The 144,179-nt window shown below is 46.2% G+C and overlaps 1 protein-coding gene across 1 annotated transcript; it reads left to right on the plus strand.

The window, feature by feature from the left end:
• The first annotated feature begins 15,042 nt into the window (after window positions 1-15,042).
• Window positions 15,043-112,867, plus strand: nploc4 (NPL4 homolog, ubiquitin recognition factor). Its single transcript, XM_038776743.1, has 17 exons — window positions 15,043-15,199; window positions 30,781-30,861; window positions 36,913-37,022; window positions 40,503-40,694; window positions 43,381-43,429; window positions 47,463-47,557; window positions 50,466-50,589; window positions 52,470-52,649; window positions 66,070-66,156; window positions 72,073-72,144; window positions 75,723-75,849; window positions 76,552-76,712; window positions 87,870-87,941; window positions 98,176-98,271; window positions 100,313-100,429; window positions 109,163-109,265; window positions 112,529-112,867. The coding sequence occupies exons 1-17, from the start codon at window positions 15,185-15,187 to the stop codon at window positions 112,684-112,686; spliced, it is 1,839 nt and encodes a 612-aa protein (XP_038632671.1). The 5' UTR covers window positions 15,043-15,184; the 3' UTR covers window positions 112,687-112,867.
• The last annotated feature ends 31,312 nt before the right edge of the window (window positions 112,868-144,179 follow it).

Genomic DNA, 144,179 nt, shown 5'->3' on the forward strand with positions numbered 1-144,179 from the left:
ACGCCGATTTTCCCATCATATTGAGATCAAACTAATTCTTTTGTATTGCTGAAAAATACATTTTGTCAAAGCTTTTTGTCTTGCATTCATCAGGTCCGTGGCAAGAATCCCAAGATCAGGGGGAACAACAACTGTGAGGAGTGAGTTGGCAGAAGAACTCTGATTGGTAGATATGTTGCCATAGAGAATGCACCTATTAATGGGGACTGACAGTTAACTGCCAAGCATGGTTTGAAATGACTGATTGGTCAAATCATTGCCCTGAGGAATGAACCAGTGAATGGCTATCACTTATTTTGCTTGGCTGAAACAGGCGCAATGTGTGTACATGTCCTTTCTGCCTTCAAAGAACATGTGAATTAATCCACTGTGGAATATGCCACACTGTGAGCCTGAATGGCAATCTTAAATTGGTTGTCAGTGTAATTATTAGCACGTTGAAGATTATTCGGTGAATGTTGTCTAATTTCAGAATCAAGTCACACTGTGCTTTGTATTTTTCAAGCTTGGGCTGGTTAGTTGCAGTCTGTACCTGGCCCATTGTGAACAGCAAAAGGGACCAGCTGTTTGATACAATCCATCTATCTTTAGGATGTACAGCCTACATATCTGGCACTGAAATTCATAAACCACATTACTTATTTGTGTGATAGGCAGAACATCTTTTTGGCTTATTGACAGCGTCTTGTTAGTGGCAAATACTAATCATGTTGCTATTGCACAGTAGTAACGTGAAACAGATAAATTTACCTGTTGCTCAATTTTTTTAGATACCTTGCCCTTCCTGGGTAATCTGAGGTCGACTGGGCATATTTCAGGGCCAAATGTGATGGTATTAGGCCCTTGAGTTTGTGTGCTATACATGTGAAATTATCAGAGCAGGGTGACACTTAATGTGCACTAGTTCAGCATCAAGCTTGTATGGTGAGCAAATGGCTCAGACTTTATTTACACAGTGGCCGATAAGGCCAGTCTTAAAGGTGTGGAACTGTAAGAATCCCAACACATGTATTTACTAGTGAAGAGTGAGTAAATCATTGAAAATGTGATTGGCTGATCTAGTGCACGCTTATTGCGGGATTCTGAATGACCTGTCTGATTTTCAGCCATGACCTCCCCTGGACGAAACCATGCTGACTCAGTCTATTTTACCATGCACTTCCAAGTTCTTCGCAATCGCACCCTTAATAATGAACTCCAAAATCTTACCAATGACCGAAGACAGGCTAACCAGTGTATAATCTCCCATCTTCTGCCTCCATTTCTTCTTAAACAGGACTGTTACGTTAGCCATTTTCCAGTCCTCTGGGACCCTCCCTGACTCCAGTGATTCCTGAAAGATCACCACCAATGCCTCCATAATCTCCTTAGCTATCCCCTTCAGATCTCTGGGTGCAGTCCATCTGGACCGGGTGACTTGTCCACCTTCAGACCTTTTAGCTTCCCTGGAACCTTCTCCTTAGTGATGATCACTACACTTACCTCTGCCCCCTGACTCTCTTGAAGTTTTGGTATGTGACTGGTGACTTCCACTGTGAAGACTGATGCAAAGTACCTATTCAATTCCAATTGTAAGTTGGGCTCACGGTGTGGTGAATGTGGGTTTATTGGAAGCAACATTTATTAATACACAGGGCCCTATTGTTTGGAGATAGAAAGCACATGTACACAGCAAAACAAAATAAGTTATAGTAATTCGCTGGTTCATTCCTCAGGGTCCAATGACCAGTCCGATTCAAGCTGCCTGGTTTAAATTTTCAAACAATGCTTCACAATTAACTGTCAGTCACCATTAACTGGTGTATTATCCATGGTAACACCTCTATCAATCCAAGTCCACTTGCAGCACTCTCTTCTCATCCAGTACAAAGTTGCTGTCCCCCCTGTCGAGTGTAAGATATTAAACTTTGACAAAATGGCTTTTTTGAGCGATACTCAAGTCCTGTATTACCAAACACTATTTGTAATTCTTTTCTTCTTATTTGGGTTCTGACACTTGCACAAACTGTTGGCGCCAACACCTTCAATAAAGACCATTAACGCACATTTTGAAGATTAACAGTCACAACACCAATCTCTGCATGATTAGTAACTGTCTCCACTACAATACATAACTCATTTTTGCCTCTAACCAATTTTCTTTCCAACCCATCACAAATTCCACAAGATTCTGTTTTTCATTACAATTGATTATGTGCCACCTTTTCAGAAGCTGTAAAAAAATTCCACATATGCAATGTTTATATGACTATCTTCATCCATCAGCCTAGCAACCTAATTGAAAAATCCAGCCAGGTTGTAGAGTTGCAAACTTCTTTTCTGGGCAACATATTCTCAGTCTCTAATAGCCATTCCATTAAGGCATCTCTAATAGTCTCTAATAGGCTTTTTGCATTCGACATAGAACATAGAACATAGAACAGTACAGCACAGAACAGGCCCTTCGGCCCTCGATGTTGTGCCGAGCATTGTCCAAAACCAAGATCAAGCTATCCAACTCCCTGTCATTCTGGTGTGCTCCATATGCCTATCCAATAACCGCTTGAAAGTTCCTAAAGTGTCCGACTCCACTATCACAGCAGGCAGTCCATTCCACACCCTAACCACTCTCTGAGTATCCTACCTTGGATATCCCTCCTATATCTCCCACCCTGAATCTTATAGTTATGCCCCCTTGTAACAGCTACATCCACCCGAGGAAATAGTCTCTGAACGTCCACTCTATCTATCCCCCTCACCATCTTATAAACCACTATTAAGTCGTCTCTCATCCTCCTCCCCTTCAAAGAGAAAAGCCCTAGCTCCCTCAACCTTTCGTCATAAGACCTATCCTGCAAACCAGGCAGCACTTGGTAAATCTCCTTTGCACCCTTTCCAATGCTTCCACATCCTTCCTATCATAAGGTGACCAGAACTGCACACAATACTCCAAATATGGTCTCACCAGGGTCATGTATAGTTGCAGCATAACCCCACGGCTCTTAAACTCAAGCCCCCTGTTAATAAACGCTAATACATTATAAGCCTTCTTCACGGCTCTATCCACTTGAATGGCAACCTTCAGAGATCTGTGGACATGAACCCCAAGATCTCTCTGTTCCTTCACATTCCTCAGAACCCTGCCGTTGACCCTGTAATCCGCATTCAAATTTTTTCTGCCAAAATGAACCTCGCACTTAGAACATAGAACATAGAACAGTACAGCACAGAACAGGCCCTTCGGCCCTCAATGTTGTGCAGAGCCATGATCACCCTACTCAAACCCATGTATCCACCCTATACCCGTAACCCAACAACCCCCCCTTATCCTTACTTTTATTAGGACACTACGGGCAATTTATCATGGCCAATCCACCTAACCCGCACATCTTTGGACGGGAGGAAACCGGAGCACCCGGAGGAAACCCACTTATCAGGGTTAAACTCTATCTGCCATTTTTCGGCCCAGCTTTGCATCCTATCAATGTCTCTTTGCAGCCGACAACAGCCCTCCACCTCATCCACTACTCCACCAATCTTGGTGTCATCAGCAAATTTCTCAGAAGAGAGCTTCTATATGGTGAATTTCAAATGTACGGACAGTAATTGTTTGAGATTCAGAAACAGGGTCATGAGCTTAACATAAGTTAGAATAAAGTTATTTATTTAAGGTTAGAAAGAGCCCAGGAGGTCCGAGAGCATTTTTATATCAGGCCTGGCTACACAATAAGATACGGCAAATAATATCAAACTCAACTGGTATACAGCTTTTGAGAGGTTGAACAGATTACTGCATTCCTGACTCAACACAGGGCCTTACTCTTATCTTCTACTGTCATTTTTGCATTGCAGCAAATTATGATTCCAGAATTGCATTAAAAATGGGTTATTTTTCAGGTCCCTGTACTTGTATCTTTTACATCTTACTTTGGATTTTAAGTCCGAAGATATGAGCCTGTCCACATTTAATAAAAAGTGTGATTAGTACAGTAAATACTACTCAATTGGCAGAAGGTGGTAAGTGTTCCACAGGAATAGGTGCTGAGACAACTATTGTGCACCGTTTACATAATTGATTTTGACTCAATATCAAATTGCAGGGTATAATTAATACTGAGGAAGACTGCAGTAATGTACAAGTAGATGCTAACAAACTGGCAGGTAAATGAGAAGTTGATTTTCAATACAATATAGTTTGAGGTGGTAGATTTTACTGGGACAAATATGGATACAACCTGCTGCTTCTAGCAAGAGCCATTAGAGAAGAGGCACAAAGAGATCTGGACATACATTCACAAAGCATTCAAAGTCGCAATGTGTTAATCAAGGTCACAAAATACAAAGTTACTTTCAAGAGGGACAGAATTCAAAAGCAGAGGTTTTTAAAATCAGGAAAAGGGTTCAATCGCTGCGAGGGCCATGACAAGGTAGGCAATCGCAAATCAAATGTGGAGTTCAGCAGAAATATATTTATCCAGAGAGTGGTGAGAACATGGAACTCGCTGGCAGATGGAGTGGTTGGGGGTGAATAGCATGTGTGTTTGAAGGGAAGCGAGATTGTTATAACCTGCCTGCTTACCATTGGCTGGGGACTAATGACAATCCCACAATCCTGTGCGAGTATGATCTTCCCCAATGAGGGGGGCGGAGAAATCATTAGCAGACTCCCTGCATAAATACAGCTGGCCAGTTTGGAACCAGGAAGAGAGGAGTTGGCAGCAAGAGAAGTTGTTGTTGTTCATTTGTAAATAAATGTTATTTCTTTGTATCCTGAAAACTCGTGCTGGATTCTTCGTGGCCATCACAAAACTGGCGACGAGGGTTAAAGTGAATAGCTGTCTACACTGCTGAAGCCACTTCCCTGGATTTTTGTTGGATACAGGTTGCAAGTTGTTTTCTATTACACCATGCCTCTGTATGAACGTTTGGATGTTTTTGATGCTGCGCTGGAAAGCTGGAACCAGTACGCACAAAAGATGCGTTACTATTTCCAGGCAAACAACATCACTGAAAACGAGCGCCAGGTGGTCATATTGCTTACCGCCTGCGGCCTGCATACGTTTGGGGTGATTAGGAGCCTTACGTACCCAGCTGCGCCAAACACCAAAACGTTTGATGAACTTGTGAACTTAGTGGGGCAACATTTTAACCCAACCGCATCCACGATAGTCCAACGTTACCGGTTTAATACCGGTAAGAGGACCCCAGGAGAATCCCTTGCCGACTTTCTATCCAGGCTACGCAGGATTGTGGAGTATTGTGACTATGGTGAGACCTTGTCAGAAATGTTATGCGACCGTTTGGTTTGCGGCATTAACAATGCGGCCACCCAGAGAAAGTTGCTAGCCGAGCCAACATTGACTTTTCAATAGGCCATTCAAATAGTATTGTCCTGAGAAAGCGCAGAACGAGGAGTGCAGGAGCTACAGGGAATGGAGGTGCATGCCTTGGGGCGCAACCCCTTCCGTCTGAAAGCATCCCCCGCACCCCTGCGGTACCTTGGGCGAGGCGACGTCCGGATCGACGCCAGTGGCCGTCTGACATTCCTCCCCGAAGGGAGCCTTCTCCAGAACCAATGGATGAGGAGCCATGTCCGTGTCAGACTTGTAGGCGCCGACCCCGTCGCAGACCCCGGTCCTGGGGGCGCCAGAGGCGCCGTCGTTCGGACCGAAACTGGGTGGGGCCAGCCCAGGGGCCGTACCTTTCATTTGGATGAACCTGCGGCGACTACCCCCGAGGACGTAGAGACGGAGGATGACTGCCTGCAGCTGTATTATGTGGCAGCTCCCCGTGTGGCCCCATTAAAGTGACAGTACGTGTCAATGGTCACCCACTTGAGATGGAGTTGGACATTGGCGCAGTGGTCTCCGTGATCGCCCAGAGGACATTCGACTGCATCAAGCAGGGTATACAGACCCTTGCATTAACCGACACACAGGCCAGGTTGGCCACCCACACGGGGGAACCATTGGACATTGCAGGAACTACGATGACCCCTGTTGTTTACGGACGCCAGGAGGGGCGTTTCCCACTTATTGTGGTGCGCGGCCATGGGCCCAGCCTGTTGGGTCGGGACTGGCTGCGCGGCCATGGGCCCAGCCTGTTGGGTCAGGACTGGCTGCGCCATTTGCGGTTGCAGTGGCAGCACATCCTCCAAACAGTTTCTGGAGGGTTGACTGAGGTGCTGGGACGATACCCAGATGTATTCCAGCCCGGTTTGGGGAAAATAAAAGGGGCTGTAGCCCGTATCCAAGTCGAACCAGGAGCCATGCCGCGCTATTTCCAGGCGCGCCCGGTGCCTTACGCCTTGCTCGAGAAGGTAGAAGGGGAGCTGACTCGTTTGGAGACTTTGGGTATCATCAGGCCCGTCCGTTTCGCTGACTGGGCAGCACCAATTGTACCCGTAATGAAGCCAGATGCCACAGTTTACTTGTGCGGCAACTATAAACTTGCAGTGAATATGACTTCCCGACTCGACCGTAACCCAATGCCTCGCATAGAGGATCTCTACGCAAAGCTTGCAGGCGGACTCTCGTTCACAAAATTAGATATGAGTCACGCCTACCTACAGTTGGAGCTGGACCCTGCCTCCCGGCCATATGTAACGATTAATACACACCGGGGCCTGTATGAATATACACGTTTGCCCTTTGGAGTATCCTCTGCCTGCGCTATTTTTCAACGCGTTATGGAGGGCATTTTGAGAGGTTTACCGCGTGTTGCTGTCTACTCAGATGACGTTTTGATCACGGGGACGTCGGAGCAGGAACATTTGGAAAATTTGGAGGCTGTACTTAAGACGCTTTTCGGAGGCTGGAGTCCGTTTACATCGCACAAAGTGCATTTTTCAGGCGAAGGAAGTAGTCTACCTGGGTTATCGGGTGGACCGTGAAGGTTTGCACCCCGTCACAGAGAAGTTGCGCGCGATTCAACAGGCTCCTGCCCCAACTGACACTTTGCGTCTTTGTTCGTTTCTCGGCCTTGTAAACTATTACGGAAAGTTTATCCCCAATCTGGCAACTACGCTGGCCCCGTTGCACCTTCTGCTAAAGAAGAATCACACCTGGCTTTTGGGTCAGCCGCAAGAAACCGCTTTACGGCGGGTAAAACAACAATTGTCATCGTCTGGGTTACTAACCCACTATGATCCTGGAAAGCCTTTGCTCATCACATGTGATGCATCCCCGTATGGTATTGGGGCCGTCCTGTCCCACAAGATGGAGAATGGGGCCGAGCGGCTGATAGCTTTCGCCTCCCGCACATTGACTGCAGCAGAAAAAAAGTACGCGCAGATCGAGAAGGAGGGCCTGACAGTGGTCTTTGCGGTGAAACATTTCCACCAGTACGTATATGGCCGCCACTTCACTATCGTGACTGATCATAAGCCTCTGCTGGGACTTTTCAGAGAGGATAAGCCAATACCGCCCATTGCTTCCGCACGGATCGAGCGCTGGGCTTTGTTGCTCGCAGCATACGAGTATTCTCTGGAGCACAAACCAGGAACACAGATAGGAATGCCGACGCACTGAGCCGATTGCCTTTATCGACTGGCCCCATGTCGACCCCCACGATACTGAGAGACTTGCACAATGGGCATCCAGGTGTGACAAAAATGAAAATGTTGGCCCGGAGTTATGTCTAGTGGCCAGGCCTCGACAGAGACATTGAGAAGGTGGCCCAAAACTGCTCCATTTGCCAGGAGCATCAGCAGCTTCCTCTGGCCGCGCCCCTACATCCCTGGGAATGGCCAGGGCGGCCTTGGGCGCACTTGCATGCGGATTTCGCCGGCCCTTTTCAAGGATCCATGTTCCTTCTATTAATCGACGCCCAGTCTAAATGGCTAGAGGTGCATAAGATGGGACTCACGACGTCCTGCGCAACAATCGAGAAGATGCGTTTGTCTTTCAGTATGCATGGCCTCCCCGAGGTGCTGGTCACGGACAATGGCACTCCGTTCACAAGTGAGGAGTTTGCAAGGTTCATGAAGATGAACGGCATACGCCATATCCGCATTGCCCCTTACCACCCGGCTTCAAATGGGTTGGCGGAGCGCGCAGTGCAGACATTCAAACGAGGCCTAAAGAAGCAGTCTTCTGTGTCGATGGACACGAGACTGGCTCAGTTTTTGTTTTCATATTGGACCACCCCCCATGCGGTGACTGGGGTAGCTCCCGCAGAACTCCTAATGGGCCGGAGACTTCGCACCCGCCTTAGCATGGTTTTCCCGGACCTTGGCGCAAAAGTACGCCGCACAAAAGAACGGCAGGGACATGGTTTTTCTCGGCATCGGCCGATTCGGCAATTTACGCCCGGTGACCCAGTGTTCGTTCGGAATTTTGCTGGTAGTGCCCAGTGGGTCCCTGGCGTAATCTTTTGCCGAACGGGCCCTATCTCTTACCAGGTACAAGCCCAGGGTCATCTCCAGCGCGAACATGTAGACCATGTTCGGTCCAGAAGACTATCCCTGCCAAAGATTGCATGCCGCAGGAGCTCATTTCTACAGCCGCAGAGACTAGACACAATGGAAAGTATTCCTCACAATCTTCCTCTGGTGCCTCACTCAAAGCCTGCACAGGTCGTGACAGAACCGTGTGGAGATAAAGACGCCGAGATGACGGAGGCAGCAGACTCTGACTCCGAGATGGAGACACAAGGGGCGAGATTCTCCCAAAACGGGAGAAATCGTAAAGCTGCCGTAAAACCCGGGCGGGTTATACGGCAGCGCGCCCCTTCCCGACGGGGGACCGATTCTGGTCCCCGGTCGGGGCTAGCAGCCCGATGCCGTAGGCTCCGGCAAGACGGGCTTAACGAAAATCGTTAAGCCCGCTTACCGGAGTTAGCGCCGGCTGACGCGTCATATGACGTCAGCCGCGCATGCGCAGTTTGGAAGACTCCAACCCGCGCATGTGCGGGTGACGTCATCGCGTTTTTGCGCGAAACCCGCGCATGCGCGGGCCGGGTTGCCCCTCAGCCGCCCCGCGAATGAATACTGCGGGGCGGCGGAAGGACAAGTAGTGCGCGGGCATCGGGCCCGCTGCCCGCGATCGGTGCCCACCGATCGCGGGCCCATGGCACCCTTGGCACGGCCGTGGTACTGCCGTGCCAATCGGTGCCATGGTTATAAAAAGCGAGTTAGTGACGCCGTTTTTACGAACGGCAAGACCAGGTGTGTTTGCCGTTCGTGAAATCGGCGGAAAGGGCTGGGACTTCGGCCCATCTAACAGCTGAGAATCGCTGCCGGCCGTAAAAAAACGGCGGCAGCGATTCGGGTCGGGACTTCGGCGGGGGGGTGGGAGAATAGCGGGAGGGCGGCAAAAATGTCGGGAAGGCCCTCCCGCTATTCTCCCACCCGTCGTGGGGGGCGGAGAATTTCGCCCAAGACACCTCAGAGGGGGAATCCTCGGGCCCACGGGCTGTGGATGTACAACCGTTACGCCGTTCATCACGGAAGCGCTGGTCTCCATCTCGTTACACGCTGCCTGATCCAGCGCCTTGTGCAAATGGTGTCCGGCCTGCGGCAAAACGAGTCCGACGCCCTCCTTCGCCAGGGTCTTCGGTGGATTCCTTGGACTTTGGTGGATGTTATAACCTGCCTTCATACCACTGGCTGGGGACTAATGACAATCCCACAATCCTGTGGGAGCTTCCCCAATGAGGGGGCGGAGAAATCATTGGCAGACTCCCTGCATAAATACAGCTGGCCAGTTTGGAACCAGGAAGAGAGGAGTTGGCAGCAAGAGAAGTTGTTGTTGCTGTTGTGTGTGATGAATGGTATCAGTAGTTGCTGTAACTGTACCTTACCTTTAAGACATTGGCCCTTTAAGACCGGGCTTGGAACCCTGGGGGACTCCGCCTCTAGTTCCGCCCCCAGGAAACGGTATATAAGATGAGGCTCACTCGGCAGCATGTGGTGAGCACACTTCTCGGCTGCTGTTCAGTTCTCTGATGATTAAAGCCTTTGAATTACCAATCTTCTCTCCTGTGTCATAATTGAGGGTATCTCAATTTAATCATCAGACGCATCAAGATGGACAGCGCTCTAAAGCTGGAGAATCTCAACCTGGACGCTCGGTCGCCGGAAGCCCCGGAAATGTTAAAATATTGGCTCCGGTGCTTTGAGGACTATCTTGACTCCTCAGCGACTGATGTCGATGGCGCTCACAAGCTGAGATTACTACATGCCCGAGTGGGCCACCGACTCCTCCGTGATCGAGAACGCTACGGCCTACGCAACTGCGGTCGAGATACTGAAGAAACGCTTCGTAAACCTGATTAACGAGGTACACGCCAGACATTTGCTCTCAACCTGCAGCCAGCGCTCCGGGGAAACTCTGGACGAGTACGTGGAGAGACTCACTGCGCTCGCGAGGAACTGCAACCATAAAGCAGTGACGGCAGAAGCCCACAGGAACTTGCATATTCGCGATGCCTTTGTGTCCGGTATCAGGTCCTCGTACATCCGGCAGCGGCTCCTAGAAGACGGGGCAAAGGATCTCCAAGGCACGGCAACGCTCGCCTCTTCTCTAGAAATGGCCGACCGTAACCTCCGTACGTACTCCGCGATCCTTGCAAACCCCTCTCGATCCCCTCCAGACTCGGCCACGCTACAGGCCTGCGCCGTGCGATGATCCGCTCACTCCGGGGGTTCCCCATGCTATGTCTGTGGGCAAGGCCAGCACCCACGTCAACGTTGCCCGGCCCGCTCCGCGATCTGCAACGACTGAGGGAAGAAAGGGCACTTCGCTAAAGTCTGCCTGGCTGGGCCCAAAGGCCACAAACAAAATCCTCACCAGGCCCAGAAATCAAGCTCCCGGTCTCACAGGCTCCGCAACGCGGCCGCGCGGCAGCTGGACACGCCCACTTCCGACGTGTCATCGACCTCGTGCGAGTCATGGGAGTGGCCATCTTGGCGACGGCCATCTTCGAACCCCGACATGTGCGACCGACGGCAGTGGCCATTTTGTGACTTCAGGCGGCCATTTTGTGAGTCTGACTTAACCGAGGACTCTGACTACCCGCAACTAGGAGCGATCACGTTCGATCAATCGCGGCCAAAGCACCTGGGGAACTCAATGATGCGGGTACAAATCAACGGCCACGACACTCCCTGCCTATTCGACTCCGGGAGCACGGAGAGCTTTATCCATCCAGACACGGTAAGGCGCTGCTCTCTGTGCACCCACCCCGCCTCCAAAACTATCGCCCTCGCCTCAGGGTCCCATTCGGTACAAATCACGGGGTATTGTGTCGTGGACCTCGCAATTCAAGGCGCTGAATACTCCCGTTTTAAACTCTACATCCCCCCTCACCTCTGCGCCCCCCTGCTGCTCGGTCTGGACTTTCAGTGCAGCCACCGGAGCCTGACACTGCAGTTCAGCGGACCCCTGCCCCCACTCACGGTATGCAGCCTGGCGACACTCAAAGGTGCGCCACCCCCCCTCTTCGCGAATCTCACTCCCGACTATCAGCCCGTCGCCACCAGGAGTCGCCGGTACAGTACCCAAGACATGACTTTTATCAAGTCAGAGGTTCAGTGGCTACTAAAAGAGGGGGTCATAGAGGCCAGCAACAGCCCTTGGAGGGCTCAAGTATTGGTAGTCCGCTCCGGGGAAAAGCAACGAATGATAGTGGATTATAGCCAGACCATAAACCTCTTTACGCAACTCGATGCGTACCCACTTCCCCGCATAGCAGAAATGGTGACTCAAATCGCCCAGTATCGAGTATTCTCCACGGTCGACCTAAAATCGGCCTATTATCAACTCCCTATCCGCCCAGAGGACCGTCCCTTCACGGCTTTCGAAGCACCGGTCGGCTGTCCTCAGGGTCCCTTTCAGTGTCACAAACGGAGTCTCCGTTTTCCAGAGGGCGATGGATCAAATGGTGGACCAGTACGGCTTACAGGCTACCTTCCCGTACTTGGACAACGTCACCATTTGCGGCCATGACCAGCAGGACCACGACGCAAACCTGAGGAAGTTCCTCCAGACTGCCCGGGCCCTCAACCTCACGTACAACAAAGAGAATGCATGCTCCACACAACCTGGCTAGCCATCCTCGGCTACGTCGTGGAAAACGGGGTCCTAGGCCCAGACCCCGGCCGCATGCGTCCCCGTAAGGAACTCCCCCTCTCCCGTTGCCTCAAGACACTCAAATGGTGCTTGGGGCTTTTCTCCTATTACGCCCAGTGGGTCCCCAGATATGCAGACAAAGCCCGACCACTCATTAAGACCACGGTTTTTCCCCTGACGGCTGAGGCCCAGTCGGCTTTCAGCCGTATCGAGGCTGACATCATTAAGGCCGCCATGCACGCAGTGGACGAAGCCATTCCCTTCCAAGTAGAAAGCGACACATCAGACGTCGCCCTGGCTGCCACCCTCAACCAGGCGGGCAGACCAGTAGCGTTCTTCTCCCAAACCCTCATCGCCTCGGAAATTCGGCACTCTGCAGTTGAGAAGGAGGCACAAGCCATAGTGGAGGCCGTGCGGCACTGGAGGCACTACCTAGCCGGTAGGAGGTTCACCCTCATCACCGACCAACGGTCGGTCGCCTTTATGTTCGATAACGCACAACGGGGCAAAATAAAGAACGACAAGATTCTGAGGTGGAGTATAGAGCTCTCCACCTATACGTACGATATTAAATATCGCCCGGGGAAGCTCAACGAGCCCCCGGATGCCCTGTCCCGTGGCACGTGCGCCAACGTGCAAAAAGACCGCCTGAGAGCCATCCACGATGACCTCTGCCACCCGGGGGTCACCCGACTTGCCCACTTCATCAAGTCCCGCAACCTACTCTACTCGGAATGCAAACCGCAATTCTACCAACCAGACAGGGCCTGATAAAGGCCTCTGGGCCCTTTGAGCGACTAAGTGTGGACTTCAAAGGGCCCCTCCCGTCCACCAACCGCAACATCTATTTCCTCACCGTTATCGATGAATTCTCCCGCTTCCCTTTTGCTGTCCCCTGCCCGGATATGACCTCGGCCTCCGTGATCAAGGCACTGCACAGCATCTTCACACTGTTTGGTTTCCCCGCTTATATCCACAGCGACCGGGGTACATCGTTCATGAGCGATGAGCTGCGTCGGTATCTGCTCAGCAAGGGCATTGCCTCGAGCAGAACGACGAGCAATAACCCGCGGGGAAACGGGCAAGTGGAGGGAGAACATGACAGTTTGGAAGACTGTCCTTTTAGCCCTACGGTCAAGGAGTCTCCCAATCGCCCGCTGGCAGGAGGTCCTACCCGATGCCCTACATTCCATTAGGTCACTCCTCTGTACAGCCACGAGCGAGACCCCTCACAATCGTTTGTTTGTCTTCCCCAGGAAGTCCACCTCTGGGGTCTTGCTTTCACGTTGGCTGACGACTCCGAGACGAGTCCTACTCCGGAGACACGTGAGGAGCCATAAAACAGATCCAATAGTCGAGAGGGTCCAACTGCTACACGCGAACCCTCAATACCCCTACATCGAGCACCCCAACGGCTGGCAGGACACCGTCTCCCTGCGAGACCTGGCACCCGCTGGCTCTCCCACTGACCCCGCTGGCTCGCCCACCGACCCCCCCCTACCGACACTCCCCTCCCCCCCACCGACTGCCGACCCCGACAGCGCCCCCCCCCCCCTATAGTGCCCCCTGCCCCCCAGCCGGCGCCGGCACTGATCACCCTAGTCACCCCGGATACCCCCCCCCCCCCGCTCCAAGGCAGGCAAAGGCTCAGTCAACCGTGCTTTGCTCCCGGATATACCACCATCGAAACCGACCGTATCCACGGCACCACCACCGGAGCGGAGAAGGTCAGCACCGACGGTCAGACCAGCCACAAGACTGAACTTGTAACTCCACTTCACCCCCGACGGACTATGTGTTTTTTTTTTAAACGGGGTGAATGTGATGAATGGTATCAGTAGCTGCTGTAACTGTACCTTACCTTTAATACATTGGCCCTTTAAGACCGGGCTTGGAACCCTGGGGGACTCCGCCTCTGGCTCCGCCCCCAGGAAACGGTATATAAGATGAGGCTCACTCGGCAGCATGTGGTGAGCATACTTCTCGGCTGCTGTTCAGTTCTCTGATGATTAAAGCCTTTGAATTACCAATCTTCTCTCCTGTGTTGTAATTGAGGGTATCTCAATGTGTATATATATGTTAATTTGTAAATAAATGTTATTTCTTTGTATCCTGAAAACTCGTGCTGGATTCTCCGTGGCCCTCACAGAGATAAATTCCTAAGAGAGAAGAAGGTTGTTATGCTGATAGAATGAAATTAAGTGAGGTGATAGGAAGACTTGTGTGGGGTATAAACACCAGAACAGATCTGTTGGGCTGATCGATCTGTTTCTGTGCAGTAAATTCTATTAATCACACATTGATGGAAGTACATAATCGCTATTAAAAATGTTGCAACAATGTGGGGTATTTATCTTGATTTTCAGTTTCAGTCCCATATTGTCCTTTAATAATAATAATCTTTATTAGTGTCACGAGTAGGTTTACATTAACACTGCAATGAAGTCACTGGAAAAATCCTCTAGTCACCACACTCTGGCACCTGTTCGGGTACACAGAGGGAGAATTCAGAATGTCCAATTCACCTAACAGGCACGTCTTTCGGGACTTGTGGGAGGAAACCGGAGCACCCGGAATAAACCCACACAGACACGGGGAGAATGAACAGACTCTGCACAGACAGTGACCCAAGCCGGGAATCGAACCCAGGTCCCTGGTGCTGTGAAGCAACAGTGCTAACCACTGTGCTGTCCAGATAGGCACAACTTTTTAACCAGACCACATTCCATCTATCAAATGCACAGGACGTTAGCCCATTGGTGGGATGTCCCCATCCTTTTTACTTAATGTAGCACATGCCCATTTCATTAAAGGGGGGGGGGTGTTAAAGATCTGTGGTTACATATTCTGTTTTATAGAATATTTATGGATAGATTGGGAAAATGTAATTAATTTAGGTGCATATGCAGCGTGTGATACCTGGAAGTCAGAGGCTGTGTTTTTTTTCCGCAATGACTGTGCAGTGTCAGTGCTGGGCTGTGGGGGTGGGGGACGGTTTGTGCGGCGGATCTGTTTACTGGGCTCTGGCGCGCAGCGTCGGACAGGTTTGCCGGTGACACGCGGAGGAATTGGAAGGGGAGTTTTCGGTAAAAAGGCGGAGGGGCCGCTCGCGAGGAGGAGAGGAAAGGGTCGACATGGCGGAGAACATCGTGAGTAACCGCTACGGCTCAGCTTCTCACCCCTGACTACCCCCCCCCCCTTCCCCTCGGGCGGACCGTCCCTGCCCCCCACTCTCCCCCGGACAGGGAGCCCGGGGGGGGTTCACTCAGTTCCCCCCCCGGACAGGGAGCGGGGAGCGGGGGTTAACCCAGTCCCCGGTGAGAGCCGAGACAGGCCCGGGCAGGACGGAGCCGCGTCCCCGACTGTTACCGCGTTCAGCGCAATGAGGCAGCAAATTGGGTAAAGATCCCCCCCCAAAAAACAGGCCTCAATCAGGGATCTGTAAGGGGCTGTGTGGGGAAAGTGTGTGGGGGTTCCTTCTGCTGCTTTTAAATATATATAATCACGACAGAACCTTCAACATGGTTTGCAGCAACGTTGGAACAGCTCATGAATGCGTGGACAGCACATTTTGCCTTTCTGTCCAGCTTGAAGCGATCACTCTGGGTTGGTTAAAGTCAGGCTCTCCATGAATTGTTACTGCTCCATTATGTTGACCACCTCTGAACTTCCCGTCCCGGAGAATGCAGCCCTGTCATTGCCCAACTAATCATTTTCCATTTGAATACTGTCAGTAGTTGTTTGTATGAACGAGGCACCAGGTTCTACGTGGACAAACCTGTATTTTCGGCCTCTGCTGAAAACTGGGGAAAATGCAACTTAAGACACTGCTGTAAAGTCAAACTTTGAGCAATAGTGACATTTAACTGCAGGGTTATAGGTCTTAAAGGGTTTTTCTTTAATGCCAGTTTTCACAATTGCTCCTCTAGCCCATTAGAATTTTATAAAAAGTTTAATTTATCATTCAGTAGGATTGCAATTAGAAGCCTCATCTCATTGCTCGGTGACTACTTGTACTGAGTCATGTCGGCTAGGATCCCTGGTCTTTGCTAAGTTAGCCGATCTCGGCCTTCTTGGAAATGAACATGAGGATTGGCTTGAACAAAGGTGCTGGAGTGCTGCTGCCCTCTGTGGATTCATACCCCAGCATGAGTTAGCAACTTTGGGTGGCGAGGGAGTTTAATGTATCTGCACGGTTTGAGGAAGTAAGCCAGAGGAAGAAGAATGCACTGATTATATTAGAACAACCTTCTTTTATTCAAAAGTAAGCTTGTAGCGCCCTGTGCATTTGGAAGGAGGTTGCAAATCTAAAGGTTGTGGGGAAATTACTTTCAATCTGAAGTGCTATGTGCATTGGCATACTGGAAGCCATAACAGTTCAGTAAATCCGTTCACCGTATCCCGGATATGCATAAAGGCAATTATCCAGAGTTTATGTAATGAATTATCTGCACTCCTATTCTAGCCTCTTGAGGTTAGAACACCCATCTGGTGTTGATAGCTCTAACACAGGTAGTCGTGCATTCAAGACCCCAAGTTCTAGACTTCCTTCTTTGAACCTCTGCCTCTTTTTCCTCTTTACAACGCTCCTGCCTCTTTGACAGTGTTTTGTCATCCACCCTTGTATCTCTTAATCAGGGGCAGCACGGTAGCACAGCGGTTAGCACAGGTTGCTTCACAGCTCCAGGGTCACAGGTTCAATTCCTGGTTTGGGTCACTGTTTGCACATTCTCCCTGTGTTTGTGTGGGTTTCCTCCGGGTGCTCCGGTTTCCTCCCACAGTCCAAAAATGTGCAGGTTAGGTGGATTGGCCATGCTAAATTGCCCTTGGTGTCCAAAAAAAGGTTAGGTGGGGTTACGGGGATAGGGTGGAGGTCTGGAGATAGAGTGGAGGTATGGGCTTAGGTAGGGTGCTCTTTCTGAGGCTGGTGTAGACTCGATGGGCTGAACGGCCTCCTTCTGCACTGTAAATTCTGAATAATGTATTTTAGGGTCAATCAAGATTTTCTTTGGGGGCATTTAATTTAAAGGTGCTAGATTAATAAACATTGTCATTTTTGGATTTAGTTGCCAGCTCATTGCAGTTTTTAGGATGGGAATGGTAAATATCAAATAAAGGCAGTTTATTTTTGAATTATCATTAGACTGCACAGTACAAATGGCTGAGTGCAACCTGTTTCTCCAGCTGATAGACTAGTGTGTGTTGTCAGTGTGGCTTAGAAGAAGGGGGGGGGAAATTAATTTTAAAATGTTTGAGTAAAAGGAAGTTAAAAGCATAAGTCAAGATGCTGCAGCTTTGCACTCATGATGTCAAGATCAAGAGTAGTTGTCAGTGGAAGTTGGGGAAATGTCCCAAAGCGCACAAATGGAATCCAGTAGCAGAAAATATGAACCTACTGGAAACACTCAGAGCATCCATGGAGGGAATAAACATGTTAAAGTTTTAGCTGGCGAGTCTTCAACACAGTGCAGACCAGATGGTGTTTTAGGAGTCATGTTTTCGGTTTCGCATATACCCTGATTTTATATTTATGGTTTAAAAAGTCAAAACACTGCGACCTGGGCAGCAGAAAATGGAGTTGCAGTGACTCTGCAATAAAGTTAAGAAGCTGGAAGATGTGGAACACAGGCACTCCAGCACTGCCACTGACAGTGTAATTATGCATGTAGCCAGTTCCTGTGATCAAAGCGGGCATAAAATTAATAATGAAATACTAATAGAAAAATGTGACAAAAACATGACAATAGGAAGTACGATTTTGCAGCTGAGCATTACATGCAACCACCAAGATTTTGAATTCCAGCTGTGGCTCAGTTGGGAGCACTCTATCCTCTGATTCACAAACTTCCAGGTTCAAGCCCCACATCAGGGTTTGAGCACAAACGCCTATGTGACACCCCATTGCAGTCCTGAGGGAGTGCTGCACTGTTTGATGTGGCATCTTTCAGATGAGATGTTAAACTGAGGCCCCATCTGCCTGCTTGAGTGGATGTAAAGGACCCCATGGCACTATTTTGAAGAACAGGCAGGTAATGTCCAGTGTCCTGGCCATGTCAATGTTTATCCCTCAATCAACATCTCACAAAACAGATTAACTGGTTATTTATCACCTTGCTGTTTGTGGGAATTTGCCGTGCACAAATTGGCTGCTGCACTTCCTACGTTACAACAGCGACTGCTTTAAAAAGTACTTAATTCTCTGTAAAATGCTTTATATCTCGAGATTATGAAAAACTGTGCAAATGAAGGTGTCTTCTAAGTTTTATGGTTGGTGCATGTATTAAATAGTCTTTGCTTAGTGGAGATCAGGTAATCTTACTTTTTTTTAAAAAGTCAAATGTACTAACAAGATTTAGGAGTAGGATGTAGAATCCCTCAAGCGTGCTCCATTCTTCAGCAAGATCATAGCTGATAGCAACATCAACTTCAATTTCCTGCCGCATCCCCATACCTCTTGATTCTCATTGGTGCCCAAAACTAGATCCGCCTCTGTATTGAACATGCTGAATAACTTGACGACCAAAGCCCTCCTAGGTACACAATTGCAAAGATTCATCACCCTTCGAGTGATGAAATTCCTCATCTCTGCCTTGAGTGGCTGACCCCTTATTCTGAGACTGTAACCTCATAGTTCTCGACTCTCTAGCCAAGGGAAGTGATCTCTCTGCATCTACCCTGACGAGCCCTCTTTAAAGAAACACAATTTACCTTTCAATCAAATCATCCCTCATTCTGCGAAGTCTCTGAGAGATGGGGCCCATTATATTCTTCCTCTCCTCATAGGATGACCTCATCCCAAGAATCAATCGACTGAACCCTCTCTTAGTATACACATCCTTAGACAAGGAAAACCTTTTTTGAATATTTAGACTGAATATTGACATTATTGGGGAGCTGGTTGTGAAGATTATTGAGCACAGTTAATAATGGAGATGAATTGGCTCTGGCAAAAATATGTTTACAATGAATTTGCCATTGCAGTGCGGACGCATTCAGTCTTAAACTCCTCACAGAAGATGTTGTTCCATTCAGTGTTTCCCGAAAGGTCATATCAAGGAAGTCAATAATAAAGATCAGATGATTAGTGCATAATTAAATTAATTTAAAGAGCCACTAGTTAAGTGAATCATCCTGTTGATTGCAATATCCAGCCCATTCTAATACACTGCTATTTTGTTTTGGGGAATTGGTCAAATTAAAATATAAGCTATCAGCACAAACCCTTTGTTTCTCTAGGTTGGTTAGATGTAATGTACTGAATTTCAGCTGAGGGATGAATGTATGTAACAGACCTTTAAACTAATCTACCTTTATAAAATGGGTGTGTAAAGTAAATATTTCTTGCAACAAAAATCCAGGAAAGATATGGCACAAAATGTTTTGCAAATGTAGAATAACGTAGAGGGGGAGCACAGTGGTTAGTACTGCTGTATCACCGCACCAGAAACCTGAGTTCGCCTCTGACGCCGGGTGACTGCATAGTTTACACATTTTCCCTCGTCTGCGTGGGTTTCCCCTGGGTGCTCCGGTTTCCTTCCACAGTCAAAAGATGTGCAGTTTAGATGGATTGGCCATGCTAAATTGCCCCTTAGGGTGGGGTTACAGGAAAAGGGTGGCAGATTGGGCCTACGTAGAGTGGTCGTTCGGGGGATTGGTGCAGACCTGAAGGGCTGAATGGACTCCTCTTGCACTGTAGGGATTCTACTCTATGAAACTATCTGACATAAAATGTTGATTTGTGTAAGTACACTTGATTGCCAAGCTACTATTTACTAAATATTTAATTAGGTTAATGTTTCATCTATTTGGACCTCTTATGACAAATGTTGACACACTTTTACCTAGTAAGTACCATATTTGTATGCTATGTTGATCAGGCAATTATACTCTTTAATGGAACCATCAAAGCATTTCGAACAAAAGTGCATTTAACTGATGTCACCATAACAGTTGCTATCATGATTAGAAGTTTTAAAATTTGTGCCAATGGGAAGATTGCATCTTTAAAGTCACAGTTGGCAGAGAAGACCAAGTAAAGGCTTCCATCATTTTTCATATATAACATAGAGGAATGGCACTTCATAGAATCACAGTTGTTGAGGCCCAGAGTGAGGCGTTTTGGTCCATCATATCTGTGCTGGCTCTCCAAACAAGCATTGTGACTTATACTGCCTTTCCCCTGCCTTTCCCTATACCCTTGCGCATTCCAGACCCAAAACACTCATTGTGTGAAAAGTTTTTTCTTGCATCACAAATGCAAGCCCACTTGTGAGAATATGAAAAATTATTTGTTTTTTTTGCAAATCACTTAAAATCTGTGCCCTCCCATTCTTGACTCTTTTATGAGTGGGAACAGTTTCTCTCTGTCTACTCTGTTCAGTCTCCCTCATAATTTTGAACATCTCTATCAAATCTCCTCTTAGCCTTCCCTCAAAGGAGAACTCTTCCTACCTCCAATATATCCTCCGAACTGAAGTTTCTCATCCAGGATCCATTCTTGTAAATCTCTTCTCCACTCTCCAATGCATTCGCATCCCTCCTTTAGCGTGGTGCCCAGAACTCTACACAATACTCTAGCTGAGGTCTAACTAGTGTCTTGTATAAATTTGGCATAACCTCTTTGCTCTTGTACTCTATGCCCCTATTAATAAAGCCCAGAATAATATAAGTTTTATCAATTGCTTTCTCCACCTGTCCTGCCACCTTCAATGGTCTATGCACATATACACTCTGCTCCTGCACTCCCTTAAAAATGTTACCCCTTATTTTATATCTTGGCCCCATGTTCTTCCTACCAAAATGCATCACCTTGCACTTCTCTGCATTGAACTTCATCTTCCACCTAAATGCCCACTCCAGCAACTTATCTACATCCTTTTGAAGTTCCTTTTCAGTGTTTACAACCCACAAGCTTTGAAATTGTCCTTTACACACCAAGATCTACTAGTGTGTGTGTATATTATATTTTTATATCAGGAAAAGCAAGGGTCTCAATTCTGATCCCTGGGGAACGCCATTACAAACCTTCCTCCAGCCCAAAAAATATTCATTAACCATTACTTTATTCTTCCAATCATTCAGCCGGTTTTCTATCCACTTTGTTACTGTCCCTTTTGCTCCATGAGTTATAGCTTCTCTCACAAGTTTGTTGTGTGGCACTGCATCAAATGCCTTTTGAAAGTCCATGTACACCACATCAACAGCATTACCCTTATTGACTCTTTCTGTTATTTTCTCAAAATACTCCAAGTTAGTTAGACACAATTTCTCCTTCCCTAATCCATGTGTGCTCTTCCTAATCAACCCACGTTTTTCCATGTGACTGCTAATTCTATCCCGAATAATTATTTCTAGAAGCTTGCACACCACTGATGCGAAACTGACTGATGTGTTATTGTTGGGGCTATTCTTCCAACCTTTTTTGAATAAGGGAGCATTTGCGATTCTTCAGTGCTCAGTCCTTGAGTTGAGGGTAGTCTGGAAGATTATGGCCAGCACCCCTGCATTTTCCATTCTCACTTCTTTTGGTATCCTTTGATGCATCTCATCTGGTTCCGGTGCCATGTCAACTTTCAGTACCTTACAGCCACCCTCCAATTCTGGAACCAACTGCGACAGCAATTTGGCCTGACCAAAATGTCGGACAAGCCTCCCATCTGCAACAACCATAGGTTCACACCAGCACTGACTGACGCCACCTTCAAAAGGTAGAGGCAGGACGGGGGGGACACTGACAGTCAGGGACCTATACATGGACGACAGGATCGCAACACTGGACGAACTGACTGGGAAATTTCGGCTAGCTGGGGGGAACGAGCTACGGTACCTGCAGCTCAAAAACTTCCTACGAAAGGAGACAAGGACGTACCCACAACCACCATGACAGACACTACTGGAAGACCTACTGGACGCAAGTATCCTAGAGAAAGGGAACTGTAGTGACATGTATGACCGACTGGTAGAAAGGGACGACACCGTACTGGACGCAACAAGAATGAAATGGGAGGATGACCTGGGGATTGAGATAGGGTGGGGACTCTGGAGTGAAGCACTGCATAGGGTCAACTCCACCTCCACGTGCGCAAGGCTCAGCCTGACGCAACTAAAAGTGGTACATAGAGCCCACTTAACGAGAAACCATATGAGTAGGTTCTTCCCGGAGGTGGAGGACAGATGTGAATGGTGCCAAAGAGGCCCGGCCAACCACGCCCACATGTTCTGGTCTTGCCCCAGACTTGTGGAGTACTGGACAGCCTTCTTCGAGGCTATGTCCAAAGTGGTGGGGGTGAGGGTGGAGCCATGCCCGATAGTGGCGGTCTTCAGGGTTTCAGACCAGCCAGATCTATTCCTGGGGAGGAGGGCGGACGCCCTTGCCTTTGCCTCCCTGATCACCCGCCGTAGAATCCTGTTTGGCTGGCGGTCAGCAGGACCGCCCAGAGCTGCAGACTGGCTGTCCGACCTCTCGGAATCTCTCCAAATGGAGAAAATCAAATTCGCCATTCGAGGGTCGGACGACGGCTTCCACAGAACGTGGGAGCCATTCATGCAACTGTTCCGGGACCTGTTTGTGGCCAACGTACAAGAGGAAGAATAGTCGGGTGGCCAAGAATCAGGGGAAAATGGACGGGAATCGGGGGAAGGTAGCGGGGGGGGGGGGGGGGGGGGGAGGGCTACGGGTTCGTTATGGGGGTTTGATGGCTAGCTAAGGCCCAAAACCAAACTGTAAATAAATGCCTATAAACATGTGCCTCGGCCATATTGGGGAATGTAAAATATGTAAGCTGGCTAAAGGGGGCGGCCACAGTTGTTATTACGAAGATGCTTACCTGTAAATATACATGTTAATTTTTGCGTGTTTTTTTTTCCTCTCTAATAATTTGTTATTTGTTCAATATAAAATATGAAAGCTCAATAAAAAAGATTTTAAAAAAAACTTTCAGTACCTTCAGTCTAGTCAACAATTTTGAACTATTTTAGGGACAGAGTTTCCTTGTCTGTCGACAATGCCTGGGTAGCATCTACCTCCTTGGTAAAGACGGATGCAAAGGCTTTTGATTGGGTAGAATGGGATTATCTGTGGGAGGTACTGGGATGGTTCGGATTTGGGTGGGGCTTTATTGAATGGGTCAGGTTGCTGTATCAGGCTCCTGTGGCAAGTGTACGGACAAATAGAGCAACATCGGACTATTTTAGACTGCACCTGGAGATGAGTCAGGGATGCCCCCTCGCCCCACTGTTCGCGCTACTATAGAGCAGTTGGCAATTGCTCTGAGAGCTTCAAGGGGCTGGTGGTGGGGGGAGGGGCAGGGCGCGGGCCTGAGCAGAGTCTCGCTCTATACAGACTACCTGCTTCTGTATGTATCAGACCCATTGGAGAGGATGGAAGAAATCATGAGGATTCTAGGGGAATTTGGCCGGTTTTCGGGGTATAAGCTAAATATGGGGAAAAGTGAGATGTTTGTGATCCAGACGAGGGGACAGGAGAGGTGATTGTGGGAGCTGTCGTTTAGATTAGTAGGGGGAAGCTTTAGGTATCTAGGCATTCAAGTGGCGCGGGAATGGGACCGGCTGCATAAGTTAAATCTGGCCCGGCTAGTAGACCAAATGAAGGACGATTTTCGGAGATGGGACGTGCTCCCGTTGTCGTTAGCTGGGAGGGTGAAGATGACGGCCCTCCCGAGATTCCAGTTCGTGTTTCAATGCCTCCCCATCTTTATTCCGCGGTCCTTTTTAAACGGGTCAACAAAGTGATCTGTGGCTTTGTTTGGGCGGGCAAGACCCCGCGGGTAAGGAAGGTAATGCTTGAGCGGAGTCGGGGAAAGGGTGGGCTGGTGCTGCCAAATTTTAGTAACTATTGCTGGGCGACGAATATAGCCATGATCAGGAAGTGCGTGGTGGGGGAGGGGTCGACATGGGAGCATATGGAGGCAGCTTTATGCAAGGGGACCAGTTTGGGGGCGTTGGTAACTGCGCCTCTGCCGTTCCTGCCGGCACGGTACTCCACCAGCCCCATGGTGATGGTGGCCCTGAGAGTCTGGGGGCAATGGAGGAGACATGTGGGAGCAGAGGGAGCATCGGTCTGGTCACCAATCTGTAATAATCACCGGTTTGCCACGGGGAAAAATGGATGGAGGGTGCTGGATATGGCGGAGAGCAGGGATTGAGAGGATGGGGGATATGTTTATCGAGGGGAGCTTTCCGAGCATGAGGGCGCTGAAGGAGAAGTTTGGGTTGGCGAGAAGAAACAAATTTAGGTATCTGCAGGTGCAGGACTTTCTACGTAAACAGGTGTCAACCTTCCCGTTCCTACCGCTAAGGGGGATTCAGGACAGGGTAGTTTCCAGAGGGTGGGTAGGAGAAGGGAGCGTCTCGGGCATTTATAAGGAACTTATGGGGTCAGAGGAGACGCAGACCGAAGAGCTGAAGCGCAAGTGGGAGGAGAGATGGAGGATGGTCTATGGACGGACGTGTTTGAGTAGAGTCAGTATGTCTGCAACATGTGCCAGGTTCAGCCTGATACAATTTAAGGTTGTTCACTGGGCTCACATGACAGTGGCCTGGATGAGCAGATTCTTTGGAGTGGAAGACCGGTGCGCAAAATGTGCGGGCGGACCAGCGAACCATGTCCACATGTTCTGGGCATGTCTGAAGTTTGGGGGATTTTGGCAGGGATTTGCAGATGTCATGTCCACTGTGTTAAAAACAAGGGTGGCACTGAGTCCAGAGGTGTCGATTTTTGGGGTGTCGGAAGACCCAGGAATCCAGGAGGAGAAAGAGGCAGACATTCTGGCCTTTGCTTCCCTGGTAGCCCGGAGACGGATACTATTAGCTTGGAGGGACTCGAAGCCCCCGAAGCCGGAGACCTGGCTATCGGACATGGCTAGTTTTCTCTGTTTGGAGAAAATCAAGTTCGCCCTGAGAGGGCCACTGTTAGGGTTTGCCCAGAGGTGGCAGCCAATCGTCGACTTCTTCGTGGAAAATTAATCGTCAGTAGAAGGGGGGGGGTTAATTTAGCTTAAGAGTAGGGGGTTAATAATGGTGGGACCGTAAGGGAGGGAGACAGCTTTTGCACTATGTTTATAGTTTCATGTACATTGTTTATTGTGTTGTTATAATACCAAAAATACCTCAATAAAATGTTTATTTTTTTTTTAAAAAGATGGATGCAAAGTATTCATTTAATGCCTCAGCCATGCCCCCTGCCTCCATGTGTAAATTCCCTTTTAGGTCCATAATTGTCCCTGCTCCTTTTATGATTTGTATGCCTTTGGAAGACTTTGGGGTTCCCCTTCATGTTGGCTGCCAGTCTCTCTTATTATCTTTCTTTGCTTCTCTAATGTTCTTTTCTACCTGAACCTTCGTTCTCAACTGTATTTTCTACCTTATACCTGTTGTACGCACATTTCTTTTCCTTTTAATATCTGGCTCCTTTTTCATCCAGGGTGCTCTGGATTTGTTTGCCCTGCTGTTCCCTTTTAAGGAAATACACCTTGACTGCGTCCAGACCATTTCTGTTTTGAAGGTAGCCCATTGTTCACCTACAGTTTTTCCTGCCAACCTTGCGTTTCAGTCAAAATTGGCTCAGCTCCATTCTTGCCCCATTGAATTAATGCCCCCCCCCCAAATTAATTTACTTTTTTGACTGCCTTTTCTACCATCATTCTAAACTTTACGATACAATGATCAATTGTTCCCCATTCATACTTGGTCCATTTTGTTGCCAGGAACCAGCAGTTCATCCTTTCTTGTTGGACTCAACATGTACTGCTGTAGAAAATTTTCCTGAACATTCAAGGAACTTTTACTCCTCTCTGCCCCAGTCTATATTTGGGTAATTAAAGTCACCCATTATAACTACTCTAGAATGTTTGCATCTTTCTTTTCCCTGCAGATTTGATCTTCTACATCCTTCTCACTAGTTGGTGGTCTGTAGACTACACTGAGTAATGTAATTGCATCCTTTTTCTTCCTTATCTGCAGCCAAGTTGATTATGTCCTTGAACCTTCTGAGGCATCCTCTTTCTCCAGCACTGCAAGCTCTCCTTAACCAATACCACTACCCCATCTCCTTTCCTATCTTTTCTGAACGCCTTGTACCAGGAATATTTAATGCCAAGTCTCTATTACTGCCACAACAACATATTTCCACAGTGCAATCTGTATCTCTAATTTCCCCAACCTTATTTTCTATACTCTATCCCTTCACATACTTGCACAGTATTCCTGATTTAGATGTTTTCTCCCTTACTCTGACTTCACCTATTAAATTATTATTCCCCATACAAGTGTGTTGTCCCTCTAAATATTTTGTGCATGCTGGTATTCCTCTAACATTTCCTCTTGGTTCCCACACCCCTGCTGAATTAGTTTAAAGCCCTCAGCAGCACTGCCAAAACGTCTGGCACGAATCTCAGTCCCAGCTCTATTTAGGTGCAAACTGTCTGGCTTGTACAGGTGCCATCTCCCCCAGAGCCTGTCCCAGGAATCTTTCCATTTATGCATTTGTGTGCCTTATCCTCCTATTTCTGTACTATAGAATCCCTACAGTGTAGAAAGAGGTCATTCAGCCAGAGAACCTTGCCTACGCCCAATCCCCTGCCTTATCCCCATAACTCCACTTAAACTACACATCCCTGGACACTAAGGGGCAATTTAACATAACCAGTCCACCAATCCTGCACATCTTTGGGATGTGGGAGGAAACCCACACAGACACTGGAGAACGTGCAAATTCCACACAGTCACCCGAGTCTGGAATTGAACCTAGGTCCCTGGTGCTGTGAGGCAGCAGCGCTAACCGCTGTGCCACTCCTTGCATGTGGCTGGTGGTGTAATCTGGCGATTGCTACATTTGAGGTGCTTGCTAATTTTCTACCTAACTCTTCATTGGTACCAATGTGGGCCACAATCTCTGGCTGTTCACCTTCCCCAGAAGAATGTCTTGCAGCCACATTGACATTAATCCTGGTACCAAGGAGGCAACATGCCATCCTGGATTCATGTCTGGCCATAGAAAAGCCTGTCTGTTCCTCTAACTAATGAATCCCCTTTCGCTTTTGCTCTTCCTCCCTCCTTGTACAGCCGAGTCGCTTGTGCCCCAGACCTGGCTCTGACTGCACTCTTCTGAGGAACCAGCAGCCCCCACCAGCTTCCAAAACGGAAAAACTATTTCTGAGCTGGACCCTCAAGGAACTCCTGCTCTACCTGTCTCATTCTCTTGAACTGCTCAGTGGTCACCCATTCCCTCTCTGCCTCCAGGCCTTTACAGTAAGAAGCCTTACAACACCAGGTTAAAGTCCAACAGGTTTGTTTCAAATCACTAGCTTTCGGAGCACTGCTCCTTCCTTCATTCACCTCAGGAAGGAGCAGTGCTCCGAAAGCTAGTGATTTGAAACAAACCTGTTGGACTTTAACCTGGTGTTGTAAGACTTCTTACTGTGCTCACCCCAGTCCAACACCAGCATCTCCACATCCAAGCCCTTAAGCTGTGTTGTTACCACCTCTCTGGATGTGCTACTGTATTATACACTTTGCAGCCGTTGGACTCAACATTGGGTTCAACAACTTCAGGCCATGAACTCTGTCGACCATTTGAATGTCTTGTTCCCCATTAAGAGGCATCTGGATGGGTACATGAATTGGGAGGAAATAGAGGGATATGGAACAAATAAGGGTTTTATTTTTAATAGTTTGGGCATCATGATCGGCAAAGGCCTGGAGGGCTGAAGAGCCAGTTCCTATGCTGTAGGTTTGTTTGTTCTCCCCCCCCCCCCCCCCCAAGGATGTATCTTGTTATCATGTAAGACCTCTTTTTCTGCTATGAACACCTACTCTGAACTAATTACCACTCCCTTTATCCTTTATCTTCTGTTCCATGATAGCTTTGTCATCTAACCTCTCTCTCCCTCCAGTCCACCCCAATCTTCTGTTTTGCTCCATGAACCCCATCACATTTATTCCTCTCTCCACTACTGAGAATTTGAATTTGGACTTGAAATGTTAACTGTTTCTTTCTGCACAGTTGCTGCCAGGCCAGCTGAGTTTTTCCAACATCCACAGTATTCTGCTTTAAATTTATTATTTTTCAGTTGCTTTAGTTTAGACACTTTTTTGGCTTCGTGTCTCAGACCACCACTCCTGCAGGTGAACATGTTTTCAGTATCTCTGTTTGCTCAGCTAGCAAAATACTAAATTAGTAGCATTCCAGAATTTGAATAGGGTATTCTCCACTTGGATTTATCAGTTTTACCGTGTGTCCTTTGCTCTTCTCAAGTCTGGAAGGCAGCAGAATAATACTACACTAGACCATGACTTAAACAAATTCATTAACAGTAAAGGGAAAACAAAACCGTTGAAACATAGTATCAAATTTAGTTATTCAGCATAACTATCTCTCCGATTAAGTAGAAAATTACAAACTTGATTGCTGTGCTCAAGTGTAATCTGTTCTTTCCTGTGGTGGATTTTTGTTTCTTACCATCGATGGAGCAATCTGGCTTGGCCACCTCTCTCTCCAAAGAATTTAGAGGAATGTGAAATAGCTGGAAGGTATCTGGGACCAAAGAAATTTAATTAACTCCGTTGAATTCAAAGAAAAGCTGCTAATTGAACACTGAACAAATCTGAAAAGATGTTTATATTTGAATTGAATGGCTTGGCTCACTCCCTTGGATACCAACCTAACAAAGAAAAACAATTAATGTGTAAAATTGATGACATTTGTATCAAATTAAATTTGGGCTGTTATTCTGAGAGTGAAACTGTTTTTGTGATTCAAGAAGCCAGGGAGTACAATATTAAATATTGGGCTGCTGCATCTTTCTGTTGTAGTTGCTTATCAACCTGTTGAATTGCAAGATTTTGACAGATTGAATTATAGGACAGGAATTATTTTCCTGAGTGTAAGCTTAGTTTTTTCCTAAAACATTCAAACCCAATAATAGAGTGGCTGAATCACTGAATAACAGACTTAAGTTGCAAGAGATAGAACATTGTAATAATTCATTTTTACTTACTACATGGAAACCATTTTAGAGCAGTGCAGACAGACAGCAACCTAACTTGCTACTCTTTCTTTGCTTTCATTCAGGACATGCAGAATTCAATGCATTATTAAACAAAATGTGCTCCCCAGCTGCTGTCTGCCTGTGATCTTTCAACTGTTGGGTAATGGTTAACTAATGACAATTTGGACTGCCATTTTACTTGGATCATCTTGCAACACTGCAATCCAAGTCCCCACTGCATAGTGCATATGCACTTTTAACATGTTTCTGAAAAACATAGTTTTTATTTCATTGTATTTAGCCGCTGCTTGCCATGCACAAAATCACAATATCAGGCATGTTTGTCCTACCAGCACAAAATCACTGTCAGGCATATTTGTCCTACCAGCACAAAATCACAATATCAGGCATGTTTGTCCTACCAGTACAGTTGTGTAACATTTTACAGTCAGTGATGAAGTGATGGCGATTGATTTTCATTATGTTAAAGCTCCCAAATGTACTGTTACTTGTGATTCTTATCAGCACAATATCACTGCGTGATCTGGGTCTCATGTGTGAGAAAGTAAAATGGAAAGAAATATGGTACTGAGAGCAGAATTAAAGAGATCCAAGTAAATAAAGATATATTTTCTTAAAATTCCCAACAATAAATAACCTTGTTTGGCACGCCATTTGAAAATCCCATACACCTGCATGTACCAGCCCTAATATTTTCTGGCATGTTTAATGGATAAGTACAGTAATTTCACACCCTTTGTGGATTTCAGTGAGTTTATCTGTGAGGTAACATAGGACCATAGTCTGTCTGGCTGAGCAGGGCAAATTAACTCACTTCCAGATTTGACGCATAACTTTGAAAATGTGATGACTGGATGATGCTGTCCGATTTGTTCCAGATTAGCTGCGGATGCTGTTAGTCCCATCCTTGCCCTTGATGCAAAATTCGGACTGATTTATTTCTTTTTTCTTGGCTGTGGGGTGCCACGTGGCATTTCTGGACAATTCTCGGTGATGACCAACTCTCGCTGACTGCAGCACAGATCGTTGGCTTAACTTATAGCAGTGGTACCGCAACATTTGAGATCTAATTATGGAGCCATGGTCTCTGAAGGCAAATCCAGTCCCTGGTTACAGATTTTGGTGCCTTAGCCGATGAACGTTTTTGCAGATCTTGTCACTACCTTCTTGATCTTCTTAGTATCATACAGAATTACTTAAGAAGGGGCCCCTCCTTTTATGATCCAGTGTGGACTGACACATTCGCAATTTTGGAAAAGGCTTGAAATTTGAGCTGTTTACCTTGGGAGGAGCCTATTAGTCAAGCATTGTAGCTGCAACATTGCCATGTACTTTTATTTGTTCTTTAAAAGCTTACGCTGCAGACAACCGTCTATTATTAAAAACTGAGTGGAGCTGCATTGTCACAGAATTATGTTGGCTTACATCAGCCCGTGGCAAAACATTGGAATTCAATTCCGGGTACATGGAAGAATTTATTCAGACTTTTAAGAAGCACATTTTATTTATAATATCAGCATTTGACAATTGTAAGAAGGTTTCAAACTCTTGTTATGTCTCTATTTTGGGAATGTTTTTTAATAGGATGGTGCATCATACCCTTTATTCTGCACTTGTGACATGTTAGAATATATCTTTGCAGCTGCAAGAATGGCTGAAATGGATATGAAAAGAATGAAAATATTTATTTAACCTTTTCTTAGATTGTCCGCATCCAGTCACCGCATGGTATGAAACGGATTAATGTGGGGAAACGAGAAACAGGAGCCCAATTTCTGAAAAAGGTAAGTTAGCTAATTTCTACAAGGGGAGTTTGTTTCTGAAAACGTCACTTTAATATATTATATTTTTTCCGTTAAATTTTTTTGACTTGGGTACTTTTGTTAAGGATGCTGGGATCTGAAACAAAAGAGAAAATGCTGGAAAATCTCAGCAAGTCTGGCAGCATCTGTAGGGAGAGAAAAGAGCTAATGTTTCGAGTCCGATGACTCTTTGTCAAGCTTTGTCATCCTTTGACAAAGAGTCATCGGATTCGAAAGTTAGCTCTTTTCTCTCCCTACAGATGCTGTCAGACTTGCTGAGATTTTCCAGCATTTTCTCTTACTTTTGTTAAGTATTAAGTTAAAGAATAAGGTCACTTTCACCAGCCATTTTATTGATAATTGAATTTTCTTTGTAAATTATTGTTCCCTTCTAACACTTACATGATTTTAGGACCCCAATTCCACACACTGTTGTATAACTTGTTGCGCTGATAACTATATATGTAGTATTTTGTATCTAGCATGTCCAACTTACTTGAAGCATCACAGTACAAAGAATTAACAACACAGAAACAAGCCATTCAGTCCAGCTTGTCCATGACAATATTTATGCTCTGCACAGACCTCCTCCCACCTTTCTTCAACTAATGCTATCAATGTACCCTTCTATTCCTTTCTTCATTCATGTATCTTCCCTCAACTGTATCAATGCTGTTCCATCGACTACATAAAAGGTTTGTGACTACCTTCTGTTTATAGTCCCTTGTTCTAATCTCGCCAGCAAGTGGTGAGTCTTTTCTATGCTTTAACCTATATCTTACAGTGCTCTATAAAGTCACCCTCATTTTTCTCTCCTAGAGCGAAGAGCCCCAATCTATTGATTGAAAATATATTTGGTTGAGACACGCAAGATCCTGAGGGGGGCCTTGACTGCATGTATGTGAAAACGATGTTTCCTCTTCTGGGAAATATTAGAACTGGGGGCCACAGTTTAAAAATAAGGGGTCACTCATTTAAGCCAGAGAATTGGAGAATTTTTTTCTGAGGGTCATGAGTCTTTGGAATTCTTCCTCAGATGGTGGTGGAAGCAGAGCCGTTGAATATTTTTAAGGCAGAGATAGATACTTGATAAGCAAGGGGGTGAAAGGTTATCAAAGTAGGTGGGAATATGGAGTTGAAGTTGCAATCAGATCACGGGGATAGGGTGCTCTTTCCAAGGGCTGGTACAGACTCGATGGGCCGAATGGCCTCCTTCTGCACTGTAGATTCTATGACGATTATACTGAATGACAGAGCAGGCTTGAGCAGCCAAGTGGCTTCTAATTCGTAGGCATGTTATGTTCAATTCTTCCTGTTGGTATAACCCTTCAGATCTGATATAATTCGCATAAATCCTCTTTGCACTTTTACTGTGCCTCTGTCTTTTTTATAATATGGGGGCCAGAACCTTGCATAGCACTTGTCAGTACAAGCCCAACGAGACTTTTCTGCTTTTAGATTCTGTCCCTCTGGAAATGAATCCCAATGTATTGTTTGCTTTTTTTAAAGCCTTTATTAATTTGCATTCTTTCTTGTCGTGGTTTATGTATCTGCACTCTCAGATCATTGGGGGAGGTGTTGATGTAGTGGGAATGTCCCTGGATTATAATCCAGAGACCCAGCTGGTCACTTTGGGGACAGGGGTTCAGATCCCCCATGGCAGCTGGTGGAAAGTTCAATTTACAAAGCTGGAATGTAAAACTCTGCTCAGAAATGGTGACTGCAACAAATGTTGAATTGTTATATAAAACAGTCTGGTTCACTAATGTCCTTCAGGAAAGGAAATCTGCCATCCTTACCTGGTCTGGCCTATATGTGACTCCAATCCCACAGCAACGTGGTTGACTCTTAACTGCCCTCTGAAATGGCTAGCGAGCCAGTCAGTTCAAAGGCAACTAGGGCCTTGCTAGCAATGCCCACATCCCACAGTAAAGAAAGAGAAAAGACCCCTTTGTTCCACTACTCCATTTAGACACTTAGCAAGTTGTATGTCCTCACATTTAATGCTTTTTGATATTAATTTGTTAATTACATGCTCATTCTGCAAGCCAATTAATGTCGTCTTGTATTTTCTCTCAATCCTCTTCTGTCTTAACTACATACCCCATTTTGATCATGTCTGCACATTTGAAATTGTACTTCCAACATGCAAATCTGTGGCTGAATTCGCATTAATAACTCACAACTGAGCAAACAGAAAACTAAATGATGAGCGGGTAGCCAGTCTAAGGGGAGGGAGTAAGACATTTGCGCGCAGCTGCCAATCTACAAAATTATTTCAGCAGCAACTTGGCCCAATTGATCTTGGGATGTGTCTGTTAACAGCACTTGGCAATTTGTGGCTTTGAAGGATCAGTCACCCAAAACACAGACCTGACTTAGCAGCAGAGAGCTTTCATGACACCTGTTTGAAAAGGATGATGTCCGAATCTCCTCCCATTATATAGTACATTGTGCATTCCATCATATCCCTTCAATCTAAAGCTGCAAAACAAAAAGAAAAAACTGCAAATGCTGGATACCTGAAATAAAAATAGAAGTTGGAAATGCACACCAAGTCAGTTAACATTGATCACTGAAAAGACAATTAAGATTATGGCAATTTTGAATAAAATATTGTCTTTGTAACTTTTTAAGCCATGCCAAGATTAGTCAGTTTTTACATTTGGCATGGTATCGGTACATGAACTAAATATAATAATAAGTCAGAACTAATCTGCAAGATGATTGGGAAAATGCAACTTCAAAAAATATTCTAATCTTTTATTATTTTGATTCAGATTACAATCAGTAGTCGTTGCATTTTAAGAAATTGTGTTGTAGAATAGCACAGAAATGAATTCCGGATGTGTGTAAAGTTGTGTTAAATATTCTATTCTAATGGAAAATAATGCACGTGACCACTTAGTGTAGATACTGCTAATTTAGTGGCCAGGCTCAGAATTGTGACCAAACCTTTGGAGTCTTGAAGAAATTTTTATTTCCATTTGTAGCAAAACGATAAATGGGCAGCACGGAAGCACAGTGGTTCACACTGTGGCTTCACAGCGCCAGGGCCACAGGGTCGATTCCTGGCTGGGTCACTGTCTGTGCGGAGTCTGCACGTTCTCCCTGTGCCTGCTTTGGTTTCCTCCCATTAGTCCCAAAAGACGTGCTGTTAAGTAATTTGGACATTCTGAATTCTCCCTCTGTGTACCCTAATAGGTGCCGGAATGTGGCGACTAGGGGATTTTCACAGTAACTTCATTGCAGTGTTACTGTAAGCCCACTTGTGACAATAAAGATTCTTATTATATATATAAATATATATATAATTATAATATTATGTAATCTTGCATTAATAATTCTACTACTAATGGCACACAGAGAAAACCTTTCCTCCTCGTGGTTTAGGCTTTGATTTTTTTCAGCGCATCAAAAATAGGACTGCTGGAGAGAAATATTTTATTGCAACACCTACCTTGCTTTATAGACTTCTTAATCCTGCCCCAGTTCGTACTGTTGGTGAAGTGGAAGAAAGAGAGACTAAAATATTTTGCCATTTTTAAAGAAAAATAAAATATAATTACAAGATTCTTCTCTAATCATGTTATCTGTTGATTATCAGAGGGTGTTTGCTATTTTGAGACATTACCTCACTACTTGAAACAAAAATAGAAATTGGAAAAGTATTGAATTCAGTTATTTATTTAATTTTTACAAACTTGCAAAGCAGCCATGAGACAGATTAGTAAGAGAATTAACTTCACAGAATAAGATGTCTTTTGGACATCTGCCTCCCCACACCTTCCCTCATTTCATGGCCCATTCTGTGGAGCTCCAAATTCTTCATCTCAGATTTAGATTTATGGAAAACTAATTATTTGGTATTTCTTATTTTGTTTTTTAAAAAATTCTGCCCTGAGAGTGGGCTGAAAAAGAAGAAAAGCAATGCAAAATAAGGCAATGTCTAATTTGCTTTTGAATGAAAGGGACTTGCCCTATTTGAATTCTGAAGTGCAGATCTCGGGAAGTTGGGGAAGTGAGGAAAGATTTTTTAATTCACTAAATGCGGGCAGCACTGGCAAGACCAACATTTATTGCCAATCTCTAATTTCCCTTGAGAAACTTGCTCAAGGTGAGTTGTTGCCTTGAACCACTGCAGTTTGTGGGATGAAGGCATTTCCACAATGCTGTTAGAAAGGGAGTTCCAGAATTTTGACCCAGCTACAGACTTCGAGGGGAATTTGTAGGTGTGGTGCCTGCTGCCCTTGTTCTTTCTCGTTGTAGAGGTTGCAGGTTAGAAATATTTTGTGGACGGAACTTTGACAAACTGCTGCTGTGCACCTTGGAGACTCTACGCACTGGAGCCACACTCGCCAATAGTGGAGGAAGTGAATGTTTGGAATGCCAGTCAAGTGGCTGCTTTGTCCTGTATGGTGTCAAGTTTCTTGATTGTTGGTTGAGCCAGCAGTTGCCCAGACAAGTGGAATGTATTCCATCATGCTCTTGACTTGTGGCTTGTAGTTGGTGGAAAGGTTTTGGACTATCAAGAGGTGAGCCATTTGTCAGACAATTCTCAGCCCCTGACCACCAAACAGTCCAAGGATGTGCAGGTTATTTGGATGGCCATGCTAAATAACGGTTGGGATGTGGCAGGGGAGTTGGCTTAGGTAGGGTGCTCTTTCAGAGGGTCGGTGCAAAATCGATGGACTGAATGGCCTCCTTCTGCACTGTAGGGATTCTATGACTCAAGGCGTTTATGTAGCTGGTTCAGATAAGTTTCTGGTCAATGATGACTCTCACTGCTGGCTGTTGAGAACTCAATGATGGTAATGTCATTGAATGTCGGTGAGGTGGTTAGACTTTTTCTTTTGGAGGTGGTCATTACATTGCACTTGTATGATGCAAGTGTCCCTGAACCACTTATTGACCTAAGAGTGAATAAATAAAAAGAATCTTTATTATTGTCACAAGTAGGCTTATATTAACACTGCAATGAAGTTAGTGTGAAAAGCCGCTAGTTGCCGCACTTCGGCAACTGTTTGGATTCACTGAGGGACAATTCAGAATGTCCAATTCACCTAACAGCACATCTTTCGGGACTTGTGGGAGGAAACAGGAGCATCGGAGGAAACGCGTGCAGACTCCGCACAGACATTGACCCAAGCCGGGAATCAAACCCGAATCCCTGGCAATGTGAAGCAGCACAATCTGTGGTGTCCTCATTGTGAAGACGGAACTTCATCTCCACTTGGAATGTACTCCGGCTGAAGTAGATTTTTAATCAGTAAGGGGATCAAGGGTTCTGGGGATAAGGCAAGAAAATAGAGTTAAGGACTATCACATCAGATCATTGAATGGCGGAGCAAATGTGATGGGCTGAATGGCCTGCTTCTATGTCTTATGGTCTTGTGTACGTTGGTCATTCCTACCAATACTGATGGTCAAATAGGTTTTCCATTGTCACGGTGTTCTCAGCACAGCTGCAGGCCCAGTCTAGGCAACTACATCCTCTGATTCATCAGCTTTGTGGTGGTGCTACCAAACCACTCTTGGTGATGCACATAGAAGTCCTCCACCCAGAGTACAGACTGCTCTTGTTACACTCTGTTTCTTCAAAATGGTGCTCAACAAAGAGGAGTACTGATTCATCAGCTGAGAGAGACTGATCCACAGGAGATTTTTGTGCCTGTATTTAATCGGATGCCATGAATTTTCTTGGGATCCGTTGTTACTCTTGAGGACTCCCACAGCCACCCCCTCCCGTGGTGTGCACCACTGTGACTGCTCCGTCTCTGGTGGATTTGTCCTGCTATTGGGCGGGAGGTACTCAAAAATGTAGATGGAGGAGTTTGGGACATTGGCTGATTAGTATGATTCAGTGAGTATCACTGTGTTAGCTTGATGATTCTTGTTTCTTGTTTTATTGTCACAGCTCCAGAATGGTAGAGAGTCCACATATGGGTCGGTAGCTGCACATTTAGATCAAACGTGCATGAAGTCCTGAAGTTCTCGCATTCTAATTGTCATTTAATTTGTTTTTCTTTTTAGGTTGCAAAGGAATTTGGCTGTTCTAACAATGGCTTTTCTGTATACCTTAACAGAAATAAAACTGGAGAGATCTCCTCAACGAATAAATCACTCTCTTTGCTTAAGATTAAGTACGTACTGATATTTAACCATTTTTAATAGTAATGAACACCTTCCAGTATCTAGATATTTTGAAACGAAATGAATTGGAAGGGGAGCTTTGAGATGCAAAAAAAAGGGTTCCTGGTGTTGAACATATAAACATGTCAAAGTGGACATGGAAATCCTCTCTGATTATGTTAGTCATTTGAGACTTTGGATTTATTGAAATTTGGCAAGTATTGTGAGAAGGAATAAATTAAGCAAGCATTATACCTGAAGTAGAGTTGGTCATTTTCAACTCGATTGCAGAATTGTGGAATGCAATTTCAAAAACATTTTTAAAGATTATGTAAAAAATTGACTTTTATTTACTCAATTACTATAAACCAATGGCTCTACTTAGAAAATTTTCAATCAAATGATTATGTAGTTGCTGAAAAGGCATGCAGTTTTCTCAATTGAGATTGCTCTAAAAAGCATAGAAGTATGTGAGGTGTATTTTTTTTTTGTTTTCTGCTCTCCTTCCATAATCATAGGGAGACCATTGATCTTTATTGTGTGTCAAGAAATAGGTGCCTGGAGACGGTTTTATTTGTAGGTGGAATAACTGAGGAATGAGTAAGCAGCTGAATGGGATGTTTGTTTTGCTGATGTTGAGCTCTAAGCTTTTACTGTGTCCTACAAGTAGAAAACCATATTGAAAGAATTAGTTGGCTCAAAAGAGAAAAACAGTTCCTCCTCAGTAGTTACAACTGTTCTGAATTTCTGGAAATAATGGTTATTGTTTTTGTGATAACCATTTTCAATCTTTTGAACACGTTATAAGTAACCTCGCCTTTTTAGGTTGGGCCGTGCGTATTTGCATCAACACATTCATATAGCACATAATGAGATGTCCCAAGGTGCTTCACGGAGGCCTTCTAAAACAAACTATGACGGAGCCCAGGAGATGTTAAGACCAATGACTGACCAAAGACTTTAAGGAACATCTTAAAGGAGTAAAGCAAAATAGAGAAGTGTAGGGTGGCAATTTCTGAGCTTGCAGCTGAAGACACAGTTGCCAATGTTGGAACAGTTAAAATCGGAGAGGCCTTGGAGGCCAGCAGATATCTCGGAGAGGTGGGAGGGGCCATCCATGACAGGAATTGAAAACAAGAATGCAAGTTTTGAAATCGTGGTGTTGCTTGGCGAGTAGTGTTGACCACTAAACACAGCAAGGATGGGTGAATGGGATTTGGTGTGAGTTAGGTAACTGGCCTCCAGTTTAGAATGTGGGAGGCCAGTCGGCATGCATAGAGTAAGTCCAGTCTAGAAGTAGCAAGGGCATGAATGAAGACATAAGCAGCAGATGAGTGGAGGCATGGATGGAGTTGGCATGGGTTGAGTTGGCAATGTTACTGAGGAGAAAATAGGCATCTTTGAGATATGTGTATGTGTGGTTGAAAGTTCATCTCCAGGTTAAATATGAGCGTGGAATTAGTTTGATTTGGCCTCAGTCAGTTATCAGGGAAAGGAATGCCATGCGAGCGAGCAGAGTTTGTGGTTGGAACCAAGGACAATGGCTTCAGTTTTCCCAAGGTTTGATTGGAGGAAACCTTTGCTAATCTCGTACTAGATATTGGACAGGTCTGACAATCTAGACAGTAGAGGGATAAAGAGTTGTGGCGAGGGAAAGCTAGGTATTGTCTGCTTACACATGTTTTCAGATGATGTTGCTGCAGGGGAGCATGTAAATTAGGAATAGAGGCGGGACTTAGATTCTTGGGTGTCACCATAGGTAAACTGTGCAGTTAGGTGGAGTTACGGGGATAGGGTGGAGGCGGGAGCTTAAGTAGGGTGCTCTTCCCCAGGGCTGCAGCAGACTCGATGGGCCGAATGGCATTCTTCACTGTAAATTTTATGACTTGCTACATTTAAATAGATAAGAATGGAACCAGTTGACTGGAGACGATGAAGAGACATTAGAGAAGGATGATGTGGCCTACCACGTGGACAGCTGAAGACCAGGTTGAGAAAGACGAGAAGGGATAGTTGGCTGTAGTCCTTTAGGATGTTATGTGACTTTGAGAACTGTTTCAGTACTGTTAGGTGGTCAGTAGTTTAGTGGGAAGGGTGGGATCTTTAGAGAAAGTTCACGGAGAGGACGAGGGAAAATGGGGAAGAAACTAGGGAAAGATGCAAGTTCGGGCTATGACATGAGGAAACCTTAGTGGAGGTCTGGTCCGGTGGAATGGCAGGGACAGGTGATTGGGTTGTCTCAATCTTGGTGACAAATCCATGAGTTCCTCACACTTGTTGGAGGCGAGGGTGGAGGAGATGGGAGAGATGGGTTTAAGATGACAACTTGCAGTACGTAAAAGGAACCAGGGTCATTGCATGTCTGGATGGTCCTGGAATACTGAGCAGTTTTAGCAGACCAGGGTAGAACCTGATAGTGCATTTTATGGCGTGGTCAGATCTAGTGGTGAATGTTGAACCAAGTATCTGCTAATCCTGTTCAAGCCTTCCCTTGGGCTAAATGGAGCAGATATGAGGGCACTGCGGAGGAGTGGCCAAGATGAGAGAGAGTAATAATTTTAATGGGCTGAGGGCATTGAAGGTGAGCGTGCATTGAAGGTGGAGATGAGCCTGCAGTTGAGTGCATAGAGGGCCAAAAGGTAGACAATTGGTATTTTGTCAGTGTAGTTGTATATGAGTTGGGGGATGGTGGTAGAATGATGTAGGATTTTGGAGGGGGAAATAGGATGTGGGTGGAGAGTGATACAAAGTAGTAATCTGCAACTGGTGTCACAGGAGTAGAGAGATGGCGAGATCAGTGGGTGACCATGAATATGGGTTGAGGAGCTTGTATGGAGGGTGCGATTAAGAGAAGCTAGAGGGCAATAAATGAGGAAAGAGGGCATAGTGATCACTGGCAGTTTGTCAGTTGGGAAGCCACACATGACCTGGCCTGACACGGAAAACATCTCCAGGAAGGGACCACTGGACGATGATCAGGTCTAAGAATCCAAGTTGGCAGTATTCATCTCACCACTCATCTGGTATAAGGATGCTAGTCAAGTTCTGATGATGTGGGGATGTTAAAAGATAATTAACTGCTCATAAATATTCGGAGTACTTTAATTTCTCCATTTCCCCTTGAACCGTAACGCCTGGGTTTTGTGATGTGTTTGAAAACAGGAGATTGGATAGATTCTTGTAAATATCCAAAAGGAAAATCTGCAGAATAATGTTGAATATCGGTGGAAATAAGCCAAAAGCTTTTATTTACAGTGAAGTCTGCCGTCACTGTAGGTGGATTTAAAAGTAAAAGCTCTACATATTACACATAGAGCTATTTGAAGTAACACTCGCGTTCTGAAAAATATCAACGGTTGCTTTGTCATCAATAATGCTTTCATTTGGGCTAATGCAATGTGACTTGCCTTTGGTTTCATTATTCAACTGCAGTAGTCAACATTTTGACAGGTGTAAGCCCAGTAATTTGTCCTTAATATCTTCTGCCTTAGGCATGGCGACCTGCTGTTCCTCTTTCCATCAAGTGACGCTGGGACTTCCACTCAAGTTATGGAGACTTCAGCCCAAGCTCCTGGAGGGTCAAGAGTTTCAACCACGTCTACAATGCCTGTTGTGGAGGATGACATTGACCAGTATCTAATGAAACAGGATGGCAAGATATACAGAAACAGGGACCAGCAACAGTAAGACCCTGATCAGAAACCTACAGAATAGCATTACTTATGTACTTTTTTATAAATTATAGAATAATACATTGACTAGGTTCAAATTGCTGTAAATTAAGATGAGAGGTGACTTCTTAAAGCACAAGCCATTTGTGGATAACTTCTGTAACCAAAGTTATTAACTTTTTGAAGGGTAATGTTCCCTCTAAGTTATTTCCCCCTTTTCCTCTATCACTCATTATCCATATCCAAGAGGTTAGGTGTCCTGCTCCTTGGTTGCTTCCATAGCTTTTAAACTGATTCTTAGGGAATCTTCAGTGAGTGATCTGGACTTGCACAAGTTTCTTTGCTCCAATCACTCCTTTGGTTTGTACCATTGTCTGATTTGTGCTTAATGTTTCTGCACAGAACTTAGTTGTGTTAAGTGTTACTGGCATGATTGTTGATGGTTCTGTGGCATGTCACACCCATGAATCCTAATATAACAATGAGAGCTTGGTTAAATTGTGCTGCCAGAGCAAGATGAATATGCAACACAATGTACAATTTAAATCAGGTTTGGCATCCCATTTGAATGGTAGGAGATTTAAACAAATAATAAAGTTCAGATGGTGGTGGTGCTGGTGAGTAAAGTGAACAAAATGCCTGCAGGTGAACACTCGAGTAAGAGTGATCATTGGATCATAAGGTTTAGATTGGTATCTGAGAAAGGAAAAATCTAAAAGGTAGAACCTCTAAATTGGAATGGGATTCATTTCATGGGATGGGAAGATGTTTAATCAGGATAATATGAAACCAAAACTGTAGCTGAACAATGGATCATCTTTAAGGAGGAACTCTTTCTGGTATGGGTTAGGTTCATTTCAATAAGGGTTAAAGGTTCTGAAAGCAAAATCGAGACTCCTTGGACAAAAAGGTAAATTAATGAGATGAAACAACAAAAAGGGTGTACAATGCAAGTCGGGTACATTCTTGGAGCCAAATACAATAAGATTCCTTTAAGTCTGGCAAAGAGAGAATGTGCGTATAGAATGGCAATAAACATGTGAGCCCAAAAATCTTCTACCGGCATGTCAGTAATGAGTGGGTATGAAGAAGTGGGGTGGGTCGTATTGGGGACAAAGAGGGTAACATATTCGTAGAGGCATAGGATAGGGCTAGAAAACATGAGGAGTACTTTGCATCACTGTCTTCCAAGGAAACGGATGCTGACAAAATGTTAGTAGAAGCAGAGACGGAAATGGAAATTGCATTGCAAAGGCTAGCTGTGCTTAGAGTGGATAAGTCACCTGGTCTGGGGTGGCTTGTAAGTGGCTTGTGACTCCCTGGCTGAGGAAAGGATATAGGACATTCCTAGCAACTTCAGGCCGATCAATTCAACATCAGTGGTGGGTATGGTTTAAGAAACAATAATCAAAAAAAAGTAACAGGCACTTGGAGAGGCTTGAGGAGAGCGCGCAAAAGTTTGTTAGCAGCAGATCGTGGTTGACTAATCATAGAATTCCTACAGTGCAGAAGGAGGCCATTTGGCCCATCGAGTCTGCACCGACCCTCTGAAAGAGCACCCGACCCAAGCCTACTCTCCCACCCTATCCCCGTAATCCCACCTAACCTTTGGACACAAAGGGACAATTCAACATTGCCAATCGACCTATCCTGCACATCTTTGAACTGTGGGAGGAAACCGGAGCACCTGGCAGAAACCCCACGCAGACATGGGGAAGAACATGCAAACTCCACACAGTCACCCAAGGTTGGAATGGAACCTGGGTCCCTGGAACTGAGGCAGCAATGCTAACTAGCCACTGCCACCATGTCTAATTGAATTTTTACATGAAGTAACAGCATATTGATGAGAGGAATGCGGTTTTCTATTGTCCATACAGTTTTGAATGCGGTTTTTATTGTTCACATAGATTTTAAGGAAGTGTTTATGAAACTAGTTTGTAGTGTGATCGTAGAATTCTCTCAATTGATGGGTAGTTCTAAAGAGTTAACAATCTTGATTGATGTCATCGGGTAACTTGGAATCCCTACCGTTCGGTCCATCGAGTCTGCACCAACCCTTAGAAAGAGCACTCTACCCATGTCCACTCCCCTATAATCCCATAACCTAAATTAAACACCCCAAGACACCTAAGGGGCAATTTATCATGGCTAATCCACCTAACCCGCCCATTTTTGGACTGCGCGAGGAAACCGGAGGACCCGGAGGAAACCTACCCAGACACCAGGGTGAACATACAAACGCCACACACACAGTGACCCAAGGCTAGAATTGAACCCGGGTCTCTGGCAGCAGTGCTACCACCATGCTGCCCTATTGATACTTGGCTTGTGGTATTGATAACCTGGCCTGGCTGATTATTAGGTTTTCGCAGATGAAAGATGAGTGAGACTTGTATTTACAACCCACAAGAAAATGGTAAAGAAGATCCCACTAAAAATATTGTCCTGTTGTGGAAAGCATTTAAGACATAAGGGGGTCATTATGAATTTGTGTGGTAGTGTACAGAGTTTGATAGTGAATTGGCACCTGTCTTGCACCTCTCCTGACTTCAATGTAAATAATGGGGGCAACTGCAAAATATGCTGCCAATTTGCAATCGTCCTTTTGTGCAATATCACAAAGACCAAGAACTCTGTTTTTTCCCCCAGAATTACGTTCTTTGTTAAATTTCTTTTGTGTTTGTGTTTTTATTAGGTGTCGGCATGGTGCGCTGGGCAAATGTGTTCATTGTGTACCACTGGAGGTAAGGAAGTCCTAGCAGTATTAATATTCTGTTTGAAATCACTGCATTATTTCAGAATTTATATTATTGTTCAAAAAAATGATCCAAGGCAGTTTGTGCTGCTTTTGACATTAACACTGGACAGATGGAAGGACATTTCTGACTGTATGGTACTCCTAACTCATTGCCCTGATGTGTTAAACGTGAGCACAAAATCAAAACATGCATAACAATGACAATAACTGAGACAATTACAGCATTTTTAATTTCACACAATTGAGGGGAGATATTTTGTAAATCAAGTATGTTGAAAATCATTTTTAATAAGTGAAATGTTGGAAAATATTAGAACTCAATAATATGCTTAATTACAGGGTAGTCATTAATTGATATCAGCCAGTGACACAGATTGGTATGTTTTGATATTTCTATTATGGACAAGACTGCTGAACAGATTTTATTTTTTGTTGGCTGATCCTTATACATGTGTTAATTTACATTGGGTTCTCAAACTAGCATTTCTAGTAGTGCAAGTGCACGGGTGGAATCTTAAAGAACATTCTTTTAATACAGCAAATGTTGTGAATGAGTACCTGCACCTGGTAGTTTAAAAAGACCAATCGGTGTAGGACAATCGCAGGCTGAACACCTGGATTTAGATCCACTCAAGGGTGCCATAATAATGGAGGCTGGGTATAGTACAGACATGTCCACACTTCTTCACTACTTGACTTTTAATTGCAGGTATTCTGTGAAGTGCTGGCTAAATAATTGCAAAGCCTTCATGAGTGCTGTGCATTTGCCACTTTGCTTTGTTATTCAGTTAGCATGCACTTATCTCCCCCTGCCCCCCTTTACAAATCGATTCTTTGCAATTTGTTTCTCACAGCACTATGTGCAGACGCATGCTATCAGTTTAAAATGGAAAATCAATCCCATCTCAGGGGGTTTAATGCCATCATGTTCGTCTTTTTCTTGCAGTAATGAAAACGGTGAACAATTGATTTTAATACATAATTCAGTAAACTGTTAATGCAGTCTTGGCTACTATAGCTGATAAGTGGTCTATGATGTGTTATAGCTTGTTCTTCAAGGTTTTTAAAATGCTTTATAAAATTCATTGCTGATATGCTTGGATATTTATCAACCTGAAGTTTAATATTTCAATGTTCCATTTGTTTTCAGTTCAGCTAGAAGCAAACTATAGCGAATGTTTATATCGTTCTTTGTCATTCAACTGTACAGTAGAAAATTAATCATTGCCTGGTTTAAAAAACGTGTGTTTTTCTTTCTAAATCCCTTTGCTATGCATGCTGTCAATCTCTTTTGAAGGTATGGAAAGCAGATTGGTATTGAGAACAAAATGGGGGTGGGGTGGGGGATGGAACAAGCCCTCAAAAGAAGATAATACTTTAAGGGTAATAAAAGAAGAATCCGGAAGGGGATTACTAAAAATTCAAAGATAATCGAGCAGTTTTTTGTATGGAAGAGAAGAATAAAGTGAGGATATACAAGAGAAAAAATAATGGCCTCATAACCTAACAGCTAATAGAAAAATTAGTATGTTGATATGAAAAATCATAAGCAATAAGAATATAATAGCCAAATGTACAATAACTCAATGAAAAGCATGAAAGAAGCTCATAACAACAAAAGGAGGTGATGATTTGGGTGGGATTGATGGGGGGGGGGTAAATGTCTGAAGTAATGATGGAAATGCTGGTAACGCACACGGTTGACCAGAAAAGAGAATAGAAACAGGCTGACACCACTGTTGATCCCCACCACTCTGTGTCAAGATAAAGGAACTTGTGTTCACCTGTCTTCCTTGCCCCAGAATTCCCACACCCCCACATTCCCGGTTTAAAAGTCCTAAGGATACTAGAGAGTTATCAAATGCTGAGGAGAAGGGCGAAATCCTGTTCCTGTGCTTGGTTCGCACAGTGTTGTTGTCCAAAGACCAAGAGGCCCACGTCATGTTTGATAAATTTGAGTTGTGTGTAGGTGCTATATTTTTAAAGTAATGACCCGTTAGATAGATTCGGATGGTGTGGTATGAAAGGAAATAAAGTAACAGGATAGAACATTGATCGACAGGGTTAAAGGGTATTGCTTGGATTGAGGAAGGGCTCTAACGTACAGGCGGGGGATCAGTCGGGGACTTCAGCAGAGGGCGCACTGCATTAAAGTTGTTTTTTAAAAAAATATTTTTATTAAGGTATTTGCAAAATTTTTACAACAATAACAAAAACAATAATATTAACATGGTAAAATAAACATTTCCCCACCCGACCCAATCTTCACACACCTCAACAATTAACACCTATCCCCAGGCCCCCCCCCCCCCGGTTCGGAATGCTGCTTCTGCCGACATTTTCATTTCCCCCGAGAAAGTCGACGAACGGCTGCCACCTCCGAGAGATCCCCAGCATTGACCCTCTTAAGGCAAACTTTATTTTCTCAAGACTGAGAAACCCAGCCATGTCACTAACCCAGGTCTCTACACTCGAGGTGGCTTTGAGTCCCTCCACATCAATAGGGTCCGTCTCTGGGCTACCAGGGAGGAAAAGGCCAGGACGTCTGCCTCTTTCACCTCCTGAACTCCCGGCTCTTCCGACACTCCAAAGATCGCTACCTCTGGACTCTGCACCACCTGTGTTTCTAGCACCGTGGACATTGCCTTCGCAAACCCCTGCCGAAACCCTCTGAGCTTCGGACATGCCCAAAGCATGTGGACATTATTTACTGGGGTTCCCACGTACCTCATGAAACAGTTGTTAGGTGTAATTTAATACAAAGAGACATGGAAATGCATTTTGAGAGGAACATCAAGAATTGGAAAGACACCAAGAGCATCAACAAGAGGGACCTAGGTGTTCATACACATTCCTTGAAAAATAAGTTGGATATTAAAGTCACAAACATGGCCAAAAGTATTTTTTTAATATAGTTGAATAAATGTATCAAAAATACTGTTTTTCCTGTCATTGTTGGGCACAGGAAAGAGCACTGAATGTAGTTTTATTGCCTGATTATAGAAAGGATATTAAAGCTAAAGCGGGTTTATAATGAAGATTTATTTAGGATGATACCAGGGATATAAAACCATAATTGAGAGGATTGGGTATTGGGACTTGTTTTCGTTCTTTATGATTTTATTCGAGCAGAAAAAGCCCAAGGAAAAATGTAACAGAGGTATTTAAATTTATGAAAGATTTTGATACGTTAACTAGGCTCGGGAAAGACCTTTTGGGGGGAGCTAGTGATGGGAGGTCACAATTTGAAATTGTTGCTGTGATGAAAGCATTTTCTGATGCTGAGGAGGATTGAAGAATGCAATATTCTGCCTCTGGGAGCATTTGATAGAGTGGGACCACTGCATCTTTTAAGGAAAAATGAGTGAATATTTGAAGCAGAGGAAGATGCAGGGCTGTTACTGTTATAGCTCCAGCACCTAATTTCCTCATTAAGAATTTCTGTCGGTATGAAAGATATACTTTATTTGTTATCAGAATTCCTGGGGCAGGGGAGGGGTGAGTTTATATTGGTATTTTAATGTTCATGATCAAGCAACCGTAAGACTCCAAATCCTAATACTGTCCAGATGGATTGTCACAGACTTTATTTCAATTTGTTCTGTTTTATACTAGTTCCGAATTGTTCAAATAAGTAAAACTAAATAGGAAGCATTGGTTGATTTACAAACTACCAAAGGTAGCATTGGTCCATTGAACCAAAGGGATGTGTTGCATTTATGGTGCATGTAGTAAATGGATGCAATCATTTTTGCCTTTACTGTGTGATAGTTTCCAGATATAAGTAAAACACTTGTGTATCTGACATACTTTCACATTTAGAAAAGCTGGGAATTAAAATATTCTATGTTTAATTCAAAATATTCCTATTTGCATTAAGCACTTCAGTAGATGCCTAATGGTGTTTGTGAAAAATGTGAAAACATATTCTGTTCTACACACAAATAATCCTTATCCTTTGGGCATAAACTGTAGCTAATATTCATCCATGTTTCTGGATTATGCTTTCTGTTCTTTAGCCTTTTGATGAGGATTATCTCAATCACTTGGACCCCCCTGTTAAACATATGTCATTCCATGCATACATCCGAAAGTTGACCGGTGGTGCTGACAAGTAAGTATTCTTCGGAAGAAAAGTTTCTCAGATTCACCATAATAATTATTTTCTAAAAGCAGTTTACTCAATTCCATGATTCACACCTTTTTTCAGGTGTGTTGTTTAAAACTGCCATAGTAACATGACATAGGATGGGACAAATTAGAGTAAGTTGTCTAAAGTAGTGGATTATAGATGCTTTTCAAGAAGAAACTTTATCCAAAATATCCTGATATAGACTGTATCCATTCAAAGCAATCTGATCCTGATGTTCAGTTATGAATTTTCTTGTTGCCCTGATCATTTCTGCTGGTTAGATACTATCATTGACCTAAGTAAATGGATGTTCGAGATAGCGATCCAAATCTCCAAAAGGTAGATTCCTTGTAATCTACCTTGCAGTGTTTAACATATCTCCATTACACCCTAAATACAGTGCACGGTTATTGTGTATGAAGGTGATATTGCTGAAATTCAACTCAAAATCTAATCCTTTTGGGAATACCCTGCAATTTGCATGTCATCTGAGAGCAAGACTACTTGCTATATGCGCAATTTCTTAGTCACTACCTTTATTTAGCTGCACGCTGATGACTTGCTTTCTGCCTCCTACATTACGATTTCACTTTGACTTGAACTTTTCCAGTTTACTATATTTTAAAATTAAGAGGTGCTGCAAAATAAACATTGGGTTTTAAGGCCACCAATTTATTTAACAGCCTGACAGTGCTATGAATCAATAGAAGCAAATAATCAATAGTACTCTTAGATCACCCTGAAATAGTGCAAATTTAAATCACATTCAAAGCTGTAAGATGCTTATGTATATAATTAATTTTCTAAGATGTGGATAATACAAAAGAATTTAAACCTGTACCTGTGTTCCAACAAATGGTCCATTCCTCTACAAAGACATGTGTTGTGATTTTAACTCATTCATGGCATTAAAAATGACTACCAAACTATCACAAGCGTTGTAAAGATGAGTGTCTAAGCAACTAACTCTACGATAGCTTCTCTGATTTTAATTATTTTAAAAATGTTGGAATTTCATTGACATTGAGAATAGAATTTTAAAGTAATTATAATTTTTAACTTTAAATTTTGAGGCTGGAGGTCATACTTACCTCCTAGTCTTAGGTTAGTAACTTTTTAAAAACGTAGTTCATTTCAAACTTTTGGAAAAAAGCAGCACCAACTCTCAGCCCACAGTTTGTACAATTCCTCCCCCCCCCCTCTGCGTGCGACAAACGGATCCTCAAATAGTGTCATGAACAACCCACAGCGTGTCTCGAAGCCCTCTGCTGACCCCCTCAACTCAAATTTAATATTTTCCAACCGGAGAAAATCATACAGCCAGGCCATCAGCCCCGATAGTGTATCCGATGTCCAATTAAGCAAGATCCTTCGGGCAATTATAGAGGCGAAGGCCACAACATTGGCCCCCTTCTCCTCCAGCAGCTTCGACACTTCCGATACCCCAAAGATCGCTACCATTGGGTCCGGCCTGACCTCCACCCCCACGATTTTAGATGACGCCCCAAACATTGCTTCCCAATATTCCTCCAGCTTCTCGCAACCCTAGAACATGCGTGCATGATTCACCGGCCCTCGCCCACACTCCTTGCACTCATCAGCCACCCCTTGGAAGAACCCACTCATCCTCGCCCGGGTCATATGCACCCTGTGCAGTACCTTGAACTGAATCAAGCTCACCATCTCGTAGCAGGAGGTTGAATTTATCCTACGCATCGCCTCGCACCACAGTTCCCAGCCTATCTCCTCCCCCTCCCATTCGTCCTTGATTCTCACCACCTGTGCCCTCCCGCTCCCCCAACCACCAGTATATATCCTCAATCCTATCCTCTTCCCAACTCATCCCGGAGCAACAGTTGCTCCAATAAGGTGTACTTTGCCAAGCTGGGAAATTGCCTCCACTCCTTTCGTGCAAAGTCCCTCACCTGCATATATCTAAATTCACTCCCCCTCGGCAACTCAAACCGCTGAAGTTAGTTGCTGGTTAGATTTTTTTCTCTCCTCTTCCCCCACCTCCCAATACCTGGGGTCATTGAGGCAAATTATTCCATCTCTACCAGCCCAATAATTACCATAGAATTCCTACATTGCAGAAGGAGACCCATTCGGCCCACTGAGTCTGCACCGACCCTCTGAAAGAGCATCCTATCCAGGCCCACTCCCCTGCCCTATCCCTGTAATCCCCATCTAACCTGCACGTTCCTGGTGCAAGAAGCAATTTCTATCTTGGTCAATCGACCTAACCTGCATATCTTTGGATTGTGGGAGGAAACCGGTGCACCTCATAAAATACCCTGCAGACACGGGGATAATGTGCAAACTCTACAGTCACCACAAGGCTGAATTGAACCAGAGTCCGTTGCGCTGTGAGGCAGCAGTACCAAGCACTGTGCCGCCCAGTACAGGGCAGACCAGATCAAACCTAGCCCGTTTGACTCAGATGGTCAAATTTGCTGCTTACTCTTGACATTTATTTCCCTGCATATCTTGGTTTCTTCAAATACCACCCATGATCTTTTTTTAGTGCCTCCACAGAACTGACTCGATGTCTGAACTAGAGCTCCTGCATGAACCTGCTCCAAAAGGATCTTTTTGTTTTATTATCAGGTGGCCAGATCCTCAACAGTTAACCTAATTTGTATCATTGGTTAAAGCAACCAGGTTTAACTTTCTTTCCCTGCACCAGTGTTGTGTCCTCTGGTAGCTTGACGTTTTGACTCTACAGAAACATGATCTTGTCAGCAGCCCTGTAGGATTAATACCCTGACTGAGGTTGTTAATTAGCTTTAATTAGTACGATGCCAGTGGTGTGCAGGGTTCATGTTTCTGGATCTGCCCAACCTTATTGGAGAGATGAGAGGTTTAATCATGATTGTAATTGTGTTCACAGAGGCAAATTTGTTGCCTTGGAGAACATTAGCTGCAAAATCAAATCTGGGTGTGAAGGGCATCCCCCATGGCCTGATGGAATTTGTACAAAGTGTCAGCCAAGTGCCATAACACTGAACAGACAGGCAAGTATGAATTCACGTTGCTGCATGGATTGCAAACCTCGTTACTGGTATTGGATATTTTGGAGAGGGGTGGAAATCGCATTTCAAAGCACTTTTGATCCAGTGTGTTAAATAATTTAAGCATAGAATCAATTGTTTGTTATAAATAACCCTAAAGTGGCACCAAACCATTGGCAGCCCTTTGGAGCAATGCAGTCTGATTTGAAACTGAAACATCAGCAATTTCTCATATTGTTTAATACTTACGGGGATTGCTGTAGGGCATTTTAAAACAATGTATAATTTACCTTGGAGCCTAAAATGCCTCTTGTACTATTTTGTTAAAATTTCTTAATTTGTTCCCTGGGCTAATTCACTTTTCTCAAGCAAAGATTAATATTGGATTAATCCTTGTTTTCAATTCCTGCATGGCCTCATCCCATTCTATCACTGTATCCTCTTGAAGCCTTCCGAGATCTCTGTTCTCCTCCAAGTCTGGCCTCTTGTCCTTTGATGCTGTGACTTCCGTTGTCTAGACCCCAAGTTGTAGAATTCTGCCTCGGTCTGCCTCTACCTTTCTCTCTTTAAGACGCTGAGTAAAATCTACCTCTGACCAAATTTTGATCATTCATTTAATATCTCTCTCTCTCTCTCTCTCTCTCTCTCTCTCTCTCTCTCTCTCTCTCTCTCTCTCTGACTTTGTGCGATTTTGTTTGATTTGACACTCTTGTGAAGTGTCTTAGGACTTTTTACAATAACAACTACTTGTATTTATACAGTGCCTTTATGTCTAAAACATCTCAAAGTGCACCTAGTTTTAACTTCCACTATTACCTAACAGAAAACTATTGATCTCGTTCTTAATTTTCAATTGACCTACCATTCCACAGGTCTCTTTTGTGTGGGAGTGAATTCCAGATTTCTATTATGCTTTATGTGAAAAAAAACTCCCCTTCAAGCCACATACCATCCTGACTTGGAACTATGTCACTGTTCCTTCACTGGAACAACTTCATGGAACGTCCTTCCTATCATCACTGAGAGTGTATTTACACTAGATGGACTGCAGCAGGTGGCTCATCATTACCTTCTCGTGGGCAATTGGGTATGGGCAACATGTGCGGACAGCACACGTGGCTAGCACTGTAGCTTCATAGCACCAGGGTCCCAGGTTCGATTCCCTGCTGGGTTACTGTCTGTGCAGAGTCTGCACGTTCTCCCCGTGTCTGCGTGGATTGTCTCCAGGTGCTCCGGTTTCCTCCCACAGTCCAAAGACGTGCAGGTTAGGTGGATTGGCCATGCTAAATTGCCCTTAGTGACCAAAAAAGGGTAGGCGGGTTTTTTGGGTTATGAGGATAGGGTGGAAGTGAGGGCTTAAGTGGGTCGGTGCAAACTCGATGAGCCAAATGGCCTCCTTCTGCACTGGATGTTCTATGTTGCCAGTGATGCCCACATCCCATGAAATAATATTTTTATCTCTTAAATGGCCTGGTGCTAATTTTAAACTTGTACGTTCTTGATCTAGATTCTCTAACCAGAGCATAATTTCCCTGTCCATCCTATTGAATCCGTTAATTATTTTAAATACCTCATATGGATCACTTCTCATTCTTCTACACTTGGAAATACAAGCTGAATTTATGCTGTTGAAAAACATCGATAAAACAAAATTCTAAACATTATTAGTGAACCAATACTTGGGATAATCAGGAAATGACTATATACCTTTTTTCTTTCAGAGTATTGCAATTAAAGTGATTTGAAGATTGTACATTGCAAATTATGGTTGCCTCTGTCACGCATATTTGTGCTATTACAAAATTCTGAATGTTAAAGTCTCAATAATTGTAGTAAGGAAATTATTTCCAAGATCTCTTATGTAGTAATTATCTTCTGAACAGAAATACAGACATGTGGACAACATAATGTTTGAGAACCACACAATAGCAGATCGTTTCCTCAACTTCTGGCGTCAAACAGGAAACCAGCGGCTTGGATTCCTTTATGGTCGCTACACCGAACACACGGACATTCCTCTAGGTATTCGCGCAGAGGTCGCCGCCATCTATGAACCTCCACAGGTAAGAAATCTGCCTTTTTAGTTTATTAATAGGCGTGACCTATTTAAAATGCAAAAATTCTTTGTAGTTTATTCATTATGTATTCAACAAAATTTCACATCTGTGCACTATGGTGGGTTCAATTGCAAGTACAGGCACAGTGAACAGCAATGCACGCCATTTTCTATGAGGGGAAAAAAAGAGTCCGAGGATGCAGGAAAAACGTCTCACTCAGATTATTAGCAAAATATAACAGTCGTGAGAATGAATCGCTTTGTCCGTGCTTTGTTTGACACACATTTTATTTGAGTGTGCTTCATGGTCATTTGTTTTTGGTATTCTTGTGCTTCTAACACAGGGGCTTAGAACCTTCACAGAACAAATGTGAAATCCAGAATACCACCGAATCTAAATATCATTAAATGCAAATATGTAATCTAACTTGTGAAGTCTTAAATACTAAAGACTGCTGCTTCATGTGAAGAGAGAATGTAACCTGAAATTTTATGTAATATAGTTAAAATTCAATTATTTTTATTGTGTGTGCGCGTGCGCGTGTGCGTGCACTTCTGCAAGAAGAGACCTTGTGTTGTGTTGAGTTTCTGGGGCTCAGTGTGAGCAGTTTGGATCCACTAGATGGCTCCACATTCTGTTCTCCAAACTGTAGAATGCTGTTTTGTATGATTTGAGTTGGTTACTCTTGAACAGTGAATGTATTCCACAGTAAATAAAATTGTTATAAATATTAGGTACATTATCATGCCAATTTGAAGCATGTAGAATTTAATTCTGCTTCAGTATACAAATGTTCTTTTTAAATGTGTATACTGTTAGTTGCATGTTTTAATTTGAGACCGTATTCATTTTATTAATCTGTTGATACATATATTTCATGCTACTTTTCAGCAGATATTTATTTGGGGTGGGGTGTACTTTTTCATAATTTATTCACGATTTATGTGGGACATTGTTGGTGGTCCAGAATTTATTGCCTGTGAAACAATTGGGATGTGGGCATGTGCCAGCATTAATTGCCCATCCCTAATTGCCCTTGGGCAGTTAAGAGTCAGCCGCACTGCCTTGGGTCTGGAGTCACATGTCAGCCAGACCAGGTAAGGATAGCAGATTTCCTTCCCTAAATGACATTAGTGAACCAGATGGGTTTTTAACGATAATCAATAATGATTTCATGGTCATTATTCGACTTTTAATTCCTGATTTATATTGAATTCAAACTTTATCATCTGCAGTGGTGGGATTTGATCCTGCGACCACAGAGTACTCTGGGTTACTCACCCAGTGACAATACCACTACGCCACCGCCTCCCAGTGAGTAACTTGCTAGGCCAGTTCCTCAGTGCTTCATTCACCTGAGGAAGGAGCAGTGCTCCGAAAACTAGTGTTTGAAACAAACCTGTTGGACTTTAACCTGCTGTTGTAAGACTTCTTACTGTGCTCACCCCAGTCCAACGCTAGCATCTCCACATCACCATTACTGAAACCAGTATTTTATTCCAGATTTGTCAAATTGAATTTAAATTCACCTGCTGCTGTATTGGGATTTGAACTTGTGTCACTGGATCATTAGTTCAGACTTCTGTTTACTAATCCAGTAATGTAACTACTATGCTACCATTCCATGATTGTTATTGGCCCATCCTAACCTAAGCAATGCATCATAACTGAACACTTCTCCATCAGTTGACCAAAAATTCTGTGTATAAAGTTTGAACAAAACCATAGATTTTTTTCCGGGACTTCGGTGGCGTGATGAGGGAAAGACACGTACGAGCTGGCTCCCGCTGGAAACCTGACCTTTTAACCTTTTTTTCCCCCGTGCTATGTGTCTTTAACTTAATGAAGAAAACCCTGAAATTATCTGGATAGAGTTCCCACATCTTAGTGATGCCCAGGAGAGGCAAAGCAGGAGAAAAAAAAGGCCCAAATTTTGACTCTGAAGCCTCCCACTGTTCAACTGGAGGTAAGATGGTGATGCAGCTTCTCCAGTTGACTAACGGTTGAAGAGTTCAGCAAATGTTTGGTGTTGGAACTTGAAAAATATCGACAATTACATAGAATTTACAGTGCAGCAGGAGGCTATTCGGCCCATCGAGTCTGCACCGGCTCTTGGAAAGAGCACCCTACCCAATGTTAACACCTCCACCTTGTCCCCATAACCCAGTACCCCACCCAACACTAAGGGCAATTTTGGACACTAAGGGCAATTTATCATGGCCAATCCACCTAACCTGCACATCTTTGGACTGTGGGAGGAAACCGGAGCATCCGGAGGAAACCCACGCACACACGGGGAGGATGTGCAGACTCCACACAGACAGCGACCCAAGCCGGAATCGAACCTGGGACCCTGGAGCTGTGAAGCGATTGTGCTATCCACAATGCTACCGTGCTGCCACAATGCTTTATTTTGGACCTTGAAATATCAATCTTGGCCCCTATTCGTTCAGTTCTCTGGATCACCATCCGGCAAGTCGAAGCATCAGGACGCCACAATCAAGGACATGGAAACTGCATTGTCTGACCATAGTGATAGGATCACTTCCTTGGAGTCCGACATTGCCGCTGTGAGCAAGGATAACAGGACATTAAATTCCAACCTGGATGCCCTAGAGAACAGATCCAGAAGGCAAAATGTTTGTGTTGTGGGGTTACCGGAGGAGATCGAAGGCCGCACCCCTTCTCAGTATTTCTCAGTCCTGTTCCACAAAATGGTGGGTGAGAACATACTTCCATCCCCCACAGAATTAGACCGGTCTCACCACGTTCGCTTCAACCCAAGCTTCGCTCTGGAGATCCTCTTTGTGCTGTAATCGCAAGGTTTCCCAGCTTTTAAGTAGAAGGAGTTGGTGCTTCGATGGGAAAGAGAGCACAGGGACTTTACATGAGAAGGCCACTCCACCAGATTATACCAGGGCATGAGTGCAGACATAATTTAATTTAATAATCTTTATTGTCACAAGTAGGCTTATATTAACACTGCAATGAAGTTATTGTGAAAAGCCCCTAGTTGCCACATTTTGGCGCCTGTTCGTGTACACACAGGAAGAATTCAGAATGTCCAAATTACCTAACCACATGCCTTTAGGAACTTGTGGGAGGAAACCGGAACACCCACACAGACATGGTGAAAATGTGCAGACTCTGCACAGTCACCCAAACCGGGAATCGAACCTGGACCCTGGCGCTGTGAAGCAACCGTGCTAACCACTGAGCCGAGATAACAAAGTGAAATCCCCTGTACAGGAATGGAGTAAGCTTTGGGATGATTTAACAAGCCCGCCTTTGTCTTAACATTATGTGAGACGGATTTTTTTTGACTCGCCTGGAGATGCAGACTCCTTTGTCCAGAAGCATAATTTGTGCTCCATTTAATCTGTTGTATGGGCAATTTTCATGTCTGTTGTTTGGGTGTATTCTTGATGACCGCAGTTGTATATGAGGGATTTCTACAGTTCGCTCCTTACAATAACCTATTTTCTTTTTCTCGTTATTAGTGTTTGTGGCGACTTTCAGTCGCCCTCGTAAGTTAAATTTTTTACTCCCCAGTTGGGAGTCTCCCTGCTGGTGTGTTAGTTAACGGGAGCAATGTTTTTTTTTTTTAAATAATTTTTATTGAAAGAGTTTTTCCATACAGACATTTACCCCTACTAATTTTTAAATTATTTACAACACAATCCCTCTAGGCAAATGTCCCTCCCTCGCCCGCCCTCTCGCGCGCACCAGTCCTCCCCCCCCCCCCCCCCCGGCAACCTTAACAACCAAGGCAGCCTACAGTTTCAGACATGAGCAGCGAGCAGGCTTGCCCGCGTTACAGTCGTGCGTGTCCCCCCACGACCCTTGCTGCCCCCCCCTCCCCTCCCCTCCCCCCCCCCTCCCTCCCCCCCCCCTCCCCCCCCTCCCCCCCCTCCCCCCCCCCTCCCCCCCTCCCCCCCTCCCCCCCCCCCCGGGTTGCTGCTGCCACGACCCCGAACGTCTATCTCTGATCTAAAAAGTCAAGGAAAGGTTGCCACCGCCTGGCGAATCCCTGTACCGACCCTCTCAGGGCAAATTTGATCCTTTCTAGCTGAATATAGCTAGCCATATCGTTAATCCAAGTTTCAACGCTTGGAGGCCTCGCGTCCTTCCATTGAATTAATATCCTTCGTCGAGCCACTAGGGACGCAAAGGCCAGTATTCCGGCCTCCCTAGCCTCCTGTACCCCCGGTTCTACCCCGACCCCAAAGATCGCAAGCCCCCATCCTGGTTTGACCCTGGACCCCACCACCTTCGACACCGTCCTTGCCACCCCCTTCCAGAACCCTTCCAGCACCGGACATGCCCAGAACATATGCACGTGGTTCGCTGGGCTTCCCAGACATCTGACACACCTGTCCTCACCCCCAAAGAACCGGCTCATCCTTGTCCCCGTCATGTGAGCTCTATGCAGCACCTTAAATTGAATGAGGCTCAGTCTCGCACACGAGGAGGAAGAGTTGACCTTCTCCAGTGCATCCGCCCACGTCCCGTCTTCTATCTGCTCTCCCAGCTCCCCTTCCCACTTGGCTTTCAGCTCCTCCCCCGATGCTGCTTCCGCCTCCTGCATTATCTTGTAGATGTCTGATATCTTCCCCCCTCCGACCCAGACCCCCGAGAGCACCCTATCACTCGCCCCCTTACTGGGGAGCAGGGGGAACCCCTCCACCTGCCGCCTAGCAAATGCCTTCACTTGTAAATATCTGAACATGTTTCCCGGGGGGAGCTCAAACTTCTCCTCCAGCCCTCCCAGGCTCGCAAACCTCCCCTCTATAAACAGGTCCTTCAGCTGCCGTATGCCCACCCTGTACCAGCTCTGAAATCCCCCGTCGATGTTCCCCGGGATGAATCTATGGTTCCCTCTTATTGGCGCCGCCAACAGACCTCCCATTTCACCCCTATGTCGCCTCCACTGCCCCCATATCTTGAGGGTGGCCGCCACCACCGGGCTCGTGGTGTACCTCGTGGGGGGGAGCGGCCATGGTGCCGTTACTAGGGCCCCCAGGCTTGTGTTGCCACAGGACGCCCTCTCCATTCGTTTCCAAGCTGCCCCCTCCCCTTCCATCATCCACTTGCGCACCATTGACACATTTGCCGCCCAGTAGTACCCCGAGAGATTGGGCAGTGCCAGCCCTCCACTGTCCCTACTCCGCTCCAAAAAGACCCTCCTCACCCTTGGGGTGCCATGCGCCCACACGTAGCTCATGATGCTACTCGTCACCTTTTTGAAGAAGGCCCTAGGGAGGAAGATGGGCAAGCACTGAAATAAAAACAAGAACCTTGGGAGGACCGTCATTTTGATTGACTGCACCCTCCCCGCCAGCGACAACGGTACCATGTCCCACCTCTTAAACTCCTCCTCCATCTGTTCCACCAGCCTGGAAAAGTTCAACTTGTGGAGGGTCCCCCAGTTCCTTGCCACCTGCACCCCTAAGTACCTAAAGCTCTTTCCTGCTCGCTTGAAGGGGAGTCTCCCAATACCCTCTCCCTGGTCCCCCGGGTGTATCACAAAAACCTCGCTTTTGCCCAAATTTAATTTGTACCCCGAAAAGTCCCCAAACTCTGCTAATAGTTCCATTATCTCCGGCATTCCCCCTTCTGGGTCTGCCACGTACAGCAGTAAATCATCCGCATACAGCGATACTCGATGTTCCTCCCCTCCCCTAGTCAGTCCTCTCCACCCCCCTGAACCCCTCAGTGCCATCGCCAACGGTTCAATCGCCAGTGCGAAAAGTAGGGGGGATAGGGGACATCCCTGCCTGGTCCCTCGGTGGAGCCCGAAATACTCCGACCTCCTCCCGTTTGTCACTACACTCGCCGTCGGGGCCGAGTAGAGCAACTTCACCCACTTAATAAACCCTTCCCCAAACCCAAACCGTTTCAACGTCTCCCACAGGTACTCCCACTCCACCCTATCGAATGCCTTCTCCGCGTCCAGCGCTACCACTATCTCAGCCTCCCCCTCCACTGCCGGCATCATAATTACATTCAGCAATCTCCGCACGTTCGTGTTGAGCTGCCGCCCCTTCACGAACCCCGTCTGGTCCTCATGGATTACCCCTGGCACACAATCCTCTATTCTAGCTGCCAGGATCTTTGCCAGCAACTTGGCATCCACGTTCAGAAGCGAGATAGGCCTGTAGGACCCGCACTGCACGGGGTCTTTATCGCGCTTCAATATCAGGGAGATCAGAGCCTGCGACATTGTCGGGGGCAGAACCCCCCCCTCTCGCGCCTCATTAAAGGCTCGTACCAGTACCGGTCCCACCAAGTCCACATTTTTCTTATAGAATTCCACCGGGAACCCATCTGGCCCCGGCGCCTTCCCCGCTTGCATCTGACCTATTCCCTTGACTAGCTCCTCTAGCCCTATTGGCGCCCCCAGCCCTTCTACCAGCCCCTCCTGGACCCTTGGGAACCTCAATTTGTTTAGGAAGTCCTCCATTCCCCCTCTCCTTGTCGGCGGCTCAGACCGATACAACTCCTTGTAAAAATCCCTGAAGACCCCGTTCACTTCTTGCCCCTTCTGCACTACCTTCCCGCCCCTCTCCTTCACTCCCCCAATCTCCCTAGCCGCATCTCGTTTGCGAAGCTGGTGTGCCAGCATCCTGCTCGCCTTTTCCCCATACTCATAGACCGCGCCCTGTGCCCTTCTCCACTGCGTCTCTGCCTTCCTGGTGGTCAGCAGGTCGAACTTGACCTGCAGGCTGCGCCGTTCTTCCAGCAGCCCCTCCTCTGGTGCCTCCGCATATCTCCTATCCACTTCCAATAGCTCCCCCACCAGCCTCTCCCTCTCCTGCCTCTCCTTTCTTTCTCTATGCGCCCTTATGGAGATCAGCTCTCCCCTGATCACTGCCTTCAGGGCCTCCCAGACCATCCCCACCTGCACCTCACCCGTGTCATTCAAGTCCAGATAGCTCTCAATGCTCTTCCGGACCCTTTTACACACCTCGTCGTCCGCTAACAGCCCCACATCCAGCCGCCACAGCGGGCGCTGGTCCCGCGCCTCCCCCATTTCCACATCCACCCAATGCGGTGCATGATCAGAGATCGCAATGGCCGAGTACTCAGCTTCCCGTACCCTCGGGATCAGCCCCCTGCTCAACACGAAGAAATCGATTCTGGAGTACACTCTATGGACGTGGGAGAAAAAGGAATACCCCCTCGCCCTCGGCCTACCAAACCTCCATGGGTCTACTCCTCCCATCTGCTCCATGTACCCCCTCAGCACTTCTGCCGCTGCCGGCCTCCTATTGGTCCTTGCGCTCGATCTGTCTAGCCCGGGGTCCAGCACTGTGTTAAAGTCCCCCCCCATGATCAAGCCCCCTGCCTCCAGTCCCGGAATGAGGCCCAATAGGCGCCTCATAAAACCCGCGTCATCCCAGTTCGGGGCATATACGTTGACCATCACCACTTTCTCCCCCTGCAGCTTACCCTTCACCATCACATACCTACCCTCCTTATCCGCCACCACCTCCTCCGCCACGAACGACACCCTCTTTCCCACCAGAATCGCCACCCCCCGGTTCTTTGCGTCCAATCCAGAGTGGAACACCTGTCCCACCCACCCCCTTCTCAGGCGAACCTGGTCCACTACCTTCAAATGGGTCTCCTGTAACATTGCTACATCAGCCTTCAGTCCCTTCAGGTGTGAGAATACCCTTGATCTCTTGACCGGCCCATTCAACCCCCTCACGTTCCAAGTGATCAGCCGGGTCGCGGGACGACCCGCCCCCTTCCCCTGCCGATTAGCCATGTCCTGTTCCCTGCTCGCCCCGGGTCGACCCTCCCCTTCTGACCCGCTCCCCATGGCGATGTCCCCCTCCCCCCACCTCTCCAGTCCTCCACTTCCCGTTTCTGGTCTTTTCAGCAGCAACCCGGTGTCCCTCCCTAACCCCCCTCCCCCCCCCCCCCAGGCTAGGACCCCTCCTAGCCGCGATGTACCCTCCATCGTACTCCCGTAAGTCAGCTGGTTCACGCTGACCCGGCTGCTCCTGCCCCACTCCGACTCCCCCCGGCTCGGGGGGGGGCCTCCCCCCCCCTTGCCACTCCTCCCTGGCCCCGCTCCAGCGCGGGAAAGGTCGCCATTGCTAGCCACGCCCCGCACTCCTCCCCTCCCCCCTCCTCTGCCCCGCGCGCGGGAAAACAGAGGAAAGCCCGCGCTTTCGCCCTGCCACACCCCACCCCGCCATCCTCAGTTCCACCCCCGTCCCCGTCCATGCCTGTAAAAGAACCCCCCCTAGGAGCCCATATCCCCGATCTGCTCTCCCCCCCGTCCCACCTCCCCAACTTAACATTATAAATAACAGATAAATAACAAATAACAATGTACTTAACAGTCGCCCTCTACCAAACAGCATAAATAACCATAAATAACCCTGAATAACCGCAATAACAATAACTAAGGGAAGTTGGCAAAGGGGGAAAAAACATCAGAAGAAAAACCACAGCAAGAGTTCAAAATCCAAACAAAGAATTCAGCTGAAAGTACCCGAGCGGCTACGGCCGCCAAATATCCCCTGGGTCTAATTCGAGTCCAGTTTCTCTTCCTGTACAAAGGCCCACGCCTCCTCTGGGGACTCAAAATAGTGGTGTTGGTTCCTGTAGGTGACCCACAAGCGCGCTGGCTGCAGCATTCCGAACCTGATCCGTTTTGCATGTAGCACCGCCTTCGTCCGGTTGTACCGGGCCCGCCGCTTTGCCACCTCCGCACTCCAGTCCTGGTAGACCCTCACCGTCGAATTCTCCCACTTGCTGCTCCTTTCCCTCTTGGCCCACTCCAGCACTCTCTCACGGTCGCTGAGTCGCTGGAACCGCACCAGCACCGCCCTCGGGGGCTCATTTGCTCTTGGCCTCCTAGCCATGACCCTGTAGGCCTCTTCCAGCTCCAGGGGCGAAGGGACGGCCCCTGCCCCCATCAGGGAGCTCAGCATTTCTGCTACATATCCCGGGAGGTCTGACCCCTCCAGGCCTTCTGCCAGGCCCAAGATCCTCAGGTTCTTCCGCCTCATTCGGGTATCCAGCTCCTCAAAACGGCTCTGCCATTTCAGGTGGAGTGCCTCGTGCACCTCTACCTTTCCCACGAGGACCGTGGCCTCCTCCTCCCTCACAGTCATCTCCTGTTGCAGCTCCCGAATCGACGCCTCTTGGGTCGCCTGGGCTCCCATCAGCCTGGTGGTCGTCGCATTCATTGACTCCAAGAGCTCCATTTTCAGCTCCGTAAAGAAGCGCAGGAGAGCGGCCTGCTGCTCCTCCGCCCATTTCCTCCATTCCTCGGGTGCTCCACCGGCCGCCATTTTGGTCTTCTTCCCCCGCTTTTTTTTGGGAGCTGCTGTTGCTTTCTTTACCACCCCACTCCGGGTACCGACCATAAAGTTGGTCTGGTTCTCTTCAGGGAGCCTTCCCCCACCGGGATTTGTCCTTACAGCGCTGTTGGGGCCCTCCAATCGGCCCGAAAACACCTTTGTAGCAGGAGCAGCCAAACGTGCGACTTAGCTGGTCATAGCCGCAACCGGAAGTCCGGGAGCAATGTTAAAGGGTTTTCTGCAGCTCATAGATTTTAGAATGAGCTTGGAGTTTGTGTTGAGCTGTGTTCTGTTATTTGTAAGTTTTAGGTTAAGCTATTATTTGCCACTGTTCCATTTGCCTTTGGGTATGGTTATGCTCGACTGCGATGGCATTGGGGAGGGGTGGGTTTTTGTTTTGGTTTCATTTTGGCCAATGTGTCTGGATCCAAAATTAGATCGATCAGTACCCAAATATTTTGACCCATCGGGGGTGGCCAGGGCTGTGTGTTCCTTAATGGCTCATTTGGGAGGGATGGACCGCTGGTGTTTCTTGCATCCGAATGACAGGGGTTTCTCCTTTTTCTCTCATGTTTACCATGTGTACTCTCTCATTGATTTTTTTTTTCAATTCGGGATAGGGCTCTCCTCCCATCAGTGGTGGCAGCTGAATATTGGAAGTTGGATATTATTTGCTGGCCAATCAGAAATTTTGCGATGCTTATCCACCTCTATTGAAGGCTACATTAAATTAAAAGGCCCGACTCCATCTCCCCTTCCACGCTGTGGGAGACTCTTACGGCCGTCTTTAGGGGGGAAATTATTCTTATAGCGCACATGCCAAAGATGAACAAATTAGAACAGAGGATGGTGGACTCCATTGATCATCAGTACTCACTCGATCCCACACGGGAATTTTATGCAAGCAGAGAAAGGTTACAGACTCGGTTTGAGTTACTGACCACCAATAAGGCAATACGTCTGCTACCACGCTCCATCCCTCTCCGCCCCTCTCCAGGTCAATGCGTCTTTTACATCCTCCTACTGATCTGTAGAAATCGCAGCCTCCTGCAGACAAGTCGATCATGGCTGGTTTTCTGGACAGTCTGCCAATCCTATCAGTCGAAATAAATTGTCAAGAGTTGTGAGTTGGACTGCATTGGTCTTATGCAGACAGGTAAAGCCTCTGGCCCGGAATACTTTCCGATTGGATTTTATAAGAAATTTTCGGAACAGCTTATACCTTTGCTGTTGGATATGTTCTACGATTCCTTATCCAGCGGTTCATTGCCTCCAGCCCAAATTCAAGCCTCTGTTTCCTTGCTCCTTAAGAAGGACAAGGACCCGTCTTGAGTGCTGTTCATACCGACCCATCTTGCACTTAAACACCGATATTGAAGTTCTGGCACTTCAGTTGGACTCGACCGTTAACTTATGGAAATTGACGTGACTCGAGCACTTTGGTAACCTGTTAATAGAGGGGAGGTTCGCCAGCTTTCGAGAATTAGTGGACAGATTTCCGCTACGCAACTCTAGTCTTTCTCTTTACTTTCATGTTCACAATTTTACCGGGTCGGCTTTACTTCCTTTCCTCTGACTCCACCTTCCACCTTACTGGAGATAATTCTTTTCTCGGCTCAGCTGGGCAGGGGGTCTATCGCAGTCCTATATGAGCACATTCTGTCATCCGATCCCTCCCCATAGAACAAGGTGAGAGTGAAATGGGAGAGTGAACTGGGCCCTACACGACACTCATAAGCAAAGTTTTGAGAGAGGCCCTATACGGGGTCAACTCCACGTCCTCGTGTGCCCGGTTGAGCCTAATTCAGTTCAAAGTAGAATAATAATCTTTATTGTCACGTGGAGGCTCACATTAGCACTGCAATGAAGTTACTGTGAAAAGCTCCTAGTCGCCACATAGGCGACACTTGACCAAGGCAAGGATGGGGGAAGTTTTTCCCAAATGTTTTAAAAAAATAAATTTAGAGTACCCAATTCTTTTTTTCCAATTAAGGGGCAATTTAGCCTGGCCAATGCACCTACTCTGCATATCTTTTTGGTTTGTGGGGGGTAAGACCCACGCAGACACGGAAGAATGTGCAAACTCCCCACGGACAGTCACCCGGGATTGAACCCGGGTCCTCAGCGCCGTGAGCCAGCAGTGTTAACCACTGCAACACCATGTTGACCTAGAATTTTTTCCGAATGTTGAGAACCGATGTGACCGCTGCTTACTTGCCCCCGCAGATCACACTCGTATGTTTTGGTCTTTCATCAGATTTGCCAGCTTCTGGTCTTCCTTCTTTAACATGGTCTAATATTCTCTGATTGGAATTATAGCCATGCCCACTGGTGACCATATTTAGGGTTTCAGACTCTCCGGCAGTTCACTCTGGGATAATAATAATCTTTATTAGTGTCACAAGTAAGCTTACATTAACACTGCAATTAAGTTACTACAACCAATCACCTTAAATCCATGCCACCTGGTAATTGACATCTCAGCTAGGCGACGCAAGTCTTTCCTGTCTACCTTGCCTTGGCCCCTTATAATTTTGTTTACCTCAATTAAGTCACCCCAAAGCCCCTCTTGTTGAAAGGAAAACATCCTGAGCCTATCAAATTTCTCCTCAAAGCTGCAACTTTTGAGTCCTGGCAACATTCTTATAAATCTCCTTTGTACTCTTTCCAGAGCAATTACATCCTTCCTGTAATGTGGTGACCAGAACTGTACACATTGCTCCAGCTGTGGCCGAACCAATGTTTTATATGGTTCCAACATTACATTCCTGCTTTTGTATTCAGTACCTTGCCCAATAAAGGACAACATTCCGTCTGCTTTCTAGACCACCTTGTCAACCTGTACTACCCCTTCAAGAACATGTGGGCATGGACTTCAAGGTGTCTCACTCAACCTCTCTCAACACCTCATTGGTACTTAATAAAGAGATAAATTACACTTGGCAAACATTTGTTTGCGAATGCCAGTTCAATCGACAGTATCCACTTGCTTGAGTTAAATGAATGATCCATTTAACCCTGGTCTTGGATATCTTGGTGATCCGCAGTTACATGGAAATGGGATTATTTGTGTCAACAGTTTTGCCTGCTCCCAAACCAGAACTTGGAGACCATCTACCATGTGGAAGTAGATTTCTCTGCTTGTTTCCTCTGATCCCCAGGAGATCCCCAGGAGCCTTCAAATGATATGGACAGAAGGGATGAAATTGATTCTGGTAGCCTGTTTTTATTGTCCGTAACCTGCTTTCCCAGAGGAGAAATTAATTCCCAATTAACTCTTGGGTCAGATGCATCTCTTGGATCCAACTGCTTTCTGGATGGAGGGTGTAATTTCTGGAATATGGCCATTTGGATCATACTCATTGCTTCTCAAAAACCTTTGGTATGGAGAGCGTGAAACATTAACTAGTTTAAGTTTCTCCAATAGTGTTTATCAAGAAATTTATACCATCTCTACTGCACGCTGACTTCAGCTTCACTTTTCTCTTGGACCATTTGGTAACCCATCAGCTGAAATTTAATTTGATACGGTTGTATTTATGGCAACAATATTTGTATTCTGTGATTCTTGTGGTTCTGCTGAGTCTGGGGCGGCTATGAGAGCTATGGTGATTAGATCTAAATCGAGAGGGCGGCACGGTGAAGCAATTTATAGCATTGCTGCCTACGGTGTTGAAGACCTGGGTTCGATCCCAGCCCGGGTCATTATCTGTGTGGAGTTTGCACATTCTACCCGTGTCTGCGTGGGTTTCACCCCCACAACCCAACAATGTGGAGGGTAGGTGGATTGGCCACGCTAATATCCCCTTTATTGGAAAAAAAAATTGGGTACTTGAAATTTAAAGCAAAACAAAACCCCTCTAAATTGAGCTCATAGTTGTCTTTTTGAACTAAATTCCAGAAAATGAACTTGAGCTTCCCCTCCACTAGAGTATTTCAGGTGTTGCAGCAAATGCAATGAAAAAAAATTCAATTACTCCCTCTTTCACAACTTAAAAATCAAGGGAACAAGTGATTAGATTCTTTAAAAAGTCACTCAGTAAGAAAAATAGTTGGCTTTGAGTATTGTATTGTTTGCTTTTTGACTTTTCTTCTTTTTGTAGATTGGTACAGCAAACAGCCTAGAATTTTTAGAAGACCCAAAAGCTGAAGTTGTGGATGAAATTGCTTCTAAACTTGGATTGAGGAAGGTGAGTGAATGGGCCAGGTTTTGCTATCAACAGTAACCGCTAATATGTACAATCAGACAACAATTTCCGATGTCGCAAATGCGCAGTTAAGTGTGAAAATTGGGGTGTTGCTGTCCAAGTTGCCTTTTTCAAAGAGCTTTTCTGCGTCAATACTTCCTGAAGAGATTTGCCATTCAAACACGCAAAGGGTGTGAAGTTGTGGTCCTGACCCACTAGATAACCTACTAAATAGCTAAAAAAAAAGATTTTATGTTCATTCAAGCCGAAGTGAAATTTTAATGGTATGCCGAGTCTTAATAATTATCAGACAACCTCTTTGAAACTATGATTTGAACAAAGAACAATACAGCACAGGAATAGCCCTCCAAGCCTGTACTGGTCATGATACCAACCTTGGCCAAAACCCTCAGCACTTCCTTGTGCCATATCCCTCTATACCCATCCTATCCATGTGTTTGTCAAGATGCCTTTTGAACGTTGTTAATGTATCTACTTCCACAACCTCTCCTGGCAACGCGTTCCAGGCACTCGCCACCCTCTGCGTTTTTTAAAAAAAAAACTGCTTTGCACATCTCCTCTAAACTTTGCATCACGGATCTTAAACCTATGCCCCCTGGTGACTCACCCCTCCACCCTGAGAAAAGAGTCCCTGCACATCCACTATCTATGCCCCTCATAATCTTGCAGACCTCTATCAGGTCACCCCTCAACCTCCGTCTTTCTAATGAAAACAGTCCGAGTCTATTCAGCCTCTCCACATAGCTAACACACTCCAGACCAGGCAATATCCTGGTACACCTCCTCTGCACCCTCTCCAAAGCCTCCACATCTTTCTGTTAGTGTAGCGACCAGAATTGTGCACAATATTCCAAGTGCAGCCGTACCAAGGTTCTATACAACTGTAGCATGACTTGCCAGTTTTTATAGTCAATGCCCCGTCCCATGAAGGCAAGCATTCCGTATGCTGTCTTGACTACTTTGTCCACTTGTGTAGACCTGCATGCCCAGATCTCTCTGACTTTCTATATTTTTAAGAGTTTTACCATTTATAGTATATTTCCCTTCTGTTAGACCTACCATTATCTCACATATATGTCCGGATTAAACTCCATTTGCCATTTCTTTGCCCAAGTCTCCAACCTATCTATGTCCTGCTGTATGTTCAGACAATTCTCAACACTATATACCGCTCCACGAACCTTGGTGTCATCCGCGAACTTATCTATCAGACCGGCTACATTTTCCTCCAAATTGTTTGTATACACCACAAACAACAGAGGCCCAAGTACCGATCCATGTGGAACACCACTACTCACAACCTTCCATTCAGAAAAACACCCTTCTACTGCTACCCTTTGCCTCTGTGACCGAGCCAGTTCTGTATCCATCTTACCACCTCACCTCTGATCTCGTGTGATTTCACCTTCTGTACCAGTCTGCCATGAGCCACCTTGTCAAAGGCTTTACTGAAGTCCATGTAAACAACATCCGCCGCCCTTCCCTCATCAATCATCTTTGTCACCTCCTCAAAAAATTCGATCGATCATGTTAGTGAGGCACGACTTCCCCTTTACAAAACCATGCTGTCCATTGCTTATGAATCCATTTGTTTCCAAATGGATATAAATCCTGTCCCTGAGAATTCTCTCCCGGCCCATAGTTTCCAGGATTATCCCTGCTACTTTTCTTAGTCCTCTGGGATCTCTCCTGTAGCCAATGAGGATACAAAAATGTCAGTCAAGGCCCCAGCAATTTCTTCCCTTGCTTCCCTCAGTAATCTGGGATAAATCCTATCTGGCCCAGGAGACTTATCTATCTTAAATCTTTTAAAAGACCCAATACCTCCTTTTCGATGTTAACATGACCCAGGCTGGTTTAGCACAGGACTAAATCGCTGGCTTTGAAAGCAGACCAAGGCAGGCCAGCGGCAAGGTTCAATTCCTGTACCATCCTCCCCGAACAGGTGCCGGAATGTGGCGATTAGGGGCTTTTCACAGTAACTTCATTTGAATCCTACTTGTGACAATAAACGATTTAATTTCATTTTCATACACCCGACCCAAGAATCAAATTACACAAAGTCCCTTTTTTTAGTGAACACTGATGCAAAGTATTCATTTAATACCGCCCATTTCCTCTAGCTCAACACATAGATTCCCCCCACTGTCATTAAATGGTCCAATCCTTTCCCTAGCCACCCTCTTGCTTTTTACGTATGAATAAAAAGCTTTGGGATGCACCGTAATCCTACTTGCCAAGGACTTTTCATGACCCCTCCCAACCCTCCTAATTTCCCGCTTCAGTGCCTTCCTACTTTCTTTATATTCCTCAAGGGTTTCAACTGTTCCCATCCTTTGAGACTGTACAAAAGTCTCCTTTTTCTTTTTGACGATGTTCACAATATCCCTCGTTCTAATAATAATAATAATATCACTTATTGTCACAAGTAGGTTTCAATAAAGTTACTGTGAAAAGCCCCTAGTCACCACATTCCGGCGCCTGTTCGGGGAAGCCGGTACAGGAATTGACCCAGCACTGCTGGCATTGTTCTGCATTACAAGCCAGCTGTTTAGCCCACTGTGCTAAACCAGCCCCCATATCCAAGGCTCCCTAAACTTTCCATACTTATCCTTCATTCTCGCAGGAACGTGACTTTCCTGGATCTTAATCAACTGTCGCTTGAAAGACTCCCACATGCCCGATGTTGATTTATTGTCCAACAACCGCACCGAATCCAAATTCTTCAATTCCTGTCTAATGTTATCGTGATTTGCCTTTCCCCAGTTTAGCACTTTAACGCGAGAGTTACCTTCATCCTTGTCCAAAAGTACCCTAAAACTTAGGAATTGTGGTCACTACTCCCAAAACTTTCCCCTACTGAAACATCAACCACCTGTCCAGGCTCATTGCCCAATACCGGATCCAGTACTGCCCCTTCCCTCGTTGGACTATCTACATATTGCAACAAGAAGGCTTCCTGGATACACCTTACAAACTTTGCCCCATCCAAGCCCCTAACACTAAGTGAGTCCCAGTCAATAAAGGGGAAATTAAAATCCCCAACCACAACAACCCCGTTACTTTTGCAACTATCCAAAATCTCTCTACCTATCTGCTTCTCCATCTCTCGCCGTCAGTTGACTTTATTAGAACATAGAACATAGAACGATACAGCGCAGTACAGGCCCTTCGGCCCTCGATGTTGCACCGACGTGGAAAAAATCTAAAGGCCATCTAACCTACACTATGCCCTTATCATCCATATGCTTATCCAATAAATTTTTAAATGCCCTCAATGTTGGTGTGTTCACTACTGTTGCAGGTAGGGCATTCCACGGCCTCACCACTCTTTGCGTAAAAAACCCACCTCTGACCTCTGTCCTATATCTATTACCCCTCAATTTAAGGCTATGTCCCCTCGTGCTAGCCACCTCCATCCGCGGGAGAAGGCTCTCGCTGTCCACCCTATCTAACCCTCTGATCATTTTGTATGCCTCTATTAAGTCACCTCTTAACCTTCTTCTCTCTAACAAAAACAACCTCAAGTCCATCAGCCTTTCCTCATAAGATTTTCCCTCCATACCAGGCAACATCCTGGTAAATCTCCTCTGCACCCGTTCCAGAGCTTCCACGTCCTTCCTATAATGAGGCGACCAGAACTGTACGCAATACTCCAAATGCGGCCGTACTAGAGTTTTGTACAACTGCAACATGACCTCATGGCTCCGGAACTCAATCCCTCTACCAATAAAGGCCAACACACCATAGGCCTTCTTCACAACCCTATCAACCTGGGTGGCAACTTTCAGGGATCTATGTACATGGACACCGAGATCCCTCTGCTCATCCACACTACCAAGAATTTTACCATTAGCCAAATATTCCACATTTCTGTTATTCTTTCCAAAGTGAATCACCTCACACTTCTCCACATTAAACTCCATTTGCCACCTCTCAGCCCAGCTCTGCAGCTTATCTATGTCCCTCTGTAACCTGCAACATCCTTCCGCACTGTCTACAACTCCACCGACTTTAGTGTCGTCTGCAAATTTACTCACCCATCCTTCTGCGCCCTCCTCTAGGTCATTTATAAAAATGACAAACAGCAACGGCCCCAGAACAGATCCTTGTGGTACGCCACTCATAACTGAACTCCATTCTGAACATTTCCCATCAACTACCACTCTCTGTCTTCTTTCAACTAGCCAATTTCTGATCCACATCTCTAAATCACCCTCAATCCCCAGCCTCCGTATTTTCTGCAATAGCTTTGTCATCTATCTTTGCCATCAGTTGACTTTGTAAAACAAATTTACTTTTAAGTAACTTTTTCATGAAAAAAAAAGTTTATTTTATTCCCTGCACTAAAAAAAGTCTCTTCTTGCAACAGTTGGAGCTTGCGTTGTTTTTCTGTTACATTAACAATAAGCAGATGTGGAACATTGCTTTACAGTAAATGGAGTAATGTCTTCCAGCTGCTATGGACAGGACAACATAAGAGCTACACGCATGTCGATGTTAAATTTATTTAATTTGCAGACCTACGAGAGTAGGAAAAGGAAGATCTTAAATTCAGTGAAAATTGTGTTCTTGAATTTAAGCAGAAGCATTTTCTGCACCAAATTATTATTATTTTTTTTTATAAATTTAGATTACCCAATTATTTTTTCCAATTAAGGGGCAATTTAGCGTGGCCAATCCACCTACTCTGCACATTTTTGGGTTGTGGGGGCGAAACCCACGCAGACACTGGGAGAACGTGCAAACTCCACACGGACAGTGACCCAGAGCCGGGATCGAACCTGGGACCTCAGCGCCGTGAGGCGGTTGTGCTAACCACTAGGCCACCGTGTTGCCTTCTGCACCAAATTATTATTTTTTTGTCAATTCGAGCACCCAATTATTTTTCCCAATTAAGGGGCAATTTGGTGTGGCCAATTCACCTAACCTGCACATGTTTGGGTTGTGGGGGTGAAACCCACGCAGACATGGGGAGAATGTGCAAACTCCAGACGGACAGTGACCCAGGGCCGGGATTTGAACCCGGGTCCTCAGCGCTGCAGTCCCAGTGCTAACCACTGCGCACATACCGCCCAATAGGTGCCAAATGTGGAATTGAGCAGTAGGTTTTCCAACTCTACAGAAACGTAGAAGTGTGTTTTTTAAATTGGCAGTATTCTGGGATAGTGAAAATAGAAAATTCAGTTGGCATTTTATTGGCAAAAGAGTTTAACATGAAGAAAATAGTGAAAACAAAAATAAAAGCTCAACACCAACAGAATGACAAATGCATTCTCTGCCGGCAGTTTGCCAAGTTGTCCTCGTGCCACTCACTACACACTCTCCATTAGCTGGGTAGTGGGATGGGGTGTAAATTCCTCCAAAACTATCACTATGTTGGTACAGCAGAAGGGTGCAATTGTAATACAAATAATGTGTTTCATAATTGAATACTATAGCACTTATTGTATACAGTGTGACCACACTGTCAAATTCAACAATAGATATTGAAATATGTTTCAAATATTTTCAAATATCAGTACTTCAATAAAAGAACAAAACCTGTTCAGGAGTTACAGACAAAATATTGTTTTTAGAATAATACCAAATGTGCCAACTTCAATTTACTGTTTTTGTGGCTGTGTTGTTTGGTGGGGCTCCTAACTTTGCTCTTGGGATGAGTGCAGATGGGTCAGAAAAATCTGACACTATTAGTTTTGCAATGTTTATAAGTACATCTGTTGGCCGAGCACAAACTAGCCATTGGGAAAGAGGTTAACAAGTCAACTCATTGTTTGTCCTAGGCTTTAACTGAAAGCTTAATGGAAGTTCACAGCCATATGGTGGAAACATCAAAACACTCAACTCTAACAATTTGGACTTCTTTATGACTTGCTGTACTATTATTTGTTTCAGGTTGGCTGGATATTCACAGATCTCCTATCAGAAGACACGAGGAAAGGCACCGTCAAATTTATCAGGAATAAGGCAAGGAGTTTGGTGCTCATTGAAAATAAGTTTTAGGATTACAATAGCACTCCCATTCAGAACTGGGGGGGGGGGGGGGGGGGAGGAGAGAAAGAGAGAGAGAGAGGGATGAAGGCAACCCTCACGTTAAAGTGCTAAACTGGGGAAAGGCAAATTACGTTAACATTGAATGAAAAAATAAATGAAAATTGCTTATTGTCATAAGTAGGCTTCAAATGAAGTTACTGTGAAAAGCCCCTAGTCACCACATTCCGGCGCCTGTTCGGGGAGGCTGGTACGGGAATTGAACCGTGCTGCTGGCCTGCCTTGATCTGCTTTCAAAGCCAACGATTTAGCCCAGTGTGCTATTGACGAATTTGGATTCAGTGTGGCTGTTGGATAATAAATCAACATCGGGCATGTGGGAGTCTTTCAAGCGACAGTTGATTAAGATTTCAGGAAAGTCACGTTCCTGAGAGAATGAAGGATAAGTATGGGACGTTTTGGGAGCCTTGGATATGGGTGCTGGTTTAGCACAGTGGGCTAAACAGCTGCTTGTAATGCAGAACAATGTTAGCAGTGCGGGGTCAATTCCAGTACCGGCCTCCCCGAACAGGCGCAGGAATGTGGTGACTAGGGGCTTTTCACAGTAACTTCATTGAAGCCTACTTGTGACAATAAGCGATTATATTATTATAATGAGGGATACTGTGAACCTCGTCAAAAAGAAAATGGATGGATAGTGTATACAAGAGGTGGAGGGAAGTGGGGCTAGTCAAGGTGAGGGATTTGTATTTGGAGGAAGGGCTTGCCAGGCTGGAGGAGCTAAGGGAGAGGGTAGAGCTGCCGAGGGGAGTGAGTTCAGGTATTTACAGGTTAGGAACTTTGCGCGAAAGTTCTGGAAGGGGTTCCCTAGGTTGTCGGGATGCACCCTGGTGGAGCGTCTGCTTCTTCCAGATGTGGAAGGGGAGGGAAGAATTGGGGATACATAAGTGACTGGAAGAGCAGGGAGGTGAGCATGTGGTGAAGACCAAGGAGAAATGGGAGGGGAGATCAACTGGGGAGTATGGAGTAAGGCACTCCGAAGGGTAAATGGGACCTCCTCTCATGCAAGAGCCTGATACAGTTAAGGTGGTGCACAGGCTGCATGTGACTCGGGCGAGAATGAGTGGGTTCTTTCAGGGGGTAGCAGATGAGTGTGAGGTGAGGGGCCAGAGAATCATGCGCACATGTTTTGGGGTTACGAACAATTGGGAAGATTCTGGGCGGGAGTTCACAGTCTTAGCCAGGGTGGTGGAGGAGGAGGTGGACCCGGACCCATTGGTGGCGATATTTGGGGTTTCAGAGAAGCCATGGAGAGGAAGTAGGACGATGTTGTGGTGTTCGCTTCTCGTGAAGGCGGCCGCACGGCGGCAGATTTTGCTGGAGTGGTGATCATCATCGCCACTGGGGGTAGCGGCATGGTTAGGTGACCTGTGCGACTTCCTGCGATTAGAGAAGATAAAGTATGAACTAAGAGACTCAGCTGGGGGGTTTGAGAAAACTTTGGGGGATGTTTGTGACCGTGTTTGAGGAGCTTTTTGTCGCAGGATTGTGGGGGGTGTGTGAAAAAGAGGGAAATCTGTACAGACTGTATAGTTGATTGTTGGGAAGTATGTTTCCTGGGGTGTTTATTTGCTGTAACCTGTTTTGATACATGTTTGTAGCAAAATACATTTTTAAAAAATAGTAAAAGCAATCAAGACATGCAGCCTCCTTCTCCCCCCACCTCCTCCTCCAACTAAAAACCACAACAGAAAGAAGTGACACCCAGGGCAGAAGTCATCACTAAGAGGGAAACTAAGCTACCAAGAGAGATGGGGTGGGGGGGTACATGTAAAAATCTCTAAATAAGAAACAACTTCATTTGTAAATAACACTTGAGCTGTTACCCTGAAGAAACTGGAAAGTACGAATATAAATATATATATTTTTTTAAAGCAGTCAGGGCAAAGAAATCCTAAAATGGGTTAGTTAAAGCCTAGAGTGGATTCACAAGTAGAAATGGAAGCTTTGTTCTAGGAAATGTGGAGTGGATTTCAGAATGCAATCTGCTAATGGAAATCCTTATTGCGAGAGAATTTTAAAGTGTGTTTTGGGGATCCGTGTTTGGAAACTCTTGCGTAACAATCATCCTTTTGTAACAATCATCTGTAGGGTTTCTGAGGAGGCACCCACAGATATTCACTTGGGATTCAGAGTGGAGAGTGTATTTGACCACAGGCATCTTGTGTGCATCAAAGGGACTTTACGTAGTTTCAAATATACTGTGCCATTCATGTTAATCTAAAAACCTATGTTTAATTGTTAACCTAAGAAGGGAGTAAAGGAGTATTGTATTATTATCCAACTTTTCCACGTTTAATAAATAGTTTTTTTTGTTAAAACTAATTAGCGGTCCTGTGACTCTAATCCTCCAATTTGGGAGGGGTGGGGGAAGAAAAGTACAAGTTACGGGCTTTTGAGCCAGGGTTCTATTCTGTGATCTTCCCGTCCATGTTATAACATCAACTGGGATTGAAACCTAGCCAGTAAATATGTACTACAAAGTAAAAGTATAAACATTCTTTTAAAAATCTCTCGCATAAACTCCAGTTCTGAAACTTAAAGCTTCAAAGCAAGTTAATGACCAAAACGAATTCAGTTCACCTCTTACATTCACTATCTTCCACACTGATATTTCGAAAGATAGAGTGGAGATCATGTGCCTTTTTATGGCGTGGTGGGGAAAATAGAGGCATTGAGTATAAGAGATAAGCTTGTTACAGCAGTTTTTAGACCACAGTTGTGCTATTCAGATCACCGCATTACGGAAAAGGCATTAAACAATAGGCTGTAACGAGCATAATTACTCTGAAGCTACCAAGGATGAGCAGCTTTAATTACGAGAGAAGACTTAAGATTTTGGAACTGTCGTCTTGGAACAGGAAAGGTTAGGAGGTTAATATGTTTTTTTTCTCAAAATTTGTGGCAGAATTTGAATGGATGAATACAGAAAGACTCTCTTGTTTGGAATATATGATTGGAGGTTATTGATTTTAGCACTTGGTACTGAGAGGAAGAAAATGGTCAGGGAAACCGCCTTTACTCAGCAGGTTACTGAAACTTGCATGCTTTTCCAGAAGGGTTGGTTGAGGCAGAAATTACTACATTTTCAAGAGAAAACTAGGTAAAAATTTGAAGTAGAGAAAAATAGAAAACAAAAGAGAGCAGTGAAATTAGTTTTAAATTTCTTTACCAAGAAGCTAGCACAGACAATAGGCTGAATGGCCTTCTAGGTTATTTGGAGATATGGCCAGATCACTATTGTACTTTAGAAGCTGAATACAAATTGGCTTGGAGAGTTGCGGAGAGACGAGCAATCTCCCCTGTCTCCAAGCAGTTGCCAGTCCTGAACTAAGTGAGATGAAGTGGTAATAATTCTAGTGGTTTGAGCTTCCAGCATGATGGCATTTTGACATTGGTATTCAAATGAAAATTTTAACCAGCTGCACTTATACTGTTGATAATCTGTGCTGCGAATGCCCGAAATGCTGATGGTTTTTATTTCTCTTTACCAGGATGCACATTTCCTCAGTGCGGAGGAGTGCATTACAGCAGGAGACTTCCAGAACAAGCACCCCAATGCTTGCCGCCTATCTCCTGATAATCATTTTGGTTCCAAGTTTGTTACCGTCTTGGCAACAGGTATGGGCTGATACTGATTGTGATCAAATCCCAGTTTAGGAAAAATCATGCAGAAGGGGCAATGCGATCCGCATCATTTACAGCAGGCATATTAATGCAAACAAAATTTACCCTCTAAACCCAGTGCCCAATATAACACCTGGAGAAAGTTACTTTCACTCTCAGCTGCCTGATCTCTGGCTAATTCACTGGGAGTGGATCAGCTGTTGGTGAAAATCATGTGTGTCTATGACGGTGACTGGATATGTCCAGATTTTTCTAAACGCATTTATGCGAGTGGTGGCGCAGTGGTTAGCACTGCAGCCTTGCGGTGCCGAGGACCCGGGTTCAATCCCGGCCCCAGGTCACTGTCCGTGTGGAGTTTGCACATTCTCCGCATGTCTGCGTGGGTCTTAGCCCTCACAACCCAAAAGAATATGCAGGGTAGGTAGATTGGCCAAGCTAAATTGATCCTTAATTGGAAAAGAAAAATAATTGGGTACTCTAAAATTTTAATTAAAAAAAATTATTTTAAAAAACATATGTTTTTGCAAAGATAATACTTTCACAATTTTTTATGTGGATCAGAAATGTGACACAATAAGCAAGTCATTGATTGAAGAAAGTGCATAGCATTGGAATCTTGAAGCAATATTGTCTGCTGTCACATCTAAGCATCATGCATATTCCATTGCAAATCTATTTTTCCCCCCTTTTCCTTAGGTGGCCCGGATAATCAGGTTCATTTTGAAGGTTACCAGGTTTCCAATCAGTGTATGGCTCTTGTAGGCGATGACTGTTTTCTGCCATGCAGAGATGCACCGGAGCTGGGATATGTAAAGGAGTCTTCTAGCGAACAATATGTTCCTGATGTTTTCTATAAGGTAACTACCTAACTGGCTGTGTTGTGACGTATTGCATACTATTGGACAATTTGATAAATACAACAAATAGTTCAAATCAATTTTTCACATTCATTATTCCTCCTCCTTTGCACGCCCAGTCAGCCTTATAGATCATGGAAAGATCTCAGAGAGTCGTACGGGCGTGGAATGCCCTGCCTGCAACAGTAGCAGACTCGCCAACATTAAGGGCATTTAAATGGTCATTGGATAATCATATGGATGATAAGGGAATAGTGTAGATGGGCTTTAGAGTGGTTTCACAGGTTGGTGCAGCATCGTGGGCCGAAGGGCCTGTACTGCGCTGTAATGTTCTATTTCTATTAAGAAGGGAGAAAAGGCAGTAAGTGTTTTAGGTTGGCAGCAAAGGAAAGAAACCGCCAAAAAGATCAACTTGATTACTGTATAATGTTTATTTTGTGTTCATGTTTGAAAAAAGTTGTTGCTCAGCCACGTTGAGGCCTTTTCCATTCAAAATATCTTGGTATCCATTCCAGTGTAACACTGAACCAGACTGTTGCAACCTTGAAGTCCCATTTGACCCTGAACCAAACTACTATTTCCATCACCAGGATCTCTCAATTCTATTACATTATCAACATGCGCCTCCACCCTTGACTTTTCACCTACTGCAGGCCCCACAACCATGGTCTGTTTCCTCCCTAGATGCAACCATTTCTTTTTTTTTTAAATTTAAAGTACCCAATTCATTTTTTTACCAATTAAGGGGCAGTTTAGCATAGCCAATCCACCTAGCCTGCACATCTTTGGGTTGTGGGGGTGAAACCCACACAAAAACGGGGAGAATGTGCAAACTCCACACGGACAGTGACCCAGAGCCAGGATTGAACCTGGGACCTCGACCCGTGAGGCCGCAGGGCTAACCCACTGCACCACCGTGTTAGATGCAACAATTTCAATGCTTTCCTGACTGGCCTCTCCGCCTTTCACCATCCGTAAACTTAAGCTCATCTGAAACTCTTTGGTATCCCAACTTACAGCAAGTCCTCTTCACCCATCTCCACTGTTCTTGTTTCTACATGGAGAACACCACTAATTTTTAAATTCTTATTTTTATTTTCAGATCTCTTAATGGCCTTGCCTCTCCCTAAGTCCATAGCTCCCTTCAGTTCTCAGAGATTACTGCATTCCTCGAACTCTGGCTTCGTGCACACCCTGATTTTCTTCATGCTATTCTTTCAGCTACCTATGCTTTAAGCTCTGAATTCTCTCCTTAAACCTCCCCACATATTTACTTGTCCTTTTAAGACATTCTTTAAAAACCTATCTGTTTGATCAAGCTTTTAGTCACTAGTCCCTTCTGTGGCTCAGCGCCAGTTTGGTTGGCAATTACTTCTATGAAGGGTCTTGCAGTATGTTGCAGGATGCTGTATAAATTGTTCTCTAGAATCTTATAATGTTGAATAAAGTCATTCAGGGCATCATGTTCAAGTAACACAGCCAATTCCCCGTTGAAAGTTACGTTTGAACCTACTTCCACCCATCGTTCGAGCAGTGCAATCCAGATCATAAATGGCTGGGGTTTTTTAAGATCTCATCTTTCTGTATTTTTTTTGATAGCTTAAATCTGTGTCCTTTAGTTACTAATCCTCCAGTCAATGTAAACTATTTTTCCTTATTTACTTTTTCAAAATCCATCACCTCTTTGAACACCTCAATATAATTTCCCCTTCACATTCTCTACTTTTTAAGGAGAACAACCCACCTTCTCTTGTCTGTCCACATAACTTAAGTTCCTCATTCTTTGTGTAATTATGAAATGAAATGAAATGAAAATCGCTTATTGTCACGAGTAGGCTTCAATGAAGTTACTGTGAAAAGCCCCTAGTCGCCACATTCCGTCGCCTGTCCGGGGAGGCTGATACGGGAAACCACCACAAGGCAATTTTTTTAAAATCTTGCTTGAAAACCGTGAGGCAATATTGTTTCTCAATGCATGCTGACACTCGGCGACATCATGTAAAAACATTGCCTCAATTTCTAAATGTAAGCTGCAAGTACCTGGTTCTACCTCACCACAACCTCTCTTGACCACCTCCACTGCCTCTAAACTTTCAGTCTGCATGTCAGGCATCCGGTACTAAATGAGCAGCAATTCCCTTCAGCTAAATATTCACAAGACTGAAGCCATCGCAAACTCAGTTTCCGAGTCATGGACTCCATCACTCTCCCAAGCAAATGTCTGAGGCCGAAGTGGACGGTTTGCAACCTTGGTGTCATATTTGACTTCGAGTTGAGCTTCTGTACACATCTGCATCATCACTAAAATTGACTAATTCCATCTCCACCATTGACTGACTCTGCCCCGTCTCAGCTCATTTGCTAATGAAATCCTCGTCTGTGCCTTTGTTGCCTCTCAACCTGACCTTCCGATCTCTGTACACCTCCAATTCTGGCCTCTTGCGTAGCCTTGATTTTAATCTCTTCACCATTGATGAGGACGATTTCAATTGCCAGGCCCCATGTTCTGAAATGTCTTCCCTCATCCTTGCCACCACTCTTTCATCCTTTTAAGATATTTTTTGAAACTACCTCTTGAACCTATATTTTCTTTTGTGTCAAATTTTGTTAATGCTCCTTTAAAGTGCCCAGGGTTGTTTTACTGTGCTATAAATGCAAGTTGTTGTTGGAACCAGAATTAGACACAGTGCTTCAGCTGAGGCCGAATCAGTGCTCTATCAATATTTAGAATAACAAGAACGAAGAACGTTACAGCACAGGAACGGGCCCCTCAGCCAACCAAGCCTGCGCCGATCCCGATTCCTTATTTAGACCTACTACTTATTGCCCAAACAATCTAATTCCTCCATTCTTCGGACATTGCTTGTGTCTATCAAGATACACCTTGAACGTTGCTATCATGCCTACCTCCACCACCTCCACTGGCAACCCGTTCCAGGCACCCACCACCCTCTGCATGAAAAACATTCCCCGCACATCTCCTCTAAACTTTTCCCTTCTCACGTTGACCTTTGCCCCCTGGAAATTGAGTCTTCCACCCTGGGAAAAAGCTTCTGACTGTTCACCCTGTCTCTACCTCTCATAATTTTGTAGACCTCGAACAGGTCTCGCCTCGGCCTCCATCTTTCCAACGAAAACAATCCGAGTTTATTCAATCTCTCCTCATAGGTAACACCCTCCAGACCAGGCAACGTCCTAAAAAAAAATCTTTTTTTTAACAAACAATTTTATTGAGGTATTTTAGGCATATAGAAAAAGTGACATTATATAGTACAAATAAAAAGAAGTCAAGACACAAATTACAAATGAAACATAGTGCAAACCACGGCTCTGTTCACGCACAGACCTGCCTCAATATCTCCCCACTCTACTGTACTCTACCCTTGGCCCCCCTCCCCCACCCCCCTGCTGACACTTACTCCTCTGCGAAGAAGTCAATAAATGGCTGCCACCTTCGGGCGAAACCTAGTAGCGAACCTCTCAAGGCGAACTTGACTTTCTCTAGGCCAAGAAAGCTCGCCATGTTCGATTGCCATACCTCAGCCCTCGGGGGCCTTGAGTCCCTCCATGCTAACAGTATTCGTCGCCGGGCTACCAGGGAAGCAAAGGCCAGAACGTCGGCCTCTCTCTCTCTCTTCCTGGACTCCCGGGTCTTCCGAAACCCCAAAGATTGCCACCTCCAGGCTCATTACCACCCCAGCTTTCAATACCCGGGACATGACATCTGCAAATCCCTGCCAATACCCCCTGAGTTTAGGGCACGACCAGAACATGTGTACATGGTTAGTTGGCCCTCCGGCGCATCCAGCACACTTGTCCTCCAGCCCGAAGAATCTGCTCATCCGGACCACAGTCATGTGGGCCCGGTGCACGACCTTAAACTGGATCAGGCTGAGCCTGGTGCATGTTGCGGTCGTGTTTACTCTGCTCAGGGCTTCTGCCCAAATACCATCCTCCAGCTCACTCCCGAACTGCTCCTCCCACTTAAGCTTCAGGTCCTCGGTCTGTGTATCCTCAGCTCTCATTAGCTCCTTGTAGATATCTGAAACTCTACCCTCTCCCACCTCTCCCCTAGAAACTACCCTGTCCTGCCTCCCCTTCTGCAGGAGACGTGGGAAGGACGGCACCAGTCTGCGTACAAAATCCCTCACCTGCAAGTATCTAAAGTCGTTCCCTCTCGCCAGCCCAAACTTCTCCTCCAGCGCCCTCATGCTCGGGAAGCTCCCTTCCAGGAACATATCCCCCATCCTCACAATCCCCGCCCTCCTCCACAGTCGATACCTCCCCCCCCCTCCCCCCGTCCATGTTCCCCAGGGCAAATCGGTGGTTGCCGCAGATTGGGGTCCACACCGATGCTCCTATCTCCCCAACATGCCTCCTCCACTGGCCCCAGATACGAAGAGCCGCCGCCACGATCGGGCTGGTGGAGTACCTTGCCGGTGGAAGCGGCAGAGGGGCTGTGACCAGGGCTGCTAAGCTAGTGCCCCTGCACGAAGCAGCCGCCATCCGCTCCCAAACCGAACCCGCACCCACCATCCATTTCCTTATCATCGCTATGTTAGCCACCCAGTAATAGTTATTGAAGTTCGGCAACGCCAGCCCCCCTTCTCCTCTGCTCCTTTCAAACATCACCCTCTTCACCCGCGGGGACTTCCCTGCCCATACAAATCCCAGAATAATTTTATTCCGCCTCCTAAAGAAGGACCGCGGTTTAAAGATGGGGAGACACTGAAAAGCAAACAAGAACCGTGGAAGAATAGTCATCTTAATAGTCTGCACCCTCCTCGCCAATGACAGCGGGAGCGCATCCCACCTCCGGACCTCCTTCCTCACTCGTTCCACCAGTCGGAGCAGGTTGAGTTTATGTAACCTGCCCCAGTCCCATGCCAGCTGAATCCCGAAATATCGGAAACTCTCTCCTCTCTCTCTCTCTCTCTCTCTCTCTTATCCCACGGTGCAGTCTAAAGTAGTCCGATGTTGTCCTGTTCGTCCTTACACTCGTCTCCGGTGCCTGATACAATAGCCTAACCCAGTCGATGAACCCCGCCCCGAACCATCCTAGTATCTCCCACAGATAATCCCACTCGACCCGGTCAAAAGCCTTTTCAGCATCCATGGCTACCACTATCTCTACCTCCCTATTCTTTGGGGGCATCATAATCACGTTGAGCAGCCTTCTTATGTTGGCCACCAGCTGCCTCCCCTTTACAAACCCGGTTTGGTCCTCCACAATTACATCCGGTACACAGTCCTCAATTCTGGTCGCCAAAATCTTGGCCAGCAACTTGGCGTCTACGTTGATCAAGGAGATCGGCCTGTATGACCCACAGGCCTCCGGGTCCTTATCCCATTTCAGAATGAGCGAGATGGTGACCTGCGACATCGTCGGGGATAAACTCCCTCTGTCTCTTGCCTCATTAAAGATCCTGACCAGCACAGGCTCCACTATCCCGGCAAATGTTTTGTAAAACTCCACCGGATACCCGTCCGGCCCTGGGGCTTTACCCGACTGCATGATCTTCAGGCCCCCCAATACCTCTTCGATCCTGACCAGGGCCCCCAGTCCGTCCACCAACCCCCTCCCCACTCTTGGGAAGGCCAGTCCGTCCAGGAATCGCCTCATCCCCCCCCCCCCCCCCAGTCCCCCGGGTGGTTCCAAAGTGTACAGCTTCCTATAAAATTCCCTAAAGACCTTTTTCAGCCCTGCTGGATCATCCACTAGATTACCTTCCCCATCCACTACCTTCCCTATTTCCCTAGCCGCTTCCCTCTTCCTCAGTTGCTGCGCAAGCATTCTACTGGCCTTCTCCCCATGCTCATAAATCGCGCCTTTTGCCTTTCTAAGCTGCTCTACAGCTTTGCCTGTAGTCAGCATCCCAAACTCGACCTGCAGCCTGTCATTTCCTGAGTAACTCCGGCATCGGGGATTCCGTGTAACTCCTGTCTGTCCATAGAATTTCCTTAATCAGTTGGTCCGTCTCTGCCCTAATCGTCCTGCCCCTGTACGCACGGATTGAAATCGGCTCCCCTCTCACCACTGCCTTCAGTGCCTCCCAGAGCACCGCTGCCGAGACGTCTCCAGTATCGTTCACCTGCAGGTAATTCTGCATGCATTTCTTCAGCCTCTCACACACCACCTCGTCCGCGAGTAGTCCAACTTCCAGCCTCCATGGTGGGCGCTGAAAGCTGTCCTTGCAAAACTGCAGGTCTACGCAGTGCGGAGCATGGTCCGATATGGCAATTGCCGGATATTCTGCCCCCACCATTCCAGCCAGCAGGTCCCTACTCACCACAAAGTAATAAGAGAACTCCCTCGCCGTCGGCTGGCTAAATCTCCACGGATCTGCTCCCCCCATTTGCTCCATGAACCCCCTCGCTTCTTTTGCCATCGCTGGCAACCTGCCCGTTCTTGAGCATGACCAGTCCAGGCTCGGGTCCAGGACTGTATTAAAGTCCCCGCCCATGATCAACTTACGCGAGTCCAAGTCGGGGATCTTCCCTAGTATCCTCCTAATAAAATCCACATCGTCCCAATTAGGGGCATACACACTGAACTGGATTACTCTCACTCCTTCGAGCTTACCCCTCACCATAACGAATCTGCCACCCCCATCCACGACTGTGCCCTCCGCCTCAAATTGTACTCTTTTATTAATCAGGATAGCGACCCCCTCGTCTTAGAATCAAGCCCCGAATGGAAGACCTGACTGACCCAGCCCTTCCTTAACCTAACCTGATCTGCCACTTTCAGGTGCGTCTCCTGCAACAAGACTATGTCCGCCTTCAGAACCTGCAGATGCGCAAACACACGCGCCCTCTTCACCGGCCCGTTTAACCCTCTAACATTCCAGGTGATCAGCCTGGTTGGGGGGCACTTCCTCCCCCCCTTTGCCGATCAGCCATCCCCTTTCCTTGGCCACCCCCCCAGCCATGTGTTGCGCTTCCTCTGGCCTGCCTCCTGGCCGGCTCCACCCATGACCCCCTCACAGTTACCATGCCCAATTTCCATCCCCGTCAGCAGAACAACCCCCCCCCCCCCCCCCCCTCCGCAACACCATACTATCACCTAACCCCTGCTCTAATCTAACTATATGGACACCCCCCCACCTCAGCTTCCGTTGACTAGCTGCACTCAGCTAGCCTGGGGCTCCCAGCCTCGGCACCAGCTGGTCTCCCATCCATTGTCCCCAGTCACCCCTCCCCCCGACCTCTCCACACCACTTCCCCAGATCAGCCCTACTTAAGCAAACACTGTATACAAGTCCTAAACAACCCCCACAATACCACAATTCAAGCTAAACAAGAATAAAAAAGAGGTAAGAAATAACAGGCACTCTTCAGTCCTAGCCATACGGACACAGAAAAAGATTGCACAAAGTTCCCCTGAAGCATCCATTTTAACCCAACCCTTTTAACTGTTTTCTTTATTAATTCCCCCCAGCCAAACTCCAACTAAGCAAAGAGTCCAAACAGGAAACATTCAGGAAAACCACGCAAAAAGCATGCAAAAACAGGGGGGGAAAAAGATACATCCCAAAACAGGAGAGACAACACATATACTTAAAAGCTCTAACATGAGTCCAAACGTCCTCGGCTCAGGGCCAGCCCTTGCTTCTTAACGAAGTCCATCGCCTCTTTGGGTTCCTCGAAATAGCGGTGTTGACCCTTATACGTAACCCACAGGTGTGCCGGAAAAAGCAGCCTGAATTTCACCTTGTTTTTATACAGTATCTCCTTCACCTGCCTGTAGCCTCCCCTCCTCCTGGCCACCTCCCCGCTCAAATCTTGGTACATACGCAGGGTGGTATTGTCCCAAATAAAGCTTTGTGTGCTCTTTGCCCATTACAGCACCCGTTGCTTGCCCAGGTACCTGTGAAAGCATACCACCATCGCTCGTGGGGGACCCCCTTGTCGAGGCTGCGTCACCTGCACTCTGTGTGCCCTGTCCACCACCAGCAGGCACGGGAATACCTTATTCCCCAGCAACTTCTGAAACATACCCTCCACATATGCGGCAGCGTCTAGCCCCTCTGCCCCTCCGGGAGGCCAACGATTCGCACGTTCTGCCAGCGAGATCTGTTGTCCAGGTCCTCCAGCCTTTCCAAAAGCACTTTTTGCTGGTCCCTCAGCCTCTGAATTTCCACATCCGCCACCGTTTGAAAGTCAGCCTGCTCCTCCACTGACTTCTCCAACTGCTGGAGCTTCTCAGCCTGATCATGCAGCCTTTTCCCCATCCGATCAATCGACTTCTGAAGCGGCTCCAAGTTGTCACGCTTCAAAGCCAGAAAGCCCTCCTGCATAGTCTGCAGCAGCTGCTCCATTGTGGGCTGAGCTGTCGGCTCCTTGCTGTGTATACCAGCCATGTTGGTGTCTCTCTCAGCCTTCACTGTGCCCTTACTCAACCACTTTTTCTGCTGTTTACGGTCCCTCCGGCTTCTTGGGTCCATACAATTTTGTATGGGTCCTGTGCCCGATTACTATTGCTTTCCAGTTCTGCGCTCAAAAGCGCAAAAAAGTCAGGGGAAAAGGTCCAAAAGTCCGACCGAAACAGGAGCCACCAAATGTGCGACCTACTCCCTCATAGCCGCCACCGGAAGTCTGGTAAATCATCTTTGCACTCTCTCCAAAACATCCATGCCCTTCTGATAGTGTGGTGACCAGAACTGCACGCAATATTCCAAATGTGACCTAACTTAAAGTTTTATACAACTCTGACATGACCTGCCAACTCTTTTATTCCATGCCCCGGCCGATTAATATTTACAAACAACAGTGGTCCGAGCACTGATCCCTGTGGAACACCACTAGTTACAGATCTCCATTCTGAAACTCCCTTCCACTGCTACTCTTCTGTTGCCAAGCCAGTTCTTTATCCATCTAGCTAGCACACCCTAAATCCCATGTGACTTTACCTTTTGTACCAGTTTGCCATGAGGGACCTTGTCAAACACCTTACTTAAGTCCATGTAGATGGAATCCACAGCTTTTCCCGCATCAATTCATTTTGTCACCTCCTCGAAAAACTCATCAATTTGGTGAGGCATGACCTTCCCTGCAAAAAACAACGCGTTGCCTATCACTAACCAGTCCATTTGCTTCCAAATGTGAATAAATCCTGTCCCTCAGTATCAATAGCTTCCCCTTCACTCATGGCAGGCTCACCAGCCTATAATTACCTGGAGAATCCCTTATTCCTTTCTTAAACAAAGGGACAACTTTGGCTATTCTCCAGTCCTCCAGAACCTCACCTGTGGTCAAAGATGATGCAAAGATAAACATAGAAACATATGAAATAGAAGCAGGAGGAGGCAATTAGGCCCTTCGAGCCTGCTCCGCCATTCACGATGATCATGGCTGATCATCAAGTTCTATACCCTGATTTGCCCCCCCACCCCAATATCCCTTGACCCCTTTAGCCCCGAGAGCTATATCTAATTCCTTCTTGAAATTACACAACGTTGTGGCCTCAATTACTTTCTATGTTAGAAGATTCCACAGATTCACCACTCTCTGGGTGAAGAAATTTCTTCAGATATCTGTTAAGACCCCAGCTATTTTCTCGCTTGCCTCCCACAGTAACCTGGGATATATCCCGTCAGGCCAGGGGACTTGTCTACTTAATGCATTTTAAGATATTCAACACTTTCTCCTTCATTATGCTCATATAGAATCATGGAATCCCTGCAGTGCAGAAGGAGGCCATTCAGGCCATCGAGTCTGCACTGACCTTCTGAAAGAGAACCAAAGCTGGGTTGATGCCCCTACCCTATTCCCATAACCTGGTAACCCCACCTAACCTTTTAGACACTAAGGGCAACTTAGCATGGCCAATCCACGTAACCTGCACTTCTGGAGCAAACCCACGCAAACCCAGAGAGAAAGTCCAAACTCCACACAGTCACCCAAGGCCAGAATTGAATCCGGGTCTTTGGCGCTGAGGCAGCAGTGCCAATCACTGTGCCACCCATAATGAAATTAAAGAAAGGAATTGTATTTATACTGCATGACCACAGGACATACCAATGTGAGCTCAACCCATAATACCTCATTGCAGGATACCTCCAAGGTGTCCTTCCTCATCACAGCTGTGATGTATTCCCTAACCAGTAATGCAACACCCCCACCCTTTTCTGCTACCTCCTCTATCTCGTCTAAAACATTTATATCCCAGAAAGTTAAGCTGCCAGTCCTGTCCCACCTTTAACCATGTCTCTGTAATTGCAACCCCTCCTTGCTCTTGTATTTTCTATTTATGATCATAAAGCTTGGGGGTGGGCAATAAATGGGGCGGTACGTGGCGCAGTGGTAAGCACTGGGACTGCGGCGCTGAGGACCCGGGTTCGAATCCTGGCTCTGGGTCACTTTGTGGAATTTCACATTCTCCCCGTGTGTGCATGGGTTTCACCCCCACAACCCAAAGATGTGCAGGTTAGGTGGATTGGCCACGCTAAATTGCCCCTTCATTGGGAAAAAATAAATAATTGGGTACTCTAAATTTATTTTGTAAAAAGGGAAGGCCTAGCCAGCAACACCCAAATTCCATGGAAAAATAAAAATATATCTTTTTTTCAAATAAATTTTTAGAGTACCTAATTCATTTTTTCCAATGAAGGGACAATTTAGCGTGACCAATCCACCTAACCTGCAAACACGGGGAGAATGTGCAAACTCCACACAGACAGTGACCCAGAGCCGGGTATGAACCTGGGACCTCGGCACCGTGAGGCACCAATGCTAATCAATAAAAATATTAACTAACTGTTTTTGCAACTTGTCCTACAGTTTTCCAAGATTTGTATTGATGAACCCACCGCAATTCTTTGTGTTTCTGTGCGGCCTTTTCCATGATACCATTTAGTTTATATTACCGTTCCTCATTCTTCCATCCAAAATCCATCACTCTTTAGTTCTATCTGCCATCTGTCTTTGCATTTTACCAGTCAATCAAAGTCTTTCTGAAGTCCTCTACCATCCCTCTTATTTGAATACTTGATTACCATTGCTGACAGTAGCTTTATTTTAACTAGAAATGTTTGCAAAGCATAATTAATATGAATGCATTCCTAAAAATAATAGTCGTAACATGTTCTGGTGAATTAAGTCCACATGATGAAGTGAATATGTGCATGTAACACGTTCTTGTGGTTTCTCTCGTAGGACATAGACAAGTTTGGGAACGAAATCACACAGTTAGCGAGGCCATTGCCAGTTGAGTACCTGATCATAGATGTAAGTACAAGCTATGGTACATTTCTAATCCTGAATTGGATCAGCGATGAGTTTCATTTTTCTAGAATGCAGCAAGTGAACGGTGAAGCATGGCACAGAAATATGATATGAGTCTATTAATGTCTTGCCTCTGCCAGTACTGCAATGTAAAATAATTAAGTTGCATAAAGTGGTTAAAAACTAGTTTGCCTGCACAAAGGCATCGTATCCTGAAATGGCGTTAATTCTATTAATGACATTTATGTTGGTTAAAGTTTGAGGCCAAAGGCATATCACTCCATTCCCCCATTTCAATTGCTGGAGTACAAATTGCATATAGGCAGCATACATAGAAGAGCCTAATTCACTTGTCTCTTGAGAAAATCAGTATCCTTAATTTGTAACGCATTCCAAACATAAAGTAAATTTACTTTACTCTGAACCCAAATTGCTTTTTTGATGAAGCACTTTGATTAAACATTTGTGTGTCTAGTTTTGAAATAGAAACAAAAATAGACCAGGCCTTTTTTCTGGCTGAAGATGACTTCTGGCTATCCCAATGGCACGGCTGGTTCAGACAGTAAGCAGCTGAGCCACACAGACTCGGAAAACACGCCTCAAAATTGGGTTGATGCCACCCAAGTGGCAGTTGAAGTACTGCACTTCGTTTCAGCATTCCAGGCTGTTGGGGAAAGAGAAATTTGACGAGATTTCCAGCTCGCGGGGAATGATTAGGTTTGTTAACGATGCACCCTTTGCTTGAACATTGACTAATACTCACTGTTGGGATTCAAGGACCCCCCCCCCCCCACGAGCAGGCTCGGTGAGCAAATTACATTGTATGTCATTGAGCGGTGATTAGGTGTACTCTTGGTGGGAATGGTTGTTGCCAAGCACGGTTCTATTCTGCTGCCTGAGCATCAATTCTAAAAGATACACAGGGCAGCACGGTGGCCTAGTGGTTAGCACAGCTGCCTCACAGCGCTGAGGTCCCAGGTTCGATCCCGGCTCTGGGTCACTGTCCCTGTGGCGTTTGCACATTCTCCCCGTGTTTGCGTGGGTTTCGCCCCCACAACCCAAAAATGTGCAGAGTAGGTGGATTGGCCAAACTAAATTGCCCTTTAATTGGAAAAAATAATTGGGTAATCTAAATTTATAAAACAAAAAAATTATAAAAGATGCACAGATGTTGAAAATCAAGTTTGTCACCTAAAATTATACTCCACTATTCCAAAAAGGTATGTTCTTGGTAACCACCTCTACAAGTTGATTATTGAGAAATGACAGCTGCAACGGATTATGTGTGTTAGCACTGTTCTTAATACAGTAGACAAAACAAGGAACTGCAGAGAAATCTAAATGAAACAGGGTGGACAGGCACCCCAGCATCTGCCAATTCATGGAAATATTTTGTATCTGAAGCTACTTCCTGTGCAGGTGTTGAAAGTGCTGGTTTGTATTAGTAATAATGTGCCCAATAGAGGCCTGTTCCCAAAGCCTTTTATCTACACGAGCAATGGTTTAAAATGGTTATAGTCTGTGGCCTTAATTTTTTCTGATATTTTGGCATGGCCTGTTATTTTCAATGCACGGTACATTAAAACATTTTTTAAACCAGTTTGCTGCACGGCTGCATCGGAGCAATATCTCAAAGGGTGCAACTTGTGAATATCCTGTGCAGTGCCTTCCGGGTTCCTGCATGGCTGCCCTGTGTACAGATCAGAGGGAACATTGATTACAGTTGCACCCTTTGTTTATTCAGCTATAAAAATGGACCTTAATAGTCTTTTCCATAGATGGTTATATTTAATTTTCTTCTCCATTGCTTTTCTGTATACAACGTGACAGAGTACTGCAAGCAGTGGCCCTGGTATGGTTTGGCAATAGATCTGTTTGATGTAAGAATTTAGGGCAAGCTAAAACTTCCAATTTAACATTTTATTTTGAACACAAATTTTCTTCAAACTGTCCAAATGAAAAAAAAACATATTTTATGGAGAAGTCTCAACTGACCTTTTGCTCAGGCTTCACTTTTGCAGAATAAAAGGCAAGGCGGCTCAGAAAATCACATTTTATTTCAATAAAGCATTTGGAATTATTAACCTTTCTTCAATTTAATTTTTGCCATTTGTAGGTTTGATCACGCACACAATCCAGTTGTTAGTACAAACTCTAGATTGGTCACTGCTTTTAAGCATGCAGAGCAGAGACTGAGGTTGTGCAGCATAAACAATTAATGAGAGTTTATTTTTCCATTAGCTGTATTCTACTTTGCAAGCGGAACCTCACAATTTGTACTTGCTGCTTAATAATGCTTGCTCCATTCCTGTTACCTTTGTTTAGAGGGACGTAACATTGTACTTTTGGGGGCTGCCGGGTGGTGCAGTGGATAGCACTGAGGCGCTGAGATCCCAGGTTCGATCCTGGCTCTGGGTAACTGTCCGTGTGGAGTTTGCACATTCTCCCCGTGTTTGCGTGGGTTTCGCCCCCGCAACCCAAAGATGTGCAGGGTAGGTGGATTGGCCACACTAAATTGCCCCTTAATTGGACAACATGAATTGGATACTCTAAATTTATATATTTTTTTAAATTGCACTTTTGGCATTTGCAACGTTTGAAGAAAATTATGCAATTGTCTGTGAACCTTTGGTGATTCGTGTACGTAGGACAGCCAAATTTCTTTGCTTTTCCACAGTGCTTAGTTTCTCGTCATTGAGAAAATATTCCGATTTATGTTTCTTCAATCCAAAGTAGATAATCTAACGCATTTTCAGACTGCGCTCCATTTGCTACATGTTGTTCACCAGCAGAGGGCAGCAGAGCAGAGCTACTGATCAGCTGTTCTGGGGAAATTTGCATACGTGCAGTGAGGTCAGCCTAAGTTGAAGGTGAACCTGCGAAGAAGACCCAAGGAGTTTGAGTAAAGGCAAGCAACCAGCAGAGGGCAGCAGAGCAGAGCTACTGATCAGCTGTTCTGGGGAAATTTGCACACGTGCAGTGAGGTCAGCCTAAGTTGAAGGTGAACCTGCGAAGAAGACCCAAGGAGTTTGAGTAAAGGCAAGCAACCAGCAGAGGGCAGCAGAGCAGAGCTACTGATCAGCTGTTCTGGGGAAATTTGCATACGTGCAGTGATGTCAGCCTAAGTTGAAGGTGAACCTGCGAAGAAGACCCAAGGAGTTTGAGTAAAGGCAAGCAACCAGCAGAGGGCAGCAGAGCAGAGCTACTGATCAGCTGTTCTGGGGAAATTTGCATACGTGCAGTGAGGTCAGCCTAAGTTGAAGGTGAACCTGCGAAGAAGACCCAAGGAGTTTGAGTAAAGGCAAGCAACCAGCAGAGGGCAGCAGAGCAGAGCTACTGATCAGCTGTTCTGGGGAAATTTGCATACGTGCAGTGAGGTCAGCCTAAGTTGAAGGTGAACCTGCGAAGAAGACCCAAGGAGTTTGAGTAAAGGCAAGCAACCAGCAGAGGGCAGCAGAGCAGAGCTACTGATCAGCTGTTCTGGGGAAATTTGCATACGTGCAGTGCGGTCAGCCTAAGTTGAAGGTGAACCTGCGAAGAAGACCCAAGGAGTTTGAGTAAAGGCAAGCAACCAGCAGAGGGCAGCAGAGCAGAGCTACTGATCAGCTGTTCTGGGGAAATTTGCATACGTGCAGTGAGGTCAGCCTAAGTTGAAGGTGAACCTGCGAAGAAGACCCAAGGAGTTTGAGTAAAGGCAAGCAACCAGCAGAGGGCAGCAGAGCAGAGCTACTGATCAGTTGTTCTGGGGAAATTTGCATACGTGCAGTGAGGTCAGCCTAAGTTGAAGGTGGTTTGTGGAGGGGCTGTTGGCAAGTGACAGTTAAACCCGAAACACTTTGTGAGTGTTTCCCACCCTACCTCCTCCTCTAACCAACCCCCCCCACCCCACGGTGGTTGGGAAGCGGGAGCAGGGGCCTGTCGTGAAGGTGAGTGAGTGCCTTTAAATTTGCTTACCTTTCAGCGGGATCAGGGTTTGAGATAATATCAGGTAAGCTCTTCCTTTCTTTTTCTTTTTCTTGTTTTTTTTTAATATAGAGGGGATGTCAGGGAAGGCAGTACAATGCTCCTCCTGCAGAATGTTTGAGGTGAGGGACGCCGTCAGTGTCCCTGCTGATTTCATCTGTGGGAAGTGCACCCAACTCCAGCTCCTCAAAAACCGTGTTAGGGACCTGGAGCTTGAGCTGGATGAACTTCGGATCATTCGGGAGGCAGAGGGGGTCATTGATAGGAGCTTCAGGGAAGTAGTTACACCAAAGACTGGAGATAGATGGGTAACTGTAAGAGGGACTGGGAAGAAGCAGTCAGTGCAGGGACCCCCTGCGGTCGTTCCCCTGAGTAACAAGTATACCGTTTTGGATACTTGTGGGGGGGACGACTTACCAGGGGTAAGCCATGGGGTACGGGCCTCTGGCACGGAGTCTGTCCCTGTTGCTCAGAAGGGAAGGGGGGAAAGGAGTAGAACATTAGTAATTGGGGACTCAATAGTCAGGGGCACAGATAGGAGATTTTGTGGGAGCGAGAGAGACTCACGTTTGGTATGTTGCCTCCCAGGTGCAAGGGTACGTGATGTCTCGGATCGTGTTTTCCGGGTCCTTAAGGGGGAGGGGGAGCAGCCCCAAGTCGTAGTCCACATTGGCACTAATGACATAGGTAGGAAAGGGGACAAGGATGTCAGGCAGGCCTTTAGGGAGCTAGGATGGAAGCTCAGAGCGAGAACAAACAGAGTTGTTATCTCTGGGTTGTTGCCCGTGCCACGTGATAGTGAGATGAGGAATAGGGAGAGAGAGCAATTAAACACGTGGCTACAGGGATGGTGCAGGCGGGAGGGATTCAGATTTCTGGATAACTGGGGCTCTTTCTGGGGAAGGTGGGACCTCTATAGACAGGATGGTCTACATCTGAACCTGAGGGGCACCAATATCCTGGGGGGGAGATTTGTTAGTACTCTTTGGGGGGGTTTAAACTAATTCAGCAGGGGCATGGGAACCTGGATTGTAGTTTTGGGGTGCGAGAGATTGAGAGTAGAGAGGTCAGGAGCACAGTTTTGACTTCGCAGGAGGGCGGCAGTGTTCAGGTCTGTGGTTTGAAGTGTGTCTATTTCAATGCCAGGAGTATACGAAATAAGGTAGGGGAACTGGCAGCATGGGTTGGTACCTGGGACTTCGATGTTGTGGCCATTTCAGAGACATGGATAGAGCAGGGACAGGAATGGTTGTTGCAGGTTCCGGGGTTTAGGTGCTTTAGTAAGGTCAGAGAAGGGGGCAAAAGAGGGGGAGGTGTGGCGCTGCTAGTCAAGGACAGTATTACGGTGGTAGAAAGGATACAAGATGGGGACTCTTCTTCCGAGGTAGTATGGGCTGAGGTTAGAAACAGGAAAGGAGAGGTCACCCTGTTGGGAGTTTTCTATAGGCCACCTAATAGTTCTAGAGATGTAGAGGAAAGGATGGCGAAGATGATTCTGGAAAAGAGCGAAAGTAACAGGGTAGTTGTTATGGGAGACTTTAACTTTCCTAATATTGACTGGAAAAGATATAGTTCGAGTACATTGGATGGGTCGTTCTTTGTACAATGTGTGCAGGAGGGTTTTCTGACACAATATGTTGACAGGCCAACAAGAGGTGAGGCCACTTTGGATTTGGTTTTGGGTAATGAACCAGGACAGGTGTTAGATCTGGAGGTAGGTGAACACTTTGGAGACAGTGACCACAATTCGGTGACCTTTACGTTAGTGATGGAAAGGGATAAGTATACCCCGCAGAGCAAGAGTTATAGCTGGGGGAAGGGCAATTATGATGCCATTAGACATGACTTAGGATGTGTTGGTTGGAGAAGTAGGCTGCAAGGGTTGGGCACACTGGATATGTGGAGCTTGTTCAAGGAACAGCTATTGCATGTTCTTGATAAGTACGTACCAGTCAGGCAGGGAGGAAGGGGTCGAGCGAGGGAACCGTGGTTTACCAAAGAAGTGGAATCTCTTGTTAAGAGGAAGAAGGAGGCCTATGTGAAGATGAGGCGTGAAGTTTCAGTTGGGGCGCTTGATAGTTACAAGGAAGCGAGGAAGGATCTAAAGAGAGAGCTGAGACGAGCAAGGAGGGGACATGAGAAGTCTTTGGCAGGTAGGATCAAGGAAAACCCAAAAGCTTTCTATAGGTATGTCAGGAATAAAAGAATGACTAGAGTAAGAGTAGGGCCAGTCAAGGACAGTGGTGGGAAGTTGTGTGTGGAGGCTGAGGAGATAAGCGAGATACTAAATGAATACTTTTCGTCAGTATTCACTCAAGAAAAAGATAATATTGTGGAGGAGAATGCTGAGACCCAGGCTATTAGAATAGATGGCATTGAGGTGCGTAGGGAAGAAGTGTTGGCAATTCTGGACAAGGTGAAAATAGATAAGTCCCCGGGGCCGGATGGGATTTATCCTAGGATTCTCTGGGAAGCCAGGGAAGAGATTGCTGAGCCTTTGGCTTTGATTTTTAGGTCATCATTGGCTACAGGAATAGTGCCAGAGGACTGGAGGATAGCAAATGTGGTCCCTTTGTTCAAGAAGGGGAGTAGAGATAACCCCGGTAACTATAGGCCGGTGAGCCTAACGTCTGTGGTGGGTAAAGTCTTGGAGAGGATTATAAAAGATACGATTTATAATCATCTAGATAGGAATAATATGATTAGGAATAGTCAGCATGGTTTTGTGAAGGGTAGGTCATGCCTCACAAACCTTATCGAGTTCTTTGAGAAGGTGACTGAACAGGTAGACGAGGGTAGAGCAGTTGATGTGGTGTACATGGATTTCAGTAAAGCGTTTGATAAGGTTCCCCACGGTCGGCTATTGCAGAAAATACGGAGGCTGGGGATTGAGGGTGATTTAGAGATGTGGATCAGAAATTGGCTAGTTGAAAGAAGACAGAGAGTGGTAGTTGATGGGAAATGTTCAGAATGGAGTTCAGTTACGAGTGGCGTACCACAAGGATCTGTTCTGGGGCCGTTGCTGTTTGTCATTTTTATAAATGACCTAGAGGAGGGCGCAGAAGGATGGGTGAGTAAATTTGCAGACGACACTAAAGTCGGTGGAGTTGTAGACAGTGCGGAAGGATGTTGCAGGTTACAGAGGGACATAGATAAGCTGCAGAGCTGGGCTGAGAGGTGGCAAATGGAGTTTAATGTGGAGAAGTGTGAGGTGATTCACTTTGGAAAGAATAACAGGAATGCGGAATATTTGGCTAATGGTAAAATTCTTGGTAGTGTGGATGAGCAGAGGGATCTCGGTGTCCATGTACATAGATCCCTGAAAGTTGCCACCCAGGTTGATAGGGTTGTGAAGAAGGCCTATGGTGTGTTGGCCTTTATTGGTAGAGGGATTGAGTTCCGGAGCCATGAGGTCATGATGCAGCTGTACCAAACTCTGGTACGGCCGCATTTGGAGTATTGCGTACAGTTCTGGTCGCCTCATTATAGGAAGGACGTGGAAGCTTTGGAACGGGTGCAGAGGAGATTTACCAGGATGTTGCCTGGTATGGAGGGAAAATCTTATGAGGAAAGGCTGATGGACTTGAGGTTGTTTTCGTTAGAGAGAAGAAGGTTAAGAGGTGACTTAATAGAGGCATACAAAATGATCAGAGGGTTAGATAGGGTGGACAGCGAGAGCCTTCTCCCGCGGATGGAGGTGGCTAGCACGAGGGGACATAGCCTTAAATTGAGGGGTAATAGATATAGGACAGAGGTCAGAGGTGGGTTTTTTACGCAAAGAGTGGTGAGGCCGTGGAATGCCCTACCTGCAACAGTAGTGAACTCGCCAACATTGAGGGCATTTAAAAATTTATTGGATAAGCATATGGATGATAAGGGCATAGTGTAGGTTAGATGGCCTTTAGTTTTTTTTTTTCCATGTCGGTGCAACATCGAGGGCCGAAGGGCCTGTACTGCGCTGTATCGTTCTATGTTCTATATTTTGTTCACTGATAGTCTGTCAATGCGCTTGTGTAACCTCCTGCTACCAGCTATAGTAGCCACTGTGCCTGCCAATACTACAAACTTGAATATACAGTATAGTTCTCTATTCCTCCATCCATGTCATTGGTAAATGTGACACTTGCCATTATATAGTGTAGTTCATAGGACCATTACCAATAGAAGTTTGGCATTGCGAAACATAAGGCAATATTCAGAGAGGTGACCAGAAACTTGGTCAGAGGTAGGTTTTTAGAGCAGAAATGAGAGGCAGAGAGGTTTACAGAGGGAATTCTAGGGCCTCGGCAGCTGAAGGCTCAGCAGCAAGTGGTGGAGCAATTAAAATCAAATTTACAGTGATTAAATATGATGAAAAGCTGAGGCCTCAGTACGTCACCTTGGGGATTACCACATCACATCCCAGCAATCACAATATGGCTATCCTCCTCTACATGCTGCTTTTGGCAACATCATTCACAGACAAGGGATTCGTTTTCAGCAGCATACTAGTGGCACCTAGCTCTATGTCTTCACCACCTTTCTTGACCCCTCCACTGTCTGTATATTGTCAGGCTGCTTGTGCGATATCCAGTTGTGGATAAACAGCAATTTTATCCAGTTAAGCATTGGAAAGAGTAGCCATTATCTTTGGCCCCCCACCTTGAAATCCATATCTTCACCACTAATTCCATCCCTTTCACAGATGGTATCTCATCGAAATCCAACTTTTCACAACTTTGGTGTCCTATTTGACCCCAGGCTGAGCCCATGTGTGTCAGACTTGGCTTACTTTTTTTTTTAGCACTCTTGAGACCAGAGGTTGTGGGTTCAAGTCCCACTCCGGGACTTCAGAACAGTAATCAACGCTGACATTCCAGTGAATTACTGAAGGAGTGGTGCACTATTGGATGAAACATTAAACTGAGACTCCATATGCTCTGTCAGGTGGACATAAAGATCACATGGCATTATTTTGAGGAACTGCAAGGGAATTATCCTTGATGTTCTGATCCAATATTTATCCTTCAGTCAACATCACAAAAACAGATTATCTGGGCTTTTTCATGTTACAGTTTCTAGGAGCTTGCTGTTGTAAACTGGCTGTTGTGTTTCCGATATTACAACACTGGCTATACTTTGGAAGCTGTTCATTGATTGTAACAAGCTGCAGTACATATGGTGGTCGTAAAAGGTGCTATACCAATGGAAATCTTTTTATCATCTCTCTTGCAAAGACTGCCTCCGTCCACTTCTAGAACATTGTCTGCTCCCTGCCTTACCTCGGCCCAACTGGTGGAACAGGCTCAAAACACCAAAAGGCCTCGTACATTTCCTGTATAAACCTCGTCCATGCCTTTGTCACTTCCAGGTTTGATTTTTCCAATGTCACCTGATTGGCCTCCTACCCTCTATAATCTGTAAACTTCAGTTCATCGAGAACTCTACTGTCTGTATCTTACCACCACTGCTTTGCTCACCTTTATTAACCCTTGATCAATTAATGCCTCCAACTTAAAATGTTCACTCTTGTGCTAAATCCCAGCCTTTCCCTATCCTTGCAGCCTTTCCCACCTCCCTTTCTCAACCTTCCTCGACCTGAAAGCCCTAATTTCGCCGGCTAAACCTCCATTCTTCTGTCACTGATTTTGGTGCATCTCACTTACGTTTGAAACATTGGTGACCATCCATATCTTCAGCCATCAAGGCTTCACATTCTAAAATTCCTATCCTAAATCCACCCATCTCCTCTCCTTGTAAGCTGCCCCTTGAAAACCACCCCATTGACCAAAGCTTTAGTCACCCCTCTTACTACCTTCTCTTGCCATCCATTTTGAAATATAGAAATAAATTATCTGTAAAAATAAATAAGTGCAAATATTGGATTATAAACAAAAATGGACAATAAAGAAAATCCATAGCAAACTTGCAGCTTCTGTAAAAATATGGTGGAAGCAGAGATTATGTGTGATACCAAAAGGAAATTGGATGGGCACTTGTAGAAATAAACTTGCAGGATTACAGGGATAGAACGGGGCAATGGGACTGACTAGATTGCTCTTCAAAGAACTGGTGACGACTTGGTGCATCAGATGGCCTCCTGTGCCACAATGACTCTACAACACAACGTCAAGTTTTGTGTGTAGACAGAATTGTTCTGACAAATGGTCTACATCTGAAATACTGTCTGCATTTTCTCTCCATGGATGCTATTAGATATATTTCTACAATTTTCTGTTTTATATGCATATGCCTGATATTTAACTCTGCAACCATTATTTTCTTTCAACTATAGATTCCCACAACTTTTCCAAAGGATCCCGTTTACACTTTTGCTTCATCTCCACATCCTTTTTCTGTTGTGAACAGGGATGTTGTCGGAGAGACACAGGTAAATGTCTCATTGCTAGAATGAACAAGTTAGCATTGCATTAAAATTTGAATTGTGTGAGATTGAGATGAATGAAACACAAAATGGAACACCCAACACGCGTGTTGAAGTTTTACTAAGGAGTAAATTATTTTAATTTATATTTGCTATGCTGTTGACTTTTATTATAGGATTGTTGTGCTGTCAGAGTGAAACTGACTAACATACTTACAAGAGCAATTAAAAGCATTGTGCAGAAGAATTTCTGTGTAACATGATTTGATTCTTACATTTCATCAATTCTCCTCCTTTTCATGTTGGTGTGTTTGACTTTAGAGCACAAACTCCTCTGCTTAAAAAGTGGTATAAAATGGTCAACGGCACAAGGATTCACCCAATTACTGGTCTCCTATAAGTCCGGGAATAATTGCAGTATAACCAAAGCTGATATGAAGCCCCAGCAACAAAAAAGAAACAGTGTATATTGATGATTCAAACTCTGGCTACCAATAATATTTTAATAACATAGAGAGCTGCTATGTATGAGCTTTAGTGCATAAAGATCTGTCTTTTCCAGCTTCACAACAATACGAACATCTCGCATTCTCATTTTTACTTCCCCTCCTTCTTGCTGTCTCCCTCCCCCTTTCCCTTCAGCTGATTGATCTGTTGGATTCTAGGTTCTACTTAGTGATTATTTAAATTCCCTCATGTTACTTTAGCTTGGCTCAGTGGGATTTAATCCCCATACCAGGAATATAGTGCTTATTTTCCAATAAGATACCTATGGATTGCAGTGGTGTTTGATGATGTGGTTCACCTGAATAAATCTTACTGGAAAATACTGTTTTTCTTTAAACTATGTGGTATCCAGTATGGGAATGAATTATCCTTAAGACTGTTAATTGGGATTAAATTTAAATGTTTGAAATTTATTTTGGTTTTAATATCCCATTTAATTTGAATTGATGGTGTAATTTAAATTGACTTTGCATCGGCGGCTTATAAAAACTTGATCCTAATTTATATTGAAATAAAATGTTGCATAAATTTCTAGCAGAAAGCGTCAGTATTATTCGTTGTTTCTTCAGGGTGAGCTATGATGTCAGCATCTTTCTTGCGCAGTCTGCATTGGCGTTTATGATATTTAACTAAACCTTTTGAGTGAAGTTGGATTACCCTAATAGGACCTTCTACTTCTACTTCGCTCATGTAAATTAGAATTTCTGTCAATATAATTTTCTTGACTGAAAAGTGGAACCTTCAATCTTTTGTTCCCTTCCTGGAGATGTTGACTCTTACTGAGGAATGTTCTCAGGCATGTTGGGGGGACTCTCCCTCATACTATTTAGCTATGGAGTGTATCACAGCACAGCCCTTTCTACCCTCACCTGCTCTCTCAGCAGATGCACTTTCCAGGTCAGACCATTCAAAGACAATAGGGACAAGCAATCCTTGCTGGCTGTTTCTTTTCTTCTCTGCTCACCAGACCATGGAAAGCAGCCTCTGGTCATCTGGAATTATGGTGACTTTACTTACTTTGGACGGTACGGTGGCACAGTGGTTCACACTGCTGCCTCACAGTTCCAGGGTCCGAGGTTCAATTTCAGCCTCAGGTGATAGTGCAAACTCCATACATTCTCCCCGTGTCTGCGTGGGTTTCCTCTGGGTGCTCCGGTTTCCGCCCACAGTCCAAAGGTATGCAGGTTAGGTGGATTGGCCATGCTAACTTGCCCGTTAGTTTCCAAATAAGGGTAGGTGGGATTACTGGGTTTTGTGGATAGGTTGGAGTCGTATGGTGCTCTTTCCAAGGGCTGGTGCAGGCCCGATGGGCCGAATGGCTCCTTCTGCACAGTTGATTCTATGATTCTCAAAACATTCTTCTTGGCTTAGAAGAGCTAGCTCATTCAGACAAGTGCATGAACCTACAACCACTCTTGTCTGTATAAGACTAGTTTCCCTGATTTTTTTTTTCAGTTTAAAAAAAAAATCAATAGTTCTTTATAAGTTTTACTCTTATCCTTTTATGCTGTTGTACAGTAACTTGTTTTGTTTCCTGTAGGATTTTCATACCTTGGCCTCCTACCTATCACAGAATCAATCTTCTGTTTTTCTTGATGTCATCTCCGATTTCCACCTACTTCTGTTCCTGGTAACCAATGATGTTATGCCACTCAGGGTGAGTATCATTAAACAGCCCCTGAACGTATTGTAACAGCTTAGTATCCCCACTTAAAATTTCTGTTTAGAGCCACAGTATTGTGTGACATTGTGACCATTCCTGAAAGCAGTTTTATTAACTGTTTTACTGAGATGTTGGGTTGGAATAAGGAAATAAGAAGTGAAAACCGATAAAAGGCAGAATGTAATAATATCTGTGATTGGAAGTGGGCAGGGCAAATCTCCCGAGTGGCTGTTCTGATTACCTGCATAATTTCCAACACCCATGAGAACAGATGCAAACCAGCATTAAAAGGGAATAAATTAAATACACGCTGACATTGTTTGCAATATGTAGGAAGCTAACCTGTCCCCTGATCTTGCTGTCCACTGTTGCGTTCAACTTCCTTTAGAAAAACTTGCCTGCTCTACGCTGTTAGCGATAATGTTTTTGTATTCTCCAGGAGAAAATTATTCCTGAAATCTTATTGTAGTTTTTGGATTACTTGACCACCAGTAATAGTTCACATTTGCATTTTCTGTTGTGGGGAGTTTAATGTTTCTTGGATACTTAAAATATTTACTATGATGAATTGCTTTTCAACCAAAATCTGACACAACACCCGTACTATATTGTTGCGTGCATATTTTTGGCAGGGCACCAGACCCAGAGTTGATTCTGAGTCGGAAGCAGCTTGCTATCTTGGCATATTACCAATGAATGTCAGCTCAGATCATTTCCAGACTTTACCTTTTTAGCTCAGCAGCAACCACACTGCGTGTGTGTGTAGAGCAGTTTGGTTGGCAGTGATCAACTGGAGATCAGGATCAATCAAAATAGTGACCTGCTTGGGACTTTTGAGCATTGTCTTGTCATTCATTTGATTGGGGCTCGATAATTAGTCGTCTTTGTGTTCTAATTAACGGATATAACAATTAATGTTAGCTTTCACTTTTAGCAATAAAAATATAAACTGCATTTTAAAATATTAATCTTGACAGGCACACTGAGGGGTCCAGTTGAACATCTATAAATGCCACAGTACAAGATATGGGTTATGGGTTTCATAATCCATTTGGAATTGAATTTAACTGTCCCAATATAGATTCTACATTTTGCCTTATTAGGATTACCAAACTTAAATTAGCACTGATTTTGGAAAGATACCAATAGTTTGGAATATTACTAACAGAATTATTTTGTCATGCAGAGAATTCTTGAAATCTAGTAAAATGATGCAAGTAATATCCTGAATCACCAAGGTGTACGAAACGCAGTGTTGAATAATTATTTTAAGATTGAGCATATATCTTGTGCAGCAGTATCATCCGCTTTTCTATTTTTGCCTGTCATCCAAGTTCTTCAATTGTAAAATAAACCCCTTTATAAAGACCATAGAATTAAGTTCAAGTCTGGATTTGCTCAAAAATTTTACTTCCATGGTTCAAGATAATCATTTATTGAGGGAATGCAGCACGATTAAGTTCCTTTTGTATTAGTTTTAAACTTTCAAAATATCTGGAAGTAATATATTTTAACTGAAGGCAGATGTGTTTTTAAAACAAAGAAAAGAAAACTCATTCTCATTGCGGAAAGATTTCAGTTGTTTACTGATATAATCAAGAGTTTCATTCAAAATGTGCTATGACCTGCATCTGCCAGCCACAAGTGAGCTTCCCTAAGGAAGTGGGATTCCGTGAAGAAGCATATCAGAACACAAATCATGCTTGAAGCAAGGATTTCCCTTAACCGGCACTTGGTGCAGTTCTTTTTTTTTTAAATAATTTTTATTCAAGTTTTTTAATAACAATAACAAATTTTCTCCCCGCAATTTAAAACAAACAAGGTGTGTTACCACACCAAAACAAAACAAGAAAATAACTTTTTTTCCCCCCCCCCCTAAATAAATAATAACAAATAGCAATACAAGAAAGAAGAAAATAACATAACAAACCCCCCAACCATCACCAAACCCACTGCCCCCCCCCCCCCCCCCCCCCCCGGGTTGCTGCAGAGACCGACCACTCTCTACCCCTTCGCCAGGAAATCGAGAAAGGGCTGCCACCGCCGAAAGAACCCCTGTACCAACCCCCTCAGGGCAAATTTCATCCTCTCCAACTTGATGAACCCAGCCATGTCGTTGATCCAGGCCTCCGGACTCAGGGGCCGCGTATCCCTCCACTGTAACAGAATCCTGCGCCGGGCTACTAGAGACGCAAAAGGCAGAATATCGGCCTCTCTCTCCTCCTGCACTCCCGGCTCCGAAGCTACCCCAAAGATCGCGAGCCCCCAGCCCGGCCTGACCCTAGACCCGACCACTTCCAACAAAATCCCCGCCACTCCCTTCCAAAACCCCTCCAGAGCCGGACATGCCCAAAACATATGGGTGTGGTTTGCCGGGCCACCCAAACACCTCCCACACCTGTCTTCCCCTCCGAAAAACTGGCTCATCCTTGCCCCCGTCATGTGAGCCCTGTGCAGCACCTTCAGCTGAATTAGGCTGAGCCGTGCGCAAGAGGAGGAAGAATTCACCCTCTCCAGGGCGTCCGACCACGTCCCATCCTCAATCTCTTCCCCAAGCTCTTCCTCCCATTTCGCTTTGAGCTCATCTACTGAGGCCTCCTCCTCCGCCTCCTGCATCAGTTGGTAGATAGCCGAGATCTTCCCTTCCCCGACCCACGTCCCCGAAAGCACCCTGTCCTGCACCCCCCTTGGCTGGAGCCGCGGAAACTCCTCCACCTGCCTCTTAACAAAGTCCCTGACCTGCATATACCTAAAAGCGTTCCCAGGGGGGAGGTTCCACTTCCCCACCAGCTCCTCCAGTGTCGCGAACTTCCCATCCAAGAAGAGGTCCCCAAACTGTCTGATGCCTGCCCTGTGCCAACTCCCAAATCCCCCACCCGTTCTCCCTGGCGCAAAACGGTGATTGCCCCGTATCGGGGCCCAAACTGAGGCCTTCACTTCCCCCCTATGCCGCCTCCACTGTCCCCAGATTTTGAGGGACGCAACCACCACCGGACTCGTGGAGTACTTTGCCAGGGAGAGTGGAAGTGGGGCCGTCACCAAGGCCTCCAGACTCGTGCCCGCACAGGATGCCACCTCCAGCCTCTTCCATGCGTCACCCTCCCCTTCTGTCACCCATCTGCGAATCATCGCCACGTTCGCCGCCCAATAATATCCACACAGGTTGGGCAGCGCCAGGCCCCCTACCTCCCTTCTTCGCTCCAAAAATACCCTCCTTACTCTCGGGGCCTACCGCGCCCACACAAACCCCAGAATCGACTTATTCACCCTTCTAAAAAAAGCCTTCGGGTTCAACATGGGGAGGCACTGGAAAAGAAACAAAAACCTCGAGAGCACCGTCATTTTAACCGACTGGACCCTGCCCACCAATGAGAGCGGAAGCGCATCCCGCCTCCTGAACTCCTCCTCCATCTGCCCCACCAGCCTCAAAGTTAAGCCTATGCATAGCCCCCCAGGTCCTAGCCACGTGGACCCCAAGATACCTAACGCTCCCCGCAGCCGTCCTCAACGGGAGTTCCCCATCTCCCTCTCCTGACCCCCCGGGTGCAGGACAAACAGCTCGCTTTTCCCCACATTTAGTTTATATCCCGAAAAGCCCTCGAGTATCCTCAGCACCTCTGGCATCCCCTCCGCCTGGTCCGCGATTTACAGCAGCAGATCATCTGCATACTGCGACAACCGATGCTCCTCTCCCCACACAATCCCCCTCCAACTCTTCGAGTCCCTCAGCGCCATGGCCAGGGGCTCAATTGCTAACGCGAAGAGCAGGGGAGACAATGGGCACCCCTGCCTTGTCCCTCTGGAAAGCCGAAAGTCCTCTGACATCGTCCCATTCGTCACCACACTCGCCACCGGGGAGCTGTACAGCAACCTCACCCAGCTAATGAACCCCTCACCAAACCCGAACCTCCGCAACACCTCCCACAGGTAACTCCACTCCACCCTATCAAAAGCTTTCTCCACATCCATGGACGCCACTATTTCTGACTCCCCAACCACCGGTGCCATCATCATAACATTCAGGAGCTTCCGCACGTTGGCATTCAATTGTGTCCCCTTTACAAACCCCGTTTGGTCCTCATGAATCACCGTCGGGACCACATCCTCCACCCTCCTGGACAGCACCTTTGCCAACAGCTTGGCATCTACGTTAACGAGTGAGATCGGCCTATAAGACCCACACTGAAGGGGGTCCTTGTCCCGCTTCAGGAGCAAAGAGATAATTGCCCTGGACATCGTCGGGGGCAAAGCCCCCCCCCCCCCCCCCCCCTTCCCTGGCCTCATTCAGGGTCCTCACCAGCAGCGGGCCCAGCAAATCTGAAAATTTCTTATAAAATTCCACCGGGAACCCGTCAGGGCCCTGGCGCTTTCCCTGTCTGCATGCTTCCCAGCGCCTCCACCAACTCCTCCAGCTCAATTGGGGACCCCAAACCCTCCACCCGCTCGTCCCCTACTCTTGGGAACTCCAGCTTATCCAAAAAGCGGTCCATCCCGCCTGCTTCCCCGGGGGGTACCGCCTGATATAGCCCCTCATAAAAAGATCTGAACACCCCATTGATGTCCTTTCCACCCCGCACTAAGTTCCCACCCGCATCCGTGGCTCCCCCAATTTTTCTAGCTGCCTCCCGCTTCCGGAGCTAGTGAGCCAACATCCAGCTTGCCTTCTCCCCGTACTCATACACTGCCCGCTGTGCCCTCCTCCACTGCGCCTCCGCCTTACGGGTGGTTAAAATGTCACACTCCGCCTGGAGACTGCGCCACTCCCTCAGAAGCCCTTCCTCTGGGGTGTCTGCATATCTCCTATCCACCCTGACCATCTCCTCCACCAGCCTCTCCCTCTCGACCCTCTCCCCCCCCCTCTCCCTGTGCGCCCGAATAGAGATCAGCTCCCCTCTAACTACTGCCTTTAGCGCTTCCCAAACCATCCCAACCTGCACCTCCCCGTTGTCATTGGTTTCCAGATACCCCTCGATACCCCTACGGATCCGACCGCACACTTCCTCCTCTGCCAAAAGTCCCACATCCAACCTCCACAGAGGGCTTTGATCCTTCCCCTCCCCCAGCTCCAGGTCCACCAAATGTGGAGTATGATCAGAAATGGCTATCGCCGAATACTCCGCCCCCACCACTCTCTGGATCAGCGCCCTGTTAAGCACGAAAAAGTCAATCCAGGACTACGCCTTATGAACATGGGAGAAAAAGGAGAACTCCCTGCCCCCCGGCTTCAAAAACCTCCAAGGGTCCACCCCTCCCATCTGATCCATGAACCCCCTCAGCACCAAGGCCACTGCCGGCCTCCTGCCCGACCTAGACTTCGAGCGGTCCAGAGCCTGATCCAGCACCATGTTAAAGTCCCCACCCAGAATCAGTCTCCCTGTCTCCAGGTCCGGAATCAGGCCCAGCATACGCCGCATGAAGCCTGCATCGTCCCAGTTGGGAGCATAAACATTAACCAAGACCACCCGCTCCCCCTGAAGTCTCCCACTCACCATCACATATCGACCTGCACTCTCCGCCACCATTTTGGACGCGACGAACGACAGGCTCTTACCCACCAAAATTGCCATCCCACGGTTCTTTGCATCAAGCCCCGAGTGAAACACCTGTCCCACCCAACTCTTTCTTAGCCTCATCTGATCCGTAATCCTGAGGCGCGTCTCCTGGAGCATAGCCACATCCGCTCCGAGCCCCCTCAAGTGAGCCAAGACCCGGGATCGCTTCACCGGACCATTCAGCCCCCTCGCGTTCCATGTGACCAACCGAACCCGAGGGGCCGTCCCCTTCCCCCTACGCCGATCAGCCATAGTCCTTCCTCAACCCACCACGTGCCCGGGGAACCCCCCAAGCCCGCTCCCCATGGTGGCAAACCCCCCCCCTCACCATCCATTCCCTCACAGTCCCTGCAGCAACAACTCGGCACCCCCCCCCCCCCCCCCCCCCCCCAAAGCTAGGGCCCCCCTAGCTGCATTACCCCCAACATTATACTTCCGTGAGTCAGTTGACTTCTGCTGACCCCGGCTACTCCCGCCATAACCACGACCCCCCCCCACCCGGATGCAACACAGCCGCCAATCCCTCCCTCCCAGCGCCGGCCCCTCCCCCAATTCCTCCGGCGCGGGAAGAAAGCCCGCGCTTCCATCCCGCCCCTCGACCCAACACGAGGGAAAAAGACGGACACATGACCCACCGAGACCCCAAACTACTCCCCAACCCACCAGTGGAAAAAACAAAAAAAAGCCACCACAATAAATAACCAACAGCCCCAAAGAAACCCCGAAAGAACCCAAATAACCATAACTCAAATAGCAAAAATGGCGAAAACAAACAGGAAACAACTATCAGCAAACACAACCAATATGGGCGAAAGGATACCCAAGAGGACAAAGCCTCCAAGCAAAGTACATTTCCCCTTGGTCCGAATCCAAGTTCTGAGCCTGGACAAAAGCCCAGGCCTCCCCCGGAGAGTCAAAGTAGAGCTGGCGGTCCTTGTTCGTGACCCAGAGGCGAGCCGGCTGTAGAAGGCCAAACTTCATCCCCTTCCTGTGGAGCACTCCCTTCGCTCGATTGAAGCCAGCCCTTCTCCTCGCCACCTCCGCGCTCCAGTCCTGAAAAATCCGAACGTCCGTATTCTCCCACCTGCTGCTCCTCTCCTTCGCCCACCTCAACACGCACTCCCGGTCAACCAAGCAGTGAAAACGGACCAGCACCACCCTGGGCGGTTCGTTCGGCCTGGGCTTCCGCTGCAGCACTCTATGGGTGCCTTCCAGCTCCAGGGGACCACGAAACGACCCTGCACCCATCAGCGAGTTTAACATTAGGACAACATAGGCCGCCAAACCTGAACCTTCCAGCCCCTCCGAGAGGCCCAAAATCCGTAGATTCTTCCGGCGGGAGCGGTTCTCCATCTCCTCCATCCTCGCCTGCCATTTCTTGTGCAGTGCTTCGTGCGACTCCACTTTCACTGCCAGGCCCAAAAGCTCACCCTCATTCTCAGAGGCCTTGTGCCGCAGCTCCCGAATCTCCCCGGCCTGAGCCGTCTGCGTCGCCACCAGTTTGTCCAGTGAGGCCTTAAACGGCTCCAGAATCTCGGCTTTGAGCTCCATGAAGGAGCGCTGAAGCAGCTCCTGCTGCTCATGCGCCCACAGCTGCCACACTGCTTCCCCACCCGCCGCCATCTTGCCTTTTCTGCCTCTCGCCGTTCTGAGGTAAACCGATTTTTGGACCGCTCCGCTGCGAGTCCAGTCCATCCACCGGCTGCTGGGCACACTGGCTGTGTTTCCCCCGGGGGAAAAGTCTAAACAGCGGCATTGCGGGCTCTTAAAAGAGCCCGAAAATCCAAAAACATGCGGCTTAGCTCCGCATTGCCGCCACCGGAAGTCCTCCACTTGGTGCAGTTCTAGATGAGGCTGCTTCAGGATGGCTGGGGCCCTCCCTAATTTTGGGAGGGATGGGTGACATACCTTTTTTAACCACTGATACTTCATTTCACAGCACTCTGGTTTTAGCAAAGCCTCGGGTCATCGTGTCCTAATGGGGTTTAGTTACATGTTATGTAGCTAGTATCCGCCACAGAAAGCCAGATGCTTGGAGATAGAAATTGTACCTAGTAAAAGACTAGCAGAACCGTGAATTTGCAGGTACCAAATATACTGGGAAAGCTTGGGCGTGATGTGCATAGATATTGACTAGTACTATATCATGGTACAGTATTTCCTGAGTGTGGGTATTTGCTTCTGCAAATCTGTTGTCATTTTGAAAACTATTATGCCTCATCTAACTGTTCATTCCTAAGAATAAAAGGATTAATCATGAAATCTTTCTTACATTTGGATTAATACTTTATTTTGGTGGCCTTGATGAATTTATTGTTATTACTATGCCATAATCCTACTCGATTGTGTTTTTGGTATCCTTTGTAAAGTAAATCTGCCTGGAGTGTGAGGTGCTGAAAATATACTTATTGTATTGAAAAACCTCAATGTTTAAAATAAATATTTATGCTCTTTTTTTAATGCAAACTACGCACGTAACCAACTTTTCAGAAACTGCAGCCGTGATGTCAATGTGTCAGGTTATAGTATTTTCTTCAAAGCCTGCCCTTCACACAGAAATGGGTGCAGCATCCTTTTTCAAAGTATTGATTATTCTGACAAGGACATATCAGTTCTCTGCAATTGTATATGTTCACAAAACTCTTTAAATCATAAGTGTTCTTTTGTATTTTTTCAACATAAATGAATTATGTTCTTGATAATTATGAATTGGTCTCATTTCTCAAAGTCTAAGGAATGGTTATGTAAGAGTCTGAGCAAATCTGTGCTTGAATGTCAGTGAGTACTTGTGAATGAGAATTTCTGGCAAGCTGGTGACAAATTTATGACTTGATGCTGTTATTTAAGTGCTTTATCTTAGTCCTACATCTGTAAGTTGATTATTTTTATCTATTATCTCACTAACACAACAGCTGTAACTTGTGTTTATCCTAATTCTCAAGGTTTCTGTTCAAAAATAGCAAATCCCAAATGTCACTTCCACTGGTTATTTAACGTTGGCTTTGAAGTAAACGGATTCAGTTGAAGTTATTACGAACAAGTTAATTAAAGTCCTCTCTCATCTCTTATCCAAAGGCGTTCATTTTTATGCATTAAATAGCATCCAAGTGACCTGCACAATTACCATTTTACCTATTTTCACGTGTAACCTTCGCTGTTTCATATCTTTTAACAGGATAGTATCAACTTGTTGTTGGAAGCAGTGAAAACACGGAATGAGGAACTTGCCCAGACCTGGAAGAGATCGGAGCAGTGGGCTACCATTGAACAACTTTGCAGTAAGGAGAAAAAGGGGGGTTGGATAGTGGCAGCTTGTTGAAACACTAATTGTAAAATATATGAATTGTCAACCTATTACATATTTGTTTCACATGCTAACTAACGGTAGATCTGAAGTTAACACTGAGTTGCTAGATAGCTACTAATATATCTGGAGCTGTCAAATACCAACTTCTTGAATACTTTTTGTTACATAGTAGGCATCACTGGTATTGTTGTTCAATCTTCACAATGAGCTTTTTTCAAATATAAATTTAGAGTACCCAATAATTTCTTTCCAATTAAGGGGCATTTTAGCGTGACCATTCTACCTAACCTGCACAACTTTGAGTAGTGGGGGTGAAACCCAAGCAGACACGGGGAGAATGTGCAAACTCCACACGGACAGTGACCCGGGGTTGGGATCGAACCTGGGACCTCGGCGCCATAGGCAGCAGTACTAACCACTGCGCCATCGTGCTGCTCAATGAGCAATTGTTATGGACAGGAAGGAAGTTAATTTAAACAGTCCTGATTTCACCCCTCAACCACTCATTCATAAACAGTACACTATTTTGATTTCACCATTTATAAGTGGTGGCATATTTTCTCAATTCCCCAGTTATGGTGTGATCCAAACAATTCCACAGCAAACTCAAAATAGGTAGTTTATTGACACACTCAGACATGCAACATGGCCTCCTTGTTTAACTTAAACAATAATCGAGATCAATCGAGAAACAACAATGTACAGGGCAGAAACCACAGAATAAAGAATTACTGTTTCACGTGAGTCTAGAGTCCAGAATCAAAGTCCAATGGTGTATTCTTTCACAGAGTCGGAAGGCTGAAGACTGCTGAATAATTCAGTTTTCCAGTAGAGGCAACTTCCACGATGGGATAGGCATGTAGAGAAGAATTAATTTTGTGGACACTGTACAGAAATTCAGAGGTTCCAGTAGAAACAGTGTAGATGGGGCCAGGCGTTAAAACCTGGACAGAGTTCTGATTCTGAGCTGCTGCGTGCTAGGTGGACGATGACAGACTGATTGGCAGAGCAGCAAGACAGAGTAACTGGCTGAAAAAGCAAAGAATGAATGCCTTCAGGTTAAGGGAAGGTGTGAAAAAGGGTAGCATAGTGGTTAAAGTACCTAACCAGCAGTCCAAAAGTTAGATCCTCAAGTTATGAAGTTAAATTCCCCAATTCTGTTTAATTTGTGGCCCATCAGTAAAGAATTACAGTAAAAGCTGGTTCACCAATGTTGTGTTGGGAAAAGGAACCTATAGCTCAGGGGTGGGCAAACTTTTCCGTGCAAGGGCCACATTCAGAAATTCACAATTTTAAAGGGCCGCATAGTATATTAAGTAAAATAATTAATATTTAAAACAGCCAAAATAAAAGGTTTTTAAAGAAAAAAAAGCAATTAATTTTTATTAATTAATATTTTAAAGTAGAAACTTCACATGAAACACATGTTGTGCCAAGCAATGATCACCCTACTCAAGTCAACGTATCCACCCTATACCAGTAACCCAAGAGCCCCCCCCCCCCCCCCATTAACCTTAAAATTAAAAAAAAAAAATTAAATTTTATTTTTAAAAAAAAAATTTTTTTTTTTTTTAAATGACTTGATCTTGGTGGGCCGCATAAAGACCTTTGGCGGGCCGCAGTTTGCCCACCCCTGCTATAGCTGCTCCACAGCCTGTCATTGCTCTTGATTCCTGGCCACATTGCAGAGTAGATGCTGAACGCTACCTCAGTTTAAAAATAATTGACGCTAATTACTAGGGGGAAGGAAATAAATGGAAACGAGAAGGAAAAGACTTGCATTAATATAGCGCCTTCCACAACATCTCCCAAAGCTGATTACAACCAATGAAGTAGTTTATAAGCCATACACCACCCTGTCTTGGAACTACATTGTTGTTGGATCAAAATCCTGTATCTGCCTTTCTCAACAGCTCTGTGGCTACCCCTATACCAGGTGGACTGCAGCAGTTCAAGAAGGCATGAGCCACAAATGTTGACCCTCATGTCACATGAGAACTTTGCCATTGTCACCCATATTCAAAAAACCTTCCCTATCCCATTATGTTCTGTAACAAATGGTCAGGGCTTTGATAACTGGGGAAATGTTCTAGTTAGAGGGAGTTACCAGTGGTCAGTAACATTTGTATTTCACTTTTATTTTCCAAAATGATCTTTTTCCTTGTAAGCCTCACATTAAATATTTTCTGTAACTGAGATGGCAGATCAGCAACTTATTAGTCCTTAAATATCTGTAAATTAGTTTGTAGGTGTTGGGTGAGAAAAATATGCTCTTCCAATTCAGAGTTACTTCGTCCTCATTTGGATGCATGAGAGTGGATCTTTTGAAACACAGATCTATTTGGAAGTCTTGCAAATCTGATCATGCAGGAGTTTTCTATACAAACTTTACTTCCCTTTCTGGGTGCCATGTCTTCTACATCTCATAAACAGTAGGTTCGGACGGCATGGTAACACAGTGGTTAGCAGTTAGCTCCAGGGTCTCTGGTTCGATTCCCGGCTTGGGTCACTGTCTGTGGAGTCTGCACGTTCTCTCCGTGTCTGCGTGGGTTTCCTCCGATGCTCCGGTTTCCTCCCACAGTCCAAAGATGTGCAGGTTAGGTGGGTTGGCCACGATAAATTGGCCTTCGTATCCAAAAGGGTTGGGCGGGGTTGCTGGGATGGGGTGGAGATGTGGGGTATTCTTTCCAAGGGCCAGTGCAGACTCGATAGGCCGAATGGCCTCCTTCTACACTGTAAATTCTGTGATTCTAGTAGATGTGTTAGAATATGATGAATATACTCAAAGCATTGGTTTACTTAACCAAACTTTAAGCACTATTTCTCTTGATATAAGATTTGTATTATATTCAGTTTACACAAAGCTAGTGTTTTGAAAAGGGTGCCATTTTATTTGAACTGTACAGATGTCCAATCATGTCCCTTTTTACTGAATATGGAACGATAAACCTCCTGGTAAATTCTGTACTGCTGCTTGGTAACAGAAAGCAAGCACGAGATCAGAATCTGAATTGTTTTCAGAATGTTAATGTTAGATGGCTGGGTCTTCCGATGTCTTGATGGTGACCAACTCGGAAGTTTGGTGTGCTTCTGTGTCACACTGTTGCCCATAATCATCTTACTCGTGCTTAACTCTACCTAAATGAATTTGTATGTTGCGTGCACCTATTCACGTGGACTGTTGTTTTTTATTCTTTGAGGCCTAGATACTAATCAGTTGTTATCTGCTTACAGGTACAGTGGGTGTTCAGCCACACAGTGCTTCAGAATATGGTGCACTGGGAGGATCTCCGCAGTCTGCTCCCACTGCTATGTGGTCTTGTAGACACTGCACCTTTATGAACCACCCGGGCACCGACCAATGTGAGATGTGCAACCTTCCTAGAACCTAGCCAGCAGCAAATGAAAGCCGGATTTGGCCATACCATTTGACCCTTTTTGTCCATTTGGGAAGACAAGGTGGCTGCCAGGGCACTCTGGATCTAGCAAGAAAATTCTACAAGTGAACTTGTCTTCTTGAGATCTGCCTGGACGTTATTAATTGAGATTAAATGAAAAAATTACTAAATACAACTTTTATTTTCAAGGACTTTTAATTTCTTCCACATTTTGATTGAATGGTTTTTGAGAAAATTCCACTACTTATGCAGAACAATTCCTTTGGGGGTTAATAATGAGACGCTTGTCTTGTTCATTTATAGTTATCAAATTTGGAGAGCAAAATCTAATCACCAGCTCGGGGACAACTGGTGAAGATTAACTTTCACCAAATGCAATGGAAGGGTTTCAAATGAAGTGAATTTAGCCAGTCACCCAGATTGTTCAACTGTGTGGTGTAAAACTGTGACCACCCACCAAAAACAGTTTCAAAAGCTGTTGCTGAATATGGCAGGTTTTGCTTTATGCTGTGTCAGATTTTATCAATGAGGATAAGTCGTAGCAGACTGAAGATTCAGCACTGTGTATATGTTATTGCAGTCCTTTTTGGCAGTGGCAAGATAGGTTAAACACGTGAAGATACTTCAAATGTGTTACTTTTGCTAATCCGCAACATTTCCCCAGCCTTGACATTTACACCTCTTGTTGATGACCTTACAAACTCTTACAGTTGAATGTTGGCCTTTATGACATTGAGGTGACCATAATGCTTGGAGCATACAATTAAATTTAGACCAACTTGAAATCCAATAATGTTTTCCCGTGAAAATATCAGAAAACCAGTGTTTAAAGAAACGCACCATTGTCTGATAGTATGTACAGTTAAATGTATTTCTGTGGAATAGAACATGCAAGGATGAGTCATTTAAATATGACCCATATTTGACTAGTACTATGCCCTTCAAAACTAGTTGTATTGCTTTAAAGTAATCTGTCCAGTTGCTTTTTGATGCACATCCATTTTTATAATGTGCCGGTGACCGGGACTGAAAGTGTTGGGTTGCAACTTCAAATACAAGAAAAACCTAAATATTGTTGTTACAACTAGAATGCACATCAGTAAATAATGGGACAAATGTATAATTGCAGACTTCAATTCAGCCATTTGACTTGTATTTTCATACACTTCCACTTGCCAAGGCATGCTTTATAAATTAAGCTTCAGTGTTGGCGCCTTTCTCTTAAGGGGTTTGTAACAAATTAGTTGTTTCATGGAGACTACAGCTTTTTAGCTGTGATATGAATTTGCACTTCATTTTTATTTATTTATTTTCAATTCTGTATTCTTAGCATGACATCAAAAAAAGCGTAATGCTGCTTTATTAGACTATATCCCAGCAGGATAAAAATTATTTTTCATAATCTGAACTAGTAATGTGGTAGATAAGATTCTCCCTAAACAACCTGATGCTATAGACCCCTGACTGCCCATCACTTCAATCCATTTGCCACATGACAGTGATTTGTGAGAACTTTGAGACAACCTTTTGGCAGGTAGACTCATGTATAGCAACTATCTCCAGACAAGTACAATTTGATGCCTTGTGGTGTGTATTCCCCACTGACAAAGTATAGAAAGGGATGATGTTCCACATCAGACTTCGGGCCACCTTGTGTAAGGTAAAATTCCAATCTTGTGTTAGGTTGTTTTGCATTTCAGGTTATAAAATATTTTGCCTTACAGTTCTAGAACCATCGCTTGCCACTTTTTGACCAGGGTGCCTATCAGTTGAGCGTATTGTGGCATTAGCATCAAAACCTTTCTCTCCTGCACTCCTTACTGACTGCTGAAAAAGGCTATTTAGAAGCCAAATATATGAATATCTTTATAAAGACAGAATGACACGGATTTCAGAAGTGTGAGTGTAAAATCAATTCACAAACTTTGTATTTGGTGGTCTGACAGTATCAGTGCTCAGCCAGATGTTTGTCCACATTATTGTTTGGACCAGTACTGATCTTGGAAATCAAACTAGTTAAGACCTCTTGGGGTGAGAGGGAAACTGAATATTTTTGGAAGGGATTTCACTCTTTCCATCCAGCATCTGTCGGTCGCGTAGAGAGAAAAATCATTGTAAGTTTCATGTACAAATTGGTAGAGCCGGCTCAATAAACACACAGGCATTAAAATAATATTTTAAATACATTGGCTACCTCCAGTTCCATTCTGGTGCTGATTGCAATTCGCTCGACCACTACTTTCAAAACCATTTGAGACCAGTTAAAGAGGTGGTGTAGTATTCAGTGTTTCCTTTAAAATGATTTGGTGCTGCAATGATATCAAAAATTAGTATGTGGAAAAAGTACAAGAAATGGAATGATAGGGCAGCACGGTGGCCTAGTGGTTAGCACAACCGCCTCACGGCGCTGAGGTCCCAGGTTCGATCCCGGCTCTGGGTCACTGTCCGTGTGGAGTTTGCACATTCTCCCCGTGTCTGCGTGGGTTTCGCCCCCACAACCCAAAAATGTGCAGAGTAGGTGGATTGGCCACACTAAATTGCCCCTTAATTGGAAAAAATAATTGGGTAATCTAAATTTATTTAAAAAAAATGGAATGATTAAATTTACCTGTGTTTTATAGAGTTCTTTATGGAAAAAATTGGAACAATAGTTGGAATCCGATACGGTGATATTTGATTGCTAATTTGCATACCTTGATCAGTAACATCCCAAAACTAAGTAATTTAACTTGCTTGCAGGTATAAAATATTGAATAGAACAACAAATTGAAACTTTAAAATAAGAACTTGAATACTTAAAAGTTGATGGCAGGAATATTGTTTCCTGTTTGTTTTTTGTACCTTTTCCATTGTACACAGGCTTTTAAGGGTAAGTTCAGTATTTCAGAGCTTCCATCTATTGAGAAGGTAATGTCCATCGTTTACAAGAGTAATAAATCAGACCTCATTCCATTATCTGTGTGTGGAGCTGAAGCTTTAATGCGTTGTCTTCAGCAAATGGAAAAAAGGAGCAGAACTTTAATGCTTAAAAGAGGTCAGCGCTTGATCTAACTAGTATCCGTTTATAATGTTAATGCACCGTGTTATTTTATTTGGAGGCTCTAATTTTGGAACCTATATCCTGGAAGTAGATCATAGAATTTACAGTGCAGAAGGAGGCCATTCGGCCCATCGAGTCTGCACCGGCTCTTGGAAAGAGCACCCTACCCAAGTTCAACACCACCACCCTATCCCAATAACCCAGTAACCCCACCCAACACTAAGGGCAATTTATCATGGCCAATCCACCTAACCTGCACATCTTTGGACTGTGGGAGGAAACCGGAGCACCCGGAGGAAACCCACGCACACACGGGGAGGATGTGCAGACTCCACACAGACAGTGACCCAAGCCGGAATTGAACCTGGGACCCTGGAGCTGTGAAGCGATTGTACTATCCACAATGCTACCGTGCTGCCCATTAAGTCGAAGTAGAAGTTTCGTTTGATACAAAAAGTGCCATTTGGCCAGTTAACTTCATCTTGGTAACCACACCCTCCCTTTGCAGTAACTATTTGATTTGAGTCTTATGTATGGCATTTGTACTCTCATTGTAGCACAACTTTAAGGGATCTCTGTGCATAATTAGAAAATTAAATATACATTGCTCATCTGTTGATGTAATTATAAGCCTTGCATTACATTCTTAAGTATGTCACCCAGAAATATGGTGCACTTTCCTGCAGTTAAGATAATTCATTTGCTTGACGATGTAGCAAAATTTACCATTTGCTCACCCATATTATTGGATGGTCTATTCCTATTCAAATTATCTTTTTCTTGAAAATTGAGCATTAAGCAAATGTACAATTTAAGCACATTTAATTAACAGTGCAGTGGACATCTTTGTACAATTTCAATCTCCATTATCCTCGTCTAAGTCTAGCAATTTTGGCTGAAAAGGAATAGACAATATCCCCTACAATTCATGTAACATGGTAAATGCATGGAATATTTTAACTCTGCAAAACATAACAGTATAGTTTTCCATTATATCTCACCATTAATTAATTAAAGTCCCTTTCTCAGAAGTTTTACCTTTTGGATTTGGCTCCATTCGTGGATCACCTGTTTCTATCCTCGTATGTGATCTTCTGCCTTCCCTCCCTACTCACGATCTTTAAACCCTCTGCAGATATTGACCCTTGCTGCCAGAGATGAGCACCATAATGTTGCCATCCTACTATCTCCAAATCCTGTGAGTATCATTGGAGATCAGCTAGTTTTCCAAGATCAACTTGACTTGATTGTTTAGGTGCTTGCACAAATCCCAGTCCTGCTGAGAAAGCAAGTTTGCTAGTCATGTCTTTGACCGAATTTCGCCCTGCAAAATCTCATCTGAGATATGGATCTCAAAAGTATACTTGTGGATGGTTAGTTTTGATTTGACTATCAGGGGCTGGTTTAGCTCACTCAGCTAAATCGCTGGCTTTTCAAGCAGGCCAGCAGCACGGTTCGATTCCTGTACCAGCCTCCCCGGACAGGCGCTGGAATGTGGCGACTCGGGGCTTTTCACAGTAACTTCATTGAAGCCTACTCGTGACAAGCGATTTTCATTTTCCATTTCAGTTAAACATTTTCTCTTTCCTCTCATCTCCTGAGCATTGAATAGTGTTTACTCTGTCCCATCCTCCCAAACCAAGGCAGTTGCACAGTGTCAAGAAACTTCAGTGGGTGAAGTCAGTATGGGAGATTGTCAAGAAACCAGAATGGATTTCTGCTATTAACCCTCTGAGCATGTTTAGGAGTGCAACAAATTGTGACTGCTTCAAGTAACAACTGTAGGGTTGGAGTGAAGAGTGTTATATTATGCAGTTAAAATATTGGATATGCGCAATAAAAAATAACTAGCGAAAGTGTCAAAACAACTTGATCTGAAACATAAAATCCTGTAAAGTTGGATACTGTTACTCTCTAATCAAATGTTGGGACTTTCTCACTTTGCCCCCAGGTATATTTAACACTGCCACCTGAAGTTGTGCTTCTGCAGTGGCTGAGTGTAAAATAAAGTAATTTTAAAAAATCAGTTTGAAGTTTCCCTTCGATGGTTTCTGTCTTTATTACACTACAGACTGCCAATTGGTTTTGGGGAGTGGGGGGGGGGACTTGCATTTATATAACATCTTTCACAATCTCAACAGCCCAAGTGGTTTACAGCCAGTAATGTTTGTTTGCAGAATAGTCACTTGTTACAGGAAAAGCGGCGACTAATTTCTGCACAGCAAGATCTCACAAACCAGCAATGGGATGATGATCAACTAATCTATTTCGGTGACATTAGTTGAGGTAATTATTGGTCAGGCCACTAGAGAGAAATGCTCTGCTCTAAAATATCATGAGATCTATAACATCCATTTGAATGAGCAGAAAGTTCTGGTCAGGGCCAAACATTTAGTTTCCAGTGATGCAAAAACTAATGTAATTAGTAAATGTCTTTTAATAGCTGTACCTTGCTCTCAATGTAGTTTTAATTCTTCCTTCTGATCCCTATGTTCTTCACTTTCCCAGTCTGAATCCAAATTTTTAAAAAACATTTTGAGTATCCAATTAAGGGCAATTTTGCGTGACCAATTCACCTACCCTGCGCATCTTTTTGGAGTTGTGGGGGTGAGACCCACGCAGATACGGGGAGAATGTGCAAACTCCACACGGACAGTGACCCGGGGCTGGGCTTGAACGCGGGACCTCATCGCCACGAGGCAGCAGTGCTAACCACTGTGCTGCCCGAATCTTAATTTCAAATAAATATATAAATAGCAATTACAAAATGTATAGTTAAATTAGAAATTTTTTACATAGAAACAAGATTGCTTGCACAGAAGGATGCCATTGAGCCCATTATGTGCCAGCTGAGAGAGCCTGCCTAACCCCACTTTCCAACTCTTGGGCCGTAGCCTTGTAGGTTATCGTGTGCCTCTCCTTGCCTGCACAGGCCCCTCGGTTATAATTGTGCTACACTATTACACTATTTAGAGATGGGAGCCCACATTGGAAATATTAGTCTACAGCTGGCTGAAAAATAGCTCCAAATGCCAGGTTTTTTTTATTCAATGAGATTTGCAGGATGTAAAGATGAATGATTCTGCAATTAATATGGGCAGGTTTCCTGCAGTCACCTTGTCCTTGGCCGCAGTAGTCAAATTGCACTGGGGTAATATATTAATTAAAATTTATTCATCAATGCCACAGTAAAGGTTAAAGATATACAATATCTAATGGGTCGGGGTGAACTTTTGAATCCCTGACTGATCCTATATCCAGCAACCTCATGGATTAATTTGGGCAGTTTTGGTTATTTGGCAGAGTTCTACAATAGGCTTATATTTCTGTGGAGAGGATTAAGAAGCTACTTGACATTCCAACATCTGTCATCTTCGCGATGTATTGGGTTGAACTTCATACTCAGTTGTCAAACTCAGAGGTGTTGGAAATGTGGTTGAAGAGGCTGTGATGATTGGCATGAGGTAGGGACAAAAGAAGCCATTTTTAAAAAATCTTTTCATTGGCAGAAGAAGCCATTTAATGAAATGGAAAATGGGCAGCTTTGGCAAAAGGATATTGAGTTTGAAATTCAATTTAAGACACCAAGAATATGCAGAATCTGATTTAGCCCAAATGTGAAACTGGGAGGGGATTTAAACTAAGCACTGCTGTTTGATTATAGTGTGAGGTGAATAAGATGGTTTTAGTTTTTCTGGTGTTTAGCAGAAATAGGTATTAACTCACCCACAATTTGTTAAGCCAACACAGCAGCAATCAGAACTGAGTGGTCGTGGAGAGATGAAACCGAATGCCCTCAGCACATTATGCATAACAGCCACCTGCTTTTTTCTAAACATTTTATTGGGGTATTTATGGTTTTATAACAATAAAATAGTGTACATGCAAATATAAACATAATGCAGGCCGTCTTCCTCCCTCACAGGTCCAACCTTTCTTACACCCTAAACTAAACTAAATCCCAATCCCAATCCCCCCCCCCCCCCCCCCGCCTTCTGCGGAGGTTAATTTTCCTCCAAGAAGTCAACGAACGGCTGCCACCTCTGGACAAACCAAAGCATTGACCCTCTCAGGGTGAACTTGATTTTCTCCAGACAGAGAAAGCTAGCCATGTCAGATAGCCAGGTCTCCGACTTTGGGGAGTTTGAGTCCCTCCAAGCTAATAATATATATTATATCATGGGTCTTACCCACCCATACAAAGCCAGAGATCACCTATTGACCCATTTAAAGAAGGTCCGTGGAATAAAGATGGGGAGACACTGAAACACAAACCGGAATCTTGGGAGGACCGTCGTTTTCACTGTCTGTACCCTCCCAGCCAGTGATAGCGGGAGCATGTCCCACCTTCGGAAACCTTCGTTCATTTGGTCGACCAGTTGGGTCAAATTTAACTTATGTAGCCGTTCCCATTCCCGTGCCACCTGGATGCCTAGGTACCGAAACCTTCCCCCTACCACTCTAAACATCAGCTCCCCCAATTGCCCCCTTGCCTAGATCGCAAACATCTCACTTTTCCCCATGTTCAATTTCTAACCCGAAAACCGGCCAAATTCCCCCATGCCTCAAGCACTGTATATATCCGTCTCTGGGCTACCAGGGAAGCAAAGGCCAGAACGTCTGCCTCTTCCGACACTCCAAAAATCGCCACATCTGGACTCGGTGCCACCCTTGTTTTTAACACCATGGACATGACATCCGCAAACCCCTGCCAGAATCCTCTAAGCTTCGGGCATGCCCAGAACATATGAATATGGTTCGCTGGTCCTCCCGCACACCTTGCGCACCTGTCTTCTACCCCAAAGAACCAGCTCAACGGGCAGCACGGTGGCGCAGTGGGCCAGCCCTGTTTCACGGCGCTGAGGTCCCAGGTTCGACCCCAGCTCTGGGTCACTGTCCGTGTGGAGTTTGCACATTCTCCCTGTGTTTACGTGGGTTTCGCCCCCACATCCGAAAAGATGCGCAGGGTAGGTTAATTGGTCGCTCTAAATTGCCCCTTAATTGGAAAAAATTAATTGGATACTCTTATAAAAAAAATGTAAAAAATTTTTTTTTAATAACCTGCTCAACCGGGCCACTGTCCTGTGAGCCCAGCGAACGACCTTAAACTGTATCAGCCTGAGCCTGCCCCATGTTGTGGACGCATTGAGTCTATCAATGCATCTGCCCAGAGACCATCCTCTATCTCTCCTCCTAACCCCTCCTCCCATTTGTGTTTCAGCTCCCCAGTCTGCGTTTCCTCTTACCCCATGAGTTCCTTGTAAATGTCTGAAACCCTTCCTTCTCTCACCAACATCCTGGAAACTACCCTGTCCTGTATCCTCCTTGGTGGTAAAAGCGGGAAGGTTGAGACCTGCCGACGCAGGAAATCACGCGCCTGCAGTTACCTCAACTCATTTCCACCTGCCAGTTCAGAATTCTCCTCCAAATCCCTCAGGCTGGGGAAGCTCCCCTCTATAAACAGATCTCCCATCCTCTCGATCCCTGCTCTTCACCGTCTCTGGAACTCTCTATCTAGCCTCCCTGGGGCAAACTGATGGTTATTGCAGATTGAAGACCAGACCGATGCTCCCACATGTCTGCTCCATTGTTTCCAGACTCTCAGGGCTGCCACCATCACGGGGCTGGTGGAGTACCGTGCCGGCAGAGACGCCGTTACCATGCCCCCAAACCTGTGCCCTTACATGGTGCCACCTCCACTCGCTCCCACATCAACCCCACCACCACCCACTTCCTAATCATGGCTGTATTTGCCGCCCAATAGTAATTACTAAAGTTCGGCAGTGCCAGCCCACCCTCCACCCGGCTGCGCTCCAGCATCCCCTTTTTTACTCGCGGGATCTTACCCACCCATACAAAGCCAGAGATCACCTTATTGACCCATTTAAAGAAGGTCCGTGGAATAAAGATGGGGAGACACTGAAACACAAACCGGAATCTTGGGAGGATTGTCGTTTTCACTGTCTGTACCCTCCCAGCCAGTGATAGCGGGAGCATGTCCCACCTTCGGAAATCTTCGTTCATTTGGTCGACTAGTCGGGTCAAATTTAACTTATGTAGTCGTTCCCATTCCTGTGCCACCTGGATGCCTAGGTACCAAAACCTTCCCCCCTACCACTCTAAACAGCAGCTCCCCCAATTGCCCCCTTGCCTAGATCGCAAACATCTCACTTTTCCCCATGTTCAATTTCTAACCCGAAAACCGGCCAAATTCCCCCATGCCTCAAGCACTGTATAGATGGCCCCAAGAATGGAACCTAGGAGCATGGCAGAAATAAGAAACTATTGCCTGAAACGTTCCTTTACTGAGATATTCCTTCATGACATAGAGTGTAAATCGAAATAATAAAATTAATTTGGCAATGATTGAGCTAATGGATGGACAGGTGCCATTCAGTGTCATTTTCTTTTGAAATATGAAAATAAATTTCTTCAGCGGAGTTCAATTGCATCATATAAATATTTTTGAAGTACCTCATATTGTAGTTATTACATAGGAATTGTGTGTACAGTTCAACAAATGGCAGTGAGATTTGAGTGGCCAACAAATTGATTTTGGGAGAATGTTATTCAGAACATCGAACTCTGTGTTCCAAGTGTTAGGGGATCTTTAAAGTCCAACTGAATTGGTGTTTGTATCAAGTTTCCTTCACTACAGCATCTAAGGCAATTTAACCCATTGCTCAGTATTGCATTGGAGTGTCAGTGTCAGATTATACTCCAATCCAGGATGGGTCTTAAATGCCGCACCTCTGTTTCAAGAAACAAAGCTGACCTGACTGGAATATGTAGATCATGCAATAACCAGATGGGCAGAGCTTTGTGACAATTAAGTTCAAGAATGTGTTTTTTCACCACATAAACAGGCACATTGCATTGCAGTCACGAGTACAACTATTATTCACTTATTTGTAAACTTGTGTGTTTTGTGAAACTTTTCTCAATGATCAACATCTTGATTTAATTTTGGGAGTTCTTGCTGCACTCCAGCTTTATTAGCCTTTACAGCCAAGCGTCAGATCACTGCCTGAATGAGCTGACCTGCCAAACAAATTTTGACTCTGTTTTATTGTTCATGGTATATATGGCATAGCAGCAGCACTTGTATATGTTGCATGCCTGGTCATGGAATTTGGAATATTTGAATTCTACAAAGAAAATATTTTTAGGATTAGTACCTTGTGTTCGTTATATTACCCATGATGTGGAGATGCCGATGTTGAACTGGGGTGAACACAGTAAGAAGTCTTACAACACCAGGTTAAAGTCCAACATGTTTGTTTCAAACACTAGCTTTTGGAGCACTGCTCCTTCCACTGCTCGCATTCTAAGCATTGTCTGGCATCTTTGAATTTGTCTATATATATTTCTGGAACATACCTCTTCATTCACCTGAGGAAGGAGCAGTGCTCCGAAAGCTAGTGTTTGAAACAAACATGTTGGACTTTAACCTGGTGTTGTAAGACTTCTTACTGTTGTTATATTATGTGATAGTAATATGTTGTTACTCTTTTGCTTACTTCCAGAATGGTCTGATAGTTATAGTTCATAAAACTATCAGTCTTCAAATTAAGCAAATAACATTTATTCAATAACGATTATAAATATCTAAGTTTGTTCACTCTTTTACAACTATAACTGATGATTAGGTAACTAAGAAGTATAAATAATGTTTAACTACACGTGCTAACTAAGCTATATCTCTAACACTATGCTCACTAGTCACTCCTGATACGAAGAGGCGGGAATCTCCTGAGTGCAGTTTATATGTAAGGTTAAGGGGGGGGGTTGTTGGGTTATGGGTATAGGGTGGATACGTGGGTTTGAGTAGGGTGATCATGGCTCGGCACAACATTGAGGGCCGAAGGGCCTGTTCTGTGCTGTACTGTTCTATGTTCTATATAGCCAGATCTGGTGCTGCCATCTCGTGGGTGGCTATCACTATATTACAGATGTTAACCCCTTACATACCAGCAGATGTATAGATCACTACAGTGTTGTTCTGGAAAATAGAGGCTGAGCTGCTTGTTTCTGCTAGCTGCCACCTGACCACATTTCCAGGTTAAAGACAGCAACAGGCTTGGCTTGCTGTCATGTATCTCTGGTTAAACTGTAGAGTTCATTGGGAAAGATGGGCTGAACAAGAGAGTTTACCCATTACGCTTTAAAATTCCTTACAGATAAAGAACAGAGAAATTACTTTTAAAAATGGGAACATTTTTACCCCTTCAACATGTTTTTAAAAATTAAATATCCTCTGACTAAACGCACTCATTGCCCATTACAGTGCCCAAGCTACAGATCGTCCCAGGTGTCTGTGTGCAACTGAGCTGATAGAATAGTATGGCTGACATTAGCATCTCTTGGTTTGGGCAAGATGAAATTAACTCGAGTCACTGCTCCTTGTTGCAATTCAGTGGCATTCTGCTGAAAAGTACCTTGGGTGGCTGGTCAGGTGAGAACACGATTGTATTGATCTATGTTGCTTGCATGGTGAAACAGCTTACTGAAAATCCACCTATAGGCTTGCATATTGCAAAGTAACCACTTGGCAAAGGTACCTAGAGGCAAACAATGGCTGTGGAACCACAACAGCAAGAGTCGCTGGTTTCAGTGGAAAAACATTGGATCAATCTTTCTGTTTTAGGTGAGGATGTCGAAAATATTTCATGTTTTATTACCTTGTACTAAAATCAAGTGGAGATCCTGAGGCGTGATGGTAGCGTCCCTGCCTTTGAGCCAGACGGTCTGGTTCAAGTCCCACTACAGGGAAGTTGCTTTCATGATGCTGCCTCACAGGTTGAGTATCAACTCATAAATCCTTCCAACATACATCAATGACGGATCAGTTGGCTGATGGAATGAGCATTGGCACCTCTACCATTGCTATCTGGAGCTCCAAGCTACAACATGCATGTAAAAGTGCATGTTAGAGTTGACACATTAACTTGGATTGTGGTGGTTGGCTTAAATGGCTGGTGTGGATCAGCAGAACGGGGTTCAAACCCTGTTCTGGTTGGGCTGGAATAGATTCAAAACCTGCCTCCTTGCCCTATGGTTGAAGCTGCGGCAGCTTTCGGACAGAAAACTGAAGAAGAACCCGTGTCAAATGAGCTGTAACTCTACACGGTGTAGACTATCTAGCCCCCAAGTTCTGAAGACCAACATGCCACAGCAATATTTGTTACGCATTTTCTGCATAATCCAGACTTGCGTTTTCTTTCAATCGAACTGTGAATTTGCAGACTGCTTTATAATTATTTCCTAAACTCATTTCGCCTGAGATCCTTATACTCCACATGAGAAGAAACTTTCATCCCAGTCTGGTCTGGCATTTTGTTTCTGAGCCGAGTGAATTGATCTCATCCTCTTTCCCTAGCCCCAGCCCAGCTCCTGCCAAGGAATTTGTTATTTGGAGCTGTTTCCCCCATCTGTGACATGAGATTTTGAGAGTCAATCTCTTTCCTAGTACTCCTAGTATCTTTTATGATGTGGAGATGCTGGTGTTGGACTGGGGTGAGCACAGTAAGAAGTCTTACAACAGGTGAGGAAGGAGCAGTGCTCCGAAAGCTAGTGTTTGAAACAAACATGTTGGACTTTAACCTGGTGTTGTATGACTTCTAACTAGTATCTTTTAAACACATGACCATAGAACAGTACAGCACAGAACAGGCCCTTCGGCCCTCAATGTTGTGCCGAGCCATGATCACCCTACTCAAACCCACGTATCCACCCTATACCCGTAACCCACCAACCCCCCCCCCTTAACCTTACTTTTATTAGGACACTACGGGCAACTTAGCATGGCCAATCCACCTAACCCGCACATCTTTGGACTGTGGGAGGAAACCAGAGCACCCGGAGGAAACCCACGCACACAGGGGGAGGACGTGCAGACTCCACACAGACAGTGACCCAGCCAGGAATCGAACCTGGGACCCTGGAGCTGTGAAGCATTTATGCTAACCACCATGCTACCCTGCTGCCACCAGAAAAGTGGAATATAACATTATTGGTCCCAGCTTGGACACAATGCTGACATTGCACTAGGTTTAGAAATGCATTTTTCATCCATTCTGTGGGACAGAATTGCAAGTGAAATCTGAAGGCACAATGATAAACTAGTTTGAATATTTACAGTCTGTTACCTCTGGCGCACAAAGCTGGATGGGGTAGATGCTATCAGCCATTTAGATCATAGAACATAGAACATTACAGCGCAGTACGGGCCCTTCGGCCCTCGATGTTGCGCCGACCCATGAAACCATCTGAAGCCTATCTGACCTACACTATTCCATTTTCATCCATATGTCTATCCAGTGACCACTTAAATGCCCTTAAATTTGGCAAGTCTACTACTGTTGCAGACAGGGCATTCCACGCCCCTGCTACTCTGAGTAAAGAAACTGCCTCTGACATCTGTCCTATATCTACCACCCCTCAATATAAAGCTGTGTCCCCTTGTGTTGGTCATCACCATCCGAGGAAAAAGACTCTCACTGTCCACCCTATCTAACCCTCTGACTATCTTATATGTCTCTATTAAGTTACCGCTCAGCCTTCTCCTCTCTAACGAAAACAACCTCAAGTCCCTGAGCCTTTCCTCGTAAGACCTTCCCTCCATACCAGGCAACATCCTAGTAAATCTCCTCTGAACCCTTTCCAAAGTTTCCACATCCTTCCTACAATGTGGTGACCAGATGTCCCAGATTCGATGCTTAGTCTGTTCTAAATCACTTGCTGAAGTAATAGTTGGGAGCTGCAATTAGCCTCCCAAGTACCTTAACTAGGTTTATTTTTTAATTCATGAGATGTGAATGTTGCTGGCAAGGTCAGTATTTATTGCTCAATCCTAATTTCCCTTGTGGAAATGGTGGTGAACAGCCTTCTCAACATGCTGTGGAACCATCTATAGGCTAGGTAAGGGCAGGACAGGGCAGCAGATATCTGGGTTTTTTTAAAATCTAGAATACCCAATTTTTTTTTTCTAATTTAAGGGACAATTTAACGTGACCAATCCACCTAACCTGAACATCTTTGGGTTGTGGGGGATGAAACCCACGCAGACATTGGTAGAATGTACAAACTCCACACGGACAGTGACCCAGGGCCGCGCTTACATGTGGGTATTTTAAACAATCATCTAGCATAGGGCAGGTGGTTGTGTAGTGGTATTGTCACTCGGCTGGTGATCCAGAGACCAGTGGAATGATCTGGGGGCCTGGGTTCAAATTCCACCAATTGAATTTAAAACAAATCTGGAATTTAAAGTCTAATGATGACCATTGTCATAAAAAAAATCCACTAAAGTGAATCCATGTAATCTGCTGTCCTACTGCCGTCCCGTTTGGACTGGCCCACATGTGACTTAACAAATAGAATAAAGACTTCCGGTTGCGGCTATGACCAGCTAAGTCGCACGTTTGGCTGCTCCTGCTACAAAGGTGTTTTCGGGCCGATTGGAGGGCCCCAACGGCGCTGTAAGGACAAATCCCGGTGGGGGAAGGCTCCCTGAAGAGAACCAGACCAACTTTATGGTCGGTACCCGGAGTGGGGTGGTAAAGAGAGCAACAGCAGCTCCCAAAAAAAAGCGGGGGAAGAAGACCAAAATGGCGGCCGGTGGCGCACCCGAGGAATGGAGGAAATGGGCGGAGGAGCAGCAGGCCGCTCTCCTGCGCTTCTTTACGGAGCTGAAAATGGAGCTCTTGGAGTCAATGAATGCGACGACCACCAGGCTGATGGGAGCCCAGGCGACCCAAGAGGCGTCGATTCGGGAGCTGCAACAGGAGATGACTGCGAGGGAGGAGGAGGCCACGGTCCTCGTGGGAAAGGTAGAGGTGCACGAGGCACTCCACCTGAAATGGCAGAGCCGTTTTGAGGAGCTGGATACCCGAATGAGGCGGAAGAACCTGAGGATCTTGGGCCTGGCAGAAGGCCTGGAGGGGTCAGACCTCCCGGGATATGTAGCAGAAATGCTGAGCTCCCTGATGGGGGCAGGGGCCGTCCCTTCGCCCCTGGAGCTGGAAGAGGCCTACAGGGTCATGGCTAGGAGGCCAAGAGCAAATGAGCCCCCGAGGGCGGTGCTGGTGCGGTTCCAGCGACTCAGCGACCGTGAAAGAGTGCTGGAGTGGGCCAAGAGGGAAAGGAGCAGCAAGTGGGAGAATTCGACGGTGAGGGTGTTGCACGTTTTACTATGGGCGTAAAACGCGTTTATTGGAGTGTATTAACACGCCTCCGAGTTCGACGTGTGCTTAACACTGCTAGGCTCTGTTCTATGTAATTATTTAGCTCTGGAGTCGCCAGTTGCCGTATAGGCAACGTCACAAGTATTCCAAGGTCAAGTTCAAAGTAATAAAGACGATACACCGATTAGTAAAGTTCAAACGATCAATATTTATTATACAGTTAATAATAAATACTCATGCACACACTAAGAGACTAAGCTACAACTAAACATAAGCAAACAGAATACTTATCTAACAGGAACAGGCAAGGTCAGAGAACGAGGCCTTCGTCCTGGTTTTGTCTGCAGCCTTCAGCAAGCGTTCTGGTACTTGGGAGTCTAGTGGGCTTGGATCGCGTAGCGAGCGTTGAACTTACGGTTTCGGCGGCTGGTGCTCAACGGCTGGAGTCAGGATGCCAGGTGTCAGTCGGAGCCGGAGCACGGGTTTAACAGACCGGACAACACGAGGTCCCTATCTTTTATAGGGGTTCCGTTGTCCTTCCCTCTTCTCGGGCGGGCTCTACCTATTGGATTAATTTCTTATCGATACTGGATTAATTCCCCAATGCGAGGGGGTCTCCGTGATGGAGGGGGCGTTTCTTATGTCCTTTTGTTTGGAGGTTTCTGGTGCCTCGATGTCTGGGTCTTGATTGGAATGTGTCCATTCAGAACCAAATGTATCTATTGTGTGGGTGTTCAAGTCTGATGGCCTCATTAGCATGCAAAGCGTTTTGCCATTTGCACCTAGCTAAGGTCTTTTCACCTGAGCCCAAACTGGTTTCTGCTGCTGCAGAATGCAAACTGCTCTTTGCAGACTGCTGTTCTGGCTGAACTGTCTGTTTCCCAGCAGCCTTCCATTTTAGTTTGGCTCAGTGTCCATTTTGCGTGGCCAGCATGGCTACATTCCCTCCTTGTGATCCTCACAATCATACTATTGTGAAGGATCACCTATGTACTTTGCCTCCTTGTGTTCTGACCTCTTGCCAGTTCCTGTTCTACTCTGTTCTAAACTATGGGAAGAAGAGAAAAAATTTTTTTAACTAACATCTCTACTTGGCCCTATGTCAAAAGGGACATGCATTACTACAATTGGGAACCTCTACCTATCACTATTAACCTTAACCTTAACTTAAACATTTAATCACTCTAAAATCTTAACCATTCACACCACAACATCACACTTCCCAACTCGGCAGTCGAGTATGGAACAATATAATACATGGCTGAATTTTTATTTACAGAGTGTTGTAATCAGTGAGGGGTTGAGGGGTTTGGTGGAATCCGAAGATGGGGGATTGCACTCTATAGATGGGTGAGGTGCTGGAACGAGAGGCTCTCCTCTTCCATTTCCTCAACCTGAGGGTCTGCACTAGGATGATGAGGATCGCGATCACCAACAGTGATTCGATTATGTAGGACATGGAGTACCACGTCATGAATTTAGTACACCAGGTCTGAACCTCGCTGATCAGAGCTGAGCACTCGGGGTTTGTTGTACTAACATTTACGGTGGGGGTTGTGGGGGAAACGTGTCTTGTTTCCACACATATACATATGACATTAAACAGTAATAAGTGGGCTTCCATCATCTTTGTTGTTCTTCTTCTTTTTCTTCCTTCTTCCTCCGGTATTGACAATCCTGGCTTCGACCCCTGTCTCGTCCTTTGAAACCTTTGGGATCAAGCACAGTATCTGTCAGTACACAGTTTAAGACCTTTACTTGTTAGTGCATCTGTCTTTCAAAACCCAATTGACCCTTTAAAATGACTGGCTAAGTCACACCCTGTGACTCCCCTCATTTTTTTTTTTCAAAAAGCGAATTTAAAGACCAGCATACACCTAACAATCCTTCCTTCTGCGAGCCGTCTCGCAGGCTTTGCTGATTTACCATCCGAATGTTCCCGGATGTAAATAGCATGTGGGATGGTGGCCGAAGGGCTACCTAACGTAAAATGAAAACAAATTTGGAAACAAACATCCGAATGAGTTGCGTATGGGCCGCTACGGGTACGAGTTGGATGGGATCCCCGGGTAGGGCGTGCTGTGCCATACCCGAGCTTGGCTGACCAAGGGTTGGTTCTCAGACGGGGCGGGTCCTCAGTGCCGTTTGTCCACTGCCTGAGTAACCTGGAAAGAAACGGGTACGAATGTGTTTACCATGACTTGCAGCCTCTATTTCGCCGAATAGAGGGGCACCTAAAAAAACCAAGGGAGCCAAGATGCTCCAACTGAGGACATGAGCTGGTCTTCAGATATTTTAGACGATACGGTGAGCTGCTCACCAGGCTGTCACAAGTGTTACAACTTTGGAAAAGATCTCCAATCAAACCGAAGTTCTCAAAAGTATCTGCGGACAAGCTAACGTGTATGTGAGGTGGTCACAATCTTTTCAGCTGAAAAGAAGATGTCCATCCTCCAGCTGAACAATGTACATTCCTGAAAACAAACAAACATAAAACGAAGACAAACATACGTGCAGGTTCCATCAGAAAGGACATCGTTTCCCTCAAACGATTCCTATCTTACATCATCTGGACACCTCACTTTGATTCTGCCTCTGTGAACAGGGTCACAAAGGGGTTGCCGTGTCGGGAGTCAGACACCGTGTCGTCCTGCTCTCCCGGATCCCACACCCTTGTGTGGATCAGGCATGTTATTTTGGAGTTGTGTGACCGGGGGTCACTTTCATCATTGCGGACAAGTCTGTAGGAATTGTCCCTGTGCCATTGTGTAGCGTCGAGTGTGTTGTCGGGGTAGTCGGGGTCGGGTGGTGGTTCTGGATATTTGAGGTAGGTGACTTCCATGGGGTCACTGGAGTCGGGGTCGTAGTTGGTGCAGTGTGGGCTGTATGGCTGTGTGGTGTCGCTGTCTTCAGAGTCAGTGTCAGTCCTGCTGTCTCTGCTGTGGCAGCTTGTGGGCGTGTCGGGGCGTGGTCTGTAGTGGTCTGTGGGCGGAGTCGTGGGCGAGTCCGTTGATGAACTGGTCTGTGAGGGGAATGGTGGAAAGGTGTCTCTGGTGGGCGGGGTGAAGTGTTCTGCTGCATCCAGCAGGACATGGTGAGCATGGTTGGCCTGTGTTCCATATGCCTTTAACTGGTTTATATGGAACCACGCGGTCTTCCCATTAGGATATTTGATCCTGTAAACGGAGGGGCTAATTTTGTCCGAAATTGAGTAGGGACCGGAATATTTTGGAGCCAAAAAACTGCTGGGGTTATAAACAGATAACATTACCTGTTGCCCAACATGGAATTCTGTGGTGTGGACGGTCTTATTGAAACAGGCAGTACGTTGCTGTCGGCGTTTCCCTAGCTGGACTGCGGCTGCGAGCTGTGCAGACCTCACAGTCTCAACTAGTTCTTTAACTGCCTTTTCATGTGTGAGGGCCGTCACTTCGGGGCTTGTCATGTCCAGTCCTAAAAGGAATTCTGTACCTTTCATAGGGCGTCCGGTCATGAGTGTGTGTGGTGTGTATCCTGTCGATGTGGAGACAGTGTTCCTTATGAACATAAGTGCAAAGGGGAGCACTGAATCCCATGTGGAATTGTTCTCTTGAACCATTTTCCTAAGGGTAGTTTTTAGGGTCCGATTCATGCGCTCCACAATCCCGCTGGACTGTGGATGATACGCAATGTGGAAGTTCTGTTTGATTCCGAATATTGTCAGGACGTTCCTCATGACCCGTCCTGTAAAGTGAGATCCCTGGTCCGAATCGATACTTCGGGGTAAACCCCATCTCGTGAAGATGTGGTGGGTCAGGATCTTTGCAGCTGTCTTTGCTGTATTTGTTCGTGAGGGAAATGCCTCTACCCACTTGGTAAAGGTATCTATCACCACCAGAACGTATTTATAGCCATTCCTGCAAGGGGGCAATGGACCTATAAAGTCGATCTGGAGGTTTGTCCAAGGGCCGTTAACTGGGCGAGTATGCCGAAGTTGTGCTTTCTTAGAATACCGCTCCGGGTTATTCTGAGCACAAATCAGGCAATTCTCTATGTAGTGCGTAACATCATTCCTGAGATCAGGCCACCAACAGAGTTGCCTGAGGTGCCTCGTTGTTGCATCAATTCCCTGATGCCCGTGTCCGTCATGGAACAAGGCAATCATCTGATTCCTGTCCTGCTTCGGGACCACATAAAGTTGGTCCTTAATGATCACACCCTCATGTGTGGTCAGTGTGTGTTTAAAGTGCTCGTAAGCAGGCACAAAGTTTCCCTTGAAAACCTCCCTGAGGTCTCCGTCCTGTTTCTGTGCTGCCACGAGATCTTTAATATCAGTCTGTGAGACTTGGACTGCGCTCACAGGGGCGCTAGCTGGTGCGCTAGCTGGGGGGGTCCATAAGTGTCCTCTCCTGGAACCTGCCTTAGCCAACGCGTCGGCTTTTACATTCCCAGGGGGTGATGACCTATGGTGGCTTCTTACTTTTATTATGCCGAAGGTCCTGTCCTTCGCTTTCTCTAGGATATGCTGGAGTAAGGGGGCTGATGGAAGGGGTTTTCCGTCTGCGGAGACAAAACCTCGTGTCCTCCACAGGGGCAGAAAATCTGTCAGGCTATTGCAGACATATAAGCTGTCTGAATATATGTCTGCTGGGCTGGGGAAAGAATCGGGGTGGTCCACTATGTACGCTATGGCTGCTAGCTCTGCTGCCTGCGCGCCTAAGTGACCTGGTAACTTAAGAGCGATTTCTTCGAGAGCGCGCCCCTGCGCGTCCTCTACATAGATGCCGCATCCTGTAATACGCTCACCATTTAAAACTGTGGAGGAACCGTCTACATAAATCCTCAAGGGTCCACACGTGTCTGTGGGCTGGGGGCTTTGTTTCGGGTTCCCTATCTTCCTGGGGGGTGTTTTGGCTAAAAAGGGTCCTGTGTTATGCAGGGGAGCTACAATTTCACAGTCATGGGGCTGTCCGGGGTATTGGAGGTTGTCTGCTAAATATGTGTGTGTGCGTGTCCGTTTCACTGTAATGTCCCGTCCTTGTAAAAGTAGGGTCCACCTAGCTGCCCTAATCTGGCTAACTGAACCGTCCTTCAGTCGACCGTCTAGTAGTAGCTGTGTGGGTGTATGTTCGGTTAGAATGGTGATGGGGTTGAGTCCGGTGATGTATGAGAAATACTGCACTGCCCAGAAGACAGCAAGGAGGTGCCTCTCACAGGCTGAAAATCCTTGCTCTACCGGGTCTAACAGTCGGGAGGCATAAGCCACTGGTCCTAGCTGCTCGTGCCGTTCCTGAAGCAACACGGCCGAGAGGGTCAGATCGGTGCTCGCTACCTCTATTGCGTACGGTGAAAGTTGGTCGGGGACTAGCAGCGCGGGTGCTGCACTAAGGGCTCGTTTTAACTCTTCCACAGCGCCTGTATGCTGCGGAAGCCATTCCCAGGGGGCTCCTTTCTTAAGGAGGTCTGAAAGTGGGGCGGCTTTTGTCGCGAATCCGTCTATGTGGTTCCGACAATAGCCAACCAGTCCTAAAAACGACCGGAGGGCTGATACATTCTGGGGAAGGGGCAATTTGACGATCGAATCAATTCTTTTGAATTCGATCTCGCGTTTGCCGTGCGTGATGACTGATCCCAAATACATCACTTTACTTTCCAATATTTGGGCCTTTTTCGGGTTAACTTTACAGCCAATTTCAGTTAAGAGTTCCAGGAGTTCGGCCAGAAGCGAAATGTGCTCTGCCTTTGTGTCTGTCTGCAGTAGTAGGTCGTCTACATACTGTACCAGACATTCGGGTCGGGAAAATTTTTCTAATCCACTTGCCAGCTGTCGGTGGAAAATGGAGGGTGAATTGTGGAATCCTTGTGGGAGGCATGTCCACGTGTACTGCTGTGTTTTAAAAGTGAATGCGAATTTGTATTGGCACGCTTTTGCCAATGGTATTGACCAGAATCCATTACTGATGTCCAATACCGTGAAGTACTTGGCGTTGAGACCCTGCTTGAGCATGGTCTCGGGACTAGTAGCTACCGTTGGGGCTACTGCGGGGGTTACTTTGTTGAGTTCCCGATAATCGATGGTCAGACGCCATGATCCATCGGGCTTCCTCACTGGCCAAATAGGGGCATTGTTGGTGGAGGCTACCGTTCTCAGTACACCTTGTTCCAACAAGCTGCCTATAACTTTTTCTATTTCCACCTCTGCTTCGAGGGGAAATCTATACTGCTTTTGCGGTCGGGGGTCCTGTCCGGTAACATGAACTTGTCCAGTCATTCTGCCACAGTCATGACGGTGACTTGCAAATGCTGTCCTGTGTTTGTTCAGTAGGGCCTTAATTTGTCTGTCGGTGTGGAGTGTAGTCAGGTCGAATGAGTACTCTCCCACTGCGCTAATCCGATTAGCGTAGTCTCCTACTGTGAGGGTGGCTGGGGCTCTGTCTGATCTAGCCATTCGCCAGACACACTGGTTCACTGGGTCGAACGACAAGCTGTGAGCGTTCATAAAATCTATCCCCAGGATGTGCTCTGCTGTCCGGGGAAGATTTACTAAAACTACGGGGTGTCTTGTGGAAATGTTCCCTAGCTGGATCGCTACGGGTGCTGTGATATGTCCCTGCTGTGAGTGTCCGGTGAACCCGCTAAGTGTGATGGTGGAGGTGGTCGGCCACGTGTCTGAGTGTGCCGTGGTTGTGGAGTTAATGGTGGTGCGGGATCCTCCTGTGTCCCACAGTAACTCTATGGGCTTCCCTTTGACTTTCGCCGTGACTACGGGCCTCCCTGATGAGTCCCATAGTGTGTCACAGACCCAAGTGGGGGAGCCCGAACACCGTCAGTTCGTCTCGTCCACATTGGTGGGTCCTGACTGTACTGCTACATTGTGGATGGGTTTTGCCTTACTGCGGTTCAGAGTGCCTGTCTGCTGGCCTCTCTGAGATCGCTGGGGTGCTTGGCATTCTTTTGCCCAATGCCCTAACTGTCCACAGTTATAGCATTCCTGTCCTTTCTGTTGAGGGCTGCTCTTGCCTTCATTTACCCATGCGGGCTTCTGGTGCTCTCTGACTGCTTGGATATCTGCAGCAGCCTGAGCCTCTTCTGGGGATCTAACTTTTCCTTTTGCCTGAAGCGATTGCTCCCAAGCGCGGGACAATCTTTTCAGGACCCATTTTTCGTTATGGGCCTCTTCTGAGGGGTCGTAATTATTGCAAGCGCTCTGTCCTGCTTCTGTTGCGTGTGAGATAATTGTGCGCGTCCACTTAACCATATTTTCGCGGGTTAAATGCGCTCTATCTAGCTGTCCGAAAACTGCGCTGAAATGAATCCACAGCCTTCCTGCGAATGCTGTGGGGTGTTCGGATCTCTTCTGCCTGCACTTATTCAATCCTTCTACGGGGTCACCTCTATTGTACCCGATGGCATCTAAAATGGCAGTGTGCATCTCCTCTAGGCTGCCTCCTGCCACGTTCTGTGGGTCGGGGAGGGCTGCCACTACACTCTGGTCTAAGCTCAACACGGTGAGCTTAACCTGCTCTCTCTCATCCAGGCCGTACATGGTAGCCTGCTGTTTTACTTTAGCGAAGAACTGGTGGGGGTCTGCGGTGGGGAGGAACGGAGTGATCTTTTCACAAGCGTCCCTTAGCTGGGTTACTGTTAAAGGGGTGGTGTAAGTTATGTCTGGGGCGCCTTCTGATTCGGCTTTCCTCTGTGTGGTTACGGGATTCATGGGTGCGGTTATGATCTGAGCTGTGGGGGGTTGGGGTGCCTGTCGTTTCTGCTGAGCTGCTGGCGCACATGTTCCCTGAACATAACGCTGCGCTGTCTCGCTTAATTCCTGCCAATCTGGGGCATTTTCCCCATCTAACTGAGCTCCAAAGGTGCTTTGGAAGCCATTCTGCACCGAAAGCAGAGATTGCAGTTCCGCAATCTGTTTCCTGCATTTCGCGTGGTCAACTGTGCTTTGTCTGTGTTCGGTCGTTGCAGCGTGGAGTGCTCTCAAAGCTGCTTTGAGATCGGAACATTGCCTCTGCAATGCCTCCACCTGCTTTTCCGATTCCTGTCTTATCAGAACGGCACGTTGCACGTCCTGATAGGCTTTCTCATACTGGGTCTGGGAACTGCTCAGATGAGCTAGACAAGACTGGTGAGCCCTCTTGGCATCATCCACCTCTCTACCCTTCTCTGCCAACTTCCCTTTTAATTCCAGGTTTTCTTTCTCGATGTCCCTGACATCGACCTTACTCATTCGGTTCCTTTCCTCTAAATCTGTCCGGAGCGTCCTGATGACCTCCTCTGCGCCTCGCAACTGTGCCAAGCAGGACACAATCGCCATCGGCTTGCGTGCTTTACCTAAACTCTTTTTGTGTATTTGAGAGAGGTTCTCCCACCAAGTATGACCTATACTTCCGGGACCTGTCTCCTCATTTGCACAAAACTCTTTCCAAAGGGGCCATCCCTTTCCCTGCAGATATTTGCGGAGTTCCAGCTCCCACGTGGGACACTGGCCTACTCTGCTACTGCTGCTGGTCGCTGCGACCACAAACTTTGCTGGATCCATCAGACGTTCCATTGCCTGCATGGCCATTTTCTCTGACTCTCTTTTTATAATTTGGAACAGGGGGTTGCTGGGGTGGTGTTTCGAAAAAAGGGTACGGCTTACGCTATTTTCCGTTAACAAAACTACCGAAAGTTTGTCGCAACAAAAAGCTTTCAGTTTTACCTTACAGCCCTGTTAGTACGCATGCACTAAACACACTTCCGAATTTCGCTTATTATTTTGAACACCTTGAATACTTGTGATCTCTTTCTTTCTCTGCAATTTGGAGTTCTAATTCAAATTTCAGGGTCCTGGACACTGTGGTGTTTCCACTTACAACAGGGTCCCGGCGGATGTCGCCACTAAATGTTGCACGTTTTACTATGGGCGTAAAACGCGTTTATTGGAGTGTATTAACACGCCTCCGAGTTCGACGTGTGCTTAACACTGCTAGGCTCTGTTCTATGTAATTATTTAGCTCTGGAGTCGCCAGTTGCCGTATAGGCAACGTCACAAGTATTCCAAGGTCAAGTTCAAAGTAATAAAGACGATACACCGATTAGTAAAGTTCAAACGATCAATATTTATTATACAGTTAATAATAAATACTCATGCACACACTAAGAGACTAAGCTACAACTAAACATAAGCAAACAGAATACTTATCTAACAGGAACAGGCAAGGTCAGAGAACGAGGCCTTCGTCCTGGTTTTGTCTGCAGCCTTCAGCAAGCGTTCTGGTACTTGGGAGTCTAGTGGGCTTGGATCGCGTAGCGAGCGTTGAACTTACGGTTTCGGCGGCTGGTGCTCAACGGCTGGAGTCAGGATGCCAGGTGTCAGTCGGAGCCGGAGCACGGGTTTAACAGACCGGACAACACGAGGTCCCTATCTTTTATAGGGGTTCCGTTGTCCTTCCCTCTTCTCGGGCGGGCTCTACCTATTGGATTAATTTCTTATCGATACTGGATTAATTCCCCAATGCGAGGGGGTCTCCGTGATGGAGGGGGCGTTTCTTATGTCCTTTTGTTTGGAGGTTTCTGGTGCCTCGATGTCTGGGTCTTGATTGGAATGTGTCCATTCAGAACCAAATGTATCTATTGTGTGGGTGTTCAAGTCTGATGGCCTCATTAGCATGCAAAGCGTTTTGCCATTTGCACCTAGCTAAGGTCTTTTCACCTGAGCCCAAACTGGTTTCTGCTGCTGCAGAATGCAAACTGCTCTTTGCAGACTGCTGTTCTGGCTGAACTGTCTGTTTCCCAGCAGCCTTCCATTTTAGTTTGGCTCAGTGTCCATTTTGCGTGGCCAGCATGGCTACAAGGGTCTACCAGGACTGGAGTACGGAGGTGGCAAAGCGGCGGGCCCGGTACAACCGGACGAAGGCGGTGCTACATGCAAAACGGATCAGGTTCGGAATGCTGCAGCCAGCGCGCTTGTGGGTCACCTACAGGAACCAACACCACTATTTTGAGTCCCCAGAGGAGGCGTGGGCCTTTGTACAGGAAGAGAAACTGGACTCGAATTAGACCCAGGGGATACTTGGCGGCCTTGGCCGCTCGGGTACTTTCAGCTGAATTCTTTGTTTGGATTTTGAACTCTTGCTGTGGTTTTTCTTCTGATGTTTTTTCCCCCTTTGCCAACTTCCCTTAGTTATTGTTATTGTGGTTATTCATGGTTATTTATGGTTATTTATGCTGTTTGGTAGAGGGCGACTGTTAAGTACATTGTTATTTGTTATTTATCTGTTATTTATAATGTTAAGTTGGGGAGGCGGGACGGGGGGGGAGAGCAGATCGGGGATATGGGCTCCTAGGGGGGGTTCTTTACAGGCATGGACGGGGACGGGGGTGGAACTGAAGATGGCGGGGTGGGGTGTGGCAGGGCGAAAGCGCGGGCTTTCCTCTGTTTTCCCGCGCGCGGGGCAGAGGAGGGGGGAGGGGAGGAGTGCGGGGCGTGGCTAGCAATGGCGACCTTTCCCGCGCTGGAGCGGGGCCAGGGAGGAGTGGCAAGGGGGGGGAGGCCCCCCCCCCCGAGCCGGGGGGAGTCGGAGTGTGGCAGGAGCAGCCGGGTCAGCGTGAACCAGCTGACTTACGGGAGTACAATGGAGGGTACATCGCGGCTAGGAGGGGTCCTAGCCTGGGGGGGGAGGGGGGTTAGGGAGGGACACCGGGTTGCTGCTGAAAAGACCAGAAACGAGAAGTGGAGGACTGGAGAGGTGGGGGGAGGGGGACATCGCCATGGGGAGCGGGTCAGAAGGGGAGGGTCGACCCGGGGCGAGCAGGGAACAGGACATGGCTAATCGGCAGGGGAGGGGGGCGGGTCGTCCCGCGACCCGGCTGATCACTTGGAACGTGAGGGGGTTGAATGGGCCGGTCAAGAGATCAAGGGTATTCTCACACCTTAAGGGACTGAAGGCTGATGTAGCAATGTTACAGGAGACCCATTTGAAGGTAGTGGACCAGGTTCGCCTGAGAAGGGGGTGGGTGGGACAGGTGTTCCACTCTGGATTGGACGCAAAGAACCGGGGGGTGGCGATTCTGGTGAGAAAGAGGGTGTCGTTCGTGGCGGAGGAGGTGGTGGCGGATAAGGAGGGTAGGTATGTGATGGTGAAGGGTAAGCTGCAGGGGGAGAAAGTGGTGATGGTCAACGTATATGCCCCGAACTGGGATGACGCGGGTTTTATGAGGCGCCTATTGGGCCTCATTCCGGGACTGGAGGCAGGGGGCTTGATCATGGGGGGGGACTTTAACACAGTGCTGGACCCCGGGCTAGACAGATCGAGCTCAAGGACCAATAGGAGGCCGGCAGCGGCAGAAGTGCTGAGGGGGTACATGGAGCAGATGGGAGGAGTAGACCCATGGAGGTTTGGTAGGCCGAGGGCGAGGGAGTATTCCTTTTTCTCCCACGTCCATAGAGTGTACTCCAGAATCGATTTCTTCGTGTTGAGCAGGGGGCTGATCCCGAGGGTACGGGAAGCTGAGTACTCGGCCATTGCGATCTCTGATCATGCACCGCATTGGGTGGATGTGGAAATGGGGGAGGCGCGGGACCAGCGCCCGCTGTGGCGGCTGGATGTGGGGCTGTTAGCGGACGACGAGGTGTGTAAAAGGGTCCGGAAGAGCATTGAGAGCTATCTGGACTTGAATGACACGGGTGAGGTGCAGGTGGGGATGGTCTGGGAGGCCCTGAAGGCAGTGATCAGGGGAGAGCTGATCTCCATAAGGGCGCACAGAGAAAGAAAGGAGAGGCAGGAGAGGGAGAGGCTGGTGGGGGAGCTATTGGAAGTGGATAGGAGATATGCGGAGGCACCAGAGGAGGGGCTGCTGGGAGAACGGCGCAGCCTGCAGGTCAAGTTCGACCTGCTGACCACCAGGAAGGCAGAGACGCAGTGGAGAAGGGCACAGGGCGCGGTTTATGAGTATGGGGAAAAGGCGAGCAGGATGCTGGCACACCAGCTTCGCAAACGAGATGCGGCTAGGGAGATTGGGGGAGTGAAGGAGAGGGGCGGGAAGGTAGTGCAGAAGGGGCAAGAAGTGAACGGGGTCTTCAGGGATTTTTACAAGGAGTTGTATCGGTCTGAGCCGCCGACGAGGAGAGGGGGAATGGAGGACTTCCTAAACAAATTGAGGTTCCCAAGGGTCCAGGAGGGGCTGGTAGAAGGGCTGGGGGCGCCAATAGGGCTAGAGGAGCTAGTCAAGGGAATAGGTCAGATGCAGGCGGGGAAGGCGCCGGGGCCAGATGGGTTCCCGGTGGAATTCTATAAGAAAAATGTGGACTTGGTGGGACCGGTACTGGTACGAGCCTTTAATGAGGCGCGAGAGGGGGGGGTTCTGCCCCCGACAATGTCGCAGGCTCTGATCTCCCTGATATTGAAGCGGGATAAAGACCCCGTGCAGTGCGGGTCCTACAGGCCTATCTCGCTTCTGAACGTGGATGCCAAGTTGCTGGCAAAGATCCTGGCAGCTAGAATAGAGGATTGTGTGCCAGGGGTAATCCATGAGGACCAGACGGGGTTCGTGAAGGGGCGGCAGCTCAACACGAACGTGCGGAGATTGCTGAATGTAATTATGATGCCGGCAGTGGAGGGGGAGGCTGAGATAGTGGTAGCGCTGGACGCGGAGAAGGCATTCGATAGGGTGGAGTGGGAGTACCTGTGGGAGACGTTGGAACGGTTTGGGTTTGGGGAAGGCTTTATTAAGTGGGTGAAGCTGCTCTACTCGGCCCCGACGGCGAGTGTAGTGACAAACGGGAGGAGGTCGGAGTATTTCGGGCTCCACCGAGGGACCAGGCAGGGATGTCCCCTATCCCCCCTACTTTTCGCACTGGCGATTGAACCGTTGGCGATGGCACTGAGGGGTTCAGGGGGGTGGAGAGGACTGACTAGGGGAGGGGAGGAACATCGAGTATCGCTGTATGCGGATGATCTACTGCTGTACGTGGCAGACCCAGAAGGGGGAATGCCGGAGATAATGGAACTATTAGCAGAGTTTGGGGACTTTTCGGGGTACAAACTAAATTTGGGCAAAAGCGAGGTTTTTGTGATACACCCGGGGGACCAGGGAGAGGGTATTGGGAGACTCCCCTTCAAGCGAGCAGGAAAGAGCTTTAGGTACTTAGGGGTGCAGGTGGCAAGGAACTGGGGGACCCTCCACAAGTTGAACTTTTCCAGGCTGGTGGAACAGATGGAGGAGGAATTTAAGAGGTGGGACATGGTACCGTTGTCGCTGGCGGGGAGGGTGCAGTCAATCAAAATGACGGTCCTCCCAAGGTTCTTGTTTTTATTTCAGTGCTTGCCCATCTTCCTCCCTAGGGCCTTCTTCAAAAAGGTGACGAGTAGCATCATGAGCTACGTGTGGGCGCATGGCACCCCAAGGGTGAGGAGGGTCTTTTTGGAGCGGAGTAGGGACAGTGGAGGGCTGGCACTACCCAATCTTTCGGGGTACTACTGGGCGGCAAATGTGTCAATGGTGCGCAAGTGGATGATGGAAGGGGAGGGGGCAGCTTGGAAACGAATGGAGAGGGCGTCCTGTGGCAACACAAGCCTGGGGGCCCTAGTAACGGCACCATGGCCGCTCCCCCCCACGAGGTACACCACGAGCCCGGTGGTGGCGGCCACCCTCAAGATATGGGGGCAGTAGAGGCGACATAGGGGGGAAATGGGAGGTCTGTTGGCGGCGCCAATAAGAGGGAACCATAGATTCATCCCGGGGAACATCGACGGGGGATTTCAGAGCTGGTACAGGGTGGGCATACGGCAGCTGAAGGACCTGTTTATAGAGGGGAGGTTTGCGAGCCTGGGAGGGCTGGAGGAGAAGTTTGAGCTCCCCCCGGGAAACATGTTCAGATATTTACAAGTGAAGGCATTTGCTAGACGGCAGGTGGAGGGGTTCCCCCTGCTCCCCAGTAAGGGGGCGAGTGATAGGGTGCTCTCGGGGGTCTGGGTCGGAGGGGGGAAGATATCAGACATCTACAAGATAATGCAGGAGGCGGAAGAAGCATCAGGGGAGGAGCTGAAAGCCAAGTGGGAAGGGGAGCTGGGAGAGCAGATAGAAGACGGGACGTGGGCGGATGCACTGGAGAAGGTCAATTCTTCCTCCTCGTGTGCGAGGCTGAGCCTCATTCAATTTAAGGTGCTGCATAGAGCTCACATGACGGGGACAAGGATGAGCCGGTTCTTTGGGGGTGAGGACAGGTGTGTCAGATGTCTGGGAAGCCCAGCGAACCATGTGCATATGTTCTGGGCATGTCCGGTGCTGGAAGGGTTCTGGAAGGGGGTGGCAAGGACGGTGTCGAAGGTGGTGGGGTCCAGGGTCAAACCAGGATGGGGGCTTGCGATCTTTGGGGTCGGGGTAGAACCGGGGGTACAGGAGGCTAGGGAGGCCGGAATACTGGCCTTTGCATCCCTAGTGGCTCGACGAAGGATATTAATTCAATGGAAGGACGCGAGGCCTCCAAGCGTTGAAACTTGGATTAACGATATGGCTAGCTATATTCAGCTAGAAAGGATCAAATTTGCCCTGAGAGGGTCGGTACAGGGATTCTCCAGGCGGTGGCAACCTTTCCTTGACTTTTTAGATCAGAGATAGACGTTCGGGGTCGTGGCAGCAGCAACCCGGGGGGGGGGGGGGGAGGGAGGGGAGGGAGGGAGGGAGGGGAGGGAGGGGGGGGGAGGGGGGGGCAGCAAGGGTCGTGGGGGGACTTGCACGACTGTAACGCGGGCAAGTCTGCTCGCTGCTCATGTCTGAAACTGTAGGCTGCCTTGTTTGTTAAGGTTGCCTGGGGGGGGGGGGGGGGGGGGGAGGACTGGTGCGCGCGAGAGGGCGGGCGAGGGAGGGACATTTGCCTAGAGGGATTGTGTTGTAAATAATTTAAAAATTAGTAGGGGTAAATGTTTGTATGGAAAAACTCTTTCAATAAAAATTATTTTAAAAAAAACAAATAGAATAAATAAAAGTTCAAGTGATGCTCCAGTGGGATTTGAACTCTTGTCTTCTGGTCTATAATCTATAACGATACCCATCCAGATCACAATCCGATGAACTGGCTGGTAAACACAAACGTGAGGTTTGGCTGTGGGGCCTTCATAGTTAAAATAATCTACCTGCACTCAGTATCTAAGGTTACACATGAAAAATGATCATTTGGGTGATGCGCCAAAGAATTGACAATGTCTATGGAAATGTACCAGAGTATCAGTTGAGACTGTTACAAAAAAATAAATATAATATAATAATCGCTTATTGTCACAAGTAGACTTCAATGAAGTTACTATGAAAAGCCCCTATAGATAGAATCATAGAATTTATAGTGCAGAAGGAGGCCATTCGGCCCATTGAGTCTGCACCAGCCCTTGGAAAGAGCACCCTATCCCCTCAATCCTTTAACCCCACCCTACCTTTTTGGATACTAAGGGTAATTTAGCATAGCCAATCCACCTAACCCGCACATCTTTGGACAGTGGGAGGAAAACCAGAGCACCCGGAGGAACCCCACGCAGACATGGGGAAAACGTGCAGATTCCAGACGGACAGAGACCCAAGCCGGGAATTGAACTTGGGACCTGGAGCTGTGAAGCATTGTGCTAACCACTGTGCTACCATGCCGCCCTATATGACTATAGGAGTCCCTTGTGGTCATCCCCCTCTCAAACAGATGTACTGTGTTGGATACTGTTGGGAAGGATGGTCTCTCAGGGGAAAGCAGCAGCAGCCAAGTTCATGGCACCATGGGTGGCTCTGCTGCTCAAGAGGGGCATGAGGAAATCTAGTGACAAAGCTGTAGTTATAGGGGATTCAATAGTTAGGGGCACAGACAGATGCTCCTGTGGCCACAAACATGAATCAAGGATGGTATGTTGCCGCCCTGGTGCCAAGTCCGCAATGTCAGGGAGCGGCTGAAGGGAATTCTGGGGAGGGAAGGTGAGCAGCCAGTGATTGTGGTACACATTGGTACCAATGACATAGATAAACCAAAGGATGAGGACCTGCAAGCTGAATACAGGAAGTTAGGAGATAAACAAAAATGCAGGACCGCAAATGTAGTAATCTCCGGATTACTCCCAGTTCCATGCACTAGCCCTTGCAGGAATAAGAAGACAGACCAAATGAACACATGGTTGGAGAGATGGTGTAGCCAGGAGGGATTCAGTCTCTTGAGGCACTGGGGCAGGTTCTGGGGAAGGTGGGACCTGTACAAACCGGACGGGTTGCAGCCATGCAGAGCTGGGACCAGTATACTTGTGCTAGTTCTGTTGGGGAGT

Source organism: Scyliorhinus canicula, chromosome 18, assembly GCF_902713615.1.
Source record: "Scyliorhinus canicula chromosome 18, sScyCan1.1, whole genome shotgun sequence".
NCBI lineage: Eukaryota > Metazoa > Chordata > Chondrichthyes > Carcharhiniformes > Scyliorhinidae > Scyliorhinus > Scyliorhinus canicula.

Excerpts from the sequence above, each read along its gene's own strand:
- nploc4 (XM_038776743.1), top strand. Across the intron at positions 75,850-76,551 it reads TGTTACCGTCTTGGCAACAG|GTGGCCCGGATAATCAGGTT; the intron begins GTATGGGCTGAT and ends CCTTTTCCTTAG. Across the intron at positions 87,942-98,175 it reads TTGAGTACCTGATCATAGAT|ATTCCCACAACTTTTCCAAA; the intron begins GTAAGTACAAGC and ends TTTCAACTATAG.